Source organism: Oryza glaberrima, chromosome 1 (assembly GCF_000147395.1).
Source record: "Oryza glaberrima chromosome 1, OglaRS2, whole genome shotgun sequence".
Taxonomy (NCBI): domain Eukaryota; kingdom Viridiplantae; phylum Streptophyta; class Magnoliopsida; order Poales; family Poaceae; genus Oryza; species Oryza glaberrima.
The window spans coordinates 14,823,691-14,967,869 of record NC_068326.1 but is presented as its reverse complement, the minus strand read 5'-3'; the positions used below and the strand labels follow the sequence as shown (position 1 = coordinate 14,967,869).

Genomic DNA, 144,179 nt, shown 5'->3' with positions numbered 1-144,179 from the left:
AGACGTAACACCACTCTCACACCCTGTGAATGTATCTCTTAACCTATGCTCTAATAGACGAAAACCAGCGACATATCTCTAACCTCACTAAAATCATGTTGAAAGTCCACCTACCTATGCATAATATTCGTGCACACCAGGATTTGAACCCTGGTGGGTAAAGTTATACACCCACGACTCTACCACCACGCCATTAGAGCAAGTTTAATAGTATAGCCCACTACTAGCTTCAAATCATCTATAGCCAGTGTAATAACTAATTCATACTCTAGTTGCTTACTATACTATTAATACCTGGTCCCACCTGTCATACACACATTACGTCTTGTAGTCCGTGTTGTAGCTGGCCACAGATCTGTAGCCCGCTGCTCTTCTATCTCTTCCTTTATCTCTTTAAAATATGTTTATAGCTAGCTTATAACCTGCTATTGTACCTACTTTTAGTGTTTCTCTTTCAGGGCTAACAAACTAAACATAGCCTCCCATTACCACCCTAAAAGAATTAGTAATTCTGGATGTTTTCTCTCGTAAAAACAACATCAAAATTTGGCAAGCCTCAAAGCAAACACATTCAACACAACGTCAAAATATTTCAAAATAAATTTTTGGTACAGTTGAAAATATTAAGAAAGTAAATACGCCCCAAGTCAATTGACACCCTACGTTTTGTTTGAATCTCCTGAAGATGAAGATTAAGTATTTTACGCAAAACGAGGTTATAATAACGTATGATTAATTGAGTTTTAATTATTACAAACTTAAAAAATGGATTAATCTAATATTTTAGAACAGCTTTTATATAGAAAGTTTTCGCACGAAACACACCATTTAGCAGTTTGAAAAGCGTGCCATAAAAAACGAAAAGTTTATCCTCTCTTTCTAGATGATTAGAACGGGTAAGTTAATTGTGTGTGTACGTTTTTTATCCTTCCAAGTGGTGCTATGCCGAGGACTTCTTTTCACTGCAGAGTTCCACTTAACATCAAGATATTGCCCATAAGGGAACCCTTTGACGAAAAAAAACAAACTGAAAAAGAAAATTCCTGTGACTTGTCATATGGAGCATCACCGTGTTTCCTATGAACGCTATCTTTGTTCATCGCTGTCAAGATAACCCTTTTGTTTTCCCTTGTGAGGATATAATATTGGTGCTGAATATAGGATATACTCTAGCCAGAAACTTGATTTTTAACAATTAGCGAACACTTCATACCATGCTGAGCATAATACACTGTATGTATGATTTTATTAGAACATGTATTGAGATGTAGCGTTTATTTATTTGCTAGCGAAATGTTCGTGTGTTACGTAGGAAGAAACTATGCGCTCTCACTTGTCAAGGTAACTTGACATCTTGCAAATCATAACAAATCCTATCCTACTGTGCCTAACAAACTTGACATTGTCACTTGTATTGTTAAAAAAAATGGTGCAACCCAATTATATGTTTAAACATTACCATTTCAGATCAACTTCACTGCTAAAATCTTGCATATATTCTGTACCCACATATTGAGGACATGGAAAATATAAGCAATGTAAATTTCATCAGAGAGTATTAAATCCTTGCACGAGTTGAGGCCACATCCACATGCCCACAGCCTCTCCCTATCTGAATGACAGACGTGCAAACTACCCCCCTCCATTCTACTTTGGCTACTTTGTTCCTAAGATATTGTTTAATACTGTTAGTAGCAAAGTGGGAATGTTATAAAAGAATGTTTCAGAATAATATTGGTAGAACATAATTGTTTATTATAGGATAAAAAAAAGGAAAAAAAAGGAATGAAACAACTAAAAGAACTTAATGAATACTACTTTTATATGTGTGTTATGAACGGTTCAAAGATCAATATAAAAATAGAATTAAAATGAAACAATTCTAAAATTAAGTTTTAAAATTTAAACTATGAAGATTTACTCAAGATCTTGAGATGTTACTCAAATCATTGTAACCACTGACTACATACCTATTTCCAGGAGTAGAGATCATAGGATAAATATATTGTTACTCCTACACGTAATTGTTTTTAAGAAAATAATACTGCCTTTACCATTTTAGAGTTGATGCTAAAACTCAATCCAGGCTGACAGAAACGCTAACAAAATCATTACAACCGCGCAAAATTGAAAATTACGCAACAAAGGCAGTTTTTATAGCTAAAGTTATTTCGTCCAGAAGTATCCAGCTATCCGTACCAAGTGACCGAACTACAAAAAGAACCCATTTTTTACAGGATTACTATGTTGTTACTTCTACCAGACAGAGGAGCCTACTGATAGGAGAATTATAGATTCTCAGAGGACTCTACATATTGAAATTCTTAACCCTGAACTTCCATTCTCCCTTGGCCGCGTCAAATGACACAAATTCTGCGCCATGGTCCTTTGTCCACTGCACCAAAATCTCCTTGTACCTATCAACTGCCGGCCCCTCTGTGAACTGCAACCCATTCTTCTGTTCGACGCACTTGACATTCAGAAGAGTGACTTCAGCAGGCTTGTTGAGTTCCTGCCCAACAGGCGGCGTATTGCTCACATCTCTGTACACGATAATCTAACGCTCATTGAACTCCACGATGGATCCAATATCAAGCTTTCTCCAATCAGTTTCTCCATCAAACTTTACGCTGCCATAGCCATGCCTGCCGACCGTGAAGCCCTTCACATGTGAGCAATAGCCTGGCTCGTCCCTCTCTCCCACGGCGAGCTCCACAATAGATGGCACGGTGTAGTAATCGGCGCTGTACAGGCGAGGCAGTACAGACTCCGCTATCGCTTCGCAACGAGGAGCAGCCAGTGGAGACTTTGGTGTCTTGTGACCAGCACTGCTATTCCCCTTCTGATTCTCACCAGGTCCTGACGATGGCGGACCAGCAGCACTGTTGCATACTTTGCTGCGACCTGAAGTAACCAAAAATCGAACTTGTATGATAAGTGTTCAGTTCTGAGATACCTTTACATTTATAGGAATATCTTTAGATAAATCTTTAGAAACGATAATGTATTTTTCACTACTCACAACAGATATCCCTAACATTAAATTACACCACACTTCAGTGATCATATTTTTGCTCCTTAATTGCTACTTCCTCTATCCCATAATATAAGATGTGCACGCAGTCCAAGATTCAACTTTAAAAATACTTGACCAACAATTATTATAATACTATAAATTAAATTTTATTTCCTAAAATTAATATCTTTGGATTGACATTTAAATTTACTTTAAGATGGTTATAATTTTGTTGCAATAAATCTTATAGTATATGAGAAAATATAAGTCAAAGATTAGGTTTGAAGACCGTGCCAAGTTTGACTATGCCTTATATTATGGGATGGAGGGAGTAATAAAATAAATAAATGATGTAATCATACTGTACATATGAGTCAGAGTAGAGAAACTGTTTGTCTGAAACATATATCAGAAGGAATGAAATGCAAACACTAATTACCACTTTGATCATCTGGATGACCACCAGTTGGACTAGATTGTTTCCCAGTGTGACTCTTAGCAGGCTGCACCATTGATTTGATAATCAGCTCTTGGTTCTCTCCAGGATATATACACAAAGAAATGGGTGTTTCTGAAGTTTTAGCATCATGATGACAATGAACCTACAAAAAGGGACATGGTTATGTTATTATATGACCATCAGAATGAATAGACATAAAGGTCAAAGTCATTTCATTCTAAATAGTAATGAGACCAAGGATGTAAAGCATCAAAGCTTCCAACATGATTTTAGAAGCCACAGGTGCCAAGAGATCATTTTATGAAAGACTCATGCATAATAATGTGCAGAGCAACTCTTTACTATGGAGATTCAGTTCCGTACCTCTGAAGCAACACTTCCATTACCATCATTTGTTGAAGAAAATCTAAGCCTTACCAGCCGGATGTTATTTGGAAGTAGCAAATCTATGGTATTCGTGGGAACATCCGCATTTATCTGCAAAGAAGATTATCTTTCTCATATAAAGCAGAGTCTGGAAAAACGAGCGATGGATTTGAAAGGTGGGAAGAAGTTTTGATTTATGCCTCCTCTGAGAAACAAAGATAACGGAAAATAATCATGCATAGTAGTTCCTCTTGTACTGCACCGCAAATAAATACTACAGTCAACAGCAACACTTACAGTAGATGTATATGCTGCTGAGTTGCTGAATACATTTTCCTGACATGCAAATCCAGTAGAAGGTGCATCTCCATGTCGAGTAGCAGGGCATGAGGTTGGACCAAGGGATGATGTGGTTGGCTCCTGTCAACCAACACAAATATCAATGATTAGAGCCAATTTGTTTTGTTCACAAACAAGCCATGATTTAAGGAACTTACAGTAGATGATGTAGTTAATGAGACTGTATTTGCAGCCGTGCCGAATAGAATTCCTCCGTGTGTCGTACAAGGAGCAGTCTGTGAGCTAGCACAGTGGGTGGAGGCATTCTTTTGCAACTCCACGGATGATATTAACTGGAGCTCCAACAGACGATAACATGGGCATGGGAGGTACAGGAGCTGAATTAACCATAATTTTCTGCAGGCCATCACCGCCTAGAGAGTTAACAAATAAAATTAGATTAATACATAGAAAAGGAACAAACATATAGCAAATGTGCCAACAAAATATTAAACATAAATCATCACAGGAAATGATCCATTAATACTAACTCTAAGCATAAATTATTAGAACTATAGGCTTATTGCTCACATTAGCTGTTTAATTTGCTACATGCAAATACTAGAGAAAAAAATATCAAATAGTTAACTATTCTTGCTAATAAGTTGTAAAGATGCTTCAGATTAAATAACTAGAGAGAATTGGACGCGTGAACTCAGATAGTAAGTTGTAAAGATGCTCTAGATAACAATTGAAATAGCTATGTAATTTGTCTTTTGGTGTAACATTAGGGTAATAATAATGGATGCAAGCGCAAACAAGGGATGCAATCAAATTCTAGGAACAAAGAAAGAGTTTACTCCAAAATGTAGTGACATGTCACTGCTTTCTTTATGGTGTGTTTGGTTCGTGGACTAGGTGGGATGGGTTGGTTCCATCCCTGGTTTCTAGGATGGGTTGGTTCCATTTTTCTGTTTGGTTGGTGGGATGGATTGGACCCAGTTTTTTATTTGGTTGAAGGGATGAGATAGGATGGAGTGAACCCATCCCTTGTTTGGTTCAAGGGATGGAGGTGGGATGACAAGATATGATTTCCTTCCACAATGAGTTGAAGTTACCTCCCATCTTTCAAATACAACATATGAGATAGTAGGATTAATATTTAAATAACCTAACATATTTGTGTGTTTGTTTATACAAGTTATATTTAAAATCAATTTAATATATGAATATGAACATTTTGCAATTAATAATACAATGGATTGGACACGTTATCATTACCTATGAACATTTTGCATATGTCATTTCACACCTAATTAGAGGCACACAAATGACAAGGCGCGATTCAAACAAAATTGAAGTCCACAAATTTTCCAATTCAAAGTCTCACATAATAGTAGATAATTGCATGAAGTCTTATACATAGCCCAAATTAACGGTGCACACACAATACAAAATGAGAGGGTACAAATAGTTCATAATAGCGAAATAACCAATCTTTCCATGAAGATGGTATCCTACATAGCACCGGGAAACTTCTCGCTGATGTACATAGCAACCCAATCAAGTTTGTTCGCAAATGGAAGACCGTTGAAAGCTCTAGCAATATGTGGATTAGAAACCAAATAGTGATAGTAGAAAGAGATGTGATGTTGCTCAAAACGTGGAAGGCTATTCAAGTTGTCCCATAGATCATCAGGTAGTTCATTCCCAACTGTGCTAGACCTTATTATGGCATTTGCTAGTTTGTCACTAGCTTTGTCAAATGCACCAACCAAACCATCATCGTCATGTGCATATGTCTTTTGTCTCTTGGGCTTGCTAGCCGATGATCTCTCATCATGATCTACTGTGGGAGCATCTTCATTCACTTCATTCTCTGTACCCTCGACATCTTCAGTGCCTAGAGCTGAGCTTGAGTCCTTTGCAAAATTTCCTGTAGCCATGGTACTACCAAATATGGTAAGCATCTCACCATAGTTGGTAATAGGCCTGTTGAAAAACTCAGCATCGCTCTTGTTGTTATGCTGTCATGATTGTGAGATGCATTAGAAACAAGTAATTGAAGCAATTGACAATCATATTGAAGTTGGTAAGGTATATACCTGCATATAGTCATTGTAGTGCTCCTCGTCAAGGCTAATAATGAAGTTCTCTTCGTCCCAAATAGCTCCACTCACCTTCCTAAGACGACTAATCTTTTGAAACTTCTTATGCCATGTCTTCAAATGATTTCTAATCTGATCCCCGGTGAGTGTTGTTGAAAACTTTTCATTCACAACTCTAGCACATGCATTGAGATGCACCTGCTTAAAACCAGCCGATGTCCTTGTGCCACTAGCCACCAGATTGGCCAAATTGGAGAGCATCAAAGATGACATGGATGATGTCCATGAGGCTACAACTCCCTTTCCGTTGTTGGTGTCCATATCCTAGCTGCCATAATAAATGAAAATGTGGATTAGCAACCATACACTAGCCGTCATTCAAAAGTAATAAATCAATACATATGTTGTCATTCAAGAGTAATACATTCAGTAGTAAAAAAATTCAGCACAGTGGTCATTCAAGAGTAATACATTCAAGAGTAAAAAAAAATCAGCACAGTGGTCATTCAAGAGTAATACATCAATACATATGTTCGTACAATTTAAATTCATCATACAAGTAGTCCATACAAATAGTACAACTACAAATAAATTTAGTCTTGACAATACATCCACACAAAGGAATGCAAACATGTTTTTGAAATGCTAAATAGTACAAGCACAATTTAGTTTCCATGGTGATTTTGACGATCGGCCCACATCTGATCTGCAAGTCCTTGCCTAAATTGAACCATCCCTGCGTAGTCATTTGGTTGGCCAACCGAAGAAGTATCGTTGTCTTGAATTATGGACTCATTTGGGCCCATCACAAGCTCATCAATACCATTATTTATCACCCAATTATGAATAATACAACAAGCTACAACAATGTCTACTTGAGTCTGAAAGGGGAAAAATGGTGTGGCATCATCAAGAATTTTGAACCTCCTCTTCAGTGACCCAAATGCACGTTCAACAGTGATACGAAGGGATGAGTGTCTAAGGTTGAACAACTCCTTCTCATTTTGGACCGGATTGTTTCCCCACTCATTCAGATGATACTGGGTGCTTCTAAAGGGTGGCAAAAATCCCGGTTTGGCTCCGTATCCAGCATCAACTAGGTAGAATTTTCCTATAACGTGATTGGCAACTCATCATATTTCTACATATTAACAATTGGTAACCATAAAAATGATACACTAATTTAATCTATTACCTTGGGGGACATGAAGACCATTTTCACGTTCCAAAGCATCTCTTAAAACTATAGCATCATGTGCAGCCCCCTCCCAACCAGCCAACACATATGTGAACCGAAGATCAAAATCTACTGCTGCCATTACATTTTGTGTAGCATGATTCTTCCTACCACGAAAAGACGACTCCATGTTCTTTGGGACAGATGCTCTAACATGTGTGCCATCAATAGCTCCAATACAATCCTAATTAATTTCAATGATGGGTAAGACAATATTTTTTAGGATGTACAATTTAGTAGCAAATGGACAAAAGAAGCGTCGATAAGTCTCACACCTTAAAAGTATGGATCCCATCTGTGGTTGCCTGCTATTTTAGGTGCGATGTCCAAAGATGGGGGCTTGATAAGATCATTTCGTAACTCTCCAACCGCATGAAGTACCAAATTAAAATATCGACTAACTGTTTCTCCTGACCTACGGAAAGTAGCACCAACTACCCTATTTCTAAGATTGTGTCCAATTGTATGTAAAAACATAGCAACTTGTTCCTCAACACACACGTTGATGGTATCTTCAAGCAAGCCACGATCTCTAAAAAGTTTACAAAATCGAAAGAAAGATGATTTTCTAAGTCTAAGCATGTTGATACAAGTTATATCATTTCTCCAAATGAGGTCATCGAGGTGTTCACTTCTCTTTCTATCCCTCTCAACTAATGGGCCATATGTTATTCCTACTCTCCTTGGCACTCTCCTATTTCTAGACTCAATAACAAGGGCCATCATCGACAATAACATGTTTGCAGCAGCAGCAAAAATTAAAAGCCTGCTCCTTTGATCCATCTACAATACAAATGTTTGCAACGCATTTCACAATCCAGGTTTTCACTATGCAAATATATGTGAGTATGCAAACAATTCAACAAATAAATGGTTTTAACCTTGACAACACAGGAAGCGGTCCGTTGAAAAACAATCTCACTAGATCAGCCTCCTAACCTGCAAACAAACAACAAAAAAAATCCCAAACAGTGAGCAAACATGATCCCAAACAACCAATAATTGTTAATTGAAACTCTACAGCACGCCGACGGCCACTCCCCACGCCCGGCCACTCCCTCCCACCCCCGGCCACTCCCCACGCCGGCGGCCACCTCCCCCCCTCCTGGCGCGGTGACCTCCCCCCCCCCCCCCACGGCGCAGCGACTAGCGAGCTCGGCCACCTCACCCCCCACGGCGTGGCGACCTCCCCCCCTCACGGCGCGGCGACTACCCACGCCAGTGGCGAGCTCGGCCACCTCCCCCCCACGGCGCGGCGACCTCCCCCCACGGCGCGGCGGCTTCTTCCCCCCACCCCCGCCCTGGGCCACTTCCCTGCGGCGGCGAGCTCGGCCACCACCCGACGCAGGCGAGCTCGTCCTCCCCACCACCGGCCACTCCCCGCGGCGGCCACGAGCTCGTTTCCCCCGGCGCGGCGACCCCAGTCCCCTCCCGGCCACGGCGACCTCTTCAAACCCCGGATCCGTCCCCTCCAGCGATGACGGCGCCGCTCTCTTCACCCCCCCCCCCCCCCCCCGGCCCCGGCGGCATGCCATGCACAGAAAAAAGGGGAAGGGGGCGACACTAGCCAGAGGGAGGAGAGGAAGAGGAAGGGGAAGGGGACGTCGACCTTACCTCCAGATGCCCGGCGCCGCCGCCGCCGCCGCCTTTGCCGACCGTCAGCTCGAGCGACCGCGCCGCCGCTCGCAAATGAGAGAGAAAGCGAGAGAAAGGTGCGATGCCCTCACCCCCCTCTCCCTCTGTGCGTGCGATGCGCCAGCGTCCGGGTTCGGCGTTCCATCCCATCCCACCGATTTGGTGGAACCATCCCACCCAGCATATTGAGAGAATATTCCCTTCTGGGTCCAACCCAACCCACCTGATCCATAAACCAAACACCACCTAGGATGGGATGGAATGGAATAGGACCATCCCATCCTTACAACCAAACACACCCTTAAAGATCGCATTATCCAAATTCTAACTCATCAAATTTCATAGACAAGTCTAAAGTTCAGAAAAATGCTTCAAACACTTTTACCTTTGTCTCCTCTCTGATAATCTTCATGTCGAAGCTCCTCATGGGATTTGCTTATGTATGCTGGCATTGCAGAAATTGATAGTGTATGCTTATGAGGAAGATCATCAGCAGTCTTGGTATAAGTATAGACCCTGCTGCCTTTCGCAGGCTCACCTATATAATTACGATGGAAAAATACAAAAAAATGAAGTGAACTAGATGAAGTGAAATGGGAGAAGAAATTTACAAAGTGAAAAAAATGGAACATGTCAAATTTTAAGCCATGCCACCATGAAAAAATAGATTAGTATCAAAATTGCCTTACAATCAATTAACCAATCACAGAGGTGGAGAAGGTGTATGACTCACCTACCATGGTTCAAATCCTAGTGAATGCATTCATGTGCACACTTGTGCGCTTCAATACATTTTTTGTGAGGTAGACAGATTCATCCCTAACCTCCATAAGTTCAAGTATGTGCTAAGGGGGACACTCAGACAGGTATGTGCATGTGCATCTTCCTCACAATCTTAAAAACAAATGCTCAGAGACAAAAAGTAGGTGAAATCCTTCCAGTGTATTAGCACTTTCAACCCAAGCTAAACAAGGGTCTGTGCGACCAAGGATAAACATCAAAGATAGACATACATAAGGTACTCTAAACAGGAGCAACCACTGCATATCAAATATTGGTAATCAGGGTGGCATCATCCACCATTGACATCAGTACTACTAGCTCAGAGGTTCTCCAAGGTGAGTAAGATAACAGTTAACTACAATTTTGAACATTCACTATGGATGTTTGGGAAGACAATAGGTGCCTAATACAATATAATACTGCGGTGGTTTATTCTGGGGTTCAGCAAATTGTTTGCATCAAGATGTTTTTGAGCCTGGCCCAATTAGAAAAAACCAGCCAGTTTTTGAGCATTCAAGATGTATTACCACAGGACATTCATCAACAAAAACTATTGGACGACTACATTAGAAATATGAAGCATCAATTCGTTCTGATTAATAAAAATATAGTATGTGACCAGACGAACTAAAAAAAATATGTACCAAGAAGCTCAAAACTGTAGTGATTATGAGGCTTTCCTACATTAATTGGACTTATAGATTGATGTGCAACACAGATACTATAACCAAACCAAAAAAACTACTTGATGATATCTTGAAGCATTAGAACACATAATAGAAATTTGTACTATAGAGAAGAACAGGAATTCACAAGCACAAACACGCATAAACAGGAAAATGAGCTGTTTGTAGGTAAGAACTTGCACCTATCATGTTGTTAATTTTTTATAAAGTTGGCAGGTATGAAAGAGCACAAAAAGAAAGGGAGAACAGAAAGATGAAAGAAAAGGTTGCTTACAGAAAAATGGCGTGGGGAAAGAAAACGTGGGACTATCAGAGACTGGATGAGCAGGGGTGGACCAAGATGACGATGGATTAGGACCCATGTGTTGCACAAGGCCAGGTGTAAACAACAATGAAGAGGATTCCCTGGCTAACCCAAAGCTTGGGGTAGACCAGGACGAAGAAGAGCCCATCATAGCTGCAGAAATCAACATTAAATCAAATTAGAGGAATGACAATTGATAAATCAATCCCTATTTCTTAAGAACCACTAAACTGTAATCAATTTATCAATTTCACAAGACATTGGTAGCAACGAGATTTTTTTTTTAGAAAAAAAAGGGTACATATCTAGTACAGTAGACAGTAGTAAATCCACTTGATAGGTGCTACATTTCAGCAACGTGGTAACTTCAGATATTGATTATGCAGGTTCTTTATTTCCAACATAAGGATTATAAACTAAAGTATTCCAACAAGAAAATCCCCATCCGAACAAAACATAACATTATTTAAAGAAACTGAAGCGTTTGTTCAGCCTCATTGCGAAAATAAATTAATTTAGTAGAACCGACAACCCGAACGCTTCAACTTCGTGAACTAACACACCGAAGCATCACCCCGTTGAAATCGTTTACCGACCGAACGAGCAGAGCAGCGCAAATACCTAACGAACACGCTATCCCCCCAACCAAAAAACAAAAACCCCAAACCCCCACACTAAACCCAGCCTAGAGCAGAAAAATTCCAAACCATGCGTCGTCCGGGCCATCAAGGGGACTAAAAACTACGAACCAAATGGAGGATTCGAAGCAGATCGAGCGCCCGTACCTAGACGATCGATCACAATGCGGTGAGAGAGAACCGATCGATCACACCTCCCCCGCGCGCAAGCGAGTCGATCGGAGGAAACGGGGGAGAGGTCGAATGGGGGATAATGGCAGATTGGCAGTAGCAGCAGCAGCAGGTGCAGGAGCAGCAGCTAACCGAGAGGGGAGGGGCGGCGCCGAGCCGAAGCCGAAGGCGAAGGCGAGGAGTTGGCTGCTCTCCGCGTATCTCTCGCCTTTCTTGGTTTTCTTCTCTTTTTTTTTCTTTTCTTTTCGGGGGTGGCCAGGTGGCCTTTATATACAGGACCGGACTGGGGGACACAGGAAACGAAAGCTCACCGACCATATGCAGCTCTGGAATTCCAAATCTAAGCATGCCATGTTGTCAAATTGATAACATAGCATCAATTAGATTTTGCGTATCAAATTCTATTTGTAAGTTGTAACCAACATATTCAAGTGAACAATCAATCCGATTGATCTGATACCCGAAGTACCTAACGAAACAAATGTACTGTTTGCTTAACTAGTGTCCAAGAGATTAATATACACTAGTATCAAAAACGGAAAGGTTGTATTTGTGTCGCCACAAATTTGTTTGTTTTACAGTCAGATTTTTTAACGGTTGATGTTGCTTTAAGATCTGTGTTATTGCCATGGCAAATGACGTTGCGGCTGTGATTAATTAAAACTTAACATCTTCATTAGTTCAAGCTTTTGATGGTTTTCCACGCATGCATGCTATTCTTTATACAAATTTATACTGTAGTTACATCTACTTACATTCTACTTACACGCCACTTACACATGTAATTAATATGTAATTTTGAAACTTACATTATAAATACACTAAATTTACATATGTAATTTAGGGACTTACATTGTAAATACATGCTGACTATTTTTTGGTAAAAAATATGGCGCTATAAATATTTTTATATTGCTACTCCCATTAAAAATTGAGTAGTGTTGTTTTTTCTCTCCCTGTGAAGGTGAAGCTGATCCACCACTGCTGCTATGGAAAACAAATGAAGACTGTTAGCACTTAGCACAAATTATGATTTTGGTTATCCTACCGGATGAATTAGATTTGAACTGTAAAGAAATCAAACCGTCTATATGCAATTCCAATTCCCAAAATAAAAGCCAACATCTGAATTGAAGTTAGAATTAGCTAGGGCAGAGGACAGCCCGATGGAGAAGAAGAAAATGAGGTTTGATGGCAAGACAGCAAGTTGCGGTATTTTATTCGTCGCCATGTAATTCCAGAAATGCAAGTACTCAACTGAATGGCCTGTTGTTAGTCTGTTAGGTTAAATGCATCCATTCCAATTTCCATTGCAAATTTGCTGGTTTGAAAAAATGCCCTCACTATTCATGATATTGGGTGCATGTCACTGAAACTTTGCAAAATTTGAACCGTGCCACTCCCGTCAAGATTTCCGTCTGAGCATGCGATGGTACATTTCCATCGGTGCCTCCATTTCTTCTCCAGCTCCGGCGCGTACAGTAGTAAGCGACAAATCTCCGGCGGTTCTCGGGCTCAAGGACAGCGGTGTGGAGGGGGCTTGTCGATGGTGGCTCGTGGGCGGTCTTGTTGATGGCAGCTTGTGGGCTTGAGGTACAGGGGCGGCAACTCGTGGGCTTCTCTTCCTGCCCACACCAACACTGGTCCCCGCACCCAACTTCGGCGAGCGAGGCAGAGGAGGCACGCGGCGGCGATGTAAATCCGGCGATGGTAGCAAGCTTAGCACCTGGTGGAGGGAGGTGGAACTGGAAGGGAGCGGCGACCGCAGCCACCAAATCCGACGAGTCTGACATCACGTCACCGGTGGAGTTGGAGGGGAGCGCAGGCGTTGCCGCCACTGCCGCCGCTGCCGTCGCGGGCTAGGAAGGAGAAGGTGACGTGGAGGGTGGAGCTGCGGGAGGGAGTCGTGCTCGGCGGCGGCATCAGCTTCTCCGTCGGCACTGACGACCGGCGCTGGATCTTGACGCCCTCGGCAGCCGGCAAAAGAAAAGAAAGGGAAGGGAGGGAGAAGGTGACGCAGAGGGTGGAGCTGTGAGAGGGAGTCGTGCTCAGCAACGGCATTAGCTTCTCCACCGGCACCGACGACCAGTGCTGGATCTCGATGCCCGAGCTCGCCAGGTTACCATCCTCGACATCACCGATGCCTGCTCGTGGCACCCCAATCTTGTGCTGAGCTCGTCACCGCCACCACCGAGCTGCACCTCATCGTTGCCGAACCCTTAGACCACCTGGCCCTCGCCGACGACCTCCTCGTCATCGCCATCTCGTGCTCGGCGGCGGCATCGGCCAGTGCTCGTTTCCTGTTAGAGATGACGAAAGGTGCTAACAGAAATGGTGACGGAGTGGCACGGTTCAAATTTTATAAAGTTTCAGTGGCATACACCCAAAATCACGAAAAAGTAGTGGTATTTTTTTAAACCAGCAAATTTGCAATGGCATGATCTAATTAACCCTAGTTTTTTAGACATGCAGGCAAGCATCATATCTATATATTTAAATTTAGGAGGCAAAGCATCTTGCCATATAGTTAAATGAGGGTTTTGTGTGTTTAAGTCGAGGGAAGGGGATTGCAAGTTTACATGAGGGAATTGATGGTGATATTAATATGGGAATTTGATTTTTAATCCCAATTTCTTGTTTGGTAGAGGTGGTGTAAATTGGTAGGGAGTTTAGTTGGAGATTAGGTCATTAATAAAAACGGATGGTTGAGATTTGTTTAGGCAAAGTAAAAGAGGCATTTCCTCCTAATTACCACCCCTACCTACCTGGGTATTGAAAAGGAGGGAGTTTCTTCCACAATTCCCCATCCATATTCCACCAAAAGTCCTATATTTCTCAACTAAATAAAACAGTTATAATATCATCTTTCTAAACTCCCAATCCCTTCTTAAAAACTCCCCCCAACCAAATATGCCGTTATATGTTTGTAATTTCAAAGCTGCATGTGCTCGGTAGCGTTTACGTAGATCTATTATACCTACTTATATGCCCACCTAAATATATACTGCATCACTCCATTTTAAGTAGAGTATGTATATTTTTGGCAACTTATTCCATGCCAACAAACTTACAGTATAAATTTCATACGCATCAACTAATAGATTTTAAAAAGAATCTATAAAAAAATTGTATAGTACTTTTAATAATATTACACCTATATACTACAAAGTTTTATCTTGAAAATCATTATATTTTAGCCGTTACAAACAAGATAAAATTCTAACAAATATATACTCTTAAAGTTGTCACAATTTTTTCCAATTGTTAAAATATAATAAATTTGAAGTTAACACCTTACATATATGTATATATGCAATATTAGTTCGTGTGCAGTGTACACCATAAATATATTTGGTCAATGAATTGAGACAATTTGAACTGGTTCCCGTTCTTTTCTCCAAAAAAAAAATTAGATGAAAATTTAGATATTCGTGGTACGCTTTTCAAACTATGCATTTCATATGAAAACTTTTATATGGAAGTTGCTCTAAAATATCATATAAGTATATTTTTCAAATTTGTAATAATTGAAACTCAATTAATCATACGTTAATACCACCTAATTTTGTATAAAACACTTAATCTTCATATTCATCTTTATCTACATGAATTTCAAACACCATAGTCAACTCCTGGACTTGTCATACGGTCGCCGAAACTCTACCATTGCTTCTTCATCGTCAATTGTCATTCATATCTTAAAAGAAAAATGTGGTCGGTCACTAGTCATCCGGGCTTTGCCAGCATGCGCGCGGCTCTGTCGCTTGTCATTATCTATTGGGAATGGCATTATATATATTGTATTAATACCCGTAGTTCGTAGATTTGGCACGTGCAGGAATTACATCGTTTTCTTCTTTACAACAAGCTTTGTAGTGAGCAAAGGGACAATGAAAAAAAAAGAAAAAAAATAGTGACCAACCGAGACTGCCGCTATCATCTTTAGTTCCAGTTGGTAACACCAACCAGGACTAAAGATGGATTTTTAGTCCCGGTTATTTCACCCGGGACTAAAGATCTTTAGTCCCGGATTCTTAGTTCCGGTTGTATAATCGGAACTACAGGGGGTTGCGAACCATGGGTAAAAACATTTCTCCAGCAGTGAAGTGATTTCATCTCATTGAGTTTTAAGCAGGATTAATTACAAATAAGTTTACACAGAAACAAAAGGTGCATAAATTGAAGTGTCCCCAACTATGATACTCCCTCTAGTTACATAAGAAACAAAGGGGTGCATTTGGTATCGAGGGTGCCAAAGTAAACTCGCGATGTAGATCTAGATGACACGTGTTTGACCGCTATATGCTTCCGCCTTTCATTCTTGCAAAATGCCTTGCCTAATACATGAGTAGCGAGTAGCGAATTTTGCTCTTCATCGAGGATGAACTCATGTAGGTCCAAGACAGCGCCTTAAATAGCGGGATAAAATATTTAGTGGTTGGCCTTTTCAAACAGCTATAGCGGCAGCTATAGCATGCTGAAAGGAGCTATAGCAGCTAAATTATACATGAGAGCAAATAGCTTATATCCTTCTCAAACAACAATAGCTGAAGATATATAGTGGCAACTATAGCCGAGATTTAAAACCCTATTACAAGGACACGAGACGTACAAGGCAAAATGGGGTCTCTTACCTCATCGGGAAAATATGTAGTGCAAACCACATATGTAGTGGAAACTTGGAAACTACCGTTGAATCGAGAAATGGACATCTGAGATTCATCCACGTCACCATGGGTTAAAATTTAACTCGCAGATTCACTTATGAGTTAAAATTTTATTGGGAGTTAAATTTTAACTCATGGTGACGTGGACGAATATCAGACGTCCATTTCTCGATCCAACGATAGTTTCCAAGTTTTCACTACATATGTGGTTTGCACTACATAATTTCCCTACCTCATCACCTCCCTCTCTATGTTGTTTGCTTTGCCACCTCAAGTTCATCATCATCTCATTGTACAGCCCTTGTCATCACTATCGCTACACATGACCACAATCATATCTCTACCTCTACCTCTATTGATCACTAATTGATCTACTACCTCTGTCCCAAAATGTTGCAACATCCCATCCTAGGTTGCAATATTTTAGGACGGAGATAGTACCAAATTATTTCACATTATCCACATTGTATATATAGATCACTTGATAGACGCTATGCCAATTGAGTTTAAGTCATAGTATAAATACATGACATGCATACGATATAATTGAGTTTTTTTTCCTTAAAATGGGTGTATTACCCGGCCTCATCCCCATAGGCATATACTTTATCAGCCATGGAACATGTGTGCTACCTAGGACACCCATCAAAATGATCACTTGACTCTCATGATCACCAAGGCCTACAAATAACCTTATTCTCTTTGGCTCACCATATTTGTCCCCACATCATGTACAACAGGATAATGACACTATATATATAGCATTGGCTCATATGTTAGTACGGTTACTGTATATACAAATATATTATAGAGAATCCTCAACTTGTATGACCTCCTTTCTCCTTATGCCTCGTGGTGCGTCCAATCACACCCATGTTTTTTTTACAATTCTAGCCATATACTAACAAATACTTTGTAGTTTTCAAGATATACCATTTGGCATGACGCTTAACTTATATGTTACAAGAGATACATATATACTTCCTTTGACCATGAATTTGGGACAAAATCCAATCAAACTTTTGACACTTTGACTATTAGTGACTATACATAGTTTGAAAATATAAAAATTGAATGTGTATGTAGAGTACTTTCATAATCTCATAAACATATTAAATTATTAACCTGTTCTAGTATTAAATCATGATCACAATCGTAGCTCAAAGACTGTTGAAAATAAATAAATAAAGTTAAAATCATGTATGTTTTACCGTAGGGACTAGGAGGCCAAAAGCTATTTTGGAATTCGGGGTCGAGTGAACAAAAACACAATGCATTAAAGATTCCTCACTTTATTCATCTTTTGAACTGTACATATTTGTACCCAAATTTTGGAGCATTCTCCAAGCCTGACTAGCGAGCAAGGTGCCCGTCACCAATATCTATCTAGTCAAGGCCGTCGAAATCCCAAATGGGAGAAAAAGAGAAGCAAAGACATACATTTGTAAATGACTGATTGAACTACTCTACCCTTGTAACTTGTAATGTTGTACTTTGATTCGGTGAATTTCTATACGGCTGAATACGTTGCTACTTGAACCAGAAAGCAGAGAAAATGACTTATCCGAGACAGTAGCATCGACGTGAATACATCTTCCAAGCATTGAGGACCCTGCCGTCTGCTGAATTTCTAAAACACAAACGAAAATGTGTATCCCTCTGGATGCATTCTTTGCTTTCCGGTCTTGAGCATGGAGGGGTCCTTGTCGTCCTCTGTTGCTTCCCACCGGACTAGATAGCCATCCCAAGAAGAGCTAACAAGCGTTGGAAAGTATGGGTGCCAGGAACAATCTCTGATTATTGATCCATGCCATCTGAGTTTTTCAACAATTTTTCCAGTAGCCTGCAAGAAAGAGAGAGTTGATTCACTTCAGTCACAAGGAGTTACATAGGGGCCAACTTTAAGCTGGAGAATACGAATACACAACACCGAATAAACGGGAAGGCCGTGCTTCATGGAGACGTTGCTACCATTGTTTCTCAGGGTGAAACAAGGTTTACACCAATGCATAAAAAAATACAGTTTATAACATCTATAATATGATCTACAGAATCAATGGTGCGGTTTCAGGTTTGTAAAATGTCTTTCTTGATCCAAAAACATAATTTAATCCTAATGGCTTAATTTCTCACAGTTTTTACTAAAACTTCCAATTATGATCTCTCTACACAGAAATGATTATAACCCATGAAATTGTCTAGCCAAAGTTACCTACAGTAGATTGTAATCCCCTATGAATAAAAAACTTGATTATCATAATATAATCCTTGTGTATTAGAGAAATTGGAGGACATAGAGGAGATAGCCAAAAATACCACAATGATAATAACAAGCCCAAAATTATGCAAAATTCCCCGGCATTTGGACCCCTATTACAAAATAGATTTCACAAAGGTTACACAGGGAATGCCTTTTGGTTTCTTGAAAGCATGGACATATTTAATATTGAAAAAAAAATTCATGTGTACATCTATGATTTTTCTTTTTGCATCGATGCAGCATGAGCTTTTGACTTTTCAGTTTTCACAGATGGGATACACACCCTGTGTGCAGAAAAACTGCCATAGTATGCAAATAGTAGAATCACAGTACAATATCACAGTTTAAGGGAAACATCTAAGGTCCATACCACATCATAAATATATACACATTGGTCACTGGATCCTGTATATATATACCTCTGACCCGTGCTGCAAAAAGAGAAGAATCAGAAACAGTATTAACTAATAATAAAAACACAAGAGTTAGACGCATAGGCCCTCAGAAAAAGCCTTTTACTCCCATGGATTGCACCATAAATCTAAGAGAACTGAATTGGATGTGGTACCAGTCAGGTCAAAGGTTGAAAGGTCAACTTGGTAGATCCTCATTGCAACCTATTACATGTCCTCATTGCAGCTACCAGTTACAGTCATCAAGGCCATTGACACAGCTCGTAAGAATTGCCTGTGGAGAGGTAATAACCCTTCTTCGACAAGGAAATCTCTAGCTTCCTGGGATAGGGTGTGCATGCCTAAGGAGAAAGGAGGCTTAGGAGTGATCAACCTGAGAGTTCAAAACACAGCCCTTCTTCTAAAGCATATGATCAAGTTCTATAATGGTGCTGATTTACCATGGGTGAAATTAATCTCACAATCATACTATGTCTCTAAAGTTCCACACCTGACAATGAATAAGGGTTCTTTTTGGTGGAGGGACATCACAACTCTTGCAGACATATTCAGGGGGATAGCAAAATGTGAAATCAGGACAGGAAGAACTGCCCTTTTCTGGAATGATCTATGGAATGATGATTTTAAGTGCACCAGCTACCCCAATCTCTTTGTTGTGACTATGTATAAGTCTGATTCAGTCAAGGCCATGTGTTCAAGACCCCTAGAAGATTCTTTTGCTCTACCCCTCTCGGATGAGGCTTACTCAGAATTCTTGCAACTTCAGGGGGTTCTGGACAGTTTGAATTTACAATCAGGGATGGGGGATGCTTGGAATTTTATCTGGGGCTCAGATAAGTACACAGCTAAGAAATTCTATAAGCTAAATTATTCTGCATTGCAACCCCCCAGACCCATGATTTGGCTATGAAAAACAAAATGTGTCATGAAGATCAAAGTCTTTGCCCGGCTAATGTTCTGTGATAGACTTAATACAAGAGATATGCTGGATAGAAGACATTGTGCCAAAGAAGATGATGATCTCACGTGTGTTTTGTGCAATGCGAACTGCAGAGAGACAAGGCTACACCTCTTCTTTTTATGTCCTTTCAGCATCAGCTGTTGGCAATACCTGGGAATTGAGTGGAATAACAATTTGGAGTTTTTCCAAATGATCTCCCTAGCAAGAATCAAATTTGCTCAGAAGGGTTTCCTGGAAATTTTCTTTTTGGCAGCTTGGCACATCTGGAAACAAAGAAATGGCTTCATATTTCAGAACATTCAACCCTCTTTCCAGGCATGGAGATCTCTTTTCGTCAAAGAAGTTCTTCTGCATATGTGCAGAATGAATGATCCTTTAAAGCAAACTATTTTTAATTGGGTACAAACCTTATAGTATCTCTGTGTGAACCGCATGTAATCTTTGTAACCTTGTAAATATTTTCTTTATTTAAATTACACTGTTAGGCAAAGCCCTGGCAATTTTCCTGGTCAAAAAAAAAAAACTTGGTAGATCCTAGCCTTCCAGGTGCATTGGTTAGACTGTTTTGTGCAAGAGGCACAGAGCTGGTGTACATCATGTGACGATCATCCATCTAAATGGCCATGTTAGCTTTGCCTTTGCATCCATTTTCAGCTCAAGTCAATTTCAATAGTGTAACTGAGGAGGTACTTGACAGGGTAAAATAAGGAAGTACCATGGTATCAAGGATAGGCTATGGGAATTTGCACTCAAGCCAGATTTAAGGGGATGTGATATTGCAGAGAGGAGAAAAAACAACAAGCCAGAACTAATCCTGCCTACGAATTTATTTATTTACTAAAGATCAAATCCCATGGTTATGGAACGACACAAAATTCCAGTATTTGGAGTAAAATCTCGAGACCAATGACACACTTTCAGTAACATATATCAGAGAAATTATTTAGCATATCTAAACTAACCTGTGTATTGGGGAAAAATAGCAACGAATTAGTGTACGTAACACTGAATGCCCTCTAAATGTTGACAGGGATTGGTCATATGGATGCTTGAAATATCGGGCTTCTGAGGGATATGTCATCCATCTGTAATCCCATTCATATGCTTTTGGTGTGCAGCTGCAAAAACAAACTACAAGTAAAAATAGTATTTCTGTCGAATAACTTTAGCCTATTTTATATTTTGGACTTTGGGTCAGGCATGTAGACAAGATCTTGGACAAATCAGCCCAAGCAGATCTAGTCAAAGGCAGATTTTGATTTTAGCATTTCCTACTTGCTTACAATATGTTGCGTTTAAGATTCAAGCATAAAAAGTGGTTTGGTTTAGAGGAATAATCATGCAAAAGCAAGAGCTGTATTTACTCTTTCACAGTGGACGACATTTTCCTGATGTCCCATAGTTTAATAGTTTGATCCTTGCAATTTGAAATAAAATAATGCCCATCTCCACGGCTATCAATAAATGTAATCCCATCTAAATGACCTGTCAAAACACCAACTCGTTTTCCTCTCTTGTTGCAGCGCCTATCCCAGACCTGAAGATTGGATAACAGTGTCAGTCAAAGAAAGCCTCCATGGGTGACTTATCAGAACTTCGATATGATAGGAAGCCCTTCACAGATTTCACATCTCCTAGGCAAGCAAAAAGACTGATCATGCATTAATACCAAACAGACTGGTGTTAGAGTTTGCACTACTGAACAATAGTTCCTCTAGCGGCTACACAAATCAGTCCTCTAGAGGCTGAACTCATTGCTCATGTTTCATATTGGTTAGTGACTTAGTGACTTGGTGTAGACAGTGTATTTACACCAAATATTCAAGCACTGCTGGACTTCTGGCACGATCAGCCAGATAAACCTGCAATGTTGCTGTCTGACTTAAACCAGCAAATGCAAATAGAATCATCTTTAAAGAAAGAGTAAATGAAATTGGGAAATATTAGTCTCACCTTACAGAGGCTATCATCACTTCCAGAGTATAAAACATCACTACCTTCATCAGCAAAGGTGACTGCGTTGACATCAGCCTTTAAAGACCAAAAGTTGAGAAAATAAGATTCAGTAAGAAACATAACTTTTTTTTTCTAATACAATGGCTACCACAAAAGAGAAATGAAAAATATATTATCAAGAAAGGTTCCAAACCTAAGTTAATCCAACAATATAAAATATAGCACATACGTTACATTGTCTTGTTACAGATAGTCCCATCTACTGTTTGAGATCTCACTATCAAGGTGGTTTCTGGACAAGGGCAAGTTTTCAAGTTCACTCAACATCCCTGAAATGTTTGATTTCATATTTCTAGTTGTTTATGTCAGTATATGTTTCGAACATACTGGGCTGAGTCCACTACTACTTTCAGGAAACTGGCAGGAATTGATGCAGTGCCTAACTCTACGGCTTCAATAACTCCACATTTATGACATTTGTGACAAAAATAAATTTTAGCAAGACATCTGCTCCTAGCTGATGATATTTTTGCCTGCTGAAGCATGTTCATTAACTTGTCTATTATACCCAGAATGAGAATTTTTAGTACACCAGATGATTTGATAAACATGCAAATTTTGATTCTTTTGTGCAAATTTCCAGTTTTGTTGGATCAAAGCTTCCTAAATATATCATCATTCTTCAGAATAAAATGGCAGAAACCTTTGTCAGTGACCTTGACCTACAATCCCTTTTGTCTTAAATTCCTCCCATATGTATATACTGTGTTAGTGTGATGCATCAAGCTACACTAAGAACCTAATCTTGTCAAGTTATCTAAGAAAGAAACAAATGGTGTTATTCTAATTACATTGTAAATACCACTTGTTCAAAATGGTAATGATGCACGGAAGAAAAGATAATGTGCAGATATCAATTGGTGGGACAGAAAACAGTCATACATTGACAATAAAAGCATGTAGCTCAGTCATGCATCTGTTTCATACCGAATGAGCGTGAATGCGTTCTGTTACTTTGTTTGATCCAATATCGTAAATACATATTGATTCATTGTTGTTTCCAACAACAAGTTCTCGGCCATCTTTTGAAAACTTAACAGAAAATATGGCAAAGGAGAACCCATCATCATCATTAGAAAACTCCAAGCCTTCGTGAACTTGCTGCATTATAAATAAAAACAGAATATGTAAAAACGTACATAAGGACAATTATTTCCAAAAAGAAAACAGTAGAAATAGAAGTCACAACCATCAATAAATATGCTAACAACTAGTACATACTATTTTGACAAGGAAAAAGTCTACTTAACGCCCTCGAATATTATGGTCAGCCTACTTAATCTCCTAAGTATGAAACCAGGCGTTCTTCCTCCTATGGTGGTTTTCGGGGTGGTTTTGCCACCATGACTGTTGACATTGAACTGACTCAAGAAAATGGTCACTCACTTGGGCTTGGCTTTGGTTGGTGGCAACTAAGGGCGTTGTTGCACTCTAGGCATAGCAGTGTTCTGAAAAAAGGTCTAAAAGGCTGCATACAAGGAACAGGTGCCCCAACCTTGTACACTTAAGCCACATAAGTGTCCGATTATACCGTATAAGCATCCAATTATGCCGCATAAACACTACAAGGTGGGGTCACCACACAAAACTGGATACCACTTTTTCGAACCTTGGGCCACAGTGAAAGTCAGTAACTGAGGAAGAAGACATAGCACGAAGAAAATTACCCTCATCTCATAGGCACGCCAGCTGTCACAATGGCAAAACTACCTCCGAAACAGTCTCAGGGGTTATTTTATTTATAATATCCATTTAGGAGGTGGTTTTATTTTGAAGGGGTAGAATAGAGTAATTTTTGTGACAACCTGAATGGGCTGGCAGGTCTGTATAATAGTGTTGATTTATTTTTCATGTTTGCACACTAACCATAATGCGCCCCAACTCCAAAGGTTATAGTTTTTAATTATGTATAAATGTTTCTTATCAAATAAAAACGCCTCTAGAATTTTTAAATATAAGTAAAACCATGGTATGTTTTTTCAAGTGCCTCTGGAGTCAGCACATGCTGCAACACAATACAAATAGACTCCAAATTTCCTATTTTTGTTATCATCAGAGGATATACCGTAATATTGGCATGTGATTCTCTCATGCCATTCTGGATATCTACCATATGAACGATAGGTGACAGACTGGAATAAGCCTGCAAAAAGAACGAGTAACACTTAGTTAATGATATAAAACAAATATACAAAAAGACCTGAACTAGTCTCAAGTGTAACTTCATGAATAGAACTTAGGGAGACATCTTAAGGTAGCTTGTTAGGAATTATAGGAAGAACTCTTGTAAATACTTCCAAGCTAGTGAAAGAAAATAAAGAAGTGCAAAGTTGAAAAATTACATGTAGAAATTAGTCTATCTAATCTTACTCAGTTCTCAAAGAACACATGTATCATAAGTTCTGTAGGGACAGGCTACTAGAAAAGGTCCAGAAGATACAAACATAAGCAACAATTATTTGATGAGATATATGAAGTGCAATAACAGTTTGTTGTATAATCATAGTGGACTGTAATAATTAAAGCTATGGTCCATATAGTACAGTCTTAGTACCCAGGGGAACTGACAATCCATATGGTCCATGATTTGTTTTGGAATTTATAAATCTATCATGATATATCCCTAAAGAGGCTGTCAGTTCCCTGGTCAATTTTTCATGGTCTATATTTCTATTTACCACATTTTTTTTAGAAAAAAGGGGAATCAAATGTTGAGTTACTCAGAGTCCATCTTGCTTATAGGGTACATAACATGGACAGCAATGGAGCCAAAATGCTTATAAAAATATGCAGATTGCATGGATTTTGAAGGTGGTAATCTGCAAATTTTAGTATATCTAGGAATCAAATATGTTATTCTAACTCAGAGAACACTCATATTTTCTTCATGCACAATAGGTTCAAACTTGCATTACCCAAACAAAGGGCTCAAATCCATGTATGAAGGGGAAAAAAGAAACACACTATGGAACTAAAAATAGTCAGACTGTAATAAATATTATTCAAGCACATTGATGCGAATTTTTATTTACAAAAAATGGAATCATATATGTTATCCTGAAAAGAGTGAGTTCACTAGATGTCAATGAGTAAACAGCACACAAAAGAAAAGAAAGAATGAGAACAATGCATAAGAGTCTTACTAGGTATCGTTGATCAGGTGAAAGAGCAATATCTGAAACTGTCCAACGTAGCTTTTTGCAGGTTATGTCCTTATGTATCGTCCACTTTTTCTCAGCATTGTAAATTCTGATATGGCTACCCTGATTAATTGTTGGCATAAAGGATTGTCAGTCACCCATATCACAACATTTTGTGCAGCCAAGGTATCTAAACAAAAGCTAAACTCATGTGGTAATGGTTATAATTTTCCCTATAATAGCACAACGACATACCCGGAACCCACCAATGAGAAGGGAACCATCTGCGGAGAATTGAGATATGTAGGCTTCACTGTCCATGTCATCAACACACCATGGGCCTTTTACTGGTAGGTGTTTACGAAGAGCATAAGAGCAATCAGCTGAAGAGAACCTACCAATCCCTAAGCAGTTGGATTCTCTCCCTGACAACAACTTGAATGTTGAGATATGCCTCTTTTTTCCAGCATGAAGGGATGCACGAGTCCTCTCACATGGCTCGGATTTAAGCCTCGTAAGATGGGAAACCTCCTCATCTATCGCAGACAATTCATTACCATGTGAAGGACAGGATTGTTGTTGATGACATGATCCTCCATGATGTGTCTTCCTTTTCCAGCCCATGTTTGGATACTGAAATTATGAGCATGATGAAGTTTGTCACTTCTGACAATAATCAAACAACTTTCCTATGCTAAATATTCACTGAATACCTAAAACCTCCAAAGAATGATCAATTGATATACTAGTACAGCAATCTGCATGACAGAAAGACAGCTACTGTGCTTAACTTCAAAAGTAACTCCCAAGAAAATTATAGTTATAAAAGGTTGTAATCGTTTATTATATTATATTTCTAGGATATTAATGATACTCTTCCGCTGCATCTTTCATTACAGAATAAAAACGGGACATGCATGCTTCTAGAGGTAAATCAGTTTTTTATTATTAATTTAATAATACAAAAAAGGAAATGGCTGAGTAGCTCAGCAACACCAATATGACCACGAAAATAGTATTCAAAATGAGCATCACTACAAAACAATACTAGAAAAACAGTTCAGTTTGGAAATGACACAACTCAAAATGAACAGAATAAAGCCTTCGTCCATCTCAATTAAAGAAGCCATGTTCTCGATGGGAGGGGCAAGAGTCAAAATCAAACTTGGCCTTAGTGAAAATGAAACAATGAACAAATACCTAAGGGTATTCTGGTCGTTTTTAAAAACCTCTTCTTTTTTTTCTTTTTTTTTTTTTGGCAATGCACAATCGCTGATGGGTGGTGATGAGCTAATTTCCCCCAAAAAAGGATATCTGACATACACTTTGTACAGATGATTACAACTAAATCTGTTCAAATAGGAACTGAAAGGAGGAGAGAAAAAAACAAATATAAATTTCGCATTCACCTCGAAAAGAACAAGACTTTAACGTGGACACAAGCTTGCAATCCAGCTATCCAGGCAACTCCAAGCAGGGCAGTAAAGCTGATAGCCGGAGGCTTGGACTCTTCTACAGCCAGTCATTCCCTACACGATTTAAAAAATAATTTAATAACCTGAAGGGAAGGAAACGGACAAATATGCGTGTGCAGCGTATCCCTATCGCCTTTATGATCTCTACCATGGCGTTAGATTCTTAAGCGGACGATTGGTCCATAGCAAAGTTGGTAGTAACTGCAAACGAAGTACCGACGATTCCAGCATAAAATCCTAAGACGTACTACTAAGGAACTCCGAACTCGCTATAATCTGTGCCGGCTCATGAAGCGACCCGGATGAGGAGGGAGGGAAAGGAGAGGCTAACCTGTACCTTCAATTCGACTCAACCCGAGACGGAGGACGACCGCCGCGCCCCTCAAAACCTGCTCGCCGGCGGCGCGAGCGAGGATGCCGAAAAGGGGGGAGAAGGGTAGGGCAAGAGGCCGTACACGCCGTGCCTACGGGGCCCGGGAATTAGGGGCAGAGGGCGCCGAGGTCTCGCCGCACGCGCGGGGCGGTGGAATTGGGGAGGAGGCGAAGCTGCCGAGGAAGAGGAAGGAGCAGGAGAAGGGGGGAGGCGATAGCTGGGAGAGGCGGGAGCCGGTTTAAAATACCCCAACATGGAAGGGGGCCGCGCGTGAAAAACACCACCCTCCCTGCCACATGTCGCCGACGCGTGGGCCCAGTAGACCGGCTTTGGAGGTTGGTGGGCTGCGAATGACCGGTGAGGCGGGGCGGGTCGCGAGTGGGTGGCGGGCGGGTGATGCGTGTGGTGGTGCGGCGCGCTGGATTAGAACCGGGGTCGCTTGCAGCCGTTGCTGCCAATGGAGTTTGTGTCGCATGCCGTGATGTAATATCGGATCCGATGACGTCAGCACCACGCGAAGCATCGCTACTTGTAATCCTTCGATCGATGGTGTCCTAGTCATCGTGGATTATCCAGGATGTTGGCGGTAAGTGCAAGTGCTCTATGCTGGAGAAGGGATTTTTGTCGGACCATGCAAAAATCACATTAGCCCTGGTTCAAATAGGGGTCAGGACTAAAGATCAGCTTTAGCCCCAGTTTAAAAGCCCAATGGCACTTTCTGATTTTAATCTAGGTTGGTGAGAACTAAAGATCATTTTTAGTTCCAGTTTAATAGCTGTCTGGCTGTGTCAGGCCCTCAACGAGTAAAGATCACACGTCTCACGGCCCCCAACGAGTAAAGATCACACGTCCCACACATCCTTATCCACTCTCGCCTCTCTCTGTGTCTCTCTATCTCTCTTGAGAAGCGGAAGCGGCAGCCGGGCGGGAGAAGCAGCGGCGGTGGCCGGGCGACGGAAGTGGCGGCAGAGGCGCCCTCCCCCTCAGCCAGATCCACCGAGAGGAGAGGCCACGGGATGGGAGCCCAGGTGGCGGTGGAGCGACGGTAGATCGACGGCGTCGGCACGGCCGTGCGGCGGCGCGACGGGCAGTCGTGCGGCAGATGAAGGAAGAAGTTCATTCTTCTTTTTTTTTTTTTAGATTTTGTGATATATTTGATATGTGATCTGTGATGTATTTCTTCTTAAGAATTTATGATGTATTTTGTCGACGTTTGATGTCGCGGTTTTGGTATTTGCATGGTATGGGGATCGTCGGTGCTAGGGTATACGCGAGACTGAGGTAAAAGAGACGGAGACAGGGATTTTTATACAGGTTCAGGCCCCTGAACGGTCAGGTAATAACCCTACATCCTGTTGGCCAAAGCCAGTATTGCTCTTATTCATGATAATCACACCAGTACAATATTTGGGGTAGCCTATCTAACTGTTGTCGACATGGCGGTCTGAAGATCTGACTCGTAGTCGACAACAGGGTAGCCTTCCACCTCGAATCCGTGCCCGGCGAGATCAGAGATAGCGCTTTCGTCTCTCCTGACAGTATCCGGAGACACCGTAGGGTACTAGCCATGCTTATCCCTGAAGTGGATATCCGACGGCGTGTCTTGGCGTATGTAGGCTTCTATGTTGTGGCTTCTATGTCGATTGTGTTGGGTGTTGATTGAGGTGGTCGTGTGTTGATTGTCCCCCCTCTCCTCCTAGGGGGGCTTGTATTTATACCCATAGGTGTCCCCTTGTCCAAATAGAATTAGGGAAACCAATATGGATACAATCCGAGTAGTCCTTGTCGTTTCCATGTAGAACTCTGGTTGTCTTTCCTTATCCGGAACTCCTCCTCTATCCGCAGGTTGTTTCCGTATAGGACATGGTATGTGGTGGATCCTGCCGAGATTTAGTCAACTATTATTGGATATGTAGTATCCATAACCCTGACAGTAGCCCCCGACTTCGATGCAAATGAACGAATTCATATTCTCAACCGCGTGCAGACATTGGAGTAACTGTTATCGAGCTCATGTGACCGTTCTCGGTGAGTTTAGAGATAACGTTAGACTTCCTTTGTCAGCCTCGTGTGGGCACCTAAAGGGTTTGTCTGAGTCAATCTCTGATGTCAACCAAGAAAATACAGAGCATACGACTAAGTCTCCCGTCTTGCTGTAATCGAGAATTTGGATTGAAGTCAAGAAATTTTATCTCGGCGGGTACACCATTTCTTCATTCCGTATTCCTTGTCGAGATCCACCAACCGTTCTCGAGCGATCGAGAAGGCGCAGAGTCTGCGACAGAGCCTTGTCAACATTTGTTGTACCCGCCTTAGTCGATCTTGGTGTAGAACCATATAGACATGGAGTCTTCGATAATGTCGAATAGAATTTTCCTGAAATCAATACTCATAAAAGAATATTAGATAGAAATAGTGCCCGAGCGAACGCTCGAAGGGTGACATGTTATAATATGTCTGGAAAAATTGAAGATGAATTAAATTTATAAACCAGTGTTTTGTATATGAGCGTCTTCTCTTTTACCGACTCCGATCAGTCAGTTTGTAGAGTTATACACTCTCCCTAGCCCCCAGCCTTGTCATCGGAGAATCGTTCTCGGAAGATAAGGCTCTTGGACCTTTGACCTGCCTCAGTTGAACAAGCACTGATCCTAGCCCCTAGCCGTGAAGTTGGAAAATCCAATTTCCGATTACACGGCTTGGTTAACACGCACGGCGAGAACTCTTACATGACCAGATCTTACATGGTCTTTCGTCTCTGAAGGATCCGACAAAGCCTTATCCGCTTTGGGTGTCCACAGCCGAAGTTCCCTTAGGTTCCTCAGAGGCTTTGTCAAGACGGCGTAAAGGGACATTAGGATAGGTTTCAACGCTAGGTGTCTTTTATGGTAAGGGATCTCTGGGTAAAATACTTGGCGATATTGTGCACCTGATATCAACTTTGTTGGAGTAGAGGTAATGGGAGAATCGCTACACCGCTGGTCGAGAACCAGGTAGTAGTCGTAACTCGACCACTTAAAGTGGAGATAGTGGGAGAATCGCTACACCGTTGGTCGAGGACCAGGTAGTAGTCGTAACTCGACCACTTGAAGTGGAAATAGTGGGAGAATCGCTATACCGCTGGTCAAGAACCAGGTGTAGTCTAAACTCGACCACTAGAAATAAAGGTAGTGGGAGAATCGCTACACCGCTGGTTGAGAACCAGATGTAGTCTAAACTCGACCACTAGAAGTGGAAATAGTGGGAGAATCGCTACACCGCTGGTCGAGAACCAGGTGTAGTCTAAACTCGACCACTAGAAGTAAAGGTAGTGGGAGAATCGCTACACCGCTGGTCGAGAACCAGATATAGTCTAAACTCGACCACTAGAAGTGGAAATAGTGGGAGAATCGCTACACCACTGGTCGAGAACCAGGTAGTAGTCGTAACTCGACCACTTAAAGTGGAGATAGTGGGAGAATCGCTACACCGCTGGTCGAGGACCAGGTAGTAGTCGTAACTCGACCACTTGAAGTGGAAATAGTGGGAGAATCGCTACACCGTTGGTCGAGAACCAGGTGTAGTTTAAACTCGACCACTAGAAGTAAAGGTAGTGGGAGAATCGCTACACCTCTGGTCGGGGACCAGGTAGTAATCGTAACTCAACCATTAGAAGCAAATGTATGAGAGTTCGCTACGATTGACTGGTTGAGAACCAGTGAGTAGGTGTCTCTCGATCATTTGAAGTCGTGGTGCGAGGACCGCTGCGTTATTGTTGTAGTCGTACCTCAACCATCCGAAGTTAAGGTGCGAGAGATTGCTATGTTTTACTAGTTCGAGAACCAGCGAGCGAGTAGAATTATCTCTCGAACACCAATGGATGTTGCGGTGCGAGAGATTGCTACGTGCTGGTTGGAGAACCAGCGAGCGAGTAGAGTTATCTCTCGGACACCAATGGAAGTTTGCGGTGCGAGAGATTGCTACGTACTGGTTCGAGAACCAGCGAGCGTGTAGAATTATCTCTCGAACACCAATGGAAGTTGGCGGTGCGAGAGATTGCTACGTACTGGTTGGAGAACCAGCGAGCGAGTAGAGTTATCTCTCGGACACCAATGGAAGTTTGCGGTGCGAGAGATTGCTACGTACTGGTTCGAGAACCAGCGAGCGTGTAGAATTATCTCTCGAACACCAATGGAAGTTGGCGGTGCGAGAGATTGCTACGTACTGGTTCGAGAACCATCGAGCGTGTAGAATTATCTCTCGAACACCGATGGAAGTTGGCGGTGCGAGAGATTGCTACGTACTGGTTCGAGAACCAGCGAGCGAGTAGAGTTATCTCTCGGACACCGATGGAAGTTGGCGGTGCGAGAGATTGCTACGTGCTAGTTGGAGAACCAGCGAGCGAGTAGAGTTATCTCTCGGACACCAATGGAAGTTTGCGGTGCGAGAGATTGCTACGTGCTGGTTCGAGAACAGAATTATCTCTCGAACACCAATGGAAGTTGGCGGTGGGAGAGATTGCTACGTACTGGTTGGAGAACCAGCGAGCGAGTAGAGTTATCTCTCGGACACCAATGGAAGTTGGCGGTGTGAAAGATTGCTACGTGCTGGTTGGAGAACCAGCGAGCGTGTAGAATTATCTCTCGAACACCAATGGAAGTTTGTGGTGCGAGAGATTGCTACGTACTGGTTCGAGAACCAGCAAGTGTGTAGAATTATCTCTCAAACACCAACGGAGGTGCTAGAGTTGGTTTATTACATGTGCGTCTCATGTGGCCAGCATGACTCACACACCCAACTTGTAGCATATCTAGATGTCCGTTCGCAATCATGTCGGGTGATCAAGCCGACGACGTTCGCGAGGTATTATCCGTTAACAACCTTTTCTCGAGTAGTCCAGCGATGGCCGGCGCTATGAGATAGGTCGTCGGTCTTCTTTGGTAGGTTGGGCGCGACGACTCTGCATTTGTCAAGATCGTTCTCGATAATACGGTGTACTCGACCACGACCTACTCGAGTGCTCAATTGTTCCTAAAAAATATTTTCTAGAAGGCAAGATATATAGCAGATAATATCGAGTATGTACTCAAAAAACTGCATGGATCTTCTGGTATTATCAGGATATAACGAGCAGATGTAAATATCAGGCATTATGTAAACCGTAAACAAGCATGATTTATACAGAAGAGAACAGAGCGAGCCCCCAGCGTTAGACCATAGTCGATTTAACATCGGGGACATTCGCGCAATAGATATTGTATAAAAGACATGCTCTAGGAAAACATAATAAATCATGGATCTGACAATGCTATATGATCTGAATAGGTACGATAAGTTGCATATGAAATATTGCGTACTTTTGTAGATACATGCCGGATGTATCCACGAAATTAGTAGATCAATTTAAAAAACCAATCTACCAATTACCTTGCTGCGTACTCGTTCGATATCATGTGATCTGACATCTTTTGGTACGCCGCGGAGCTTGAGGCTTGGATGATCTCGATAGACCAAGTTGTCGATGATGATGATGGTTCCGATCTAGTCGCAAGATGTACTTGGACAGGTTGGATCTCCCCAAAGCCGAAGTCGTCGAGTAGCTTGTTGTTGGAGAATCCATCTCTCAAACCCATCTCGTCAAAACCTTGAAGCACCAAAATCCCCCTACCTGGCACGCCACTGTCGACGTTTGATGTCACGGTTCTGGTATTTGCATGGTATGGGGATCGTCGGTGCTAGGGTATACGCGAGACTGAGGTAAAAGAGACGGAGACAGGGATTTTTATACAGGTTCGGGCCCTTGAACGGTTAGGTAATAACCCTACATCCTGTTGGCCGAAGCTGGTATTGCTCTTATTCATGATAATCACATTAGTACAATATTTGGGTAGCCTATCTAACTGTTGTCGACATGGCGGTCTGACGATCTGACTCGTAGTCGACAACAGGGTAGCCTTCCACCTCGAATCCGTGCCTGGCGAGATCAGAATCTGTGAATTTTTTATGTATTTGATATGTTATTATGTAAATCTGTGAATTTGTGATGTTATCTGTTATATGTGGTGTTATATGTGACTTGGGGATGTAGGGAGCAACTTAATTTGAGGAAATCAATATGCAAGCAGTAAAAACCAATGAAAAAAAAAGAAAAAAAACCTTTAGTCTCGGTTGATAACACCAACTGAGACTAAAGATGGTAGCGCAAAATACGTGGTGCTGCCATCTTTAGTTCTGGATTGGGCATCCCGATTTGTAACCCGGGACTAAAGGAGGGGTTGTAAACCGGGACTAAAGACCACTTCCCTAGCGGTGATTATAATGCTTGATGTGTTGCCTCTAAAATTGCCACATATAATTGGATGATATAATTGGATGATGAGGTGTAAGAAATAAGTGATGAAAGAGAAGACGACCCATCCCTCATGCAAGGGGCAACCTCTAACAAACCCAAAGAAAAAAAGATGAAAGAAAGAGGGGATTGGACACACGAATAAAATAAAACCATTTAGATTAGTATGCTAGAAGTAGTATAGATGTGGTGTATTGTATATATCACCTCATATCCTACATGGATAAAATTATTGGCAACTACCCCTACTATAAAACTTGCCATTAGGCACCCATGTAGATTTTCGATCTACTAAAACATATGCTAATCCTGTAGATCACCCTAATGCGGAATTAGGGTTTAACTGACTGTTGTTTGAAGCCATTGCATTGTTCTAGCTTGAACCGGAGTAAATGTAAAGGATGCAGAACCACCTCGCGAATTGTCGGTGTAGGAGAAGTAGTAATAGCAGCGACGACGCCGACTTCATCCTACAGGGGTCGCCGACGATCACTTGCGGGTAGCGGTGGCCTTCCGGTCGTCACCTACTCTATCTCGGGCATGCTGCTAGAAGTGAACAATATTCGCTGAGAAAATAGTACTCCAAAAATGCTTACACTTCTAAATAAATTGTTAAAAGCTAGAAATAAATCATACTTATGGACAGAGCGTGGGGGGCCGAAGATAGCGAGAAACAGAGGCGAAACTTTGAATCCACTATAGCTGCCGCTGACGCGGACGCAAGCTGTACGTACAATGCTCCTCACCTAAGAATGAAAACAGAACGGATGTAGACGGATAATGTTTATATCATATTCGTTTTTATAATTTTTTTGCCGAATACGAAAACGAATACGAACAACTAACCATTTTTTTTCAGAACACGGAAACAAATATCATCATATATAATTATATATAATTAGCTTGTTTTATATAAAAATATAAAATATTTTATATAAAATATTTAAAGTTTAAATAATATTAATGTTGTGGACTAGTGTTAAAATCTATAAAGTAGGTCGAATTAGAATTATGAAAAATAGGGTATGTTTCAGCAGATATCCGTACCCGAAAAATGAACTGAAAACGCGACAACGACCTCAGAGGTGCCGACCTGCCTGGCGCGTGCAAGTGCCAAACGTGTGTGTGGCCACGAGCGTGACGAACGCGATGACGGTTGAGCGCGCCGGTCCGTGGCGGGCCTCCCGCGCTGACTGCCCATGCTTTTCTGCCGCCCTTTTGGGTCCCGCGCGTTAAGATCCGCTTCCCCTGCACACCTGCGCGCGTGGCCTGAAAATCTATAAACCGACCGGCCGAATTCGATCGGTCTCACTCACGCGACTCGGTCTCTGCAGCCGGTGCAGCCCAAAGTCTTGCGGACTTTTTTGTTTCGGTCTCTTCCGCTGATTTTTGCCTGAACTTCTAGAACGGTGGATTAATTAATTAATTAGCTCGTCTAAGGCCATTCCTAACCCAATAACTAGAATGGTGTCCATAGCATTAAATAAGCTGCCAGCTAGAATGAAAAATGATATGTCAAGTGAATAAATGAGAAAATAGAAGAAAACCATGTCTTGCATGAGACATGGTTTCTACACAACATTTAAAACATCATGTGAGATAAGTAGCATTAAATTCAAGTATGGAATAGTGCTATTTGTATTGAAAGAGTAGTGTCTAGTACTAGTTTTTTGAAGATATAGAGTTTATGAAAACTATATCTAGTGTCTTAGATTGGGAATGGCTTAAAGAAGACGAGTGTTTAGTTAACCTTCCCCTGATGTCTGGTGCAGATCTCCCCTATGCCACTGATCAACGTCGTCTGGCGGACCACCACCACGAACACTGAGGTGGTGAAACACGGCACCGTTCTTCGTGCTCCCATTTGTTTGGTAAGCAACGTCGGCCGCAGCTACTTCGTCCGTTCCGGCCCGGACGGACAGAGCGACTGCAACAGGAAACGACAACGAACAGGCGTGGCTCGGCCCATCCCAACAAATTTGGCCCACAGACGAACTGGCGGCCGCTGCATTCTCCGATGGCCGCTGCCCGCTACCCGCTTGCTCAGCAGGTCAAATGAAGGGAAACTTGCAGGCTATTTCGTTGCCTGCACGAGGGCTGGCTCGCACCCGCCGTGCAGGCACCACCTTGTTTGGTAGCCTGTACTACCCTCAGCCTGTTTCACCTTGTGCAATTTTTTTTAACGACTCACATGAGACGATGCGAAGTTCTATTGATAGAGAAGGGAAAAATTATAATATTACAACCTTGGAGGGTCGTAACCAGGAAAAAGAAAAAAATATACCACCACCCACACACCGACATCTCCAACACACAAGCCCAGGAGAAGGCTAGCACCGGACCGGCCGTCGCAAAGCGTGACCAATTGCCAGTAGACCAACAAAGGGACACATACAAGATCTAGGAGATGCCAAAACGACGTCTTCAAGAAGAGAAGCGACGGAAAACCGCCGCTGCCGTCCGTTGGGACTCAAAGGAGACAAGACCGGGCTTTCGCCCGGTAATCACCCTTGAGGGGTGAGACAGCACGACAACGCCCTCAGGAGGGGAACATCGTTGTCGGTCCGGCCAAGGCCGGACTGGGTTTTCACCCGCTGCTCACCACCTGCGAATCTACGGCTGACGCACCGATGCTCCACCACCACACAAGCTCTGCCGACATGTGGGACCCCTGCACCAGCGTCCCCCGCCGGCCAGCCTTCGTGTGCCGAAGACCGCGCCACACCCACCGGCAACTCCTTCTCACACCTAGGTTGTCTCCTCCACTACCGGCCGCGCCTCTCGCGCCAATCCGGCCTCCCTCCATCGGCCGCGCCTCTCGCGCCAAGCCGGCCTCCATCTCCGCCGCCCACGTCTCTCGCGCCGAGCCGGCCTCCGTTGCCATCGGCTGCGCTTCTCTGTGCCAAGCCTGTCTCCGACCCCTCCACCAAACGATGCCGCGACGGTCAGATGGAGCCGTCTCCCACGCCCTCGGCTAGCCGTCCGAGGCCGTCATGCCTCTGGTGACCGCAGTCATGGTCACCACCCCCACAGCTGCTGCTGCCGAACGCCCAGCCACCTCGCCGTTGCCATCCTCACCTCGCACCCGACTCCTTCCCCGCCGCCGACGTCGCCACCGCCTCCACAGTCACGACCACCGTCACCGCTGCCACTGACGCTAGCCATCGCCTCCGCAGACCGCCGCCTTGTGAAAATTGCATCACCATAGTCAGGATGAGAGAAACGCGAGAATCGAGCTTTGCTCATGAGCCTGGCCCGCTCGATGCAACGCGTTTGCATCCGTGCAAGCAGCGCTGCACCCGCGGCTACAGCTCGTTGGTTGGGGTAACCAGGGCCGTACCTACGAATTCGAGGCCCCGGTGTGAAACACAATTTAACGCTAATATAAGTAGGAAAGACACAAAAATAAATTAGCAGTGGAGCTCTATCTCAGTGAGAAGAAAATTTTAAATAAATGTTATAAAAATATTATGTTATGATGTAGTAATTTATTTTTATTATATGGAAAAATGGAATCTTTAATGCCTAGAACGCATGTTCATATCATCGTCATGAGCTATAGCTCTTTGAGTTAGCCATGATTGCCATCGAACACTTATCGGAGCTAAAAAAAATAAGCCTGTTCTAGCCAATGAACAAATGAGTAAAAGTGAAACTTTATAAAAATGGAACAAGAGGCCTTCAAATATATTGGAACGTATTGGCGTAGATTAAAGAATAAAAAAATTAGGGCCCCTAAATTTTAGGGGCCCTGTTCGGTCGCTCATTTTGCACGCCCTCATCGACGGCCTTGGGGGTAATCACTCCACCCCAAGAACCCTCTCTCATTTGTCCTCCTCGTTGCTACTGCTATCCTCCGCCTCTTCTCCTCCTCGGGCTCGGGTGGCTAGAGGTAGCGGTGAGGCTCGTCCTCTTCTCCTCCTTGCGCTCGGCCAAGTAGACGCGGCGACAAGCGACCAAGCGGCGTGGAGCTCGCTGCCGGATAGATCTGGCAGGAGGAGCACCCAGAGGATAGCTGCTGCAATTGCATATGTCAAAATCACACGGCCCGACGGTCTTTACCACTGCCACCACCTTCGTTGTAGTCCCAGTCATTGCCAAGATCCTCTCTCCCTTCATCAGCAGCTGGATCTGGCCATCAATGACAGTGTCACAGCCTGAATTTTCGTTTCGGATTTATAAATTATTAATAGAATTTATATTAAATGTTCATTAAAATACAAGTGAAGTTAATTGTGGGAAATAAAATTTCCTAAATATAAAGCATGGCTGTATTTAATTTTTATTAAATTCTCCATGATTAATTATACTATCTGGATTTTTTTCGGATTTTTTAGAGCTTAAATCCTAATTGTTATAATACAAAGAAGAGTTCAGCAATTATTTAAATATTAAATTAATCATTAAATGAGCTGGTTTCATTTTTTTAAGTACTTTGAGTGCCCAATATTTTCAGGATTTTTCTTGAAATTATTTGAGCATCGGAAGTAATTTTAACAATTCAAAGATCATTTCAGTGATTAACTAGCTGGTTGGCCGCGCAATTACACGGCTAGCACCCAAACAAAATCATATATTCTTTTAGTATGATTTTACTTAAAATTTATTAAATAGCTATCTTATTGTCTTAAGACTTTGAAAGACCAAACCTTATCATCCTCGTGTTTCTAGTTATATAGTTTTTAAAAGTCACACCAGTTGCTACCCCTTATGTCATCTTCTTCTTTATTTGCTTACTCGATCTATCATTATTTCTATTCATTCTTCTTGGAACCTTTAAAAATTAGATTTTATAGTTTTTAGAGTTTATTGTCACGCTGGGTTTCGTTTTTGTAATTTAAGATGTCCCGTTGAACATTGCCATTATACTCCTCTACGGCCTGTTCACTGTCTCTTCTTTTTATTGTCATTGAGATTTTAAAAATCAAAGATTATTATCATTTGGGTTCATTTTTACTTTCTAAAAGTTCCGCCAAACTGTCATCAGCTCTGCCATTGTACTCCTGTACGGCTCGCCCACTGCCTCCCTTCTTTATTGTCATTGAGATTTAAAAATTGAACATGATTATCATTGTTTTTTTTACTTTTTAAAAGTTCTGAACCTTTAAAAATTGGACTTGTAGTTTTATTTTTTATAATTTTTAGAAGTCCCATCAAACGATGCCACTATGTCCCTCTACAGCTCGTCTGCTGCCTACCTTTTATTGTCACTGTGATTCTAAAAATTGAGCATAACTATCGTTGTAATTTATTTTTTATTTTCTAGAAGTCCCATCAACCGTCGGCGGCTCTGCAACTATACTCTTATACACCCCGCCCGCTACTTCTTCTTTTTATTATCACTGAGATTTTAAAAATCGAATATGATTATCAATGGTTTTTTTTATTTTCTAGAAGTCCCGGCAACCGCCTTACTTATTTGCTTTACGGCATGCCTGACGTCCCTCCTTTTAATCGTCATTAGGATTCTATTTAGTGTTTTATTAATATATGTCGTATCAACCGCCACCACTTTACTCCTTTATAGGCCTGTTACTTAATTTTATCTCATCATTTGTTTTATATGGTATTTTCTTTCAATAGTCTTTATTTTTATCACAAAGTTTAGTTATTTATAAATTGTATTCCTAATTGAAATCTTATTTTTCTTTTTTTCTAATTTCAGAATTTATTTTTTTTAAAAAGTTAACACCCTATTGTGTTCTTTTAATGTTTTTTTTTATTTTCAATTTCAGTTGTTTTAAAATTATATTCCTACTTGAACTCTCTTTTAATTTTTCAAATTTTGGATATTATTTTATTTTTTATTCAAAATTTTAATTAATCTCGTATTGGGTTCTTATATGGATTCTTATTTCAATATTGCTTATTTTTAATTCCGAATTTCAGCTAATTTTAAATTGTATTCCTACTTGCACTCTTTTTTTATTTTCTTGTTCTAATTTCGGATTTTTTTTATTCTGAGTTTTAATTAATCTCGTATTTGGTTCTTATATGTACTCTTCTTTTAATATTCCTTATTTTAATTCCGCATTTTAGCTATTTTTAAATTGTATTTCTACTTAGACTCTCCTTTCCTTTTCTAGTTTTGGATTTTATTTTATTTTTATTTTGAATTATGATTAATCTCGTATTGGGTTCTTATATGGAAACTTATTTTAATATTGTTTATTTTTAATTCCGAATTTCAGATATTTTTAAATCGTATTTTTACTTGGACTCTTCTTTTCTTTTTTTTTCTTTTTCTCCGATTAATGTGGGAATTTCTAGCCCCACAGCGAACGCGGTGCCTTCTTTCAAAGCTGTTTTAATAATATAATTTTTAAAAGTTAATACCCTATTGTGTTCTTTTAATGTTTTTATTTTTTATTTTCAATTTCAGTTGTTTCAAAATTATATTCCTACTTAAACTCTCTTTTAGTTTTTCAAATTTTGGATATAATTTTATTTTTTATTCAAAATTTTAATTAATCTCGTATTGGGTTATTATATGGATTCTTCTTTCAATATTGCTTATTTCTAATTCCGAATTTCAGCTAATTTTAAATTGTATTCCTACTTGAACTCTTCTTTTATTTTCTTGTTCTAATTTCGGATTTTTTTATTCTGAATTTTAATTAATCTCGTATTTGGTTCTTATATCTACTCTTCTTTTAATATTCCTTATTTTTAATTCCACATTTCAGCTATTTTTAAATTGTATTTCTACTTAGACTCTCCTTTCCTTTTCTAATTTTGGATTTTATTTTATTTTTATTTTGAATTTTGATTAATCTCGTATTGGGTTTTTATATAGAAACTTCTTTCAATATTGCCTATTTTTAATTCCGAATTTCAGTTATTTTTATATCGTATTTCTACTTGGACTCTCCTTTCCTTTTCTAGTTTTGGATTTTATTTTATTTTTATTTTGAATTTTGATTAATCTCGTATTGGGTTCTTATATGGAAACTTCTTTTAATATTGCTTATTTTTAATTCCGAATTTCCGATATTTTTAAATCGTATTTTTACTTGGACTCTCCTTTTCTTTTTTTTTCTTTTTCTCCGATTAATGTGGGAATTTCTAGCCCTCACAGCGAACGTGGTGCCTTCTTTTAAAGCTGTTTTAATAATATAATAGATAGATAGATAGATAGATAGATATATAGATTTAAAAGAAAAAGAAGTTCTTTTCCTCTTCCTAGTATTGGGCCGAATTTGGCCGAATTTGGCCCATTCCCTTTTCTTTCCTCCTCAGCCTATAGCCCGTGCTGCTCCCTCAGCCGAAGTCTGTTTTTCCTCCCTTGCTACAGTGCATCTTCAACCTCCAGCCGCCTCCGTCCCATGCGCATGCACTGACGCCTCCTCCTTCCAAATCCGACCTCCCCGTTACTCCTCATTCCAAATTAGTTGCGGGAATGGAATCCTCTCAATCTCCTCTACAAAATCCCCAAGAAATCCCCAAAAGTTTCTATGGAAATCCTTTCTGATTTCGCGGTTCAACCTTTCCTTTTCCCGGCGAGGATCCTAAACTTTTCCGAGTTTTTCCCGTCGATGTGGGCTCGATCCCGGGCTCCCATGGCTATATATAGAGCCCCCTCCATCTCTTCTTTCGGCCGCCACCTCTCCCTCTCTCCGCCGTCGCCGGAAACCTTCTCCCCGCGAGCGCCTTCTCTCTCCGTCGCCGGTAGCCGCTCCAGCCGCCGTGCGCTGCCGCCTCGGTCGTCGCCGCTCTGCGCCGCCACCTCTCTCGGCTCCGCAAATCCCAGCCGCTGGTTATTTTGCGTCAAATCCCACCGGAGGTAGCCCGTCGTCATGAACCGGAGCACCGCCGTCGTCGCCGTGTCTCCGGCCGCACCGTTCGTCGTTATCCGTCGTCGCCTTCGGTCGCCGTCGACTCCATTGGGTTCGCAGGAGTAAGGTGAAGCCTAGCCACTGGTTTTTCTTCGTCGAGGATCACTGAAACGCCGCCACCATCGCTGACCCGACCCTGTCGCCGCCTCTACCTCGCTGCCGGCCGTCTGCCGTCGTCATCCATCGTCACGCCACCCCTCGGTGAGCTTTCCTCTCTCCCATGTCGTTCACCGGTGTAGTTTATCACTAGGGTCTTAATCCCATCTAATCTAATCTTGTTTGGCCCTAACATCGTCATCGTCTCCGTGTGTTGTCGTCGGACCGTTGTCGTGGCCTCTTCTTCTCCCGTCGCCACCGTTTCCTGGTGAGGCCTCCTCTCCGATTCCTAGGGTAGATGTTTGTGTAAGCCAAATGTGTGTCGTTGTCGCTGTGCCGTCATCCTAACCCTAGCCGCGTGCCTCCGCCGAGCCGCCGCCGCCTAGCCGAGCCAAGTCGCCTTACTGTCGCCGTGTCGCAGCTGTGTGCCGCTTTAACCTAGCCGCCGCTTTAGCCCATTGCTCGGTAGTCGAGTTGTCTAGCCGTAGGTGCAACCCTAGGTTTCAACCGGCCTATCGTTTGCCGTATCGAGGCTTTACCGTGAATCGTGTCTAGCCCACCTGTTTTGTCGCAGCCGTTGTTGAGTCGTTCGTTTGTTCGTTCGAATAAGGTGTTCCCCATGTTCGTTCGTTCATCCGTGTTGAGTGGTCCTTTAGTTCAGAGCCGCCGGTTCTGTTTGCCGGTTTTGGTTGATCATTTGGGTGATCCCGTGTCACGTAGAATTGACTTGTTGAGTTTGTATCTCGTGAGGCTCGCTTTCCAGATCAATCCAAGTCATCCGATCTTGGTCGACTCGGTCAAGATTAATCTCAGCCGTCCAAAATCGATATAAATCCGTTCTCTCTTTTCAGTGGCATATTATTTCTTTTTAATATATGTCATCTATTAAATATAATCTAATCTATTTCCAGAGGATGTTTCCAATCTTTTATCTCAGTTATAAATTATTTGTAAATCGTTTAATTAATTTGAAATAGTGTTTTCTTTAATAGGTTTAATTGGAATTAAATATTGTAAAATTCATAATTAATTCATATGAAACCGGAATGAGGCCGTTCAAGTCTCATAATTCATCTTAAATTATGATCTACATGTTTGTTTACTTTATATGTACTGTTTATTTGGTTTTTATTAGTCTTTTTCCTTGTTTTGCGTGTTAACTTGTCGTTTCCGTCGTTTCGAAGGATCGTGAGTGCGTCGGAAGTTTTCAAGAAGACTTATTGAAGACCTATTGTTGCAAGGCAAGTCACACAGATCCCAAACACAAATCCTTTGAACATGTTGATTCTCTATTTATTTCAAATGTGTATTTATTTTCGAATGTCACCGGGTGGTGTGAACTTATTCCTTTGTTATGGCGAATTTGCATTGATTACTCTTTCTTTTTTTTTCGGGGAATGATTACTGTATTTCTTGATTACCTCGGGTTATAATTTGACTAGTTGGATTTATATATTGGTTCAACTGTTTTAGATATAATTGTTTAGCCATGCTTAGAAACATTAGCAAACGATTGGGATAACTAATGATTCACTATTACTTAATGATGGATATTTAATGGTAGCTCACGATGGTTAATCGTGATTGATTAATTAATTAATTTGCCATCTAATTAAAACTTGATAATGGTGGGTTGTGAGCACATGGTTTTGATGGTCGTGCTCATGACAATTAAGGACAGGTTCACGAGTTTCGGTTGTGAAACATTAACCGTGCCAACCACAAGCCAGCATGGGCAACGGCTATATCTTTTGTATAGCATGGTTCATTGCGGGGCACCAGACTGAAAAGTGGCGGAGATAAGCCCACGGGGGTCATTGGGGAGTCCATGCCTTGTTTTATAAGGGGGTGATTATGATCCAGGAACGGTGCATTGCTTTGAGTTGTGTTGTGCGAAGGGTACTGTCACGATTTCCCCCTTTGCAGTGCCATGGTGGTACTTCGGGGCATGGTAACTTGTGTGGAATCATGTCTTGTGGGTACAATGGTACACATCTGGCCAGAGTAAAACTATTCGAATAGCCGTGCCCGCGGTTATGGGCAGGTCTAACAATGTCTTTCGTGATTAGTCTCACACTTCTCACCATAATAAATGATGCTATAACTGGTAATAATTTGATTAGCTCCTGGTTTGGAATGGTATATTCCTGGTTTGGAGATAGATCTGTACAGCCGGGTATGGTTGTTCAGGTTTGGTTGGGCCTGTGCAGCATGGGTGTGCTGTTCAGTGTTGATTAATATTGATGATTAATTACTCTACTGGTTTACAATTCTCAAATGTTTGCTAAATGCTGCTTTTGCAAATGAGCCCTATATTATGCCATTCTTTGGTATTTTTGTGTATTTGCATACTTACTGTGTGGCTTGTGGAGTATTCCATATAATCATCTTGTAATAATCAATCAAACCTCAGTTGAAGAGAAGTCCCAAAGGAGAAGATGTTTGGCTTATACCCCAGTTGAGCTGCCTGTGGGAGTGGAGCCGGAGCTTCGCTAGATCGTTTATCCGCTGCTGTTTTCTCTTTTCTTTTGTAAGTATGTAGCGTTACTATTATGATGAATCTGTATATTAAATTGTCAGTTTGTATACCTTGGCTGATTTCTGGACGAGGATTTTATGCATAAATAAGTTAAAAATTACTAGTGAATTTCTGGGTGTGACCGACAGCAAGCAGCAGAGCAATGGAGGGATGGATGGAGCAGTGAAGCAACGGAGGGGATGGAGCGGCATGGCTGGGGCCTGGGGATGGGGATGGGGATGGAGGGGATGTGGAAGAAGATGGCAGCGCGGTAGACGGGAAGGTCGTCGACCGGCGTCAATGGCGATGGGGATCGATGATGACATCCACGAAAATATTTCTTTTTCTTTTTCTTTTTTGTCCTAACCTGTTAGCATGTACGTGTATAAAGGTGATTAACGAAAGAGTAATCATGTGATTAATTTAGCCAGTTTTTCCCCACATTTAGACGTGTAAAACGATTTTATAAAATTTAGTCAATTGAACTTTTTTTTTTTTTGAAATAGATCAAATTTTCATTGACCCGGTTTTGGAAGAAAGCCCAAACAGTATACAGAGTCTTATACAAACACAGAAAACAAAGCTACGAAACAAAAGACTTAAAAAAAAAGTCGGCACATAACACTGGTTCTCTCAGAAGCATTCCATACCTTGATAACACCTCACATTCCCCCAGGCACTAACCCCTGGTACAAAAGACAGCAAAAAACTGAACCCAAAAGTAGACTCAAATTGTCACAGGAAGACGACATGGCTTCAATTGTTGCAGTTTGGCCATCAGCAGCTCACACCATCCTTTCATAGTAGCTTGATCTCCTTCCTTTAGCATGATACACCACTGCTGAATAAAAGACAAAGCTTTATAAGTGATTTGCAAAGGAGACTTTGCCAAAATATTTGAGAAAACCCAGTCATTCCTAATTAGCCAAAGTGCCCAGCACACACTAGCAAAGAGCATCACCCACACCCCCTGGACATTTTTTCTTTTCATTAACCCCAAACAATCTCTTATATTCATAGGACTAATGGTTAGACCCAAAACATCTCTCACCACACACCAAGTAAAGACAACAAGAAGACATTTAAACAAGATATGGTTAGTAGATTCAATCTTGCCACACAGTTTACAGAATTCATCCCCTCCCTGCCATTTTCTCTTAATCAACTGGGATGCACAAGGAAGCCTGCCTCTGTCTGCCATATAAAGAAAATCTTTGATTTTTAAAGGAATTTTACTTCTCCAAATCTTCATCTTTTCAACATCTCTTATACCCCAAAAGTAATCACCCTATACATAGATCTAGCTGAGAAGATCTTTTTGTTATTGTATGGCCATATTAAAATATCTTTGCCGGGCATGTTTATTCAATAGATTTCTTAACTCCTTCAGATCTGCCTCCCTGGTAGTGTCCAAATTTCTCCTAAAATTAGAACAAAGCCCCAGGATTTACAGAAAATAATGGAGTTTTAAAATTCCAAGGGCGTATATGTGTTTCAGATAAAAAGGAAATCAAGGATAAAATATTAGAAGAAGCACATGATTCTTTATTTTCTATCCACCCTGGGAGTACAAAAATGTATCAGGATTTGAAGAAAATATTTTGGTGGTGGTCTAATATGAAGAAAGAAATTGCAGAATATGTCAATTTATGTGAAGTATGTCAAAAGGTAAAAGCAGATCATTAAAGACCAGCAGGATTAATGCAACCTTTGCCCCTGCCTGAATGGAAATGGGATGAAATTGAAATGGATTTTATTATAGGTCTACCAAAGACTAAAGGAGGTTATGATGCTATATGGGTTATAGTTGACAGATTAACTAAGGTAGCATATTTCTTGCCAGTTAAGCAAACATATGATGGAAACAAGCTTGCTGAGTTGTACCTCACAAGGATTGTTATATTGCATGGAGTACAAAAAGAATTGTCTCTGATAGAGGAACCCAATTTACATCAAGATTTTGGAGGAGTTTTCATGAAGCTATGGGTACAAAGTTGGGATTCAGCTCAGCATATCATCCACAAACTGGGGGACAGACTGAGAGAGTTAATCAAATAGTTGAAGACATGCTGAGAGTATGTGTTTTGGTTTATGGCCTAGTTTGGGAAATTTGTTTGCCATTCACCCAATTTTCTTACAATAATAGTTATCAGTCAAGTCTTGGGATGGCACCATTTGAAGCTTTATATGGTAGAAAATGCAGGACACCACTTAATTGGACTAAAACAGGAGAAGGACAGTTGATTGGTCCACAAATTGCACATGATGCTGAAGCACATGTTAGGATTATTCGAGAAAAACTCAAAACAACACAGAACCGACAAAAGAATTACAACAATAATCAAAGAAGAGACTTAAGTTTTGAAGTTGGAGATTTTGTTTATTTAAAGGTTATGCCACTTAAAGGAGTTCAAAGATTTCAAATGAAAGGAAAATTAGCACCTCGATATATTGGACCTTATAGAATTGTGCAAAGAAGAGGTGAAGTATCATATCAGTTGCAACTACCAGCAGAATTAATCGGAATTCATCCTGTTTTTCATGTCTCACAGCTCAAGAAATGCTTAAGAAAACCAACAGAACAAGTACCTCTGGATGACATTGCTTTACAGACGGACATAACATATGAAGAACAAGCTGAGAAAATATTGGAGGTCACTGAAAGGAGGTTAAGAAATAGAGGAATTGAATTTTGCAAAGTACAGTGGAAAAATCACTCAGAAGATGAGGCAACCTAGGAAAGAAAGTCTGAGCTGGAAAAGAAATATCCGCACCTATTTGCTAACTGGTAAATCTCGAGGACGAGATTCCTTTAGGGGGGGGGGGGGGGGTAGAACTGTAACAGCCCTAAAATTTGACAACTTTTTAAAACCAATTTAGTTTGCTTTGATTCTCTAAAAATATAACCGTCGAGTTAGACATTTATTTAAAATATTATTTTCCATGCTTATTTTTTTATATTTCTTTTCTCGTTTAATTTTGTCGCAAAGTGCATCTTACACTTCAAATAACTCCTTTGTATCCAAATTTAATTCTATCCCGAATGTCGGACTGTCTAAATTCCGCATCAATTCAAATCCTATCTATTTTAATCTTCCTCATGTTTTTCTTTTCTCTGTTTCCACCTTAATTTTCTTTTTGCCTATATTTTTTTCCCTTTCTCTGTTTTCTTTCTTTCTTCTCCTCTACTCGGCTAGATCGAGCCAGGGCCTGTGTCACCCCGTGTTGTCACGCGCCGATCCCGCACCATGCTCGCGCACGCTCGCGCCCAGCTCGTGCCAGCCCGCGTATGCCACACGCTCGCATGCGCGCACACGAGGACGAACGACGAACGAATGCCCGGATGACACCTCCAGCTTCCCGCCTCCGTAACTCCTTCATCCCTCAACTAGAAGGCTCAAGACCGGAGGCAAAAGAACTGAAATTTCGACCTCTTTCACCTCCTCAAATCCGCCCCAACTCCCGCTGCCTCAATCGTCGTCACCGGAGGAAAAATCCCCGAAACCCTAATTTTGTGCGATTGATTGAGCTCCAAAATTCGTCGCATATGTTGCAAATCTTCTGAAATTGAAGGTACAAATGGATTCTCCATGCCGAGTACTCCCTTTCCCCTCTCTTTCCCCTTCAAATCCGTCGCCGGAACATCGCCGGCGCCGCCTCCTGGCGTCGCCGCTCTGTTCGGCCGCCGCCAGCCATACGGCGCGCCGCCGCTGCTGGCTGCCCCAAGCCGAGCCACCGCCACCACCGCGCTCCCCTTGCTCCACTGATGGTCACCATGGCCGCCGCCCTTACCGGAGTTCGCCGGAACCACCACCGCCATGGCCACCGCCGCCACCAGCTCCTAGCCGCCGTCGCCAGCCTCGCCGCAGGCGTCCACGGGAACGGAGTCGCTGTATCCTGTAGATCGCAAAACCGACGCCTCCTTGCCCAAAATCGGCCATCTCCACAATCGGCGCCAGGGTGTTGCCAGCCGTTCCGGTGCAGAGCGAGAGAGAAAAATCCTTTTTCTCTTTCTATCAAGTTAATAAATCATAAAAATTTACCATCCGTTTGACCTCGAAATCGAAATCCGAGACCTACTCCAAACTCCTAGAATTATTCCGAATCCATCCGTCTCAGTTTCGTTGCAATCCGAGCACCCGTTGTCGCGACCCTAATTTTAGCCCTAGGGTTCGCCGTTCACTGAAATTCCAAAAATCCCTAAAATTATTTCTTTAAATCCTTTTCACCCATTGTTGCACTTTGTGATGCCATTTGTTTTGTTTATTTTTGTTTTTCTATTATTTATTGTGGTGATGATTGTTGCATAAATAGAAAACGCTGACGTTGGTCCGGTAGTCGAAACGAGTGAAATCTCCGCGCCAGAAGGAGACGGTTTGTACGACTATATCAAGCCCGAAGGTTGCAAGACATGCACCCTTCCTTAAACAATTTAATCCCGGTAGATAGAGTTATTTTAGTAGCGTACTTGTCCTTTGGAGTACGATAGACTGCACAAATTCTTTTAAATTAATTATATTGCTATTATTGCATTATATTTTCAGTTGTTGTTATAAATACCTTAATAAGCCTTAAAGTCTAACAAGCTTAGGATAAAATTTGATAAACATTTAAACAAACTATTAATTATTTAGCATGCTATCGATTTAATATGGATATTATTATCATTGCATATGAAAACATGCTTATGGAACTATTTATGGCTATATGCTAAGAATTGTTGACACCGCATATGAGCGGGTGGAACACATGATAGAGTTCATGTGTTTGGTTTCATGGACTTGTTTATGGTCGTAATGGGTATATCGATATATTTATGGTTATTTCTTATTTAAAATTGATATAATAATTAACCCCCTTTGTCAAGAAGAATGACATAGTTTCGCCCATCCACACAATCGATTTGTCGAACCTGGCCGTATATTGCTCCAATTGATTAAACTTCTGCAGGCCTTTCGGTGTACTGGCCATTAGCTTTCAAGTGTGTGAAGCAAAGTGACATGTTTCATGTTTATATGATTTATATATGTGGGCTCGATGGGCCCCGAGAGTTCAGAACTGCCCTATGGGCCCATGAAGTTCTGGGCTGCCCATCGAGTAACGAACAATGATAAGTGGATGCGGAGGTAGGTTGGTACACACCTCGGACCGGATCACTCCGAGCAACATCCCGAGCATCCTTTAACTTACTGGTAGAAGGGAGAGATATATGGAGCAATATTACACCTTGTTACTTTTCAGCCCAGCTGAAGCATCTAGGCCCCCGGTGTTAATTTTGGTAATTAATGACAAGCACTAATTGTGGACTAACCGTTGTCTTTGAGCTATACATTTTAAGTTAGGTCCACGTCATATGTGCGCATGGATGATTATCGATGGATTAAAATTGACGGAGCAAAGCAAAGGGAAAGAAAACGGTAAAACTAGCGCTTTAATTTAGAATTGATCGAGGTTTAGGGCGATCAAATTTGCTAGTTTAATTTTAGTTTCGCCGTACTATTAAGAGGGGTAATGACATAGCAAAGAGATGATTTTAATTGCCACATTAGGTCATTGCATTTTCATTTGTGCTCTCTTTTTCATTACACACACATTTACTTGCAAATTCACTGGGTTCGGCCTGACCAGGGGCGGTCAGACCGACCACATAGTGGCGGTCTGACCGGCGTGCCCTGGCCGGTCAGACCGGCTATATAGTGGCGGTCTGACCGGCGGCACTTTCCCGGTCAGACCGGCCCCCTAGAGGCCGAGATAATGCTGCTCGGGATGGCCGATACAGAGCCGACGGAGCCGTAGTCGGTCAGACCGAGCCGATGGCGGTCTGACCGAGCCGAGGCCGGTCTGACCGGCCACCCCATGTCGGTCTGACCGGCCAGGCCGATGGGGCCCTCTGATAGGGCTACAACGGCTAGTTTTCTAGCCGTTGCAGAGTAGCATGGTCTGACCGGCCACATACCTCCGGTCAGACCGGCAGAGCACAAAGTTGGGGGATTTCGCCCCCAACGGCTAGTTTTGGTGGGTGGGAGTATAAATACCACCCCACCAGCAGCAAGGGGGCTCTCTTGGCACCCAATTCAATTGCATACACCCCTTGCACCTCTCTCACACTCACTTGAGCTTTGTGTTCATCCATCTAGTGTGTTAGAGGGTTGTTTAGCCAAGAGTCAAGTGCATTTGCTTCCATTGTAGAGATAGTGTGGCACTTGATCATCTACACACCGGGTCATTGCTTGTTACTCTTGGAGGTTGCCGCCTCCTAGACGGCTTGTGGAGGAGTTGCCCGGTGACCTCTCCGAGAAGATTGTGGAGGAGGACCGGCGCTGGTTTGTGAGTGGTTTGGAGTTCACCACCTTCGGAGTGAAGGAAGAACTACCCCGAGTGATCGAGGCTTGGGTAGTCCTCTCCGTGGGCCGGCTCCCGCCTTGCTCACCCCTTGACGAAGGGGGCGTGCGGTGGCTTCGTGGTTGAGCGGTGGAGTTGGGCTTGCCTCAACGGGGAGTTGGAAACCGGCGAGTTTCCGAACCTCGGTGAAAAATCTCTTGTCTCATTGTCTCATTTGATTGTCGCATTTACATTTGTGCAATTTACATTTCTAGAGACACACTTGAGATCATATCATCCTAGGATTGCAAAACATTGACATAGGAGCGTGATTTACTTTCCTAGAGATATAATTGAGCCACTATCACCCTAGGTTTGCAAAACATAACTTAGTTGCTTAGTTAGAGTTCACCCTCACCAAGCCTAGCAACTTAGGTTAGATTTGATTAGCTGTTATTTAGTTTTAAATCGCCTATTCACCCCCCCTCTAGTCGACATCTCGATCCTACAAGTGGTATCAGAGCTTGGTCTCTCTTGATTGGGCTTCACCGCCTAGAGAGAAGATGTCGAACGAGGTGAACCATGTAGGGAAGGCTCCCATGTTTAATGGCACAAACTACTCCACTTGGAAAATTAAAATGTCTACTCACCTCAAAGCTATGAGCTTCCATATTTGGAGTATTGTGGATGTAGGCTTTGCCATCACCGGCACACCCTTGATGGAGATTGATCACCGCAACCTCCAACTCAATGCCCAAGCCATGAATGCCTTGTTCAACTCTTTGAGCCAAGAGGAGTTCGATAGAGTGAGCAACCTTGAGACCGCATATGAGATTTGGAACAAGTTGGCGGAGATCCATGAGGGTACAAATGAGTACAAGGATGCCAAGCTTCATTTCCTCAAGATCCAATATGAGACATTCTCCATGTTGCCTCATGAGAGTGTGAATGACATGTATGGGAGGCTCAATGTCATTGTGAATGATCTCAAGGGGCTTGGGGCAAACTACACCGATCTTGAGGTTGCCCAAAAGATGCTTAGAGCCCTACCGGAGAAGTATGAGACCCTGGTCACCATGCTCATCAACTCCGACATGTCAAGAATGACACCCGCAAGCCTCTTGGGGAAGATCAACACCAATGACATGTACAAGTTGAAGAAGGAGATGGAGGAAGCCTCACCCTCCAAGAAGTGCATTACTCTCCAAGCCGAAGTTGAAGACAAGAGCAAGAGCAAGGTGAATGAAGTCAATGAGGACTTAGAGGAAGAGATGGTCCTTCTTGCTAGAAGGTTCAATGATCTCTTGGGAAGGAGAAATGAGAGAGGAAGGGGCTTCAACTCAAATAGGAGAAGAAATAAAAGACCCAACAAGACTCTCTCCAACTTGAGGTGTTTTGAGTGTGGTGAGAAGGGACACTTTGCTTCCAAGTGCCCTTCCAAGGATGATGATGGAGACAAGTCATACAAGAAGAAGAGTGGAGGCTACAAGCTCATGAAGAAGCTTAAGAAGGAAGGGAAGAAGATTGAGGCCTTCATCGGGGAATGGGACTCAAATGAGGAGAGCTCCGCCTCATCCGGGTCCAAGGAAGAAGGTGGTGATGATGCAAGCTCCAAGAAGAAGAAGATGGCCGTTGTTGCCATCAAGGAGGCTCCATCACTCTTCGCTCCACTTTGTCTCATGGCAAAGGGCTCCTCTAAGGTAACATCTCTTAGTGATAGTGAGAGTGATGATGATTGTGATGATGTTTCCTATGATGAGCTTGTGAGTATGTTTGAGGAGCTCCATGCTTATAGTGAGAAGGAGATTGTCAAGTTCAAGGCCCTAAAGAAGGATCATGCTTCTTTGGAGGTCTTGTATGAGGAGCTAAAGACCTCCCATGAGAGACTCATCATTTCTCATGAGAAGCTTAAGGAAGCTCATGACAACCTCCTTTCCACTACTCAACATGGAGCTCACATTGATGTTGGCATATCTTGTGATTTGCTTGATGATAGTGCTACTTGCCATATTGCTCATGTTGCATCATCTAGCATTTCTACCTCTTGTGATGATCTTATGGATATGCCTAGCCCTAGCTCTAGTTCTAGCTCTTGTGTTTCTATTTGTGATGCCTCACTTGTTGTTGAGATTAAATGAGCTTAAGGAGCAAGTGGCTAAGCTCAACAAGAGTTTGGAGAGATGCTTCAAGGGTAAGAACACTCTTGACAAGATTTTGAGTGAGCAACGGTGCATCCTTAACAAGGAGGGACTTGGATTCATTCCAAAGAAGGGTAAGAAACCTTCTCACCATGCCACTCGTTTTGTCAAGAGAAATGGTAAGTATTGCTCCAAGTGTCGTGAGGTTGGGCATTTGGTGAGTGATTGCCCCGGAGGTAAGCCTCCTAAGACATGCATGTTTGATTCTCATTATATGCTTAGGAAGGCTCATGATGGTAGCATTGTTGCTAGATATGTGGGTTCCCCTATACTCAGTGGTAAAAAGAATGCCATTTGGGTGTCCAAAGCTTTGGTCTCTAATCTCCAAGGACCCAAACAAGTTTGGGTACCTAAAAGAGTTTGACCTTCTTTTGTAGGTGAACTACTGCACCGGTGGGAGCCATTGGGTGCTTGATAGTGGATGCACTCAACACATGACTGGTGATAGGGCCATGTTCACCACATTTGAAGTAGGAGGGAATGAACAAGAGAAAGTGACATTTGGAGACAATAGCAAAGGAAAGGTAATTGGGTTAGGTAAAATTGCTATCTCCAATGATTTGTCAATTGATAATGTCTCTCTTGTTAAATCTCTAAATTTCAATTTGCTTTCGATTGCTCAAATTTGTGATCTTGGCTTATCATGTGCTTTCTTTCCGCAAGAGGTTATTGTTTCTAGCCTTCTTGACAAGTCTTGTGTGTTCAAAGGTTTTAGATATGGAAATCTTTATTTGGTTGATTTCAATTCTAGTGAAGCAAATTTGAAAACTTGTTTAGTTGCAAAAACTTCATTGGGTTGGCTTTGGCATAGGAGGCTAGCGCATGTTGGCATGAATCAATTGAGCAAACTTTCAAAACGTGATCTAGTTGTGGGCTTGAAAGATGTGAAGTTTGAGAAAGATAAGCTTTGTAGTGCTTGTCAAGCTGGCAAGCAAGTTGCATGTTCTCATCCTACTAAAAGTATCATGTCCACATCTAGACCATTGGAGCTCTTGCATATGGATTTGTTTGGCCCAACAACCTATAAGAGCATTGGTGGTAATAGTCATTGTCTTGTGGTTGTTGATGATTATTCTCGCTACACTTGGGTGTTCTTTTTGCATGATAAACCTATTGTTGCCGAGCTTTTCAAAAAGTTTGCAAAAAGGGCCCAAAATGAATTTAGTTGCGCTCTTGTGAAAATTAGAAGTGGCAATGGTTCCGAATTTAAGAATACCAATATCGAGGACTATTGTGATGATCTTGGTATCAAACACGAACTTTCCGCTACCTACTCACCTCAACAAAATGGTGTAGTGGAAAGGAAAAATCGTACATTGATTGAGATGGCAAGGACTATGCTAGATGAATATGGTGTTTCCGATTCCTTTTGGGCGGAAGCCATAAACACCGCTTGCCATGCAACCAATAGGCTTTATTTGCATCTTCTCTTGAAAAAGACTTCCTATGAGCTAATTGTTGGGAGGAAGGCAAATGTTGCCTATTTTCGAGTTTTTGGTTGCAAGTGTTATATTTACCGAAAGGGTGTTAGACTAACCAAATTTGAAAGTCGGTGTGATAAATGGTTTCTTCTAGGTTATGCCTCAAATAGCAAGGCATACCGGGTCTACAACAAGAACAAAGGTATTGTGGAAGAAACCGCCGATGTTCAATTTGATGAGACTAATGGCTCCCAAGAGGGGCACGAGAATTTGGATGATGTAGGTGATGAAGGCTTGATGAGAGCTATGAAGAACATGTCTATTGGAGATGTCAAGCCTATTGAAGTGGAAGACAAGCCATCCACCTCCACTCAAGATGAGCCATCTACTTCTGCTTCGCCAAGTCAAGCTCAAGTTGAAGTAGAGGAGGAGAAGGCACAAGATCCACCTATGCCTCCAAGAATACACACCGCTCTTTCCAAGGATCACCTAATTGATCAAGTGTTGGGTGACATTGGTAAGAGTGTTCAAACTCGATCTCGTGTCGCTTCGATTTGTGAACATTACTCGTTTGTTTCTTGTCTTGAGCCAAAACATGTAGATGAAGCTCTTTGTGATCCGGATTGGATGAATGCTATGCATGAAGAGCTCAACAACTTTGCAAGAAACAAGGTGTAGACTTTGGTTGAAAGACCTAGAGACCACAATATCATAGGGGCAAAGTGGATCTTTAGGAACAAACAAGATGAGAACGGATTGGTGGTGAGAAACAAGGCAAGGTTGGTGGCGCAAGGTTTCACACAAGTTGAAGGTTTGGACTTTGGTGAAACTTTTGCCCCCGTAGCAAGACTTGAGGCTATTCGCATTCTTCTTGCACTTGCATCATGCTTTGATATAAAACTATTTCAAATGGATGTGAAAAGTGCTTTTCTAAATGGTGAAATTGCCGAATTTGTCTTTGTTGAACAACCTCCCGGTTTTGAAGATCCTAAAAATCCTAACCATGTTTACAAACTCTCAAAAGCTCTTTATGGTTTAAAACAAGCTCCTAGGGCTTGGTATGAAAGATTGAGATATTTTCTTTTGTCAAAGGATTTCAAAATTGGAAAAGTTGACACCACTCTTTTCACAAAAATCATTGGTGATGATTTCTTTGTGTGTCAAATTTATGTTGATGACATCATATTCGGTTCTACTAATGAGGTATTTTGCAAGGAATTTGGTGATATGATGTCTAGGGAATTTGAGATGTCCATGATTGGAGAGTTGAGCTTCTTCCTTGGACTTCAAATCAAGCAACTCAAGGATGGGACGTTCGTGAGCCAAACCAAGTACATCAAGGATCTACTCAAGAGGTTTGGCTTGGAAGATGCGAAGCCCATCAAGACACCTATGGCAACCAACGGGCATCTCGACCTTGATGAGGGAGGTAAACCGGTAGATTTAAAGCTTTATCGTTCCATGATTGGTAGCTTGCTTTACCTTACCGCATCTAGGCCGGATATCATGTTTAGTGTTTTCATGTGTCCACGGTTTCAAGCCGCTCCTAAGGAGTGTCACTTAGTGGCCGTGAAAAGGATTCTGAGATATTTAAAGCATTCCTCTACTATTGGCTTGTGGTACCCAAAATGTGCTAAATTTAAGCTTGTTGGCTATTCCGATTCGGATTATGCCAGTTGCAAAGTGGATAGAAAGAGCACATCCGGTAGTTGCCAAATGCTTGGTAGATCCCTTGTGTCATGGTCATCCAAGAAACAAAACTCCGTAGCCCTCTCTACCGCCGAGGCGGAATATGTTTCGGCGGGTAGTTGTTGTGCCCAATTGCTTTGGATGAAATAAACCTTGTTGGACTATGGTATATCCTTCACCAAAACCCCACTCCTATGTGACAATGATAGTGCCATAAAAATAGCCAATAACCCGGTCCAACATTCTAGAACCAAGCATATTGACATTCGCCATCACTTCCTAAGAGGCCATGTTACCAAGTGTGACATAGTCATTAGCCACATAAGAACCGAGGATCAACTAGCCGACATTTTTACCAAGCCTCTTGATGAATCCCGCTTTTGCAAGTTGAGGAATGAGTTAAATGTCATAGACTTCTCTAATGTGGCTTGAGATGGTGCACCATGGTTGCTTCTTTTGCATATTGTATATTTGCTCCTATTTGCTCTTATGCTTTGGACTTATTGCCATTTGGTTCTTCATTGCGAAAATGGAGCATGTCACATTAAGGGGGAGTTTTGGACTCTTGCATATGCTCTACTTCCTTTTATATGTGAGCAAATCAACTAAAAGTGCTAGTAGTGTTTTCAAAATGCCCAAGTCAACATAAGTCAAAACTTTTGCAAAATCATTGAAATTTGAAAACTATCTCTTGGAAAATGTTTCAAAAGGGTCCCTATATGTTTTCCAAGCCTCACATTGCTAGAAAAATGATTTTTGAATGAAAAATGCTATTTTGGCTCTCTTTTGAAGAATCTAGATTCTTGTTTTTGGCCAAAATGAGATTAAACCCCAAAATGAGTTTGAGAAGAAATCTGAGAAAAGATTCAAAACAAAGTTGGTAGAGAGGAGGATTTGAAATGTTTTTGGTATTCAAATCATATTCAAAAACCAAATATTTCAAAAGTTGTTTGAAAATCAAATTCGCCCAAAAACCCCTATAGACCATAAGAGGCCTCCTCCTAGCACTCAAGTGAGTTTTGTTGCAAATCTTCATAAATTTCGAATATTATGAATGATTGGCAATATTTCAACTCACACATTTCAAAATTGCTCCAAAAATCAAAATTTTGTTGAATTTTATTGAGTGGGGGCAGCCAATTGTGCAAGGGCTGTGCACAGTCGGCTGGGGGGCCAGGCGGTCTGACCGGCGCTATATGCGCGGTCTGACCAGCCTGGTGTCAGCGGTCTGACCGGCCACTAGGGCACGGTCTGACCGGCGGCAACCCGGCGGTCTGACCGGCTGCGTAAAGCCGGTCTGACCGGCCGGGGTTGGTGGGCCCAGGACTTTGTCCTTTCTTCCTCCTCCTCCTTCTACCCGGCCCCTCCTCATCCCATCTCATCTCTTCTCTTCTCCAACTCGAAAAAACTCCTCTCTCCTTTTCCAAACCCTAGCCACCTCCCTCCACCAAATCCATCCGGTTCAACCGTCAAAATCACTCCGGTTACACCGTAAGTGAATTTCCTCCTCTTCCTCTCTCTATTCCATGGATTTGTTTGAGTTTTTATTGAGTTTGTGATCCATGGCATGGAACCCTAGGTGAAGGAAGAGGTGTTCTTCGATTTGCACCAATAGAGGGTAGTTTCTTGGTGTGATTCAACTCCTTCAACCGGTAAATCACTCTCCCTCTTGTGCATTCTCTCAAATCAGTCTATTTCAATTCTAGGGTTAAGGGTAGTTTCCCCATTTGCTTCAATCTTTATGAAATAGACCTACACCTTGATGTTCATGTTCCAATCTTGTGCAACTTTGTCCTAGCAATTTTTTAGAATCATTTGTGTGGATTGTGGAAGGATTTGGTTGTGCTACTGTCAGTGGCGGTCTGACCGGCCGAGAGCCTGCGGTCTGACCGGCCGAGACCGTCGGTCTGACCGGCCGTGAGCCGCCGGTCTGACCGGCCTATGGCCGTCGGTCTGACCGACTTGGGGCTTGCGGTCTGACCGGCCTTGGCTCTCGGTCTGACCGCCCCTGACAGACAGCACTCTCCCTTCTCCCACTTCACTATGTGGCTTCTAAAATTGTTGCTTATCCATCCTTTGCTCCATGTTTTTCAGCTATGCCTCCCCGCACTCGCCATGGTCGTCGTGAGCCCACGCCCGATCCCGTCAGTGAGAGTGAGGATTCAAGCAGAGATGAGTATGTTCAAAGTGATGATGACAATTTGGAAAATGTTGAGGGTGATGAGATGGAAGTAAGTGATGATGGTGATGACAATGAGAGTGGAAATGGTGAAGATGATGAGGCAAGTGATGATGGGAGTCCTCTCGATTCCACCATCCAATTTGTGCTTAATTTGAGGAATGCTCAACAATACACTATCCTCCGTGATCATGATCAATTCCGGAGGCCTAACGATTGTAATGATCCAAGATTTCATACACGGTTCCAAAAGTCCGTGTATGCACAAGTGTATGCCAACAAAGCCTTCGCCGAACACAAGTGGATTTCTTGGAGGCACATTGGTGAGACACCGGAGTTTGAGAATTTGCAAGAGATGTTCCGGACCGTTGGGATTGATAGAATTGTCACCATGAAGCAACCTTTTGATGAAGATCTCATCCGGCAATTCTATGCCACCGTATGGGTGTCCGGTGATTGTGATGCAATGAAGTGGATGTCGGGGACCCTCTGATGCTCTATCAACCGCCGTGAATTCAAGGAGCTCTTGCACATTCGCTTCAACAACGGGGATGACCTTCATGATGAGCACACCCACAACCCCTTCCCCATTGATCACTTTTCTCAGTTTTATGAAGAAGGGGGAAGGCACACATATGGAAAGGTGGCGGGTTTGAGGGCTCTCCCAAGTGTGATCAACCGCATAGTAAGGGCCACCATCCTCCCAAGATGCGGTAACAATGATGACATACGCAGAGTTGCTTGGCATGTTATTGATGCCATTATGGATGGTCGTCGGTTTGATGTTATCAACCTTATGATGAAGGAGATTGCCATCTCAAAGGGGACTATTGGACAAGAAATCTATTATGCTCCCTACATAATGAGGTTGATTCAAAGCAAGTTGGGACAAATTGGTCACAATTTAAAAGAACATAAGGAGTACAAGCCTCGTCTCCAACTCTTCTCCCCTAGAGCTCCTCGTGTGCGCCAACCAACATTCGATCAAGGTGCAAGCTCAAGTGCAGCCCCCCCTCCTCCTCAAGGGTATGATCCAAGTGCTTTTTTCCATCCACAATATGCCTACTTTGGAATGCAACCCAATGAATTCTTCGACCCGGTCCTTGGAGGTATTAATACCCTAAGTGAAAGCATTCAACGCTTATCCACCGGGCATGAAGCATTGCATGAGGATGTTCGTGGCTTGCGCACCGATGTTGGCAACTTGAATATTTCGGTGGGAAGATTGCATACTAGGGTAGGTGTATTGGATTCTTGAGTCCAAACCTTGGAGAGTACCCAAGCTTTTGTCTATCATCGTCACCGTGATGCTTCTTATCCTTCCACTTCAGCGCGTCCTCCTTCTCCTCCACAAGAGTGAAGACCTTTTTGGTGCTTGATGCCAAAAGGGGGAGAAAAGTGTGTTTTATGTTTTGTGGGTTGGGACTAGTAGTAGTGAGGTTAGTCACCTCATATTTAATAGGTTAAGAAGGATTGGGCTATATTTGGTATGGGTATGGGCTATTACTCTATATTGTGTGTTCCTTTTTCGTTTTGTTGTTCTCTATGTCATTTGGACCCTTCGTGGTCTTGTAATAGTCTATATTTATTTGTGAGCCCTTTATGTGGTCTTAATGTGAACTTGTGCTATGATAGATGGTTGGTGTGACATTGATATATTTGTGACCATCTTATGCTCATGAATGAATATTTCTTGAAGTTCACATTGAGATATTGCTTTTGTGTTTGTGATATGTTGAAATGTGAAATTGAATTGTGCATTGGCTCCATATTTGCTATTTGTGATTGTTATGCATATGTTTAGGGGGAGCTTTTGCTTGTCAATACAATAATGTCCATGTGCTCTATGTTTGATTATATATATTTGTGGTGTTTGTCATCAATTACCAAAAAGGGGGAGATTGAAGCATCTAGGCCCCCGATGTTAATTTTGGTAATTAATGACAAGTACTAATTGTGGACTAACCGTTGTCTTTGAGCTATACATTTTAAGTTAGGTCCACGTCATATGTGCGCATGGATGATTATCGATGGATTAAAATTGACGGCGCAAAGCAAAGGGAAAGAAAACGGTAAAACTAGCGCTTTAAATTAGAATTGATCGAGGTGTAGGGAGATCAAATTTGCTAGTTTAATTTTAGTTTCGCCGTACTATTAAGAGGGGTAATGACCTAGCAAAGAGATGATTTTAATTGCCACATTAGGTCATTGCATTTTCATTTGTGCTCTCTTTTTCATTACACACACATTCACTTGCAAATTCACTGGGTTCAGCCTGACCAGGGGTGGTCAGACCGGCCACATAGTGGCGGTCTGACCGGCGTGCCCTGGCCGGTCAGACCGGCTACATAGTGGCGATCTGACCGGCGGCACTTTCCCGGTCAGACCGGCACCCTGGAGGCCGAGATGATGCTGCTCGGGATGGCCGATACAGAGCCGACGGAGCCGTAGTCGGTCAAACCGAGCCGATGGCAGTCTGACCGAGCCGAGGCCGGTCTGACCGGGCACCCCATGTCGGTCTGACCGGCCAGGCCGATGGGGCCCTCTGATAGGGCTACAACGGCTAGTTTTCTAGCCGTTGCAGAGTAGCACGGTCTGACCGGCCACATACCTCTGGTCAGACCGGCAGAGCACAAAGTTGGGGGGATTTCGCCCCCAACGGCTAGTTTTGGTGGGTGGGAGTATAAATACTCCCCCACCAGCAGCAAGGGGGCTCTCTTGGCACCCAATTCAATTGCATACACCCCTTGCACCTCTCTCACACTCACTTGAGTTTTGTGTTCATCCATCTAGTGTGTTAGAGGGTTGTTTAGCCAAGAGTCAAGTGCATTTGCTTCCATTGTAGAGCTATTGTGGCACTTGATCATCTCCACACCGGGTCATTGCTTGTTACTCTTGGAGGTTGCCGCCTCCTAGACGGCTTGTGGAAGAGTTGCCCGGTGACCTCTCCGAGAAGATTGTAGAGGAGGCTCGGCGCCTGTTTGTGAGTGGTTTGGAGTTCACCACCTTCGGAGTGAAGGAAGAACTACCCTGAGTGATCGAGGCTTAGGTAGTCCTCTCCGTGGGCCGGCTCCCGCCTTGCCCACCCCTTGACGAAGGGGGCGTGCGGTGGCTTCGTGGTTGAGCGGTGGAGTTGGGCTCGCCTCAACGGGGAGTAGGAAACCGGCGAGTTTCCGAACCTCGGTGAAAAATCTCTTGTCTCATTGTCTCATTTGATTGTCGCATTTACATTTGTGCAATTTACATTTCTAGAGACACACTTGAGATCATATCACCCTAGGATTGCAAAACATTGACATAGGAGCGTGATTTACTTTCCTATAGATATAATTGAGCCACTATCACCCTAGGTTTGCAAAACATAACTTAGTTGCTTAGTTAGAGTTCACCCTCACCAAGCCTAGCAACTTAGGTTAGATTTGATTAGGTGTTATTTAGTTTTAAATCGCCTATTCACCCCCCTCTAGTCGACATCTCGATCCTACACCAGCCAGCTGTGGGTATCGTGTGGGTAAAGCTGGGCAGGCACTGCAGAGTCGTTGAGTATTCGAATATGCCGTGCTCCCGGTTAATGGAGATGTGTCTATGGGTGATTCCAGATTATGGGCACAAGTTAAACTAAATGGCTATTAATTAATATGGTTAACTTATTTATTACTTGACGTTCTATTCAAGTTATTTATAAGTAACATTTATATTGTTATGCTCGTTATTATTGTTTAAATTAAATGTTCAATAGTGTTGTTTATATCAAATGTTTATTAAGTTAGGCTCTATGAAATAACTGTTAAGGTTAGGGTTTAAACCTTCTAGCTCTCAATACTGCATGTTTTATATTGCAATTATTGTATTTATTATCATAAGCATGTCTTGTTGAGTACCTTTTGTACTCATAAATGGGTTCAGATCATGAGGAAGATGCTTGTGGAGAACCTGCTGATCTGTTAGAGTGGGACAACTATGGTTTCTAGGTCATCCTACACTCGGGCAGTTTCTGGGGTGGAGTCTAGCAATTTATCTGTTTGTAGAAATAAGGCTTTATAGGCCATATATGTAATGGTTTGTATTTATGTTGTGTTGTGAACTAAGTGACTTAAGTATTGTATAATCGAAGTTTATGCTTTTATATCATTTCATGCGTAACTGAACATCCTGTGCACTTACGTATTCGTGGGGCACCATGACTTTATCGGGTGTCCCCACAACAAGTTCATTGTTTTAGTATCCATAAACCCCAAGCCACCATAATCCTTTGGTCTGATCAAACCTTCCCATTTCATCATATGATACTTCTTTTTTCCCCCAAGGCCTTGTCAATAGAATCTCCCCCTCAAAGAATCTATTTTCTTATGAAACTCCCTAGGTAGTTGATATAACCCCATAACATACATTGGGGCACTTGACAGACATGAATTGATTTTAATATCTCTCCCACCATAGATGAGTTAACCACTCTTCCAAGACTGCAATCTCTTTTCCACATTTTGAGTTATTTGTCTGAACTCCCTCATCCCTATTTTCTCTGTATGCATAGGCAAACCCAAATAAGTGAAAGGCATGTTTCCCACTTTGCAGTTAAACATGTTGGTAATTCTTAACTCCTCATCTTTCTCTACACCCATCACATAGATCTTACTTTTCTGATAATTTATCTTCATTCCTGACATCTCTTCAAAGCAGAACAACAAGAACTTCAACACCCTCAAAGCAGAACAACAAGAACTTCAACACCCTGACATTTGAAACTCCTTTCTTAATACTCCCTCCATCTACTTTTGATAGTCATATTTCATCTTAGCACACAGACCAAGGATAAGTAATTCTACTTATCATCTATGTAAACATGTTACTAGTCATTTCTCGTAAACATGCGATTCATTAATATTTACATTTTCAATGGCCATGTAGCCAATCTAGTGTGGAAGAATGGAGAGTCATGCATTAAATCCGAGAAAGTCATTATGATGATAGGTTGTTGGATTGAAATATGCCTATCAAAAATAAAATTTTCATATTTGGAAATATGACTATCAAAAGTAGATGGAGGGAGTAGTAAATAAGATGGTATCATCTGCATACTGTAAGTGAGTCAGACCTCTAGGAATTAGCTCAGGAATCAAACCTTCTAAAACCCTACTTGTTTTTGCCTTTTTCAGGATAGCTGCCAAAGCATCCCCCACCAAATTAAACAGTAAAGGGGAAAGGAGGTCCCCTTGCCTCAAGCCCCTGAAAGTCTTGAAAAAAGGGCCTTGATCCCCATTCATATTAATGCTGACATTACCCTCCCCTCCCCGAGATTTTCTTCACCCAACCAATGAACTCACTGCTGAAGTTCTTCTTCCTCGTAACCTCATATAGAAAGTTCCAATTAACCCTGCCATAAGCCTTTTCAACGTCAATTTTGAAGAGATTTTCTTTTCTTCAGCTCATGCAAAGTTTCATGTAAGATCACATAACCTTCCAAAATATTTTTACCAGGAATAAAAGCAGTCTGAGTCTAGCTTATTATCTTCTCGGCCACCTTAGCCACCCTCTCATTTATAGCCTTTATCAAGATCTTAAGGATAACATTCTGAAGACAGATTGGCATGTATTGTTTAATGTTGTTTGCATCTGCTAATTTTGGTAAAAGAGTGATAACCCCATAATTTAAGCTGTCAGTATCCAGATTCCCTTTATGCAATTCATCCAACATTTCCTTAACTATCCCCCTAAATTCAGGCCACATCTCCTTATAGAAACCCACAGGGAAGCCATCTGGCCCTGGAGCAGTGTTTGCCTTCATTCCCTTAATCACTTCATCAACCTCCTGCATTGTGAAAGGTCTTATCATGTTTGTTTTCTCCTCCTTCGAAAGTTTCAGTCCCGTCTCCCATACATGTTCACTCAAATGCACATTCCTGCATCCTTCCCTTCCAAACAGATTCTTATAATAGTCATATATGTTTCTGAATTTGAGAGAACTCAGAAATTATATCTTCCCCATTCTGAAGTGAAAAAAAAATGTTTCTTCCTTTTTTTTCTCCCATTAGCCACCCCATGAAAGAACAGTGTGTTAGCATCCCCTGTAAGATCCATTTCTCTCCCCCATCTTAACTGCCACTAAATCTCCTCCTAGAAATAAATCTTCTCTACTTCTTTTTTCCAGATCATACCTTTCTATCCATTCCTGTTCAAATAGATCCCTTTCATCAGCTTTGAATCAATTTCAATCAGTCTCTGCTCAATCTTTTTTCTTCTCTTTTTTGTATCACTCAACATGTTGGCACCCCACCCTCTTAACCATCTCCTCATGCAAGGCATCAGGAGATGCCAGTAATCTAAAACCCCTTTCTGAAGTCTCATAGGCCAGCACCCCTTCAGCTGATCCCTAAAACCCTATTGTTGGAACCAGCCCATATCATATCTAAAAGAATTGCTTTTGCATCTGTCTTCCTCTCTGGTGTCCAGCAAAATGGGACGGTGATCAGACCCCACCCTTAATAAAGAACAAACTAAGGTGAGTGGATTTTTTTTTTTGATCTCATGAATTAGAAGCAAAGACTCTGTCAAGGACCACCATAGCTGGACAATTTTGTTTATTTGTCCAGGTAAACTTGCCACCAACCCTATGAAACTCTTGAAGGCTATGATCATTGATGAACTTATTAAACATTTCCATCCTTCTCTCATCTACAATCCCATTAGATTTATCTGAGCTATATATGTACATGTTAAAATCACCTCCCATCAAGAAAGGGTACAATCATTGAGAAATTTCATCCCCCATTTTCGCCAAAAAAACATCTCTCCCTTCCTGGTGTGCAGGTCCATATATATACTATTAAAACATATTCATGTTACATTTATTGAACCTATTTTTATATTGTGGATGTTACTAGTTTTTTTCTACAAAATTAGTTAAACTTAAAAAAATTAACTGGGAAAAAAAAATCAAAGTGACTATAGATGGCCATATGGCCCGAGACCCGCGGCCTGTCCCAAGGCACGCCATTTTGGCCCGGCCCAAGCACGACACGGCCTGACTGGGGTCGCGCCCGGGCCGGCGGGGCGTGCCTGGGCTACACCCTCAGCATGGTGGGCCGGCCCAGCATGACACGATAGAAGAAAATAGTATAGGGACGAAAAATATACTTAAATAACCATAGAAGGCATGGCCCAAAGAAAAGAGGAATACAAAATAAACTTATTTTCCAGCTATATGAACATAGCCCATAGAGTGTTGAGGGATGAAAATTAGACTTATTGTATGGAGAAGCACGATATACTGTTGTGCCTTCAGGCCGGCCTAGCACGGCTGGAGTCGTATTGGGTCGTGACTGGGCCATGTGTGCAGCACGTGGGCTGGCACGGCATGGCCCGGCATGTCGGTTGGGCCGTGCTAGCCCGATTAACCTCGGCCCAGGCGAGCCTGGACCATGCTGTGCCGGACGGCCCATATGGCCGACTATAAAAGTGACTTATATAATATGAAATGGACGGAGTAGGTGCTAAACGGCTAAACTATGGTGGAAGCATTCAGCTTGTGCAAGTAACAGAAATAAAAATCACCAAGGCTGGGCTCGATGAGATCATGAGAGATTGACATGTCAACGGACGCGAAAACCAGGCGAGGCCTCGCCGCGGCGACCAGCCGGCGCCGGGGAGCCGAACGAGCCTCGTCACGCGGTTCTCCAGCGCAGCAAGACCACCGACGACTCGACTACCATGTATTCCCTGATGATCTTGGCGGGCTCGGCGCGGCGGCCCCCCGCTGCGATCTGGAGCGCCGCGTCCATGGAGCCGCTCTTCTCGGCGCCTTCTCGCCATGCTTCCATGGTTCCTCCTCCTCCCATCTGCCGCCGCAGCACAGCAGGTTTTCCCGTGATCCTAACTCCAACGTGCAAAACTGCAGATTACTACGTTCTAGAAACACTGAAATCAACTGCGCGTGAAAATTTAGCGAAGAGGTGTCTGCGGCGGCGGCGGCGCGCGAGCAGGAGCAGACGCTGCGCTTATTCCTCCAAGACATCGAGAGATCAATCGTCTTCGGAATCTGCAAGAACCCCGAAACAACGGAGTTCTTCCGGGACCACCGGCGACGGCTCGACGACTACTTCGCCGCCGCCAAGAACCTGCTGCAGATGTTGGAGCACCCCGTCTTGGCGTACGGTGATCTGCACAACCGCGCAAAATCTCTCCTCGTCACGGCCATGGGCTCCCTTGCAGTGGAGTTGTGCCACCTCAAGATCTGGAAACCTGACGCTCTGGCAAGTTATCTCGGTTGCACACCTACATCTATCTGGGAGCTCGCGAGGTCCAGCTGCCGCGGCGGCGGCGGCGGTTCTGGCTCTGCCTCGTCAGCCTCATGGATGAGTACCTCTCGCTCCTGCTCCGGCGGTAGCAGCGGCCCAAACGGTGTGAGCTTTGACGGATATTACATGGCACTCAGTGAGGAGAGAACAGTGCGAAGTGGCCAAGCTTCGTCAGTTACGGCCAGTCACATTGACCTCAAGTCAGTGTCCATCCTCAACAAGATTGCTGATTTCATGATTGGGGTCGGACACGAACAGATGCTCCGAGGAGCTTTCGATCAACACAGTGAGCATCTGGTCAGGTTCGTATATTTATTGATTCAGTATTTCTGTTGATCGGTTGCTTGATCTTTTTGTTTCTGCTAGCTGATTGATTGCAGCAATCGTTTGTCCTGCACAAGTTCTTGCAGCCCCAAATAATTGTACCTAGGCAAATACAGTAATTAAATTGTACTACCTATTTCTTTAACTTGATTATTTATACGTTTTGTAAACTTTATTTCGTTTGTGATCTTGACTAATATGGAACAGATACATTGAAATTCTTGACATTGATAAAATTTTGGGTAACCACATGGAGGAATCCACAGAATTGCTCTTGAAGGTCTGGACATCGACAATGCGGACTGTCCTTAGTGTTCTAGATGAGATGCGAACGCATTTGAATCAGAAAGACCATGGAACATTCAGTTCACTAAAGGTGGACTACTTCTCTGCAATCGCTAAGGAATCAGTCATGAAGCTGCTTAACTATGCTAATGCAATCTGCATTCAGGTGGGTCCAAATGATCCTTCCTGCAGGGATACTCATGCATCAGTTAAGCATTATCCATCCAAAATGGCCAATCTGTTGATTATGTTCCAGGCATTGGAGTATGCCAAGATGGAAATCTTAGATTTGTTCTTGGGCCAAACTAAGGGTCCCATTTTAATGGAAATTGAAAGGCTTACAAATGGATTGTCAGCAGTTTTTCTTGTGCTGTTGGTTGAACTAAATGGTTTGCTCAGGTCACAACATTTGGTCATTTCTAACACGGGTGTCCATCATGTTACACAGCATATTATGGGTCTTATGCGGTTGCTGGTTGAACAAAAGGACAAAGTCCATATGATGCTAAACGATAATCCAGATAAATTTGGTCAAGTAGTGACTCAACTGATCTCATCCTTGGAGTTTATGTTGGACATGAACTCCAGGAGTTTGGCACTCCAAGGGCAGCAACAGGTGTTCCTTCTGAACAATATAAACTTCGTGCTTGAGCAAGCTAACAATTATACTGATCTGAAGCTGATTCTAGGAGAAAGCTGGTGCTTGCAACGCCATGTCCAACTTGATCAGTTCTTGGCAAGCTATGTCGAAGCTTCTTGGACACCTGTGATGTCATCATTCATAATAACTCGAATTCCTAAAATTTTATGGCCCCAGCAATTGTTCGATAAGTTCAATTCTCGTTTTGAGATGACCTACAATGTGCAGAAGACATGGAAGGTCACGGATCCTGTGATTGGACAGAAGCTGCGTGAGAAGATCACCCAGAAGGTTATCCCATTGTACCGAATGTACTTGGAGAGCTACTCGGACAAGAAGCAAAAGTCTGCGAGGTTCAATGTTGAGCACCTTGAGGCTCGATTGCTGGAAATATTCGAGGGGTAAATGAAAGATGTGTCTGTGCAGTAAATGAAAGACATTTAGGACGATGTGTTACTGTAAAAAATTGTGGGTGAACTTCTTGGATAGTACTATTGTTTGAAAGACTTAGATTAATGCTCTACTAGTTTACTTAATTGGAAAATGTAAATATTTTGTTTTAGAGGTAAGACTACTCAAACAAGTATTCGTAAATTTACCCCTCCTTACTTTCCAGGGTTGTACTTGTAATTGAAATACTATACATTTTTTTTCTCTAAATGATACTACCTCCGTTTTTAACATATAATGCAAGTTGATTTTTTAATTCATTTGATTAATTCTCTTTGAAATATTTGTGCAAATAAACAAATATATAATGCACACTTATAATACTTTTGATGGCAAATTTAGTGATACTTTTCCAGTTTAGTTACTTATTAATTAAGTGATTGAATAAATATTATTAGTCAAATTTGAATAAAAGTTGACAATGTCCTATATTAAAAAACAAGTATAGTAACCAATTACGAAAATTTGGCTAGGGGAAAGGATGAGTCCAAATTGCTACAACCACCAAATCTGATGTGAGAGAGATTTTTTTTATTTCTAATTTTTTTTTATTTTTCTACTACTTGAAAACGGAGTCATCCTTCTCCTTCCTCACCATCATTGTTCTTGCAGAACGATGCTACCCCAGCAAAACAATACGTGCCCCTTTAATTTGAACGGAAAACATAGGATTTTTTTTAAGATTCATTTTTTTTCTATATGATCCTTTGAAACTTGAAAACTATTGAATCCTATAAAATTCCTCAGGAATACCGCAATCCATACAAGTTTTATAAGATTTTTAACATAAGGTCCCACCTCACGGAAAGTTTCCTATGACTCTATCTGTCCCAACCAATTGCTACATTTTTCCAATCCAATCAAACAATCTTCTGTTTTGAGCTTGAATTCAATCGTATGTTTTTAACTATTTCTCCCTTTTTCTCGAGGACAATGCTTTCTATCGGACGCCTGATTCCCGGAGAATAAATCGGGTGCTGCCCTTGAAGCGAGGTCACGAAGCATCTTTCTGTTAGCATTAAAAGCCATGCATCCATCCCTCTCCCTCTCTTTCTTTGCATCCACAGAGCCACAACCACTCTCTCTTTCTGCATACATGCATGTAAGTTGCTACTTGCTAGTATGGTTTATATAATTTTTTCTCTTAAAATATTTATCTGATGTGCAATCGAATTACATTATTATATTTATTATAATTAAATTTTTATAACAAGACCTCACATTATTATATTCTAATCAAAGAAAATTACATGCTTCATATGTTAAAATTTGATGTTTCATACGTTAGAGAGAAATGTTTCAACTTTCAACAACCCTCTATGTGTTTCGATGATGTTTCAATAGCACTTTCTGATGTTTCATTAATGCATTTACAAAAGTTGCACTCAATGTTTTTGATGTTTTAGTAAGTATTTTATAATGTTTGATATTTTTTTATCAAAATATAATCATGTGATATTTTGTTGTAAAGATTTATTTACAATAAATATAATGGGTACAATCAGAATATATATTAGATAAATACTTTAGAAGAAAAAAAATGATTCAAAAGCTTGTTTAGAAAGTTGATAGAGAGATAGGAGTATATCACGTAGGGGTATAACTACTAAACAATATATGGTATGGGAGTTTGTATGAGCATAATAGCGCTAAGGGCACTCACCGTGCGTATGCATATCTTGCAGGGAAGAGCATCTGATTTGTGAGAAAAAAAAATCAGTTGTCCGATTTGTACCAGTGTTCAAGTAGCCTGTAAACAGTGGTGAAGCCATCGAGGGTGCTGGGTTGGCATGGCACCCCAATGCCACCCCACCCTGGGTAATTAGCCACCAGTTTAGCATATAATGTCATGGGATTAGCTGCAAAATAAAGCAGCTAGCTAGCTGCCCAATATTTCTTCCTTAGATTACTTGTTTACATTATTAATTAAGAGAAAAATCTAATAAATGTCATTGACAAGCTGCCCAATAGTTCTTACTTAGATTACTTGTTTAAATTGATTAGTCAATTAAATTGGTGTAATATAGCGACCTTATTTTAAAATGGTATTTTTTAGATATATTCTACTGTTCATATAGACATATATGAACAGATAATGTGTGTTGAAAGACGTCCAAAACCACATCAAGAAACATCATATAATCCTTATAATTATAAAAGGTCATTGGACATATTAAATTTACTAGTTAGGTGCCCAAGCGTTGCAATGGGAAATATTTATATAAATTCATATATACTCTATCACTTGTCTCTCTCTCGCCCCCTCTATCTCGGGCCGTCGGCGCAGGTCAAGCGGCGGCGGCGGCGGGTGGTCGACGTCCGTGGCCAGACAACGTGGGTCGGCTCCGGCACGATGCTCGGCGAGGTGTACTACGCCATCGCCAACAAGACCTCCCGTCTCGGGTTCCCCGGAAGTGTCGGCCTGACGGTCGGCATCAGCGGGTACCTCAGCGGCGGTGGCTTTGACCTGATGCTGCGGAAGCACACGGCCTCGCCTCCGACCACGTCCTCGACGCCACCATGGTGGATACCAAGGGGAGGCTCCTCGACAGGGCCGCCATGGAGGAGGACCTCTTCTGGGCCATCCGAGGCGGAGGTGGCGGAAACTTCGGGATCGTCTTGTCCTGGAAGCTCCGGCTTGTCCCCATTCCGGCCACCGTCACGGTGTTCACCGTCCACCGCTCAAGAAACTAGTCTGCCACCAACCTCCTCATCAAGTGGCAGCGCGTGGCGCCGTCCCTTCCCAGTGACACCTTCCTCCGCGTCGTCGTGCCCCTGTACCTCGGCACACGCGCCGGCCTCGTTGCCGCCATGGCCGACACCTTCCCGGAGCTCAACATGACGGTGAGCGACTGCACCGAGATGACGTGGATCCAGTCCGTGCTCTACTTCGTGTTCTACAGCACGAGGAAGCCATCGGAGATGCTCCTGGACAGGGGCAACGGCATCGGAGATCCATCGGGGTCGTGGATGCGATTGGCGAGGTCGTCGTAGTGGTCGACCGAGCTGTTGTCAATGAAGAAGTCGACGCCATCGCCGCCGCCGCCTCGCTTCCTCCGCAGCCACGCTCTTCCGTTGTCGCCTCGCCTCCTCTGTCGTGCTTGCGGAGCCGACCTCGCCGCCGTAGCCTCGCCTCATCCCGAGCTCCGCCTCCAGCCTCCTCCCCCACCAGCCACCACCCTCATCCCGAGCGCCATCCCGACTAGTGGCAGAGGCGGAGGCGGCGGCTGGAGGCGGAGTTCGCCGCCGCCGCCTCTGCGTCCCGTGTGGTCGCTGCCTCCGTGTCCCTTGCCGCCGCTGCTCCCTCCCGGACCACAGCGCCGAACGCCTTCCTGCCGCCGCACCGTGCGTGCTGTCTTGAGTGTCGACATCTGCACCGCCGTCCTCACCGACCGCCCGTCCCTGCGCCATCCTCGCCGACCGCCCACGCCCACCGCCCATCCTTGCCGTGCGTGCTGCAAGAGAGAGAGAGAGGAAGAGCGAGAGAGGAGAGAGAGAGGAAGAGGGGAAGAAGAGTATGATAGGTGGGTCCCACATTTTTTTATTAAATAAATGCTGAATAGCTACTAAGTACATAGACTTTTCTATAAACTTAATTAAACTTTTAAGAAGTTTGACTGCAGAAAATCAAAACGACTTCTAATATGAAACGAAGAGAGTATTAATTTAAATCCATAGCTAACTGTAGTTTTTTTTTCCAGAGCACCATATTTACAATCTCAATTCACAATTAAATTTTACAAGCGTGTATAAAATATAGACAAACAAATTCTCCCCAGGTTTCCACACATGACAAAGAAGTTCACCCGATTGCATCACATTGTGCCAGTAATCAAATCACAGAAATCTAACAGTTCACACATCACACTCATATTGTACAGGACAAAAATGTGAACCGATTCCATCACACATCCAATCAATACCATTCAAAATCATAGTTAGTCAGTTAGTGGCCAAGTTCAGTTGGTGGAAGTCCACATAAAGATTCAAAGTGCAGACCTAGAAGGTGTATTAATCAGTGAACAACTGCTATAGTTACATCACAATATATCGCAGAAAGGTACAGAAAATTATTGGACAAGAGATTATATGAATAGATGCAAACATATTAATTCCATGAGAACAACTGTATTGCCAATACAGATTACTGAAACACCAATAGTAGCAGGAAGTTCCACATCCTATCTAATTTCAAAATATGGTATAAAATAATATTTGCAGATTTAAACAGAATTTCTGCCCAGAACATGAATCCCAGGGATATAAATCTGATTGTTCTAATTGGTCCTCTGTGACCCTTATACATGTGAACGCATATTTTTTTGCTTTCATCCCAAATCCTAGCTAAGATCTGTATCTAAAGAACAAGATGCACGGGCATATTACTACGTCGCTGACCAGGGGATCATCCTCCAAGTATATGACTTCAATAGTCCAAGATTTTTAATTTGTCACTTCTAAACCTTTGAGAGAAAAATAGCCCAGCAAACAACGGCACATTTTTGTGCTAATGCACTGTTATTTGAATGCAATTTTTTAAAAAGGAACTAAAGCATGGCTTGCTTAAAATAGGTCACATTTTATGAGCAAAATGATCACGTTTTAGAAAAAGAAAAAATAATCGGGCGTTTGTTAATAGTAAATCATTAAATTTCTCAAAAAAATTATATATTTGCAACAGGGCATAAGAAAGGAAGACATGGGCGAAATTAGCATGCAAAGAGTGCATCATTCGAGTCAATAACATGCACATGGCTAACCTGATTTTGTACTTGATGGTGTGGAGCCCCCAACAATCTTAACCATTTCTGAAAATAAATGAGATGATAGATCAAATATTATGAATTTGTGAAACAACCAACAGAAATATGCAGTGCACACGTTTCATTGATGACGAGGCTAGCATCTTATTATGCATCTGTTTGATAGATCAAAAATAGAGAGAAAATAGTGAACAAAGAAGAATATCAAACTACTCCCCAGGTTTCCTCACGTGACAAAATAGTTCAAACGATTGAATGGCATCTCATTGTTCCAATTGCTCCTCTATTTAAGTATCTTAAAAACAAGATGCAATGGAGTGAGACACTCAACTTTCGAGTCCTGATAGTACATCTCAAGAATTTTAGAACAATAGTAAAAGCTCGAAAATTCAGCAGTAAACTTTCAAGTGTACAGGGCATCTTTAGAAATTCATAGTGATGATAAAAACTCAGCATAGGAGCTTCATGTATTCTGGGCTTCAGATGCACAAGACTTCAAAGCTCCTATTTCTGTATACATGACAGGAGATCGACAGGCTTCCTACAGCTTAAATGCTAAATTATTAGTGTATAATTGGTGCCCTCATAGACCCATTGAGAAACCCTTCAAAGATGCCTGCATGTTGCCAATGCAGATTCAGAATGTTGACCTAAAAAGAGAGGTGTTATCCATTTGAGTTCAGAGTTTGTAATCGCACCAAGAGTCTTAAGACTGAAGCTAAGTTCATTCAAATGCTATATATATATGACATTCCCTAATCACTCAAGGCCAAGGACTTATTGTTCATGTTTAGATAGGAGTTTGAAGAGATCAATTAGCTAAAGGCACTTTCTTACGTATGTTTGCTGATTGCAAGAAGTGGCAGATCCGACAAAGAAGTAGCAGATCCTCCCAATCACTCTCCTAGTCTCCTTATCCTGCAAATCAAGACCATATCATTACTTCGTTAGTTGTGCAAGGACAACATTCCAGGTTCCTAAACTGACCATTCCAGGTTGCAAAGAAGACCATATCAGCAAGAATTTTTTTTCTTTTCAGCAACAGAGAATATGTCAGTACAGTTATTTATAGGACAGTCAGCAATGGTCCCAGGGGAATGGTTAATTAATCAAACTGAAGACGAAATGTGATAGCATCAAAATCTACACGCTATGCCATATCTGTTCCGCAAACAATAGATACGGTTGATCCTCTCCTAGCGATAGTGTATATGCAAACAGTGAAAGTATTCAGAGCATAGCAAAAGTCATCGAGCTAAGAACAGTACAGAGCTTAGCAAAAGTATTCACGAAACATCTGCTTGTAACACATGGATGGATCTTGACTGCAATTTAAGGCCAGTTCATGAACCAATCAAGCATTCCATGCATTAATTATATCTAGCTAAGGACCAGTCATGACACAAAGTATTTGTCACACACAATTAAGATGAGAGGGAAGAAATAGAATAATATTTATAGCCTTTCAATGTGAAGCCCAGTAATTTTCTGGCATCGTAGAATTAATAACTGATCTACATGGTACCCAAAATATATAATTGGACATGTCACAGGACACTGGATCAAAGGTCTACGTGAATCTAGATGTACTCAAAGAATATTGCAGAGACATACCCACAATGGAGATGAAGAAAAAAATATCACAAGATCAGAAGAGAGGAGGAAAATAAATAAGGATGGGAAAAATGCTGGGTTATACCGTGAAATGAGCAGATGGCAGTTGACTATGTTGTCCAAGCAGAGATGGGCGACGGTTGGTGAGGCGTTGTTGCAGGGTCGGGTCGGCCGGGTTCAACAGAGATGCACTCCCAAATTTTATAAGAACTTGACTAAGTAGAAAAATAACCGAAGTATCATTGGAGCAGTAAAGAATAAAAGAAATTATTCTTTGCATGATGAGAGCAAAAAGTCTGATTTTTATCTGCGACAACAGTTTAAATATACTGAAATAAGTAGCAATAACTTGAATGTCATGATCATTGTGAGACAAATTATGCAGATATATAAATTGTATAAATAATCAATTTGATTTGATTCATGAACATAAAGGAGGGCCTCTGAAACTGTTAGTTGCTGTATTTTTTTTAGGGAGAGTGAAACTGTTAATTGCTGTTATTGTTTTCCTGGAGCATCAATCAGTTCATGACTTGCGCTCCTTCATATTCAGTTTTATGCAAATTTGTACACACCAGGCAGACTCACTTTGAAGCAGTCCAATAAATTAACTTCTGCTACTCCTAAGTAATAAACTTAAAATAAACCATGATTAGCAATTTTACAGAAGTGAACAATGTTGGCCGATGTCTGAAGAAACTGACAAAATCCCATTGCTATTTTATTGTTCCAGTTAAGCGAAGAAGGTTGATGTGCCACTACTTCAGAGGATTCTTCACATAATTCACCAGGCAAGCATTATAGTGCTTCGGGGAAGATTGCACCACTCCAGACATTTTTTTTTTTAGAAAATGGGATAAACCCGGCCTCTACATCCGATCGGATGTACACAGCCAAACCACTCCAGATAATGAGCGATGGTACTCGATTATTGCAATTGTTTGACTGAAAAGTTAATTTGGGACCTCTGCTGTATATATTGGGCCAATGTATGATTTTCCACTAATTATGATATCTGATTCTCTACTATATTCAGCACCTTTATGATATACATGCTTCACTGGTAAAAAAAATTGAGCAGATTTTCATGTGGCAGAAGGGAGGGGGCCTAGCGGCGAGGCCTACCCCGGCAATGGACTGCGGGCCGAGTAATTAGGGTTGGGTAGAGAGAGAAGAGGGAGGGGGGGGGAGGTTGGGGTGAGGCAGGAGGGGACCTGTATCTATAGAGGGAGACTGTGGCGTCGAGGACGGAGGCGGAGGCGACGGATCGACCTCCGTGGCGATCGTGACCGGCGGAGGTGGCGCGGATTGGGGAGAGTGAGCCAAGAGCAGCGGGCATCGGTCTCCCGACGACGCGGAGGAGATCGGCGAAGCAGCCAACGGCGGCTGTTGGTCTCCCGGTGGCGCAGTCGTAGTTGTTCGGGCGGCGCGGAGCAGATCGACGAAGCAGCCGGCGAGCAGCGACGCGGGTGGGAGATATCGGCGGCGAGGCGCAACGGTGGCGGTCGAGGGCGGCGCGGGGCGCGGGTCTAGGGTTCGTCGGCAATTGAGGGCGGCGCGGGGCGCGGCGACGGCGGCGAGGAGGCGGCGCGGGTCGCAGCGTCGACGGTCGAGGGCGGCGCGCGACGCGGGACGCAGGGCGTGGGTCTAGGATTCGTCGGCGATCGAGGGCGGCGAGGAGGCAGCGGCGGTCGAGGGCGTCGAGGGGCGTCGGCGTTCGATGGCGGCGAGGAGGCGGCGGCGGTCGAGGGCGGTGGCGGTGGAGGGCGCGCGGGGCGTCGGCGGTCGAGGGCGGCGATGAGGGGGCGAGGAGGGTGCTTGGGGCAGCAGCAATGGAGGGCGCGCGGAGGAAGGGGCGACGGCGGCTAGGAGGCGGTGCGGTCGAGGGACGCGTGGGACGCGGGACTCGCGGGACGGGGCGCGGGTCGCGGGGCGTCGACGCTTTTTACCCTTTTTTCCGTTCCGGATCGCATGTATTTTTTTTTCCGTCGCTCTCGCCCCAATCATATCGACGTACGTTGGATCGTATGTTTGCTTTGGCATCACCATCACCGATCCAGAATTTATTTTTAAGTAGTAGAGATGCACAATTGCATATATTAGTATGATCTGAAAAGACTTGGTGAGTCCAAGCTTATGCGAATCTTAACCCATAGATTTTGTGTTCTTTCTCTGGTTGCTAATTATTGTGACATGATACCGACCTCACGTCCACGTCACGATCCTCTGACGTTGGGAAAACTACGTCAGAGGGCAGTAGCTCTTCGATCCACCGTCCCCCAAGCATCCAACGCTCCTGATGAATAGCGCAATGTGGTCCTCATTCGCAGCTGCTCTTGTTCGCTCGTGAGGGGGAAATATTGGCGACGCCGAGTGCCGCTACTTGCTCGCCCCCATCCACCGCGTCACCGGCTTCGCTCGCTCGCGAAGGGAAAAATGGGCGTCGCGGAGCCACTACTCACTCGCCACTGTCCACCGCGTCACTGGCTGCTACTCATCTCTCATCGCCATTCATCACGCTGTCGACTGCAGCGTCTCTCTTGCCACCGCTGTTTGGGCACCGCAGTCCGCCATCGTGCCCGGCCATGGCCACTCATGGCTGCTCTACAGATTGTAGGTTCATCAACATTTATGTGTGCGTCTGGGTTCTGCACCAGGCATGAAGCCGCCGTCGATTCGTTCCCTGTGTAGGTGTGTATCTCATCAACATCAATTGTGGAAACTTCACTTTCTTGCCGACCATGTTGAAGAGTGACTAGCATGGCGTGGTTGTTGGACCTCGCAGGCGGCGTCCTCGACGATGAGACCAAGCAGGCGGAGGCGTCACCTATGCCCTCGGTGGCGGCGGCGACGGCTGAATGGTCTTCTAGGCCGAAGATGGAGAACGGACTGGCGCTACGAACGGTAGGTGCCATCGGATGCGCTACGAACGGTGATCCCGCATTAGACGTCCCTCTGACGTAGAGGCTTCTACGTCAGAGGATCTCGTTCCCCACATCACTGTCCATCAAGCCATTAGCGAGTTCTCACGTCTCATAGTCAACACCCCCAAATCCAATCGCCAAATCCTGGCTTCACTGCCCGTAGGCATGCTACACTACAAACAGTGGACGTGCCATGCCACGACAGTGTGTCGCGGGCTAGCGGCAACTTGGCGATGCAATGATGGGCTTTTGGCTGCTCCCGTGGTCTGTGATATAACGCTCCACGAACATGCAAGCTCAAATTCAACTTCTACATCTCATAACAAAAAAACAAATTAACCGCAACTAGTTAATGTATATTCAGAGTCAAATTTGTTTTTTTCGTTGCGAGATGTACAAGTTAAATTTTTACATGCATGTTTGTGGAGTGATATATCACGTGTAAATATATCTTCTCAATTTTTTCATAGCCATTTAGATCCCACCCTAAAAATTTTGATATCACCTTAAAATTTTTCATCCTGTCACATCGAACGTTTGAACACATGCATGAAGTATTAAATATAGGCTTAAAAAATAACTAATTGCACAGATTACGACTAATTTGCGAGACAAATTTTTTAAGCCTAATTGCTCCATGATTTGACAATGTGGTGGTACAGTAAACATTTGCTAATGACGGATTAATTAGGCTTAATAAATTCGTCTTGCAGTTTATAGACAAAATATGTAATTTGTTTTGTTATTAGACTACGTTCCGTATATCCGATATGACACGCCAAGACTTTTCACCCTTGTTTCTAAACACCCCCTACATCCAAACAACGAGGATCAAAATCCACTTCCGGTCTGTGCACCGCGGCCGCGGCTCAGTTCATCGCCGTCCTGAGCGACAGCGCGGCCGCAGGCGACCTGTTCCTCGGCGCCGCCATGCACACGCGGTACGCCAAGTCACACCTCCCTTTCAGTGCTGTCAGCATGTGCCCACACTAGGAAAGTCGGTGAATGTTGGGAGTATTTTTACTCAATGAAGCACAAATATGGCATCGAACCTTGCGAAGAACACTACTCTTGCATGGTTGACGTACTTGCCCGTGCCAAGAACTTTGAGAAGGCTGAGGAGTTGACTAAAGAAATGCCTTTTAACCTTAGTTCAATTGGTTGGACTTCCTCGCTGAGTGCTTGCAGGACACATGGAATCATGGATCTTGGAGCAAGAGCAGCCAAAGAGATTCTCAATTTGACTCCTTACAGTGCATCAACACATGTGGTGCTCTCAAATATTTATGCCACTGTTGGCAAATGGGAGGAGGCTGCACAAATCCGGAAACTATTGAGAAATCGGGGAATTAGAAAGAAGCCTGGCTGCAACTGGATAGATCTTGGCAGAATAGTACATATTTTCGTTGCCAATGATGTCTCACATCCTAGGATCAAAGACGTGTACAAATTCTTGGAGGTGATGTCAGAGAAGATGAAGCTTGCAGGGTATGTTCCAGATGAGAGATGGGCCTTGGCAAAGGATCATGCTGCCGGAGGGGAGACAAGGCTAAGGCACCATAGCAAGAAGCTTGCACTAGCGTTTGGTTTGATTAATACAGTAGAAGGAGAACCTATACTTATGATGAAAAATCTAAGGACACGTGGAGACTGTCATAATGCCATCATAATCATCTCTGCCATAACTTTCAGACAGATTACTGTTAGAGATGCACATCGGTTCCATTGTTTCAGCGATGGAAGCTGTTCCTGTGGAGATTATTGGTGAGACAGAAAAGTTGACTCAAATTCATGAGAAAGATGAGATTCTGTTTTGTTTCAATGATTACATCGGATGACCATCATAGTTCTTCACCACACTAGACTGGAATATAGTCAATTTGGTCAAAGTAGCAGCAAGTATGTCAAACTTTCAGCTTCCCTGGAAACTTGAGTTGTCCCAATTGCTACTAAGATCCTCAGTAGAAAAGCCATTGAGCTATGAATATATCTGAAGCTAATGACTCAACTAGCTCACCTCACAACCCACCTTCATGGTATAAATCTTGTCATCTTATCTTGCATAATAGTTTTTACATGATGAAGCATTTGCTGCTCAATAAATTTTATACCACTATTGTTTTTCAGGGTTCTCTTTGGTTAAGATCATTAAGACATTGTACTACTTAGAAGGCTAGTAAGCTGTGATGATTAAAACAATATTCAATGGTAAAGATTACATGAAATTAACTCTTGTTGACAATAGAAAGATACTAAAATTAATTGTTTGCTAGATAATGCAAGTAAGATCACTTACTTGAAAAAGAAGGTGTTCCTGATGCTGCCACAGGTTCTCCAGCTTTCTTGTTTTAGTATATGAACACGAGTTTAGCAGACGTTGCATCCCTTCATCAGTGTAAGACTCCAACTTTTGAATTTGTAGATGCTTGATGCTTGTACTGATATTACGATTCCAATTCTTCACTAATTGATAGTAAGAGAGGAATTGATCTTTTCTCGATACACCACTAAAAGCAGTAATAATCTACTAACTAGTTAAGCTTTTTATTGCGGGGATACTAACATAGTTAAGCTAACAACCTTTAGTAAACAAATGGTCATAGTACTATCAGATTGTGCTCAGAAATTGTTCTGGAACTACAAATGATATGACTATGTGTCTAAAACCATAAAAATAGATTGCGCCTTGTGAAAAGCAGACTCAAGTGGGATGCTGATGCACACACTGACATGCCTATGGCTTTATAACACATTAAATAAGTGTAGTATTGTACCTCTGTTTTGTTACAAAAATGTGCTTGATCTATCACAAACTTTTGAAAATATTTTAGATTTAATCCAGAAATACAGAATGTAATGATGACAAATTCAACTGCTCTTATTTCGGAATTTGCAGCTATCCGGAGCTATCAACAAATGTATTGTAGATATCAATACTGAAAAGCAGGGCAAGCCTCAACCATAGGTAATGACAACATTTACTAGATTCAATGACTTTGTAACCATATCGCCGGTACAACTGGAAGTGAAATGAAAAAAAAATTATCGAACCTCTTACAGCCTGATAGGATAACATGTCATGTTAACATGAATGTCCATGTCTTGTCCTGGTTGACAGAATTATGAAAAGGTTTGTAAGAACTGAACTATATCAAGCCCACCATGGATAGCTAATAAAGATGACATGTTATTGTTAGTGATATGCCCTAGAGGCAATCATAGAGATGATTGTATCACATACTATGTTTATATATTTATCCGACATTGTTCCTTGAAATAGATAACTCCTTATTGGTTAATGAATATGTGATTCTTTCATGAGACTCTTTATGTTGTTTGTTACTATTTCTAAAGGATCCCTGATCAAATATCATATGTGGAACAAATATATTTATATGATCAGCACATGTATTAATTCATGATCATGTCTCATGGATCATGGTATAGAGATACCAAATTAATAATGTGGACACATGTTGGTGAACATGTTGTTGGATAGACCCAACATGAGACACTGCAAGAGCCATATGTGTTGTGTCATCAGTGATCTCATTGAGTGTTGGTGTTGAATCCTTAGACCTGAGATTATCATGGTTCTCAATATGTGTAGTAGCTTACTTAAGGACTGCTAAACGCTACTTCGTAATTGGATAGTTATAAAAGTAGTTTTCGGGTATGCTATGAAACATGTAGTGGGATATGAATAATCAAGATGGGATTTGCCCCTCTTATGGAGAGATATCTCTGGACCCCTCGATGTTGTAGATTATGGAAGTGCATGGCCATGCCAAAGGTGATTGAGGAGTCAATCATAAGTTATATAATCTATCAACAGGTTCGAGTGAATGATTGAGCTATTAGAGGATGGCACATATCTAGCCTTAAGCTTAATCGATATCGTGAGGCAAAGGGGTTCATACAAGTATACACTAGAGGTTCAACCGATATGATCTTTATGTATGCTCGATGGGTCAATACGTTCTGCTAGGAGCCGCTGTTGACGCGTGGACCGAAAAGGAGTTTTCGGGTTACAGCCAAGTATACATGAACCTACAGGGTCGCACACTTAATGAGCCGGAATAAGAGGATTGGATAGAGATACAATATGAGCTTAATTCGGATAGGGATCCGAATAGTAGTCCTACGGGCCTTGGAGGCCCGAGTGATGGATCCTATATATTCGTGAGGGGTGTGACCGGTGGAGGTATTGCATCACGTGAGAAACCCTAGCCGTCACTTCCCTACCCGAGCAAAACCCTAGCCGCGCGCGGGTGCTAGCACATCTGCACTTGGCGTTCCGTCCCTGTACGTGTGGATACTGGTAGAGGCGCCGCTGGTTTGCGGTGCTGATCGGCGTGGGAGTACGGCGAGGAGAACGCACGAGGAGGAGAAGGCCGAGCCGGTGCGATCGACTACTTCCTCTACATCGACGCGCGCTACTTCGCGAGAGTTCCTTCGACTTCTCAGCGTCTTCTTCCGCTGCACAGCGCGTCGAGTGGTAACGATCTATGATCTAATACTTGCATGGTTCCTGGTTTACGCGATAGAAAATTTTGATTTATGCTATCGTAGCCTACGCGTATCCCAACAGTGGTATCAGAGCCGCCTTGTATAGTTTATGATCTAGATCATTGCATATAATTGATATACGGATGTAGTAGATAAGATGTATTATGTTGTATATGAGTTCTTAGGTGATCGGAACATGAGATGAACCGATAGCCGCATGGGTTGATGAGATCAATCGGTATGTGTGTTGGTGACTTCACTGGAATGTCTAGTACTCACCAACGCCGAGCGTGAGTGTGTTCATCGGATAGTCCGATGTCCACTAGAACCGCACGCCAATGAGAAAAACGAGCCAATGAGATTGACTCGGTTTCGGCATAATTTGATTATGCCGTTAAGGTTTTCACCCGCGGGGGACGGCTCCCCCCTCGACCCCCCGCCCGCTAACCGGCTAGCGGGACCGCCGTGTGCGTTGCCCCTTAGATTTCGCTTGGGTTTTTTTATATCTATCTTACTTATTGCTGTTATATATTTGATATGACATGGTAGGATAGATTCCCTCAGAAAAATTAAGTAATTTATACTCTTCCAATAATTGCACCTATTACGGTTGTGATCATAAGTGATGGGTTTGCCATAGCAAAGTGTCACTTTTTATCATGATAAAATAGGATAGATATCGGACATCTATATGCGGAGATCATTGGTTTACTTGACAAGGTTATCAAAACAGTTTTGGACCTTGGGGCATAGGTTGGGTTGGACATGGAGATGTCACCCTAATAGCACAAGAGTCACATATGATGTGATTAGCAAGGTGTTGCTTACCTATTTTGATAGTTGTCTAGCTGTAATGCCAAAGCTCACTAGACACTAATAAAATGAGGATCTTGACTCACTATGTTACTAGAGGGAATTTTGTTTCACAATACATAGTGGGAGTATCTTTTGTTAAATTGTTTAATGAAAGGTTAAATGTAAACATGGTGCTGATTTTGCATGCATATATTTCTATTGTAGATCATGGCAGCTCCTGCACCATCCAATTTTAACTTGCGGTCTATTCTTGAGAAAGAGAAGTTGACTGGAACAAACTTCATGGATTGGTATCGCAACCTGAGAATTGTTCTCAGGCAAGAGCACAAAGAGTTTGTGCTTACACAGCCTTTTCTAGCTGACTTGCCCAACAATGCTCCTGCTGCTCAACGTAGGGAGCATGAAAGGCAATGCAATGAATACCTTGATATAAGCTGTCTCATGCTTGCTATTATGTCCCATGAGCTTCAAAGGCAATATGAGGCATTGGATGCTCATACGATAATCACGAGACTACGTAACATGTTTGAGGACCAAGCAAGAGCTGAGAGGTTTAATACCTCAAAGTCCTTGTTTGCGTGCAGGCTTGCAGAAGGTAATCCAGTGAGCCCACATGTGATCAAAATGATTGGTTACACCGAGAGTCTGGATAAGCTTGGCTTTCCCCTTAGCCGAGAGTTGGCTACTGATTTGATTCTCCAGTCGCTCCCTCCCAGTTTTGAGCCGTTCATAATGAATTTCAACATGAACAACCTGAACAGGACCTTGGCAGAATTGCATGGGATGCTAAAGACTGCCGAGGAAAGCATTAAGAAAAACTCCAACCATGTGATGGTTATGCATAAGTGCAAGCCCAACAATAAGAAAAGTGGTCAAAAGAGAAAGCTAAACTCTGATGAGATCACCAGTACTAGCAACTCTAAGACCAAGGTTCAAAAGACAGGGCCCGCTAAGGATGCAGAGTGCTTCTTTTGCAAGGAGACAGGTCATTGGAAGAGAAACTGTAAGAAATACCTAGAGCAGCTCAAGCAGAAGCAGCAGGATGGAAAGAGTTCCACCTCAGATATTAATGTTATAGAAATTAATCTTGCTACTTCCTCTACTGATTCTTGGGTATTTGATACCGGGTCAGTTGCTCACATATGCAAATCGTTGCAGGGGCTGAAAAGAAGTAGGAGCTTAGCAAGAGGCGAAGTGGACATTCGCGTGGGCAATGGAGCAAGAGTTGCTGCTATTGCGGTCGGCACTATGCCATTATCTTTACCGTCAGGATTAGTTTTGGAATTAAATAATTGTTATTGCATTCTAGCTTTGTGTAAGAACGTTATCTCTGCTTCTTGTTTGCAAGCAGAGGGTTATGGTTTTAGATCTGTGGACAATGGTTGTTCAGTCTATTATAATGACATTTTCTATTTCCATGCACCCATGATGAATGGCTTATACATTGTGAATCTTGATGGATGTTCAGTCTATAACATTAATGCAAAAAGGCAACGTCCTAATGATTTGAATCCCACTTTTATTTGGCGTTGTCGCTTGGGTCATATAAATGAGAAACACATGGAGAAGCTTCATAGAGATGGACTTCTACACTCGTTTGATTTTGAATCATTTGAGACATGCGAATCTTGTTTACTTGGCAAAATGACAAAGGCACCTTTCACGGGTCAAAGTGAAAGGACAAGTGAACTATTGAAACTAGTACATACTGATGTATGTGGACCAATGAGCTCAACTGCCAGAGGTGGTTTTGGGTACTTCATTACCTTTACCGATGACTTTAGTAGATATGGTTATGTCTACTTAATGAGGTATAAGTCTGAGTCCTTTGAAAAGTTCAAGGAATTTCAGAATGAGGTACAAAATCATTTGGGCAAGACAATCAAGTATATACAATCTGATCGTGGTGGAGAGTACTTGAGCCTTGAATTTGGCAATCATCTAAAGGAGTGTGGAATTGTTCCACAACTCACTTCGCCAGGAACGCCTCAGTGGAATGGGGTGTCTGAACGAAGGAATCATACTTTGTTGGACATGGTGCGATCAATGATGAGCCAAACTGATCTGCCGCTAAGCTTTTGGGGTTACGCTCTAGAGACAGCTGCGTTCACACTAAACAGGGTTCCATCAAAATCAGTGGATAAGACACCATATGAAATATGGACAGGGAAGCGTCCCAGTTTGTCTTTCCTAAAGATTTGGGGCTGTGAGGTCTATGTAAAACGTTTGCAATCGGACAAACTCACAACTAAATCAGATAAATGCTTCTTTTTGGGGTATCCTAAGGAAACGAAAGGATATTATTTTTATAATCGGGAAGAGGGCAAAGTGTTTGTCGCCCGACACGGTGTTTTCTTGGAAAAAGAGTTTATTTCAAGAAAGGATAGTGGGAGCATGGTGCGACTTGAAGAAATTCAGGAAACACCGGAAAACGCTTCAACGTCCACACAACCACAAGCTGAGCAAGATGTTGTTCAACAGGTTGAACAAGCTGTTGTTGAACTAGTTGTGGAAGCACCGGCTTCACGAAGGTCCGAAAGAATACGGCGTACACCTGCGAGGTATGCGTTGTTAACTACAGGACAATGTGATATATTGTTGTTAGACAATGATGAACCAACTATCTATGAGGAAGCAATGGTGGGACCAGACTCTGAGAAATGGCTTGGAGCCATGAAATCCGAAATAGAATCCATGCATGTCAATCAAGTTTGGAACTTGGTTGATCCACCTGATGGTGTAAAAGCCATTGAGTGCAAATGGGTCTTTAAGAAAAAGACAGATGTAGATGGAAATGTTCACATCTACAAGGCACGATTGGTGGTGAAAGGTTTCAGACAAATTCAAGGTGTTGATTATGATGAAACTTTCTCACTAGTCGCCATGCTAAAATCTATTCGGATTGTTTTAGCGATTGCTGCCTATTTCGATTATGAGATATGGCAAATGGATGTCAAAACAGCTTTCCTCAATGGAAATCTCGATGAGGATGTGTACATGACACAACCCAAGGGTTTTGTTGATCCACAATCAGCTAAAAAGATATGCAAATTGCAGAAATCCATTTATGGGTTGAAGCAAGCATCTCGGAGTTCGAATATTCATTTTGACGAAGTAGTCAAGGCGTTGGGCTTTGTCAAAAACGAATAAGAGCCTTGTGTATACAAGAAGATTAGTGGGAGCGCACTGGTGTTTCTAATCCTATATGTAGATGACATATTATTGATTGGGAATGATATTCCTATGCTTGAATCCGTTAAGACATCGTTGAAAAATAGTTTTTCAATGAAGGACTTAGGGGAAGCAACATATATTCTGGGCATAAGGATCTATAGAGATAGATCAAAGAGGCTAATTGGATTAAGCCAGAGTACATACATTGACAAGGTGTTGAAGAGGTTCAACATGCAAGATTCTAAGAAAGGTTTCTTACCGATGTCACATGGCATTAATCTTGGCAAGAATCAGTGTCCTCAAACGACTGATGAGCGAAACAAGATGAGTGTGATTCCATATGCCTCGGCAATCGGATCCATCATGTATGCTATGCTATGTACACGTCCAAATGTTTCATATGCACTTAGTGTAACAAGCCGATACCAATCAGATCTAGGTGAGAGTCACTGGATAGCTATAAAGAATATCCTGAAGTACTTGAGAAGAACTAAGGATATGTTCCTAGTCTGTGGAGGACAGGAAGAGCTCGTTGTAAATGGTTACACTGACGCAAGCTTCCAAATCGACAAAGATGATTTTAGATCGCAGTCTGGATTTGTGTTCTGCCTAAATGGAGGCGCTGTGAGTTGGAAGAGTTCCAAGGAAGATACAGTGGCTGATTCTACAACAGAAGCCGAATACATTGCCGCTTCTGAAGCAGCAAAGGAGGCTGTTTGGATAAACAAATTCGTTTCTCAACTAGGTGTGATGACTAGTGCTTCTAGCCCTATGGACCTCTATTGCGATAATAGTGGTGCCATTGCGCAAGCCAAGGAGCCTAGATCACATCAAAAGTCCAAACACATTTTACGGCGGTATCACCTCATTCACGAGATAGTGGGTAGAGGAGATGTGAAGATATGCAAAATACATACGGATTTGAATGTTGCAGATCCGTTGACAAAGCCACTCTCTCAGCCTAAGCATGAGGCACACACTAGGAAAATAAGTATAAGATATGTTCATGATTGACTCTAGTGCAAGTGGGAGACTGTTAGTGATATGCCCTAGAGGCAATCATAGAGATGATTGTATCACATACTATGTTTATATATTTATCCGACAATGTTCCTTGAAATAGATAACTCCTTATTGGTTAATGAATATGTGATTCTTTCATGAGACTCTTTATGTTGTTTGTAACTATTTCTAAAGGATCCCTGATCAAATATCATATGTGGAACAAATATGTTTATATGATCAGCACATGTATTAATTCATGATCATGTCTCATGGATCATGGTATAGAGATACCAAATTAATAATGTGGACACATGTTGGTGAACATGTTGTTGGATAGACCCAACATGAGACACTGCAAGAGCCATATGTGTTGTGTCATCAGTGATCTCATTAAGTGTTGGTGTTGAATCCTTAGACCTGAGATTATCATAGTTCTCAACATGTGTAGTAGCTTACTTAAGGACTGCTAAACGCTACTTCGTAATTGGATAGTTATAAAAGTAGTTTTCGGGTATGCTATGAAACATGTAGTGGGATATGAATAATCAAGATGGGATTTGCCCCTCTTATGGAGAGATATCTCTGGACCCCTCGATGTTGTAGATTATGGAAGTGCATGGCCATGCCAAAGGTGATTGAGGAGTCAATCATAAGTTATATAATCTATCAACAGGTTCGAGTGAATGATTGAGATATTAGAGGATGGCACATATCTAGCCTTGAGCTTAATCGATATCGTGAGGCAAAAGGGTTCATACAAGTGTAGACTAGAGGTTCAGCCGATATGATCTTTATGTATGCCCGATGGGTCAATACGTTCTGCTAGGAGCCGCTGTTGACGCATGGACCGAAAAGGAGTTTTCGGGTTACAGCCAAGTATACATGAACCTACAGGGTCGCACACTTAATGGGCCGGAATAAGGGGATTGTACAGAGATCCAATATGAGCTTAATTCGGATAGGGATCCGAATAGTAGTCCTACGGGCCTTGGAGGCCCGAGTGATGGATCCTATATATTCGTGAGGGGTGTGACCGGTGGAAGTATTGCATCACGCGAGAAACCCTAGCCGTCACTTCCCTATCCGAGCAAAACCCTAGCCGCGCGCGGGTGCTAGCACATCTGCACTTGGCGTTCCGTCCCTGTACGTGTGGATACTGGTAGAGGCACCGCTGGTTTGCGGTGCTGATCGGTGTGGGAGTACGGCGATGAGAACGCACGAGGAGGAGAAGGCCGAGCCGGTGCGATCGACTACTTCCTCTACATCGACGCGCGCTACTTCACGAGAGTTCCTTCGACTTCTCAGCATCTTCTTCCGCTGCACAGCGCGTCGAGTGGTAACGATCTATGATCTAATACTTACATGGTTCCTGGTTTACGCGATAGAAAATTTTGATTTATGGTATTGTAGCCTACGCGTGTCCCAATAGTTATAGTATTGAATCTTTAATTAGCTAATATATTCTGCATATGGTATTTATAAATTGAAGCCATCATAATTTTGATTATCACATATTTAAGAATGTTTTGCAAATCTTATACTGGAAAGAACAATAAACTGCTGCAATCAATGTAATGTCAATCATGATACTTTTCTGAAAATTAGTTTGGAATATCTACCATTTTCCTAATTCTGAGTCTGAGGGTATTGTTTTAGTACAAACAACTCTAAATTATACAAAAGATTTTTCGATATGATTACTGCAAACTGAAAATGATTGTAAGATGCATAAAATGAAATGCTGCTGCCATAGCTGCCCTTATTCCTCAATACCTGAAGCAATTATAAATATTTTTTTTCTTCGTTTAAGATATTTTTTAGATGATTTGTGCTAATAACACGCGCGCGCGCGCGCATGCTTTTTTGTTTTTGAAAAATAGGCTCACTTGAGATCATAACAAGATACTTAGGAGAGAATTTTTAGATTCTAACTCAATCTACAACAGGAACCAACAAGAAAAAGACTTTATGAAATGAGCTAAAAGTTGAGAACGTAGCAAAAGAGTTCTTATTAAGGCCGCGTTCGTCCTCAACACGGAAAACGGAGCAGCGATTAGCACGTGATTAATTAAGTATTTGCTAATTATTTTTTAAAAATGGATTAATATGATTTTTTAAGTAACTTTGATATAGAAACTTTTTGAAAAAAACTCACTGTTAACCGTTTGAAAAGCGTGCGTGCGGAAAACGAGGAGGTAGGAACATGTCCTACCGAACGCAGCCAAGTGATCTTCATGTCTCCCTCCACATGTAAATATAATTTAGGTCTTGAAATTTTGCAGTTCATCTACTAAGTATACTTTCCTGAGAACCTTTCGACACAGGTTTTCGTGTCAACACCTTGTTTGATCTCCTCTGTGGATCCAGTGGTGTGGAGGGCGGCGGCGGCGGATGCGGCGATGGGGAAGGTTGTGGCGACGGATCCAGAGGCGGGGAACTCGGCTGCGGGCCGACCGTGCGTCGTCGCGCTTCTCCGCCCGCCCGACCGCGATGGTGGCCGTGCTCGCCCTCCTCTCCACCGGCCTCTCCCTCTCCCTCTCCCGCACGGACCTCGCCGCCGTCGTCGTCACCGAGCCGCGGCTGCTCTGCGCGAAGGCCGACCATGCGTCGTCGTGCTTCTCCGCCCGCCCGACCGCGATGGTGGTCGTGCTCGCCCTCCTCTCCACCGGCCTCTCCCTCTCCCTCTCCCGCGCGGACCTTGCCGCCGTCGTCGTCGCCGAGCCGCGGCTGCTCTGCGCGAAGGCTGACACCATCGCCGCCAGCGCTCGGTTGGGTCATCCCGTCCGTCGTTGTCGCCGAGCCCACCGCCGCCGATGTCGCCTGAGCCCGCTGTCGCCTGAGCCGTCTACCGCCGCCGTCGCCGAGCCCCCCCGCAGCCGCTCATCAACGCCATCAAGGAGGCCGGCGGCGACCACGTCCGGAGGTGAGGGCAGAGGCGGCGTCGGCCATGGTTGTTGCAAACGGTGTTGTCGGTGGTTGCAAATGGCGCTCATCCCATCCCTCCCTCGTTCCTTGAACCAAACAAAAAACTGGGATCGTCCTATTCTACAAACCAAACACCCGAATGGAATCATCCCAATCCTCAAATCAGGGATGGTTTCATCCCATCCCACCTAGTCCCAGAACCAAACACACGCTTAGTCTTGATTGTCTAATACGAGTAGAGATTGGCTACGGTGCCAGCTTCTCTGTGCTCCAGTGGATAGTGATTACCAAGGACATCCAAGAACTTGTTAATAATGATTAGAAAAAAAAAAACTTCAACTGAACTTCAGCGTGAGAAACGTGCAGGGAAAAAGAGATCATCGTTTGTATATACTCCCGTTGATGGTGTATTTTGCAACAGGAGATTTGCCTGACCAAATTGATGAACACCGTCGATGCAACAGGAGCTCCCATTAATGTCGTTGGAGTATAGCACCCATCAGAAGAGAAACATGTATGTATGGTAGCTACTACTTCCGTCCCTAAATATAATAACTTCTGGCTTATCTGAGGAGTATGTACAAATACATAGCTAAAAATTACTATATTTTAGATCGGATGTAGTATCTGAGTTATTTTTAGACCTATGGTACATCTCTGCTCTAAGCCATGCTGTGGAACACAATTCTGACTAACTCTCTAGAGACTAGAGAATTAAAATCATGGCAGTTATGCATCCAGCCAGCGAACCTATCCTTTCCCTCCCCCCTTCATGTCTTTCCGTAAAATCAGAAAATACAAATTGTTCAGACAAACGGTACTTTTTTCATTACCTTCATAGCAAAAACATAAAAAACAGTATATATCATCAAGCATCCACCATAAAATATCATTATCCCACCTCCGGAACGTAGACTTAAACGTTTAATATATGAAACTGAATAAAAACCATGATTTTGACATGTATTTCCTGCTAACAGACTAAATACAAAGCCCAAGTTAAAAGGTACAGTCCATTGTGAAAGTTTGTACATATGTGATCTATATGTTCCATCATCTTTATAGTCACTAACTAAATATCCTCAGAGTTTATATTCTCTTCTATGACCCCGATGCAAGATCCAACTGACTTCCCAGAGGACATTGCCTCCGCGAGCTGTGATCTGGCCTTTTTATGGCGACGCAGTGCAAGTACAGTATTCAGCACAGCCCATCTCACCTGTGAATCAGCTTTCTTCTGGGTGAAACCTAGACCTTTGAGCAATCCATCTAGCTGTAATTGCAAAAAAAAAAAAAAAAAAAAAAGGACGCATAAAATAAACAATGTTGATGTGGTTCCACAATGGCTATCAAAATTCAGAGTCTGTCGACTACCCATGCCTACATACTTGCCCAATGTCAGCTAGTCCTCCTTCAGCATATCCATACAAAAGATACTCTGTTGCTACTCCAGCCAAGGCAATGCATGAGAACTTGTTCAACATCTGCCATTAGATCCAACGTATAGTCAACTGTTCATCACAAACATCATCACAAAAAGAAAAAAATCCAGACTTAACACCAACACCGAATGCTATGGTGCAAATGTTCTCATTTGAATATTAAGTTACAATGTTATAATAGTTGCTCCCTTCGTTTTATACTATAAGACGCTTTGACTTTTCAAAGTCAAACTTCTATAAGTTTGACTATGACTATGTTATACACAAATGTAACAAATCTTATAACACTAAATTAGTTTCATTAAATCTAACATTAAATATATTTTGATAGTTTGTTTGGTTGGTGTTGCAAATGTTGATACGTTATTCTATAAATTTGATCAAATTTAAAGAAGTTTGACTAAGAAAAAAAAATCAAAACATCTTATAATATGAAACAAAGGGAGTAATATGCATACAACTATGCAAAAGGGAGCTTTCAAAAAGGGAATGATCAATTATTGACAAAGTACCCCATTTTATGAAGCATATAGTCTTCTCTAATTTCAAAACGTAAGATGTGTGCAAATTTATTGACGTTAACATTCTTTCCCCCCACTTTACTCCATCCCATCTAACCTGCGTTTATATGTAATGCTTTTCTTGTTCAATTTCCAGTTTTCAAGATATTTAAATTGTTGAATAATAAGGATAACGTAAATTCGTAAATTCTCCTCCCTTTCTCTTGGTTCCATTCACTCCTTAATCAATGGATCTACACATAATACGCCTTATGTATTAAATGGATGATGGAAATTTCTTGGGGGCTACTGGGAGGCCTAAGGCCTTGAAATTTCTCCTGAATCAATAAAGACTGTTTTATTTCGATGTTACTTTCATTATTCAACACTAAATGGAAAAAATCATGTCGAATTTGAATTAAAGTAAATATATTTTTATCAGAATATGCTTTACGGACTCTTTTTGAGTTCTGACATTGTTCATGTATGCAAACAGAAATGCACATTAGTCCAGCAGCATCTTCATTTTGTTATTTTAGAGATATAAGACTAGATTACACTGTTATATATTCCTTTCCATAACTATGTAAGAATGGGGTTGTGCATACTTTTATAAATGAATAAATGGGTCCTAGTTCTAAACTTCAGCTCTAATCCTTCCATGGCCAGCTATTCTAGATGTGTTTCTCCCTCAATTAGTGCACTCTTCCACCTAGCACCGTTCTACCAAAAGTCGCCGCTGTCTGACCTACTTCCGACAAGTGTTTACCCCCAAGATAATCCAAGGATTATCACCAACCAACAATAGGTCTTGAAGCTGAACGAATCACATCTCAGTCTATTTTACATGCTTTATACAAGATAATGTTGATTAGAAACCCTTACCGTGGCAGATAGTTTGCCTGAATTGACCTGGGTATAAAAGATAATTATTAGCCTAGTCCGCATATAACATGCAATATTTTTTTTTTTTGGAAAAAAGGTGTAGAACAATAACAATATAAAATGCACACTACATTTATTTTGCGATCACATAATGGCAATACTTTTTAAACCATAACATATGAATGGCATTGCATGATTATTGCATTCCTTTTTAATATGATGAACTGAACTGGTGGGCATTATACTATAAATAATTACTGTAACATAAGCATCATGAAGGATTCAAACATCAAGACACACTTCAAGTTTTATCTTCTCAACTCTTTGTTTTAACCAGGAAGAAATGGCATAAAACAGAAGTCATGTACTCATGTTAAGCTGAATGCCTGCTCAGAAATTTATATCAGAACAGCCGTTCACCATATGCTTAAAGATGTGTTATGTTGATACAGTTCATCCACTTTTTCGTGTTCAATAGATTATTAACTGCGTCATAAAAATGCAATAACAATAACATTTCATCCTTTATTATGGGCAAAAGAGAATGGAGAAAAAAGGATAGGTAATGCTGGTTCTTATCAGTACACTGCTTTCAGACTGTGACTCTGGTTTTGCTAGAATAGCTAATATCTCTAACAATTACCCTTCACCATTTTGTACATCCATGACAAACTAGTCGATAGAGGGGTTGTCTGAAGAAAGCCTTTGACCAGAGTAACAGCAACAGCGAGTCACAAGATTGTGCATCATACACTTCACAAATCTAGAGGATAGAAACAGGGCATCTCGAAACTTAAAGGTTACAGACAATAAGATATCATCATTTTCCAAAATAGTGGTGGTAAAAATGGAGGTGATAAGAAAACTAACCTCTTGAAGGAACTCAAAGTCAACAAAAGCTGTCCCAGCTTGCACATTCAGTGAGCCCTTTTTTATGAATGTATCTAAACTTGTGATAGTGTATCCTTTGGGAAGGACCCCAAGCAAATATGCTATCAAGAAGTGGCCAGCTTCGTGCTTCAAAATTTTACATAAAAGGATGTTAGCTTAGATTATGTAAAATAAACCACAACGTCAGCATTCAATAGGTTGGAATTTTTCATTTTTTCTGCCATATTTCAAGCTGTTGTTTTGAAGATATTCAACCGCCTTATTGCTGGAAGTAAGCTATTTGGATGTGTTCCTTCACCATTTGGTCCAAATACCCATGTTACTTTTTACAATGTTGATCACTATGAGTTTTTTTTATGATAAAATATGAAATGAAGGGGGGAAAAGAACTGCTACTTCAGCCGCTAATCACTTTGCCAAAGCTTGATCTAACAACGAAAGCTGCGCAATGTACTCATAGTAAAACATTTCCCCATACATATCTATGTTATACCAGGCATCAAAGCCTGTGAAGCAGACTTATAGAGGCAACAGTTAGTTTTCCTTAAAATTATGCCAGCCATGTTGGCTCTGCAACCAAGTAAATTATTGGGAATGATCATGTTTATCCCTTCAGACTTAACACCCATTTAATGCACCAATTTACAAATATATTCTAATGTGGACTTCCCGAGTTTTTAGTATAAACTCACCAACATAAATAGATTATACTAAGAACTGTTGATAAGAAATTAATCAGATCATCAAACTGACACACTTATTAATCGTTGTAATCCTGGTAGATTTTTCTCTCTGAACCACAATTCCAAAATTTGAACCCTCATACCTCTGACAGCAAAACAACATAAACTAGAGATGCCATAATTAACTGTGACTATATTGTACACTAATAAATTAAAAAATTGTATCCAACAGTGGTAAAGGAACAAAGTGGGTAAACATTTATATTTTATCATTTATGAACTTGGGTTCATGGCGAATTATCTTTAATCAATTAGAAGAAAGCATTGTCAAATTTTCTAAACTCACACAACTTAAGCTCATGAAAATAAGAATGGATGACATATATATACCTGAATAACTCTATTACGATACTTCTGGCTAAGATTGTGACCAATTGTATCAAGAATCAAGTTTCTCACTCCACCACCGAAATATACCTAGAAAGCTGTAGTTGTGTAAGATCAAGAAACAGTGGGTTGTCTGATGGTCATGACATGGGACAAATGATAAGATGACATTAATAGACAATTAATTTTTTGGGTACATGAAATGAGCTCAAGGAAAAAAATGAATTAGAGTTCTAAGAAGTGTATGCAAGTAATACTAAGATTTTTCAGTTAGAGATTATAGAAAAGCTCAAGATCATCGATTGAAAGCACATTACTGTATGAATGGAACAATATGTTAGACTTCATATTTCCACAGTTACAGATGATTAAATACTCCTTGAATAAATTAGCAATGGAGATTTTTTAACCATAACATGGAATTGAATAAATCAGTAGATCAACAGCTACAAGTCATAAAGTCGATGATCTAAAAGGCCATATAATGATGAAAATTTATTTAGATGATTGGAAAGAATCATTATGCTGTAACTAACCAAATCCACCGACCACAGAGATAGTAGACCCAAAAACAGAAACAGAACTTGGAGTTGAGAAAGCTCAAATGCAGCTGATACAGAGAGCCCTCCTAGAACTGCAGCAATTTGGAGATTTCTCTCAATTGATCCCAAAGTCAGATCAACAGGAGATAGGAAAGCAGAAGTATCGATCCCATTTAACTTCAGCTCATCCAATGTATAAAGTCTTTGAGGTACCTGATATAGATTTCAGTAGAAAAAAAAATGACTACCAAGATCAAAATGTAGAGAAAAGGAAAAGGCTAAAGCTTCATTTTATTTAGGAAAAATTATGAATAGCATTAGTTGAAATCAGCACTAAATATATCCTATCGCCCTCTCGGCTCATGAATTCTTTGCCAAATCAGTTTAAGATGCACATAAAAATGCTCCAATCTAAGAACGAAAGCAGAGCGGGTGAATGCATCATCATCACAGCTGCTAATAATCGCGAGACATCATCAGGACAAATATTACATGACAACAAAAGCCAACCTGCCTCGCCGCGCCAAAGAACCGGAGCCCGCCATCCGCCCCCTGCGAGCCGCGCACGAGGGACAGCGCGGCCTCGTCGTTCCCCTTCCGCAGCTCCTCGTCCACCTGCTCGAGAACCGCCCTCAGCCGCGCCGCCGGCTCTGAGGAGGTATTCGCGGCGCGGGCAGGCGGCAGCAGTCGCAGCCTGACGGCGGCCGCGACGCCGCCGGCGGGGGGCGGCTCGGTGAAGCAGTAGCAGCAGGGCGCCCTTCCCAGCCTCATCATCTTTAACACGTGGAGGCCGAAGAACTGAGGCTGGTAAAATAAACCGAGCAGCCAAACATTATCCAAACCAAATACTTCTACGTAGAAAGATCAAAAAAAAAAAACTACGTAGAAAAAATCGATTGGCCGCTTATGTGGGAATGACACATCCTCGCAATGGACAGGGATTTCTCGAAAAACAAATTCCTTACAGCATAAATGGATATTTAAGAGTAAGATTAGAGCAGCCTTTTTAATCACCGACTTTATAATAGAATAAATTAAAAATAAATAAGTTTATATAATCTAATATGATCGTGATGCTTACGATAATTTTGTTCGAAGAGTATTATACTCCTCGAGGCAACTCACCATTTTTTATATTTTTAGACTAAGCATTTCTTATTTATGCTGCCATATTTGTCATAAATAAAAAATAGATTTCTATTTTTTATAAAAAAACATGGTACAAATGCAAGTGCCCTCAACGCATGCACACCCACCCCTATGAACGTACACACGCACATTCTACTTGGAGGAGTACCTCCTAATAACTGGGTTAGTATATCTTGAGATTGACGAAGTCGCATATTCTACCAGAAGGAGTACCTCCGAATGACTAGGCAAGTATCTTGAGATTGACGAAGTCATCCGAATGACTAGACAAGTATCTTGAGATTGACGAAGTCATTTGGTATATCTTGAGATTGACGAAGTCGCACATTCTACCAGAAGGAGTACCTCCGAATGATTAGGCAAGTATCTTGAGATTGACGAAGTCATCCGAATGACTAGGCAAGTATCTTGAGATTGACTTAGGCAAGTATCTTGAGATTGACGAAGTCATCCGAATGACTAGGCAAGTATCTTGAGATTGACGAAGTCATCATAGGTGTCTCGCTGCCAACATGTATGTTGCCTACCCCAAAAAAATAATTAGCCGTAAATGTGAGCACCATATCAAATGTAGGATTTGAACTTGGATGGACTAGCTCCATTACAAAGAATCTAACCAATTGAGCTACGCTTACTTTTTAAAAAAGATTTCTTTGACTGGCTCCATTATAAAAACCTAATCAATTGAGCTATGCTCACTTTGAAAAACTGGTTATTTGTAAATGTTAGACATTACTACATTTTAATTATATAAAAGTGCTATAAATATGTACTGTAATAGGTATTTTCATCAAAATAACATCGAATCAACAGTTTAGAGCTCTCCAAGAGCCCTGTCAAATATTGGTCTATTTCGTACCGAGGCAAAATATTGATCTTCATTTTGCCTATTTCGCAAGATCAAAAAATAAAGTGAACCCTCTTTGTTTCAACAGTCATTCAACCTCCCACTCTCCAATTTCTTGGGTCCCACTTGTTAGTGTCTTAGTGTTTTTCTTTTCTCTTGTTTTTCCCACCCACCCGTATGCTGGCGATCATTATCTAAAAAAAAAAAAACCCGTATGCTGGCGATGCAGGACAACCTTCGATCAGCAGCGTGCAATTTTGAGAAGGATGCAACAGTAGGAGTGACGGAGCCAATAAAAATTTGCGGTGGTGGTGGGAACAGTTGAAGGCAAAGGTTGTGAGGTAGTGTTTGGATCTAGAAACTTAACTTTAGTCTCTTTATATAGACACTAATTTAGAATATTAAATATAGACTACTTATAAAACTAATTACATAAATGAAATCTAATTTGCGAGATAAATTTTTTAAGCCTAATTAATGCATAATTAGAGAATGTTTAGGCTAATTATAGATTAATTAGGCTCAATAGATTTGTCTCGCGAATTAGTTCAAGATTATGAATGGGTTTTATTAATAATCTACGTTTAATATTTATAATTAGTGTTCAAACATCCGATGTGATAGGGACTTAAAAGTTTTAGTCCTATCTAAACAGGGTCCAGTGTTGGGAGGAGGTAGTGCTGGATGAAGGCCAAGTCGGTATGGGGGAGGACTGGGAGGTTACAAGGGATGACGGTGGCACTGGATGTCAATGATACAAACTGAGTCAACTATGCGCCTGATCAGGGTGGGGTGCCGGTGTCGAAGAGACAAGGCCGACTATGTCAGAGAAGCGGGGGGGGGGGGGGGGATCAACGGTGGCGCTGGATGCGATGACAACTACACTGTCCTACAATGGGATGGAATAGCTTAGTGCCGGCCGCCGTTGATGTGGGTTTGGCCGATGAAATGTCGTGGCCAAATTTAGACCCTGTTGGCAAAAAAAAAATTTGGTCTTACGTGTCACATCGGATATACAGACACACATTTGAAGTATTAAACGTTGTCTAATAACAAAACAAATTATAGATTCCGCTTGGAAACTGCGAGACGAATTTATTAAGCCTAATTAATTCGTTATTAGCAAATGTTTACTGTAGCACCATATTGTTAAATTATGGCGTAATTAGGCTCAAAAGATTCGTCTCGCAATTTACACGCAATCTGTGTAATTGGTTTTTTCTATATTTAATATTTCATGTATGTGTCTAAATATTCGATGTGATAGTGTGAAAAGTTTTTAGTTGGGAACTAAATAGGGCCTTAGCCAATGCCCAGATGAGTTTAGCCATCCGGCCGGTTAGCACTTGGAGAGGTTAAATATTTACTTTATAGAGCCAGCTAGCAAAGGCTTCTGGATCTTAAAGAGATTAGCCCAAATGAACACAAAACAAAATAAAAATTATACTAGTATCTATCAAATTTTTAGAAGCAAATTTATCTGCAAATATATAACAAAATTGAAAGAATGAATGTGTGATCCAACAGGCGAAGAAACTGACTGAAATCAAGCTGAAAATTTGGCAACATTTTTAGTAAATCTGTTAAATGATTCTCCAATCAAACTCGTTGATGGTCCACCGATCTCGTTATACCTTGTGGTAAATGCACCTATATTTTCTTTTAAAAAAATGCACCCATATGGGCATATGGACTTGTATTTTCAAGATAAAAAAAACTCAAAAGTTTTAACAAAACCTCACATATTTATGACGTGAAAGAGTGGCCAAACATGGCTTTGTGAGTCTCAGATTATCGAGAAAAAGCAACGCACTTTGTATTTGCTAGACTAAAATTTTTCAGAAGGCAACAAGAGAGGTGATGAGTGGCGCCATGGCATCAGGAAAGGGTAAGCCCATCCAGCGCTCCTGAACGTGGCCTCCACCTGCATGTTGCTGAGCCAGAATGCGATGTGCCGGTGAGGCCCAGCGTGATTCTGGAAGCAGATCAGCACCACGCCGGCGACCACCGCGCACACGTGGCGAATCGGAGGGTATTGTACTTTCCCTATCACCTCGCATGCCGGCAGCCACCTCTCAAGCTCCCACGTCCACGCCCACGGCCACGACCCCTTCCCTGTCCTGAGGCGCCACACCTTGAACACCGTGCCGTGGGGTGCGTCCGCGAGGACGACGAGGCAGCACCCGCCGTCCTCCGCCTCGCCGACGGCGTACTTGGACCGCGGGTGCACGCCCTCGGGGAGGTGGACGTACGAGAACCGCATGGGTCCCGCGTCGAACACCTGCAGCTTCGTCGTGTCGCGGTGCTTCCAGTAGATCCGCCCCGCCGCCTGCATCCCCGGGAAGTAGGAGTACTCGCTGGGGCGCTTCGGGTTGATGACGCGGTCGTAGTCCCACCGGCCGCGCCGCCACGCGCCGGTGCACGAGCTGTACACCGCGCCCCGCGCCGCGCGCTCGCCGTTGTGCTCGACGGACACCATGCGGAAGGAGCCCGGGCAGCCGTCACCGCCGTAGCCGGCGAGAAGGCAGTGGGTGAAGTGGCTGGAGGGGTACCACGATGGTCGACGGATGGAAACTCCGCGGCGCGAGAGCGGGTCGTAGACGAGGAGATCGCTCTCGTTGGCGAAGAGGAGGCGGCCGTGGCGGCAGTCCTGGACGCGCCACCCAGCGTTTGCGTCGACGCGCGTGAGGAAGAAATCGCCGCCTCGTACGGCGGCGTCGGAGCAACCATCAAACTGGGCACGTGCGGGGTGGAAGGTCGGTATCACTGACTCGTCGTCGGCGTCGGTGGCGAAGTGGCCGAGGAGCGAAGGATGAAGCGCCCGGAAGCGGCGAAGGAATGCCCACGAGGAGGCGATCGCTCGCAAGCGCGCGCAGGCACAGGCGGCGCGGGCGAGCGAGGCGATGGACGGGAGGCGGACGAGGATCTCCTCGAGGACGTCGTCGTTGAGAGAATCAATTGAAGGGGACGAGGCGTCCGCCGGCGGGAGGCAGGTCGGCTTGCCGGCGCGCTTGCGTTTCCTGCCGCGTCTCATCGCGTAAAGCGATCGGCGACGGCAGCGACGACGGGTCGGAAGATGGAAGGAACGAATCAATTTGAAGGCATGGTATTTGCAAGTTTTCTCCTGTTTCTTTGGAAATAGCAGATATATCTGATAAGTGGAATTTTGTCCCTTGAGGGAATATCCCCTCGTTTTGGAAATAGCAGATATATCTCAGAAGTGGAATTTTATCCCTCAAGGGGATATTCCCTCGTTTTGTGTATGTCGTTCAAAGAGTCATCAAATTTTTTTGAAAAAAATTAGTAGGAAAGATCAATATGTGATATATCTTTTCACAAACATGCGTGTTATATAATTTGAAACAAAAATAATAAATTTGACCGCTCTATTTATAGTCAAATTTGTTATTTTTGTTTCTACTTGTATAAGTTGAATTTGAATTTGTATGTTTGTGAAGTGACATATCACATATTGATCTATTCTACTGATTTTTTTTTCATAGTAAATTTTTTATTTTTGTTTCTACTTGTGTAAGTTGAATTTGAATTTGCATATTTGTTAAGTGACAATATCTATTCTACTAAATTTTTTTATGACTTTTTAGTTGATATGCAAAAATGATGGGATATTCTCTTAAGGATAAATTGAGTTTTCCATATATCTCCAATACTTTTTAGTAGTTTCGATAGATACGAGAGCTCTGTTCCAATCCAGAACGAACTCTTTCTCTGCAAGGAAGAATATATATAGTATATATGATGTCAAGTTTTCCTGAGTCCCAGAGCGATCTGATCGACCGAGTTGTGTCATGCCGTACTACGCACCGTGTATTGAGGCATGAAGCGCAAGGCATCACCCTCCAGTTTTTCCGGTGATCCACCGCCGGCCGCATCGCCCACAACCGTCGACTCGTTCTGTGACGATGTCATCGCGGAGTTCCTCGTGCGGCTGCCGTCAGTCCCGTCGCTGGCTCGCGCCGCCTGCGCTGTGAAGCGGTGGCGCCGGGTGGCCTCGTCCCCCGCCTTCCTCCGCCGCTTCCACGCCCTCCACCCCGGCCAAGCCCAACCTCTCCTCGGCCACTACTACTACACTGAATGCTCTTCGCGGCCGGTGTTCCAACCAGCGCAGCCCACCTTCTCCGACCCCGAACTATCCGCGGTCGTCCGACATGGCGATTTCTTCCTCACTCCCGTCACGTCCATGGGCCGCCTTGAAGTTGAAGACTGCCACCAAGGCCGCCTCCTACTGAGGAATTGCGACACCAACGAGCTCACCGTTTTCGACCCTGTAGCCCGCCGTGTCCTGGCGAAGCTCACCCCACCGCGGCATGGCAACAAGCGGGCATTTCATCACAACTCCGGCAGCTTCTTGATCCCTGGCCGCGTCGGCGATCAGGCAGCGTCGTCGTCGTCGTTCCGTGTGGTCACCATGCAGAGATGTAGTACGACAGTAATATACGCCTCGGGAGGAGATCAACGGCTGGACATGGAGCGACTGGCTGTGTACGACTCCTCCACGGGTGCGTGGAGCGCTCGCCCGTGGACCAACACCGGCGACATCGACATGCCGCTGCCTCTCAAAGTGAAACGTTATTCAGCCATGCACGCGCCAGGTCGCATCTGCTGGAAGAGGCTACGCGGCGGCTCTCCTAACAGTCTTGTCTCCCTGGACGCCGAAACCATGGGGTTCCCCGAAGTCGTGCCTCCGCCCGGGGTCCTCCTGGGCCCGTCGTACGCCGTCGGCGACACCGACGACGGCTCCATGTGCTTGGTCAACATGGAGGAGAGAGGGACGATGAGGCTGGTCATGTTGTCTAAGAAAAAATGGCACCTCAGAGTTTGGCTTCTTGGAAAGTCTGGATGCGGCGGCCGCGCGTGGGTGCTGGACCAAGAACAGGAAACATCGCTGACGACGTCGACCGAAGACGCTGCTGATATGCTATGGGATTATGATCAAGCGTGCCGCGTTGTCGCCGTAAACGCCGGCGTCGTGCTGATGTGCCTCCACTCGCCACGACGCCTGAACGACCGCTACATTGCCTTTCGTCTCAGCAACTTAGAGGTTGTTGCGAGTTTTAGTGCGAGTGAGCCTGTGTTTCAGTACCAGATGCCATGGCCTCCGGTTTTGTTGCCCACGGCTTAGCAATGAGTGTTATGTTGCTTCTGAGTCCACTTGGTTTTTGTGACCTCTGTTCTAATTAAGAAGAACGTGTTTCAACACTTAAGTTTTTTATTCCTTTAACTTAAAAAATGCCCGTGCATCACTATAGGAGACAATAGGACCTCATGTTACATAGTCATATGATAAACTAGTTGGCACTCCGCGTCTTTGCCGCGGGTTTTGTAGTTTTATCGTCAAACAAAATCATAGTTTAAATGGTTAGGTGTAACTCTATGTATTTATAAAATATATAATAATGTGGATTTATATATGTCGTATATATGCTATTACAATACAATTCATGCTTTATTTTTCCAAGCGCAATTGTGTATTGTTATAATATATGAATATTATTTTCATGTGCAATATGGGTATCGTTATAGTTAGACAATTTGCATCTCTCTACTTCACTCAAGTTTTTTCTAAAAATAGATTTAGGTAACGATACCTAATAATTATATGCTATCTTATCGTGCATAATAAAATAAAACACACATATTAAACAATAATTTGAGTTGTATTCGGAAAACATGGTGTTATGCACAATGAGGTGGAGCAAAGGGAGGTGAATAGATAACTAATAAATGATTGAATTGAATGAATAAGTATAGCTTCTTAATCCAACGGTTATTATCTTTGTACCAATATGATCTAATGACTTAAAATTATTGATGATGTGACTTCTTGCATTGTCTTGCTTTATAGGAGTAAATACTCCTTAGTGAGTACCAACTATATCAGAAGATAGGATATCCTCTAAACAAAATAAAAGCCCACTGTAGATTCCAGTTTAGCCTTACCTAGCTCTAACCCTCGAGTTATTAATAGAGCAACATCCATGAATACATAACCATGCCAAAACGTGGGTTCTAATAGAATAATAAATATTAAAAGGAATCCAGTAAACCACTGGGATTATTGTACACTTGTTGACGAAAAATCCGCGCTTAGCTAGCTTATGGTGCCAAAACTGTGTTGGCGCGAACTAAGTCGATGAACATAACGGCCTGGGATATCTTCTTAGCTCCAGTGCAGGTCCAAAGGTTGATAAGATACGGACGTGCCAGTCAGTTTGATCCTGTAACTGACAAGATATACAAATAGTAGATCAATGAGCCAATCGGCTGACAAGCCGGTGGAGTAATTCCGGCCGATGCCGATACCAACCGATAGCGATAGGATTTTGAGCTATCGGCTATATGGTTGATGTAGAGTCTGACACTTGATGTAAACAAAGACAATCGGCTGATGATAATGCAACAAAACAATAATATAATCCAGTAGAAACCAATTGGCTAACAATATGATAGAATAAGCATTGATCCGAAGGTTAAAATATGCATCGGCTAGAAGTACGATGTCATTAAATCAAAACGAATAGATAAACAGTGAAACCTTTGTCGCGATCGGCTAAATCTAACTTGTATATAATCTTTATAAGCCGATGCAATATCTAGATAACTCATCGGCTGAAACCACGATGAAACCCTTATTGGAAATCAATAAAATATACAAGTTTATGGTTCTAAGCACGACTGGGGCTGATGCAGCGCAAAGTATGAAAATAAACATAATATGTAGACAATCAAGCCCTTGACTAAATTTCAGGGTGGTAGACACCTTAGTTAATCTAATCTGGTAAAGCAATTTAGCCGATACCGGCATAAACCCTAAAACGAATCTTAGCTGATACAAATAAATTGAACTACCAAACTAGATTAACTAAGATATATGATAGATAGGTACTTACATTGACAAGATCAGAGTGTCGAAGCTCTAACCCCGCCGATGCAAATAACCATGACAAGTATAAACTCGTTGAACAATAGAAAAGTAAAAAGGGTGGTGTTGTGCCGAAGTTGTATTAGATTATAATGCTATGGGGTTCATATTTATGCCTGAGTACAAACTTAGTCCATTATGGACTCGATTCAAATTTTCCTAAAAATAAGATACAAACAAGACTACACGGTGGTCTCTTGCCAAATCTCTAACAAAACTGACTTAAATATCCTAATTATTAGATACAATTACCTTATTCGAGTTCTATCTCTAATTGGCAACGACGATTATCTTAATCTAGGTGCAAACCGAGCCCAAGTTATACCGTATCGGCTGTATCGGCTATCAACCTTATCAATTGTTATCGACTTAAGCTCAGTTTGCAGCCGATACAGTGTCCAGCCGATGCGCAGTCCGACTTCAAAACCAACTTGATCTTGCACCAAATCCGCTTCGATCTTGTTCCTTCTTCTCCGAGTTTGATACAAAATTCCATTGTTAACAACACTACAACAAATTCTCATGGTCTTATTATTTTTTCCATTATTCAAACTTGTATATTATGTCATACTGTCTTAATTGGACTATGCGCTGCAATAAACTTGTATTGTAATAATTGAACTCTAGATGTCATTGCCAGAGAAGCGCAATCTGGTATATATCTTGTTGTGTAGAGCATAATTTTATTGCAAATGCTACAACAAAAATCATGTGGATGCAAACCTTGCTTGCAGTTAGGAATTATAAGTCCTCAGGCAGCCAATATTTGGTGTGACAATCTAGGTGCTAACTACTTATCAACAAATCCAATTTTCCATGCAAAAAAAAATATTGAGGTTGACTATCACTTCATCAGAGAACGGGTAAGTCATAAACTTTTACAAATTGATTTTGTTTCATCTAGTGATCAAGTTGCAAATGGTTTTACTAAGCCATTGTCAGTTAGACTTCTAGATAATTTGAAGAACAACATGAACCTAGCTCAGTCACGATTAAGTGTTAGATAAGATCGTTGGTCACACCTGATAATAGCAGAACATATAGATCATTGGTCGCCTTTCCTGATTTTGTGGTCCTACCGATTCTATCAGCGCATATCTCTGTAAGACACAATAGGTGTTGTTCCTATCTATATTAACACAAAGGCGACGCGCGGGATTGGTGCGATCGTTTCCATCTAGAAAACTCACATGGTATCAGAGTGTCGATCCATCTAGGGCGATCCTCATGGTGTCGTCATCCTCAAACACAATGGCCACCAATCCACTTCAAGGCCACTGTGTTTCAAAGAAATAAGGGAAGGCGAATCATGTGTTCTAGAAGGTGCAGATCATCACCGCTGTCCAAGGAGCTTGACTCCAAGGGCATCTCACTAATGCCAGCAAGAAACCTAGCTATTGTTGAGGTCTCCGTCACCATCGATGGCAAGACGGAGAAGAAGACCAATCAATAGGTCATGGGCTACTTGCTCTCGTCCCTATCAAGGGATGTCCTTATGCAAGTTGCGACATGTGAGACAACGACTAAAGCATCAGGTGTGATTGAAGTGATGTACTCAACTCACACCCGGGCACGATCAATCAACACCAGAATTGCGCTCATGAACACCATGAAGGGAACCCCCTATCAGTCCCAGAGTACTTTGCGAAGATGGAGTCCCTTGCCGAGGAGATGACGATGGCTAGCGGTTGTCCACATGACGAAGAAGATCTAATCCAGTATATCGTAACTCAACTTGGTGAAGGATACAATGAAGTTGTTTCAGCTATGTGCGCACGGGTTGAACCAATCTCTGTTGGGGAGTTGTACTCACAAGTTCTCAACTATATATGAAGTCCGTTATGTGGAGGCGTTATTTTTTTATTTTTTTATCACTGACAGCGGATTCCATGAGTGTCACATAGGATGAAACCGCTATCCAAACAGCCAAGGGACTTGATTTGGTCAGATGTTTGAAGAGTGGGGAGACATTATACCTGATATTGCGGTTGAGGGAGGCTATTCAATCAGGAGCAAGTATTGAGGGAGGCATCTCTTATACTGATTTCTGGGTCCAATCCCTTAGCGTTGATTGGGCCACGTGGCTAAAACTGGAAGCAATTTTACATATGATAAAACCGTGCCACGTGTCCTATCCCGTAACACGGCCCGCACCTATCCGCCCCTTCCCATCCCGAAACGCCGCAGCCTCCCCTCCTCATCGCTCCGCCTCCTATTGCTGCCGGCCGCCGCTGCATCCTTCTCCTGATCTCCTTCCCATGGCAGGCACCACGGCAACCTTCTCCTCCCCATCACCGCCTCCTATGATGGATAAGTCTTTGTGGTCCTCGTTTGTGATTCTTTCTTTTGCTTTTGGGTAGTTTCACCTTTTCAGGACAGCATCTAATCCTTTAGCATATTTTCAGTTGCTAGGACAGCTGCGGTTAGTAGGACAGCAGCAGTTAGCATCTCCTTTATGCCCCCCCGTTTATGCTTTATTCAGTTTGGATGCCCTCTAGGATAGCATCCCTTTCAAATTTCGAATTTTAGACTAGAAGAGTGCAGCAACAGGCTTGCAGCCAGTTATGGCTATATATATGTATCTAACCTCCCTCGGGAAGGTATGGCTTTTGTGTTTTGTGAATGAAGAAAACCAGAAAATTGCCCCATCTCGAGTGTCATCCTCTTCTCAATGAGAGTAACCATTGAAATTCTAACATCTGGTATCAGAGCCACACTTTCCTGCAGGCTAAACATCTCTTGTTCCACCCCTTCCCAAGCTCGGTTGAGCTCTCAGCCAGCAGCAGCAGTAGCACCGGTTGCTCCTCCTTCCCCTTTCCCTTTCCCCTCTCCACGCAGCAGCCCCCCGGAGGTGCGCCATGTCCGACGCTCGGTCTCGGCGTTCGGTCGCCTCGAGCACTTGGCGTCAGCAGGACGCCGAGCTCGCTGCAACAGAAGAGCGCAGGCGAGCAACGGCTCAGACCGCTGCAGCAGCAGCGAGGGCAGCCAGACTGGCGGCAGCGGAGTTGGCAGCAGCCAGGGCGGAGGCGAAGGCGGAGGCGGCGGAAGATGCGGCATATGCTGCAGAGGTAGAGGTTGAGACCTTGCGCAGCAGCATCAATGGCTCCATCGCCGGCGACATCACCGCCGATAGGGAGCTTGAGGAGCTGGCAAGAGGAAGGGCATAGGAGCGGGCAGAGCGGTGGGCAGTAGCCCACCTCCACGGCGGCGGCGGCGGCCCAAGGGACCGCGCGCCCGCCGACGGGAACCCAGACGGGCGCGGGCGTGCCGGCGGCAGCCTGGAGCCCGCACGCGGCCCTCGCAGGCAGCGCGGCTCTCTCTCCCCTGACCGGCGCTATGGTCACCACGGCGTCCAGACGGTGATCAGGGACTTTGGTCCCGGCGGTGGGTGGCCTACCCTCACCAAAACCAACTACATCGAGTGGGCCGCGGTGATGAGGGTGAGGCTCCAGGTGCGGCACATGTGGGAGGCAGTCTGGTACGGCGACGTCGACTACGACGAGGATCGGCGGGCACTGGATGCCCTCATCGCTGCAGTCCCGCCTGAGATGCAGTTCTCGCTTTCCCAGAAGCGGACTGCCAAGGAGGCCTGGGACGCCATCCCTGCGGCACGCATCGGCAGCGACCGCGCCCGCAAGTCCACACTGCAGGCACTCCGCAAGGAGTGGGAGAACCTGGCCTTCAAGCCAGGTGAGGATGTTGATGACTTTGCTCTCCGTCTCAACACTCTCGCAGAAAATGGTGCAGTACGGCGACGACACCTACGACGAGGAGAGAGCTGTCGAGAAGCTCTTCCGCTGCGTCCCTGAGAAGTACAGGCAGATCGCTCGCTCGATTGAATCTCTGCTGGACCTCTCCACGATGTCGATCGAGGAGGCGTTAGGTCGCCTCAAGGTCGTCGATGGTGATGAGCCACAGCCTCTCTCGGGGCCCATCACCATCGGCGGGAAGCTCCATCTCACTCGGGAGCAGTGGGAGGCCTCTCAGGGTGACGGGAGGAAGGGGGAGTCATCTTCCCCAACAGGCGGCCGTAAGCCGCGCAAGGCGCGGGGAGGTGTCTAGCTACGGTGGGCGCGAAGACGTGCCGAGGGTGGCGCCCGCAGAAGCGCCCAGGGCGTTGCCACCGGCAACCACAAGCCGGCACGAGACGACGCATGCCGCAACTGTGGCAAGCTTGGCCATTGGGCCAAAGACTGTCGACAGCCACGACGCGGCTAGGCCCACGTTGCACGGGTGGAGGAGGAAGAGCGGCTCTGCTCCTGGCTCACGCAAGCATCGAGCTACCTCCAGTGGCACCGGCCGCAGCGGCTTTCCTCCACCTTGATGAGCCGAAGGTACTCGTCTCCCTCTGCAACGGCTCCAGCAACGACAAGGCTAATGGGTGGTACCTCGACACCGGCGCCACCCATCACATGACCGGCCGACGGGAGTTCTTCACCGAGTTCGACTCCAGCGTCCGAGGCTCCGTCAAGTTCGGGGACGCCTCCGGCGTGGAGATCAAGGGTGTTGGCTCCGTCACCTTCACCGCCAAGTCCGGTGAGCACAGGCTGCTCACCGGAGTCTACTACATCCCCGCGTTGAGGAATTCTATCATCAGCGTAGGACAGCTGGATGAGAACGGCTCACACGTGTTGGTCGAGGACGGACTCATGAGGATTTGGGATCGCCGTCGTCGCCTCCTTGCCAAGGTAACCAGAGGCACTAATCGACTCTACATCCTCAGCACGCAGGTCGCACAACCAGTCTGCCTCGCCGCTCGTCGGGACGACGAGGCGTGGCAGTGGCACGAGCGCTTCGGGCACCTCCACTTCGAGGCCCTGAAGCGGCTCAGTGCCAAGGAGATGGTGCGAGGCATGCCGTGCCTTGACCACGTGGAGCAGCTCTGCAACGTCTGCGTGGTAACGAAGCAGCGGCGGCTCCCCTTTCCCCAGCAGACGAGCTTCTGAGCCAAGGAGCGGCTCGAGCTCGTGCACGGGGACTTGTGTGGCCCAGTGACACCGGCCACACCAGGAGGACGACGTTACTTCCTGCTGCTCGTCGACGACCTCTCCCGCTACATGTGGGTGATGGTCCTCGGCAGCAAGGGAGAGGCTGCGGATGCCATCAGGCGCGCGCAGGCCGCTGCAGAGGCGGAGTGCGGCCGCAAGCTGCGTGTGCTGCGCACCGACAACGGTGGCGAATTCACGGCGGCTGAATTCGCGTCGTACTGCGCTGATGAGGGCATTCAGCGCCACTACACCGCGCCGTACAGCCCGCAGTAGAACGGCGTCATCGAGCGGCGCAACCAGACGGTTGTGGGGATGGCTCGGGCTCTCCTCAAGCAGAGGGGGATGCCGGCCATCTTCTGGGGGGAGGCGGTGGTGACAGACGTCTACATCCTCAACCGCTCGCCTACCAAGGCCCTCGATGGCAGGACACCGTACGAGGCTTGGCATGGGCGCAAGCCGGCGGTCTCCCACCTACGGGTCTTCGGCTGCCTCGCGTTCGCCAAAGAGCTTGGCCACATCGGCAAGCTCGACGACAGGAGCACCCCAGGGGTGTTCATCGGCTACGCGGAGGGCTCGAAGGCCTACCGCATCCTCGACCCGGAGACACAGCGTGTGCGCACAGCGCGCGACGTAGTGTTCGACGAAGGGCGAGGGTGGGTATGGGACAAGGCGGTGGATGATGGTTCGACTCCGACGTACGACGACTTCACCATCGAGTATGTCCACTTCGAGAGAGCTGGGGGAGTAGGCAGCTCTTCTTCACCGAGCGTGTCTACCCCAGTCCCCGAGCCTCCACCGACTCCAACACCAACACACCCTCGGGCCACGACTTCGACTACGACGAGCTCTTCGTCGACTCCACCCCAGCCATTGTCCCCACGTGCTCCAGCACCAACAGCCACTCCTCCGGGCACGTCTACTCCGACGCCAGCTCGTGTTGAGCGTAGCCCGGTGGAGTTCGCTACTCCGCTCTCCCACGACGGGGAGCGCATCGACGCGTACCACGACGGCGAGCAGCTACGGTACCGTACGATGCAGGATCTTCTCGGCGACCAGCCGGTGCCGGGACTGGTGCCTCGCGACCTGGAGGCACAGTTGCACCTTGCGTGCGACGACGGTGAGTCTCGGTCTTTTGCAGAGGCCGAGAAACATGCGGCATGGCGTGCCGCGATGCAATCGGAGATGGACGCGGTTCAGGAGAACCGCACCTGGGAGCTTGCTGACCTTCCTCGTGGTCACCGCGCGATCACCCTTAAGTGGGTGTTCAAGCTGAAGAGGGATGAAGCCGGAGCCATCGTCAAGCACAAGGCTCGCTTGGTGGCACGCGGCTTCGTGCAGCAGGAGGGGATCGACTACGACGATGCCTTCGCTCCCGTGGCACGGATGGAGTCCGTGCGACTCCTCCTTGCACTGGCCGCTCAGGAAGGCTAGGGTGTCCATCACATAGACGTCAAGTCGGCATTCCTGAACAGCGACTTGAAGGAGGAGGTCTACATGCACCAGCCGCCGGGATTCGTGCTTCCCGGCAAGGAGGGCAAGGTGCTACGCCTGCACAAGGCCCTCTATGGCTTGCGGCAGGCACCGAGGGCATGGAATGCCAAGTTGGATTCCACGCTCAAGGGGATGGGCTTTGAGCAAAGCCAGCACGAGGTGGCCATCTACCGGCGGGGCAATGGTGGAAATGCCTTGCTGGTGGGTGTCTACGTCGACGACTTGGTGATCACCGGCACCAAGGATGCGGAGGTCGCGGCGTTCAAGGAGGAGATGAAGGCCACCTTCCAGATGAGTGATCTGGGGCCTCTCTCCTTCTACCTGGGGATTGAGGTGCACCAGGACGACTCCGGGATCACGCTTCGACAGACCGCCTACGCCGAGCGCGTCGTTGAGCTGGCTGGGCTCACTGATTGCAACCCAGCTCTCACTCCGATGGAGGAGAGACTGAAGCTGAGCCGTGATAGCACAACGGAGGAAGTGGATGCTACACAGTACTGGCGTCTTGTGGGGAGCCTTCGTTACCTCACCCACACACGGCCGGACTTGGCCTTCTCCGTCGGCTACGTCAGTCGGTTCATGCAGCGACCGACGACGGAGCACCAGCAGGCTGTGAAGAGGATCATCCGCTACGTTGCGGGGACTCTCGACCACGGTCTCTACTACCCGAGGTGTCCTGGCAAGGCACACTTCGTCGGGTATAGCGACAGCGACCACGCCGGTGACATCGACACCATCAAGAGCACGAGCGGGATTCTCTTCTTCCTCGGCGAGTGCCTCGTTAGCTGGCAGTCGGTCAAGCAGCAGGTGGTGGCCCTGTCCAGCTGCGAGGCCGAGTACATGGCGGCCTCCGCCGCTTCGACCCAAGCGCTCTGGCTTGCTCGACTGCTTGGTGATCTCCTTGGCAGAGACACTGGAGCGGTAGAGCTTAGGGTGGACAGCAAGTCCGCTCTGGCCCTGGCAAAGAACCCCGTTTTTCACGAACGGAGCAAGCACATCCAGGTGAGATACCACTTCATCCGAAGCTACTTGGAGGAAGGGAGCATCAAGGCGAGCTACATCAACACCAAGGACCAGCTTGCGGACTTGCTCACCAAGCCTCTTGGGAGGATCAAGTTCCTCGAGCTCTGCTCCAGGATTGGGATGGCCCAACTTCCCCACAAGACGACGCACAAGACTTAGGGGGAGAATGATGGATAAGTCTTTGTGGTCCTCGTTTGTGATTCTTTCTTTTGCTTTTGGGTAGTTTCACCTTTTCAGGACAGCATCTAATCCTTTAGCATATTTTCAGTTGCTAGGACAGCTGCGGTTAGTAGGACAGCTGCGGTTAGCATCTCCTTTATGCCCCCCTTTATGCTTTATTCAGTTTGGATGCCCTCTAGGACAACATCCCTTTCAAATTTCGAATTTTAGACTAGAAGAGTGCAGCAACAGGCTTGCAGCCAGCTATGGCTATATATATGTATCCAACCTCCCTCGGGAAGGTATGGCTTTTTGTGTTTTGTGAATGAAGAAAACCAGAAAATTGCCCCATCTTGAGTGCCATCCTCTTCTCAATAAGAGTAACCATTGAAATTCTAACATCCTATCCATCCCCTTCAGACGTCACCGCTGCACCATCCAAGCCACGCCACCAGTCCCTCATCGGACGAGCTCAAGGGTGCCAGATCCGGGCAGAACGAGCGCCGACGCTGCCTCCTGCCCATCCCTATTCTGGGCTCCCCTCGGACGACATGCACGGGCTGAGCGGCGACGCTGTCGATGACACCACGACGATGACATCCTCCTCAGCGAGATGCTCCAGTCGACCACCCCCGACGGTCTCTAGTTAATCCACAGCTGCTGCAGCTTTTTCCCCTTTATTCCTGCTCATCTTTAGGCCTCCTTCTCCCTGACCTCGCTGTGGAGGAACGAGCTAGACGGCGGCAGCCTTTCATCCACCGTCATCCTCAATTTTGTTTATTCTCTGGCAAAGAGGCAATAAAGCTCACCGGAGATGCACACAAGTTACCAATGCCGGTGCTCGTTTCTTTAGGTGAATACTGACTCATCTACACTTTCTTAATTGATCTGGAAAAATGCATCTAGATATTTTTTCTGAGTTCAATTAATCTATTAGCAAGGTTTCCATATCTGACATGATGCTTCATACTTTCCATGCATACAATCAGCAGATTAATGACCCGTAACCTTCATATATATTATAATCTGATGAGTATGTGTCAACGGTTGAGGACGTCAATCAGATATCGATCAAATGACCTCCAAATCATTTCATTATCTGTATACTTTGTTAGCAGCGATGCTTTCACCTATGGTCCGGTAGCTGCTACACTAATCTGCAAAAGGAAAAAGAAAGAAAGAGAGAAAAAGAAAACATAGCAAGGCATTTTGAGCTTAAATTTAGTTAGCATTAGTTAAAAAAAGTTAGCACATGATTGTTCGTTAAGATCCAAAACCTTTTGCTTACCTGATGCTAATTTTATGAACATTTGTCAAGTTGTTTATAAAATCTTCTTTATCTTTTTTATGGCACGGAGTAATCTAGCAAAACTAACCCCAAGAAATCGTTTCTACTATGCTCACATCAGTGGGACAATTTTGACCTATAAGAACAGCAGAAAGAAATTGCCCTTTCTATTTTGCTTTTAAAACTAGAGTTTCTTTGCTTTCCATTTTCACCTCTGCATGAATGAAGATCACAACCAGAACTTCTGCTTGGGCTACCCTATAGTCACAAAGAACTTTGTCTTGATAACAGGCTGCATTTCTTTTAGATCACATATACTTGTATTATGCTCTCTCAAAATTATTTGTTTCATGTTATATTCTGATAACCGAGTCACTGCCTTATCCTTTAGATATTAAAATCTGAATTAAAGTCTACCATAGCTCAAATTCAAGGGGCTACATTGTTAATGTTATGTTATGTTCCATGTTATGTTTCATGTTATGTTCCGTTTCTTCAGAACACATGTTTTTTCTGTTCCTTATTTACATTTTCTTAAGTTGACATAGAGTGCTGGGACTGAGAAATGCAGGTGCAGAACTGGGACTTTAACCACTGTACAATTCAGTGAGAGAGCAATGCTCATGCCAAACAAGGCTGTAGTAAATGAGATATCACAAGACGGTAGATTCAATGATAAGTTATATTATTATCCTCACTGAAAATATTGTCTTACTTTCTATTCATTACAAATAGTTAAATCTCCTTATTTCATCATTGATGCTAATCACAAAGTATTGATCATGTAATATCTTTGTAAGGAAAACATATTTGATATGAACCTCATATTGTTTTTATAAGGAGAAACAAAGTTGATCTCTCATTGTCAGTAACAAAAGCAACTGAGTTTGATGGTATGTAAAACTAGATTATCGGGTAAGTTGAATGTAAAATTTTGTGATTATGTAGCTCTTTTTTTTGTTTTGGATATACATATTTAGTTATGATCAATTCTTATTTACCTGACTTCATAATTAACAGTGCACTGGGTCCATCCAATTGAGCTAGCCTATATATACTAATGCGCGGCAAATATTTTCTAGTGATAGACTTATTCTACTCCAAAATAAAACACCGTTTTTGATGGTCCAAGGCTTGCTTGAATGACCAGGGCCAAATCGGTCTACTCCCAAAAAAGATCAAGTTAGGCCGATTCTCTCATTAGCAGATATATGCCTTGAGAAACCTGGCTTAACAGTCTTATATGATGTATCACGAAAGTTATTTCCATGATACGTATAGATACATCTCTCGTCTTAACTTAATTCCTGCCAGAATGTGACGTGCATGCGCACACAAGAGCCATCCGGCTAGTATACTCCAGTACTCTGCGAAATTCTTCAGAGCACACCACCGGCCGGAGCGGTCCAATATTTGGCTCCCAAGCACTATAGCTGAGAGTCCAAACATATATATACGTGTTCTTATCTTAACGGTACACGTTACAGTATTCTCTATCCAACAAATCAATTAAACATGCCATGACTTGACTGGAGCTTTGTACGTTCATCTAAATAACAGAATCGAGTAGGCTGCAGATAAGTATGCAGTACCATCGCCTGTTCGTAGAATTCTTTGCCAGCACAAGGAAAATACCGGCACGCCTCGCCAACATTTCCATGCAAAACGAAGAAAATTCTCTCACACGTCGACTATAAATACCCCTCTGCATGCATGTACCAGCTATATACAGAAGTAAGAAAGCAGCTACGTTTACAAGCAGAGATGGAGGCATCCAAGCTAGAAATCTGCAGCTTGTTCGTGCTCGCCGTGGTAGCCGCTACAATGTTTCACTGCTCCGATGCCCAGAACTCGCCGCAGGACTACCTGTCGCCGCAGAACGCGGCCCGGTCCGCCGTCGGCGTGGGTCCGATGAGCTGGAGCACGAAGCTGCAGGGGTTCGCGGAGGACTACGCGAGGCAGCGGAAGGGCGACTGCCGGCTGCAGCACTCGGGCGGGCCGTACGGTGAGAACATCTTCTGGGGCTCCGCCGGCGCCGACTGGACGGCCGCGGACGCGGTGCGGTCGTGGTTGGACGAGAAGAAGTACTACAACTACGCCAGCAACAGCTGCGCCGCCGGGAAGGTGTGCGGCCACTACACGCAGGTGGTGTGGCGCGACTCCACCAACGTCGGCTGCGCCCGCGTGCGGTGCGACGCCAACCGCGGCATCTTCATCATCTGCAACTACGAGCCCCGTGGCAACATCGTTGGCCGCAGGCCCTACTGATCATACGACGTTGTTGCAACAAGCTATATATATGTGTCTAGCACGCATGCATCGTCCCTCGCTCGTTACATGCACGCGCTGTGTGTTTGTGTTATGTCTTAATTAGAGGGAGTAATAATAACATTAGTCAAATCAAATAAGTGAGTAAATGATGTACTTCAGCTTGGATTGAAATAAAGACAAAACCACGATCGATGCTTCTTGCTCTTTTCTATATAATATTACTCTATTCCTGTATCTAGTATAACTCCAAGTTCTAAACTGTAATCGATCAATTATATGTATATATATTCGAAACAAACTCTAACAAACTCTACCTTGACGAATATGCCACGCCAACCTGAATCTGTCACTTGCTTGAATCTCAGTGTCTTAGGACTTGAGTTCACTACTACAAAAATGCACATAGAGGTTGGCACTATAGGTGCCGGAAGTACTAAAACCAGTACCTATAGATCTTTTCCCACTTCTACTGGCTTAAAGTATATAGAACCGGCGCATTTGAGCAATTATAGATGCTAGTTCTAAATAAAAACCACCATCAATACACATAGGTGTCAGTTTTTTTAAAACCAGCACCTAGGTGCCGGTTTTATTAAAAAACCGATACCTGAAAAATCGAGCCAAGACCTGAAAAATCACCACACCCACCCAACCCCCTCTTTCCTCATTTCCTCACCCACCCATCCTATCTCCATCTCTCTCCTCCTCCATCCGCTGCTCTCTCTCTCCCTCACCTCTCTCTCCCTCTCTCAGTTCTCTCTCACTACACCACTCTCTCCCTCTCTCAGTGGCGACGGCGGGAGGGGAGGCGGCGGTGGCGCCCTCCTGCTCCTCCTCTCCATCCGACGACGGCGGCAGTGGTGGAGAAGGCTGGTGCGAGGTTTCTTTTAGGTCTTGATGTTAATGTGTTCTTTATGTTCTTGATGTGCTTGGGTCGGCTTGATTGAGCAGAGTTGGAGTTTTTTTTTCTCATGTTCATCCTTGTAGGTGTTGGTTCTTGGGTAAAACTGGCACCTATACATTATTATAGGTGCTGGTTCTACAACCAGCACCGATGGCTGAAGTCATCGGTGCCGCCTGCTGGGTGCCTATTGGAAAACCCGGCACCTACGACCGGTTCCCAACCGACACCAATGGACTTTTCTGTAGTAGTGGTTGATTCTTCCGTTGCTTACGTCAAGCCACCCCGATGAACCTTCACCAAGCTCACCATAATAAAGAGACTTCGCTATCCCTGTAACTTCTTTCTCTTGACTCCACAAATAACAGTGCTCCACCTTCTTATCATGGTTATGGATACCACATACCCAATAGTAATCGACTAAACTCAGCGGGGCCCATCATATACCAAGTCTTATACAGAATTATATCTCGTATATAGAAGGAGTTCCGGATAAGGAAGGACGAGTAGAGTTCTATATGGAAACAACAAGGACTACTCGAATTGTATCCATATTAGTCTCCCTAGTTCGACTTGGACAAGGGGACATCTATGGGTATAAATACAAGACCCCCTAGGAGGAGAGGGGAGATACAGAGACACACAATGGACACGAGACATAGAAGCCAACACACGCCGTCAGACATCGACATCAGAGATTAGCCTAGACGAACCCAATATGGTGCCTACGGAGGCCGACAAGAGGAATCTAGACTCTGATCTCGACGAGTTTGTACTCGAGGAGGAAGACTACCCTGTTGTCGACTACGTGTTGGTTATCTATGCCGCCAAGTCGATGACAGCTAGATAGGCTATCCAAAATATTGTACTTGTGTGATTCTAATGAATATAGAGCAATACCGGCTACGACCAACATGAGTAGGGCTATTACCTGTCAGATAAGGGGCCCGAGCCTGTATAAAAATCCTTGTCTCTATCTCTTTTACTTCAATCTCGCATATACCCTGGCACCAACGATCTCCATACCATGCAAATACTGTAGTCATGACCTAAAATGTCGAAAAGTATCAACCCACCAATCAGGTGAGTGGAAAATAGAGAGAACTGTAGGTAAAAATTTACCGTACCCCGATGTTCCTTCGCCCTCGCTAATGATCATGTTTGCAGACTTTTTGTCGTTGTGATCAGGACAATCCTTGGCCTAATGCCCAGACTTACCGCACACAAAGCAGTTGCCCTTCGCCTTTCCCTTGCATTTCTTCTTAAAATTGGTTGTTGCCTTTAGTTTGACATCACGTTTGACTTTCTTGTTATTGTTGTGGGGTGCATTAGGGTTCTTCTTTTGCACCAGGTTAGCGCTAGAACCTCTCTTGACCTTTTTATCGGGGTTGTCCTTTGCCCTCACCTTCTCCTCAACACCCAAAGAGCCAATGAGATCAGTAACACCGAACTCTTGCCAGTGTTTCAGAGAAGTGGCACAGTCCGATCAAGAAGGTAGCAATTTTGCAATAATGCCACCCGCCACAAACTTGCCCGGCAAGTCACAATTTTTATTCTCAAATTCCTTTGCCAGCGCCTGAATCTCATGAGCATGCTCTACTACAAAACAATAATTGACCATCTTGTAGTAATAGAACTGCTCCATGACAAACAACTCACTGCCAGCATCGGAAACTCCGAACTTGGCCTCAACTGCATCCCACATATCCTTCGCTGAAGGCATGTGCATGTAAACGTCCAATATATTGTCAGCTAGTACACTGATCAATGCTCTATGGAACAAGCAATCCGCAGACTCGAACTTAGCCTCCTCCTTAGGAGAGAGAGGCGGTTCACTCGGTTTGCCCCAAGAAACAGAGAAGCATAGCCGTCAAACACAATAGTGCACGTGCTTTCCACCTCTTATAGTCTGAACCATCGAAGGCATGTGGTTTTAGTGATGCGGCAAAGCCAACTACCGAAAAAGACCTATCAGGTTTTTGGATTGTTGAAAATATGGTCATAATTTGACATATTTTAATCTAGAAAAACAAGATAATAAACATGACATGTGAAAAACGAAATGATTTAGTTATAGTGCTAAACATGAACATGCTAGTAATAGTAATAGCATCATCTAGCAACATGTTTAACACTAAGGTGAATAGAGTAATATACCTAGAGAATGCTCCAGAGAATGAGATATTGCTATTGTTGTTGTTGCCTCCGTTGATGTTGTTGTTCTCGCCTCCTCCAGTACCGCCATCGACATGTCCACCGTTTACGCCTCCATCAGTCGACATGGTGATGAATGAAGTAGACATTGACGAATAGTGAGTAGTCGCGCCTTGCGCTCCCAAAAACCTGATCTCTCGCTCGTCCGTGCAAACATCGCAGCAGTGCATGGTTTCGGAGGCCTAATCTCCCAACGTATGTGCACACACTCGTCGGGATGAGATTATCGTGGCAGCAACCGCATTAGAAGTGGATGAAAAGTGTGTATATCTCTTTTCACGCATGAGATCAAGTCCATTCTCATTTTATAGGAGAAATGAAAGATGAAGAGCAAGATAGTCATGGAATAGGAAGATGAATAGAGTAACTAATTGTCATCAACTATTCTCCACTACACAACCATCAATTAGGAGAGTACTTGATATATGTTAACCAATAGAATAGGAAGAAGAATAGAGTGACTGATTGTCATCAACTAGCCATCAACCATCATCCAGTACACAACCATCAACCAACCATCAATTAGGAGTAATTGATATAGATTACCAATTCATTAATCAAATGGATTAATTCTCAAAACTCTTCGTCCCACTGATATCCCATAAGAGAATGAATATACACAAATTTCTAGCATAATGAGCCTTGAAATTTATTTGATTTGAATGGATCAACCCAATTAAATCAACACTTGGTACTAAACGCAGGAAGAAAGACGAGAGATGACAATCCTATATACAGAAGAACATAACGTGTGGAAATAATATATTCTTCACTTAATGATTCCTAAAACAACAAATGTGTTACCCATATTCTTCGCTGATTTCAGATAACGTGGACAAAAATTTACAAATAGAATCATGCAACAGGTCTTGACCTCTGAATGCTTTTACCAATATAAAAGCTGGTCATGTCTGAAGCTACCGCCCCCCCCCCCCCCCCCCCCCCGCTTCCTTTCCCTCAATCACTTTTAGTTTTGAATTTTTACAGTGGTAAACAAATACATACATATCAGGCACAAACATAATCAGTTGGCATCATAGTAAATCACTGAACTATTTCAGAGTAATGCTTAAACCTGAATATAACATGCTGTGATGCCCCTGACTGCTTCCTTTTTGAAATTATATGAAATTCATAAAGAATATGGCTCATTGTGTCAAGGTATGGAGGTTTGGAGGAAAGTTGGCCCAATGAGCCTATCTCGCTCATTCTATTCTCATTGCGGTCTATTGAAATTGATCATTTTTATATTTTTCTCTATTTTGCAATTATTTAGTTTACACTTTCATTTCTACCAAAATTCTAGTATGTTTTTATGGTAAAATTTACTACAGGACTTTTAAAGTTGCCGGACATCTTAAAAAAAATGTGAGACTGTTGTACTACGCCAAAAAAAAAGGTAATTTGCTAGGGCACCACGACTATCTATCTATTATATTATAAAAGGAATAGAAAAAAGAGTCTCCACATTCGCTCTCATGGCCTAGAAATTCTCACATTAATTGGAGAAAAAGAAAAGGCAGAGTCCATATAGAAATACAATTTAGAAATACCTGAAATTTGAAATTAAAAAATAAAGAATATTAGAAGAGGAGACTAGAGTCCATATAGAATACAATTAGGAAATAGTTGAAATTTGGAATTAAAAATAAGGAATATTAGAAGAGGAGACTAGAGTCCATATAGAAATACAATTAGGAAATAACTGAAATTCGGAATTAAAAAATAAGGAATATTAGAAGAGGAGACTAGAGTCCATATAGAAATACAATTAGAAAATAACTGAAATTTGGAATTAAAAATAAGGAATATTAGAAGTAGAGTATAGAGTCTATATAGAAATATAATTAGGAAATAACAGAAATTCAGAATTAAAAATAAGGAATATTAGAAGTAGAGTATAGAGTCCATATAGGAATACAATTAGGAAATAATATAAATTTGGAATTAAAAATAAGGAATATTAGAAGTAGAGTATAGAGTCCTTATAGAAATACAATTAAGAAAAAAAGAAATTCGGAATTAAAAAGTAAGGAATATTAGAAGTAGAGTATAGAGTCCATAAAGGAATTTTAAACTAACTAAAATTTGGAATAAATATAATAAAATTAAAAGTAAAGTTTAGAGTCCGTATGAAAATACAATTTACAAATAACTAAAATTCAAAATTAAGAAAAACATGGGAAGGAGAGTTTAAGGTCAATATAGGAATACAATTTAAAAGTAACTGAAATTCAAAACTAAAAATTAAAGAATATTGAAAGATGGGTTTAGAGTCCACATAGAAATACAATTAGAAATAATAAAAATTCAGAAAGAAAAATAAATAATATTGGAAGAAGAGCATAGAGTCTATATACAGAAAATTCGGAATTAAAAAATAAAATATTAAAAGACGAGTCTAGAGTCCATATAGAAATATATATAATTTACAATAACTAAAATTTGATATTCAAAATAATTAATAATTAACACGTATATATAATATAATATGAAAATTCAAAAATAAAAATAAATAATATTGGAAGAAGAGCATAGAGTCTATATAGAAATATAATTTACAGAAAATTCGGAATTAAAAAAAAAATTAAAAGACGAGTCTAGAGTCCATATAGGAATATATATAATTTACAAATAACTAAAATTTGATATTAAAAATAATTAATAACTAACACGTATATAAAATATAATATGAATATTACACATTAGTAGTTTTGTAAAGTTATTGCAAAATTTAAAATTATGTTGTCATTTTAATATATTTGAATAATATAATGAGAAAACATATATGTTATTATATAAGAGAAAATATAATGATACTAGCCGCGCAATTTGCGCGGACTACCATACTAGTTATTTTATTATTTTGGAGCCAAATGGAGAGACATATGAATATATTGTTTCTAGAAGAGATATGGCATTCAAACGCCTAGGATTTTAGGATGCCATGCCATCTCCTATGTTAGGCAGCTGATACTTGTCTTCCACGTCCACGTCATCCAGTCCATCATGGCAGCAACGCTCGAAGCTGTCCGCGGCGGCCTGCGGGACGGACACAAGCGCGGTGGCGCCGCGCGGGTCGCCGATACCGGGAGGAACAGGCAGTAGACCTCGCTTGTAAGCGGGCCAAAGTGGACCGGCGTCCCCGCCCCGAAGTCGATGTCCTCCAGCCCTTGCCGCGTCAGCGAGGAGATCGTGAAGGTCGCCGCCAAGTCCGGCAAGCAGCCCCGCCGCACCTCCAGGAGGTCGATCACGGACCGCACGTATGCACCAGCCTCGCCGCGTTGGGCGCCGAAGCCGCCAGCTGCCCGGCCGTCGACTCGGCACACGCCAGCACGAAGCCGTTGCCGCAGTAGCAGCCTCCCGACAGCTCGGGCTTGACCAGCCGGCGTATGCCCATGGTGAAGAGGAGCTTGATGGGGAGTGAGGCCGGCGGGTCGAGGGCACGGACCCACGCGCGCCAGACGTGCGCCGCGAGCGCCTCGAAGGACGTGCACTGCTCGAGAGGCGACGCCGACGGCGCGTACAGCTTCTTGAGCCGCGCGACGTGCGCGGCCGTGAAGGTCACGGAAACCGGCGACAGCGGCGGGGCGAAGAGGCGCGACGAGGCCTCCGCGACGGCGGAGGCGTCATCGCCCCCGCTGGCAGCGGTGTACTCCGGGTGCGCGAACGCGATGCGCGGGGTGCAGCGCGGCGCGAGGGCGCGGCGGTCGTGGCAGGGCGCGACGGCGGGATGCGCGAGTTCGGAGTCTTCGGACATGGCGGCGCGCGCCCAGGCACGGAGGAAGTGCGCGGCACCGAAGGCGTCGGAGACGCAGTGGGCGATGGCGGTGCAGAGGATGGTGCCACCGCAGCTGAGGTGAGTTACCTGAACATGTCCGTGCCACGTGGATACGAAAACCATGGTTACGTCACATTGACTTACAATTAATGATTTTCTCTGGAACTCCCTATATTTATGCCATCATATTTTTCTAAAAAATTATCAGCATATAATTACATTGTAAATCCCTAAATTACATATGTAATTTTAGTGTATATATAATGTAAGTCCTAAAATTACATACGTAAGTCGATATAAATAAAAGAGATGTTAGTATAAATTCAATGGAAAACTAATGAATAAAGGAGCAGTAGGGTTGTAGTAGACTAAGCGAATCAAACGTTCGTTAAATCAAGCATCAGCATCGATAGTGTAGCTTGAATCTATATGATATTCAACGGTCAGATTAATCGACTGTGATTAAGGTGTGTCGTCATAAATATAGCACGTCTGTTTTTTTTTCCGTTGCGAAAGAAATGCATGTGACTGCTAATAGCTTTACGAAAAACATGAAAGTTCAACCACATAGGTCCATTTGCAGCCTAAATACACATCAACTCATCCGTCTTTCAGAAAATTCTAAATTAAAACAAATTCAGAATATAGATTAAAATGTTGTATGTCACTCCACAGCCATCCAACATGAAATTTAATCCAATACACATATCAAACCAAAGACACATTTTTTTTCAATGAATAGCGCCGGCATTATTCATAAGTGAATTTGACTATTTTGTAATACCTCTGTTCCATATTATAAGCGGCTTTGACTTTTTTCCTAAGTCAAGCTTTTTTCGCTTTCACTAAATTTGTAGAAAAATATAGCAATATTTTTCAACATATATTCAATGTTAGATTTAATAAAACTAATTTTGTGCTATAATAGTTGCACTATTTTTCTATAAATTTGGTAAAATTTTGAAGAAGTTTAAATTTAAAAGTCAAAATGACCTATCTCTACTATTATAAAAATTGAAGATATTTTTACTAGTATTTTGGTACGTCATCCGTGTATGAGTCGGTTTTTTAAGCTTGTTTTCTTTTGAAAGTACATATCCGTATTTGAGTCAGTTTTTAAGTTCGTTCGCTTTGAAAATTTAGGAGTCTTATAAGAAATCTTTTAAAAAAATTCACATGCTAACTTGAGACGATGGATTTCTAATTGCAGCTCATGATTAGCTAAAAATAACATATATATCCAAGCAAATTCCCACAGTGTATTTCATCTTGATTAAAACATATAACAATAATAAGATTAAAATAACGTTCACCCTTTGCAACGCACGGATATTTTTTCTAGTAATATAAAATTATAAAACGGAGGGAGTATGTCTTTATATACTAGATCAATATATTTTGGTCCACAAAATTTGCTAGATTATTGAGGTCAGTGAGAAGCAAATGATGGTGCCTGCACTCGAGATGTACAAATCCAATTCCTTGCAATACACTATGTATAGAAGTTCGTTTTAAATTATGCATATAATTTAATGGAAATTTATTGGTAATATACCGGACGTGACTCCAGCTCGGGCGCACGATGGGAGGAGATTAAAATCGGGCACTGACGTCAGACGTCAGCGTCAGATTTACGTGCAAAGCTATTTTAAACTAATTTTTCTCTTAAATTACTTATCCAAATCATGATCCGATTGCACCATTAAATTCATTGCAATTAAATCTCCAAAACAAGACCACACATGGATATATTCCGATGAAAAAAATAGCTTATTATTGAATTATTTTTAAATGTTGCACGATATTTCACCAGGTATATCGGAATTGTTTCACTAAGTAGATCGAAAATGTTTCACTCGTTTAAATCGGGTGTTGTTTCACCTTATATAAAAATAATGTTTCAGCAAATAGTGAAAGAATGTTTCAGTTCACTGAACATTTGATACATACATAGTGAAACATTATAAGTATATTAGGTGAAACATTTTTCGGTGGAACAAAAAATAAAACGAATTCCCTTAATAGGGGGTTTCCAAAATATATGGGTTTTTTTGTTGCAATGGAATATTTTAGTTCACTGCAACATTAGATCTATACATAGTAAAACATTGTGAGTACACTAGGTAAAATATTTTTGGTGAAACAAAAAATAATCCAAATCCACTTAATAGAGAGTTTCCAAAATATATGGGTGATTTGTTGCAGGTGGGGGTAGAGACTGTGGTGGGGCCAGGTGGCATGCATGCGTGCGGGGGGCAGGGGACGGGGGGAGCGCCCGATTTCTGCTCCCCCGATGGTCGACTGATCCCTGTCATTCGGCTACTATACATACAGCTATATATAATGGTTCGAATCGTCCCCAACTTCTAGTAATATACACACCACAAGTTTCACCCATCTGAACAATTCTAATTAATTCCGTCCTGTGTATATATATGTCCAACTTCATGTCCCATCCCCACAACCCGTTAGTTTCACCACAAGTTTTTTAAGTTTGTTTTCTTTTGAAAGTACATATCCGTATTTGAGTCGGTTTTTAAGTTCGTTCGCTTTTGAAAATTTAGGAGTCTTATAAGAAATCTCTTAAAAAAACTCACATGCTAACTTGAGACGATGGATTTCTAATTGCAGCTCATGATTAGCTAAAAATAACATATATATCCAAGCAAATTCCCACAGTGTATTTCACCTTGATTAAACCATATAACAATAATAAGATTAAAATAACGTTCACCCTTTGCAACGCACGGATATTTTTTCTAGTAATATAAAATTATAAAACGGAGGGAGTATGTCTTTATATACTAGATCAATATATTTTGGTCCACAAAATTTGCTAGATTATTGAGGTCAGTGAGAAGCAAATGATGGTGCCTGCACTCGAGATGTACAAATCCAATTCCTTGCAATACACTATGTATAGAAGTTCGTTTTAAATTATGCATATAATTTAATGGAAATTTATTGGTAATATACCGGACGCGACTCCAGCTCGGGCGCACGATGGGAGGAGATTAAAATCGGGCGTTCGTTTTAAATTATGCATATAATTTAATGGAAATTTATTGGTAATATACCGGACGCGACCCCAGCTCGGGCGCACGATGGGAGGAGATTAAAATCGGGCACTGATGTCAGCATGACGCAGATTAAAATCGGGCACTGATGTCAGCATGACGTCAGCGTCAGATTTACGTGCAAAGCTATTTTAAACTGATTTTTCTCTTAAATTACTTATCCAAATCATGATCCGATTGCATCATTAAATTCATTGCAATTAAATCTCCAAAACAAGACCACACATGGATATATTCCGATGAAAAAAATAGCTTATTATTGAATTATTTTTAAATGTTGCACGATATTTCACCAGGTATATCGGAATTGTTTCACTAAGTAGATCGAAAATGTTTCACTCGTTTAAATCGGGTGTTGTTTCACCTTATATAAAAATAATGTTTCAGCAAATAGTGAAAGAATGTTTCAGTTCACTGAACATTTGATAGATACATAGTGAAACATTATAAGTATATTAGGTAAAACATTTTTCGGTGGAACAAAAAATAAAACGAATTCCCTTAATAGGGGGTTTCCAAAATATATGGGTTTTTTTGTTGCAATGGAATATTTCAGTTCACTGCAACATTAGATCTATACATAGTAAAACATTGTGAGTACACTAGGTAAAATATTTTTGGTGAAACAAAAAATAATCCAAATCCACTTAATAGAGAGTTCCCAAAATATGTGGGTGATTTGTTGCAGGTGGGGGTAGAGACTGTGGTGGGGCCAGGTGGCATGCATGCGCGCGGGGGGCAGGGGACGTGGGGAGCGCCCGATTTCTGCTCCCCCGCCGGTCGACCGATCCCTGTCATTCGGCTAATATACATACAGCTATATATAATGGTTCGAATCGTCCCCAACTTTTAGTAATATACACACCACAAGTTTCACCCATCTTAACAATTCTAATTAATTCCGTCCTGTGTATATATATATCCAACTTCATGTCCCATCCCCACAACCCGTTAGATCAACCTGTGACGTATTCTCTGTCCAACCATCTACTAGATCGAACATGCACCCTCTTGGCAGGTGTTACTCGATGTCCAATATTTAAGGGTGCAGCGGCTACCCGTGAAAACCCACTTATATGCTAAACTAATCTACGAACTCGTTTATTTTGATCTATAAGTGGGTTCGCGGGTGACCCACTTGCACCCCTACCAATATTTGTAAGTATCAAAAAACGAAGCAAATATATATGACCATATATAGACTATCTGCATCGTATGATAAATATATAAGGTATGGCTATAGACTTCTCTAATTAATTATATGAATGGAAGTAACTATATAAAAGTACTTACTTGTACGACTAGTGGTGGCGTGCACACAAAGCTCTGCTCATCTTTATAGAGCAGCTTCTTCCAAGACTTGAGGCTTGGCATGCCCTAGGATGAAGTCCCCAGCAGTGAGGCCGGGCAGAAATCCCTCAGCAAAGAGAACCCCCTCTGAGTTGCAGTCAATGATGAGTTTGCCATCGTGCTCATTGCTAGCCCTCAACCTACCAGCGAGTGGGTAATAGTCAACAAGGACTCTAGAGAGTGCCACCTTCAGAGTATCCATGTCAAGGGTGCCGGTGAAGACGTAGATGTACTGGATGGGGAAGTGGAGGAGGCGTTGGTCATCGAGGTTTGAGAGGTACAGAGCAAGCTTGGGCGTTGGTTTGCTTGGGGTAACCAGCACGGGGGGATTATTGTAGATGCACTCACCTACTATCTCCATTGCTCCAACTAGTTGCACCACACAGGACCAATGGATGTATGTTCAAGATTTGATGTTAAGAAGGAGAGGGGAAGTCTTCAACAGATAGAAGAGGCATGCATGTGAGGAAAAGGACCTATGTGGCACGAATTTGAAATTTATCTAACAAATGAGGTCAAGCAGTTTTTCTATACTATCTATCTATCTATCTATCTATCTATGCTTATCTATCTATCTATCTATCCATCAATCATTCAGCCAACATGTCTATTGATTTGTCCGTCTATCAATATGTTTCTTTATATATATCTATATATATACTATATCTATGACTATGAAAAATATCTTGTGGACAAAGCTTTCGTGTACACATCATGCACGACAACGAACTATTTTATCAGAAATTTTAAAACAAAACTATACAGCCAATAGTATTAAACCGATGCGTAAATTCATAACCTCATTCATTATATTTTAGCCGTATCAATTTTTTTTGACAATTTGAAAAGTATAAATGTATTAAAATTCAGTCTTTTTTTTGTTGTTCCCTAAATATAATGTGAATATGAGACTTTACACATAGATGTATTGCTATTAAAAGTAAAAGTCCAAATTTTTCTATTTTTTTGTGAAATTTGCTAATTGATATGTACGGCGTGTACACGAGAAGACTTTGTGCGTAGGATACGTTCACTATATCTATATCTATATCTCTATCTCTATCTATATCTATATCTATTACGTCTTCCTATCATCTACCTATTTGTCCATCAATCAATCAATCAACCAGCATGTATATCTGTCTCTATATCTATATCTATATCTATATCTATGTATATATCTATATCTATGTTTGTATCTAAATTTATATCTATATCTATTACTATGTCTATATCCATATCTATATGTCTATCTATATCAACTTCTATATATATGTCTCTATCTACATATTTATATCTATCACCAAAAGGTCTATTAAACATCCGAGCCCTCCTAGGACTTCTATTATACTTTTTAAAAAGATGAGAAAGTCATAAAAACAACAAAACTCTCAGATCGTCGGTTTTCACTTAAACGAATGGACACATTATCTTAGACCACTCGATTTCCTCTCACTCCCCTTTATTTCCATGTATTCATCCACCCCCACGCGAACCATCCTCTTATCCAAGGCATGTAGGCACCCCCACGTCTCCCTTTTATCTCTACAGTACTTTATTTGGGAATACCATACCATAATTTCTGATAAGTATTTCAAATAATCATGACACTCAAATCATATTGTAACATACCCGAAATTCTAGGACTTAAAAATTTCTTGTCAAAATAGTTAGAGGTTAACTTCTCCAATTTTTGAGAGCTAAAAATTTCCGTTTTAATTTAGGTGATGACCAACTTAAACCATTGCATGATTAAAATTTGAGAACAAAATAAAACCTTTTCATTCCCAACATTAGACTAGAAATGTCATCAAGCATTTGAGCATACATGTGCATAATGCATGCCTAGGCTCGAGTCCCTTGTGCATTTGGATTATGGTCTCGCTTTTCATAATTGGTCTCATGAGCATAAACTAAAAGGGTTAAAATTACTAAACAAACCTATATTTAATCTTGGGTGATAACATGTGGACTTAATATTAAACTCAAATATCATCTTCTCAGCCCAAAAGAAGTTTAATGTAATCCCTGTAACAATATTAGGTGCAATTATGAAGTGGGAACACATATACAAAGTAAAGTAATCCTAATTCTCTAAAATATTGTGTGCAAGTTAAAAACCATGGAAAAAAAATTAAATAGATGTTTAGCACAAGCAATTCACTATAATATTGGTACAAGTTAATAACTAAGTTTAATACCACAAATTAATCAGTCAAAGCAGAAAACTAAAAGGAATCAAATTAAATTTTAATCGGCTAAAACCATACTTCATCCAAAAGTACATTTAACTGCTCATAAGTGAACATGCAAAATAATTTATTCAAATACTAGATAATTTATCATGCCTAAATATAATTTTTCTAGAATTTTCGTCTTCTGTTTAAGCCTCCTAAAAATTCAATCTAGCTTTCTAATAGCCGATCTTTGTTTAATTTCTGTGAGAAGTCTACCCATTATTTTTATGTGCAACCAAAGAAAATGGAATCTAGATATAAAGATCTACCACCAGTAAAATCTACACTAATTCTTCTGGTCCACATATTAAGATATTGAGTTGCAAACTTAGGGGAAAGAAATAATTCCGAAAATTATCCAAAAACTAAGTCTATCCAAACTCCTACCCATACCTCTCTTCCTAGCCTAGCTTCCATCGACTTGGCCCGACCTGGCAGCATCTCCAGCTCGCCCTTCCTCTGTCCCTCATCCTCAGCCGACCAAGAAACACAAAGAGGGAGAGATCGAGAGCCGACCGAGTCTTGGACGCGTCGACGCGTGGTGACGACATGTCGACGCCTTCAAGTCACTGAGTCATGCCTCCATCTCCTCCAGACCGAGTCGCCCAACTCCACACATCACTCTGGAGCTGAAGAAGCCGAGGGAGAGGTCCTTAGCCTCTCCGTCATCCTCAACCTCGCCGCCGGTTGTAATGACGACGACCTTTGCCATCTTCGTTGAGTCAAGGTCACCTCCATCTCTTTCGCGTTCCCATCTCTCCACACAATGCCAAGCATTTCCTCTTTTGACCTAAACCCCTCTCGTGCAGTGCATCGCCGGGAACGCAAGCCACGCCGACAACGCCCTGGAGCACGCACCAGAGCGCCGCCGCTTCAACCATCGTCGTCGTCCGGCCATTCTCGACCACCTCGGAGTAAGCCGCTGCGCCATCGTCATCGCCTCAACCTCCTCTTCAATACGCCTCAAGAACCCCAGCCGGAGATGTGAAGGACTCAAAGAACGCATCTTTTCTTCACCGGCGCCGATCTAGAATCTCCTCCGCCGTCATCATCGATTACCGCTGCCTCGGTGAGCCATTGTTCGATTCCTTGCGCATACACCATCTCCTTGACCTCACAACCCTCGTGCATGCTTGCTTGAAGCAGCTCATTGTCCCGTTCGAGCCGTCGTCGTTCACCCGAGGAGGAGCACCGTCGCCGAGCCGTTCCACAAGTCACCGCTTCCGCCAAGACCTCGACAACCCTAGCTCGACCCACGGTGAGCATCCTGAAGGCTAGAAGACCACATGCATGCATCCTTTTCGTTCGGAATCGACTTCCATGCACACATGCACTTTCACCCCAAGAACCACCGCCGCTCACACTCGCCATCGGCGCTACTCCGATGTCCTCTAACCAAGAAAACTAGAGGAATGGAATCGCGAGAGCTTGCTCTTCATTTTATCTCTTGACCTCAACCTCAAACGAGCCACCGTTTGCCGCCAGCGAGCTCGAGATCGAGCTCAGCCATGGCTAGCTCTGCTCTATCTAGAGCAGAGGGATGACTTCCGTGAATTAGATTAAGTGCAGGGATCCGTTTACAATTGTAGAAACACACTGACATATGGGCCTAGGACTGCGGGTTGATTCCTAGAAACCTCAAGGGCCTTTGTGCATATTGGTCCCTCACAGCCATGTGGACCCCATCCTTTAAAATCTGAAGAATAATTAAGAAAATGCCCAAACAAATATATGTTTAGCAGAAAAATGCACAAAGTTGTAAAATCTATATAAAATCAAATATAGCTCATTTTGAAGTGATTCCAGTTGCTGTAGATTCTTGAAGTTATGAACTTTATTCCAGGAATATAAAACTTGACACTCACTGTACAAATAATGTCTCTAAAATTTATCTAAGATAGGTCATACATAAAACATGTACAAACTTATAAAATACATAGAAAATTCATCTCAACTCATTTTGAAACAAACTCAAAAACTGCAGATTCATCATCATGCACTCTCTGATTAGGTGAAATAAAAGTAATTACTTACTTTGCATCAAATGCCTCTAAAACTATTATATCTAAAATGATTAGTTTTAGATAAGCTAAACTTTAGAAATTCATGTAGAACCCAATTTAGCTTCAATTTGAATAAACTTAAGTTCTCACCAAAACACATATTTCCATGTTATGAAATAAGATTATATACTTACTATGTAGTAAAAGTCTCTAAATATTCATATAAGGATTTACTAACATAGAGCAACCTTTAATTTGTAAAACTTGTAGAAAATTCATTTTTAGTCCAAATGAAATGAACAAAGTTTCCATAGAACCAGCAAATAGTTATCTTCAACATAGTAAAATAAAATTTGGCACCTTTTGTAGAGAACATAGATCAAAACCTTAACTTAGTGAAATAAGAATTTAAACACATAGTGTTGTTTAAGTAATACATAAACATGTATAAGTATATATACACTTTAGGTCTAATTAAACCTAAATAAAAACTGATTGACCAGTGAAGCCATAGTTCCATCCTTATCCACTAAAACTTAGAAGAACTTAGCTCATATGACAATTTCTAGGTTAATATAATATATTGCTAGTTTAGATTAGAGCATCTCTAGTTTATAAAATATGAACCATAGTAGTAAAGACCATAAACATGTGAAATAAAAATGTTTTAGTTAACCAAATTATTCCTTTTATTCAACTTAAACAGAAAGTAGCATATTTTGAACCTATAACTCAAAAGTCATGAACATATAAAACACTATATACCTAAAACACGTTGTAACTTGTAAAATCTATAAGAAAATCATTATAACTCCAAAAATGGTGAAACCAAATGTGTAAGTCTTAGAAAACACATCTCTACACCCCTGTGAAGTCTAATCTAATAAAAATCACTTTACAAAAGTATTTCATAACACTACCTAAAACTATACTACTATAAACTGATAAAACTTCTAAAAATTCATAACTCCCTAATGGAATAAGATAAAATAAAAATTCTTTCACCTAAATTCATTTTAGATCAGTACCAACCCACTGTGCATAAATCATGCATTTTAGAGCATTTTGGATTTTCAGCTCTTTCGGTGTTTAATTGCATATCGTGTCCTTTATCTAGATAATTGCGTAATCGGTGAAGGAGTGGTTTAGGTGCTAACATTTATCTGATCAAGGCAAGTTTTATCCTCCCATCCTTTGAACACATTGAATCCCATGATTTGAGGAATGAAAATGTTTGTTTGCAAAGTTGCATGTGAACTTAGCCTATATCGGTATTTAAAATTTGGTTAAGGTAGTTATGACCTATTTGCTGCATATCCCACCTTGAATAATTGATCCTCTTGCTGTTTGAACCCCTAGAAATGGTTAGAGTACACTCTTTGTGCTCAAATGGTTTTATATATGCTCTATGTGCAACTACTTGCTTAGCCATGCTTAGAACTATGCAAATGTTCATTCCATCTATAATTAAAATATGATTTTGATACATGAAACCTTGCTGGAATAAAATTAATATGATGGGTATTTGTGAACTAAAATGTGTAAAATGTGATTTTATACTTGGGCGGCAAGTGGTGTGCATATGGTGTTAGTTGCATACCGATAGGGGGAGTGTTTGCCCAAGTCCATAAGGACCGAACTTGTGTCACCCATTTAAAGTTATTCGTACATCCACATGTGCTAGTATGGGATGGCCTAAGCTGATTAATCTATTTAGGACTAGCCTTGCATTCTAGTAGGCCGGTGTGTATGAGTTCGTATAATTCAGAGGAGCTTCCTATTTACCCCGACGTGGTAGTTTAGGTGACTAAGCGTGTCCAATACAACGGTATTGTGCCACGTGGTGGGTTCCCGTCGTGTCCGCCACCACGGCGTTAAGTTTAAGGCATGGGCCCGCCACTTAACGGTTCTAGGTATATTCCAAGTATGCCTAGGATGGAGGAACACGTATCGTGCTGGTGCAAGGCTAGGCTCTAAGTAGTGTAAAGGCTTCGTTATGGCCTCTAGATCACATTCAACATGAAGAGTGTGGTGGAGTCTTGCAAACTCAAAACAAACAAGAGAGTTCATATCATGTGGGTAAAGCTGTACAAACTCTGCAGAGTTCTTTAAACTAATCAATTAGCCGTGCTCACGGTCATGAGTGCTTTGGTGATGTGTCATGAGTATAGACTATGTTTTAAAAATGTGATCATGTGACATTGGATTGAAATTGATAAATGTGCTGAGTTGTGTGTGTGGTGATACATTATGACTTATTGTTAAGTATGGCAATAAGAGATTGATTATGATGGAATTATGAAGAAGTTAATAATGAAACTTAAAACTTGTCTTTGTTAATTGAAGCATCAACTCCTTTATAAAAGAATTGCGAAACAAAACTTGCTTTATGCTGAAATTGAACTACATATTGCCTTCCTTTGAATATATGCCTTACATGTAGTATGGTAGGATTGACTTGTGCTTGCCAGTACATTAACTTGTTTAATGTAGTGACTCTTGCTGTTGATAAAACCTTTTGTTTGCAGATTTAGACTTAGTCTTTGAGTGATGTGGGTTCCGATTGCTTCTTCTAGGATGAGAACTTAATGGGGTAAACTCCTAGTCGATGTGCTTGTGATTGGGTAGTCAAGCTTCCGCTGTTCTCTAATAAGTCTATTTGGCCGGTCGACCTATGTAATTATTAAGTTGTTGTAAGTCTTAAGTTTCTTTCATCTTAGTTGTGTTTGCTATGTATAATCATGCTTAAGATGAAAGTGTGAATCTAGTGCACATCCTGGGAACTAGATTTACATGAGTATGAGTTAGGAATATTTGAGAGGTTGTAGATCTTTAGCCATTTTTGTCAAGTCTCCTGAATGTGTAACACATCTGGTCGCCGCCTTCGAGTGGTTTGACGGGCACATATCAGGCTGAAATTGACTGGCAGGCTAAGGGCTTAGCAATGTCTCCAATATTTCTCTCTCGAGGCGTCGGATGTTTCATTATGCTTGTTTGATGACTTGAATTATTCACTTCATCTCTCAAATATAATGGAAGGTCCGGAGAGCCTACGACATATATTCAATTTCTTAATCTGTTCGCATCATTGTATTATTTAAGATTAAATAAACAATTCAAGACAGACTGATATTGACTATGTTTCGACTTGTAAAAATAATATTATTTTAGCATGCATATCGTAACCCTTTGCATGTCACCTAAATAAATCATGGAGTATTGTAAATAGATTGACAAAGATGCATAGCTAATTAGTTCTACAATGTCACTAAATAAAGTAATCCAATAAATTGAATAACAACCTCATGCAATTATTACCTTCATACGTTCTCAACGAAATGATATCTTACAATCCGTGAAACAAAACACCAAAATCTTAACTGGCTAAGATATGGAAAAATATGTAATTTGGTTGATATGTTAGAATGACATTATTAGATTTTCTTTTCGAAATAAACTTTTATGTTGCTTTTAAAATATTTTTACGCAAGTACTATTCACTGGTAGAGAAATGCTCTTTACTCCCGGTTTAGAACCCCTGTAGTTCCGGTTTTCCAACCGAGACTATGAATCCGGGACTAAAGATCGACCGGGACTAAAGATGTTACCAACCGGGAGTAAAGTGGTAGCACCAGTCTCATTCTTATTTTTTTCATTGTTCTTTGCATATTGGTTTCACACCAATCTCATCAAAATCACAAAATCATCACAAATTCCAAATCGAGATGCTCCCTACATCCCCAAATCAAAGTAGCAACATCACAAATCATAATATTCACATCACAAATTGTCAGAAAAAAAATCAAAAATTCTAAAAAAAATTACATCACAATCACAAATACATCACAGATCACAAATACATCACAAATCAAATAACACTGATCCAGATTCAGATCCAATGAATCACAAATTATTAAAAAAAGAAAAAAAAGAAAAAATCCAGCCGCCGAGCTCCCGCCGTGGGCGGCCGCCGCCGCCGCCTCCTCCTGCCATGGGCGGACGCCACCACCGACCGCCACGGGCCGCCGACCGCGCCCGGCCCCCGCCGCCTCGCCCCGCCACTCGCTCCTCGCCGGCTACCGCGAGAGGATGAGTGTGAGAGAGAGACTTAGACAAGAAGGAATAGAAACAGACTTAGAGAAAGAGGATAAAAGTGTGTGAGAGAGGAGGAGGAATAGGAGATAGAAATTTTTGAGGATAAGAGCAAGGGATTATATACGGTATATTGATTTTTAGTCCCAGTTAGAAACAACAACCGGGACTAAAGTTAGGATTTTATTCCCGGTTGGTAGTATCAACCGGGACTAAAGATCTCTAGGGATTGACAACCTCTGACACGAGATGAGCCGGGACTGAAAATCATCTTTAGTCCCAGTTGGTGTTAGATGATCTTTAGTCTCGGTTAATAACACGAACCGGGTTAAAGATGACATAGTCCCCTTACACTTATAAACCGGGACTAAAAATGCTTTTTAGTCCCGGTTTTTCATAGAACCGGGACTATTGTGGATTTGGGTCGACTGACCAAAGATGGTTTCTCTAGTAATGATTAGAAAGAAAAATATCAAATATACTTTGGATACCATTTCGATGCTTGAATAGGCAAGTTAAAAAATGGAGTGTACTATAATATCCTATTAAAGATCTTCTAGACTTTTTTAAGGATAAATAGTAGGAGAGGCTCATACTGTGCTATATTAAAATAATTGTGACATCTTGATCTAATTAGGATGTGGCCTATATGGCCCAGGGGTGTTGCGTGCACTTGATTAATACTGCCTTGCTAGTTGAGCAAGAGTAGAACCAACTTATAAAGACTTATCTCTTCAACCGTATCACTTCTGGTTTGACCATTTTACACGAACAAGCACGAAAGTGTAAATAGGGTGGTATGTGTAAGCGGGCTTGCCCATCGGATGGACTGGGCTGCGTGGTTCTCGAGGACATGCTATCCCAAATAGTATCAGTGCCGACCCTCGCAATTGCACTACTCTGGTCAGAGTGCGGGCATATAGCGCATGGCACGCGTAAGATCTCTGTCTAATGCACATGTCATGGTATATGGCATTGACACTGAACATATGAATGTGTGCTAAGAGGGGTTGCATTCCTAGATATTTGCCTGTATGCCTATGTGGCTCTGTGGGTAATTTGGACCGCGAGGGATGTTGGGTCCTTGGAGGTGGGTATGTGTGACATGCTGGCCCAATTAGACGTCATGTCCTTTGAGGGGTGTGTGTGATATCCTGGTCTAATTACGACGTGGCCTGTGTGGCCGATGCGTGTTATGTGCACTTGATTAGTATCATCTTACTAATTGAGTAAGAGCGAAACCAACTGATATAGGCTTGTCCCTTCAACCATATCACTTCTGTGTTAATCATTTTACACGAATCGAGTACAAAAATGTAATTGGGATGGTATGTGTAAGTGGACCTGCTCGTCAAATGGGCTGGGCTATGCAGTTCTGGAGGATGGGTTATTACAATAATATATAGAGTAAATTTCACAAAACCACAAAGACATTAATCATATTGTCATAAAACAATAGACTTAAGGTGACGTGTCACAGAACTACAAATTTAACAACAAATTTATCACAAAACTATAGATTTAAGCAAAAGTATTGCAATACTATATATTTAAAAAAAATATCAAAAATATAGATTTTAGGGTTTAAATCATAAACCTCCAAGTTTTCTGATTAAATTGGTGCTAAGTACATAGTTTTGTGATCACTTTGTTACTTTATATGTAGTTATGCGATACTCTAACTTTAAGTAGTAGTTTTGTGATATTTAATATGTTTGTACAAATTATTTACAAACTGGTTTTACATAAGAGAATCAAGCAATGATTGCTATTGGGGTTTGTCGATGTCCTTTTCCATGTACATATGCACACAAAATCCTCGTTAAAATTCTTTTTCATACATGGAAAGATACTTGTATGCTGTTGAAGATGGCATCATTTCTTCTACTCCATATATTCCAAAAAGCAGTCCAATAACTTCGACAATGAAAGGTTGTCAAAATTGCATTTTATTGTTTAAATCATATCCATGAACTCCATAGATGGATCCGAGTACAGTCCAAGGCATTGCCAGCACTGTTGGGCAAAAGTGCAGGAGAAGAAAAGATGGATTACATCTTCCAGCATTATATTGTTGCATCGCACACAGTTTGCACCTTCATGCAAATTAACCTTGATTCTTTGTAGCATATCCCTTATGTTCAATCTATCTAGCAGAAGTAGGCAGAACAAGACCTTTACTTTTATTGTGCATTTGCTCTTCCATATCAATGTGATAGCAGGGGGTGGTAAATGTTTTTTAATTTGTGTTCAGCTGAGCCCCAGATGTATGTCTAGACATCATTCACTTTAGAATCAAGAAAGTCATCCAGTTTGGTAGAAGGTCATGTTACTTTCTTAATGCTTGAGAGGTCAGTGGTAGGTTGAAATTTTGATATGATTCTTGTTGCATAAAAGATCTTGCAGAGATGTCCTCATTTATGGCATATGTGAATTGGACCTAATTTTTTTCAGTATCTCATTGTTCCATTGATCCTTCCAGAACAGGAAGGAGTCTCCTTTTTAAGAAAGTCTCATCCAGTTTGGTAGAAGGTCATTGTTGCATCCTATAAACCTACATAATTCATCCCCACTTTAGTGTAGTTAAATGATATTTTCCAGCCTTCACATGCTTCCACGTCATCCAAATTAATTCTTTCTCAACGTCCGAATCCAATCGTGAGGCAAGCCAACTGCTTAGCCATTAGCAGGAACAAGAGGCCCCACGTCTTCATCTAATGGGCCAAACCAAAATCCGGCCCAACTATGCCTGAGAGTATAGATTTTTCTCCCTCAACCGTTTCCATGAAGCATGCACAAAGAAGTAGGGCGAAGGCCAACTGGTGCATCACGTGGTGTATCCCCCGCCCCATCCCCTCCCCTTTTGATTCTCCGCGTGTCCTCCTACCTCGCTGCCACCACGCCCTAGCCATCACCGACAGGCCATGAATTGCCCCAAATTAAGGTTTGTTGTCCATAATCTTTCTTGCGCCGCATCGTTTCTTGACCCAATGGAGTGGCGATAAAAGCCACTGGCGGTAGCAATTTCTCACCAAACATTTGTTATCAATATTGGATAAGAAATTATACACATTGAGCGATCCGAGAGTATCATTTGAGGAACATAAGTTTTATTTGCAACGATTCTTGAAAACCTCTAGAAAGAAAGTTTTTTTTTTTTGAAAAGTAACCTCCAGAAAGAAAGTTGAACAAATAGTAGGTGACTGATACTCTATTATCTGTTCTATCTCTCGACCACGAGTGGAAGCTAAAAGCCCCATAGGGAGTAAGGTAAGACATGGTCATAAGTACCAATTCTAACCATCAGCTACCTCAATAAATAAAGAGAGAACTAATATTTTCTATGCGTATATTAGTTATAAATAAGGTAGTTCCACTTTTCTTGGAGAATTACTATGGATGTAGGTATTAAACACTAAAGTGAAGGAGAAATGAGTCGGCATGCAAGGAAACACTCCGCCAGCGAATCACATGCGTGTACACAGATCGATGGGCCCACTAGGCAGCTTAAAACTAACCTAATGTGGGGCCAAACCATCCTTAATCTTCATAGGAGCCCACATGTCAGTCCCTTGTGAAAAGCGGTTGAGAGGGGTGGGCCCAGGGTTCGGCCGATCCTCCATCACTCCCTCTCATCTCCACCCTCCACGTGGTGCTCCTTGGTGGCTTCTCAATGACGGTTATGGGAGTTACCGACCTTCCCAACCATAAAAGGAGGAGCTCTCTCACTTCACAATACACACCTAAAGGAGCAATTCTTTCATTCCATATACTGTATTCTCTCTAGTAGTAGTGGAGCTAGGCTTAGGCTATGTTCGGGAGGGCAAGTTCCCAACCTTGCCTCCCGACACGGAAAACAAAGCACACGATTATAGTGAGATTAATTAAGTATTAACCTAAAAAACTTGAAAAATGGATTAATACGATTTTCTAAAGCAACTTTTATATAGAAAACTTTTGCAAAAAATACACTGTTTAGTAGTTTAAAAAGCGTGCGCGTGGAAAATGAGGGAAGTGAGTTGGGAAAGAGGGGAAAAGAACACAGCCTTCCATCCTATAGTTTATTCTGATATGCCTTTAGTACGTTACTCTTCTTGTAAGACTAGAGATGTAATAAAGGAATTATCTTATTTATTTAATTGTGTACATAGTTCATATACTATTTTACTTACGTGTTTTATGAATACTTTACATTTCAGTTATATGCTTCGCTTGATTTGGCTAGTCGATCTATACTACGTTAATTGTCCAATGATTTTAATGGGTTGCACTAGTTCTAACTTGTCCATCCAAATGGTGTGTGTCCCGGGGGAATTAGTGACATTGTTTATTAACATAAAATATGGTGCTTAGGTTAGATAAATGGCATTGGATGCGGGTATGCCCCCATGAAAAGTGAGGTAGATAGCTGGTGGTGACAACCCTGTCCTTTTTTTTATTCCTTCATGTCTAGGTATGACATAAGAGTTCGTAAAATGCAATAACCACGCTAACAGATCAGCAGGTAGTGATCTTTCAGTATTACCTGGATGCGTAGAATTAATTACTAGCCTTGTAAGCATGTATATATCAAGTGTATACTAAATATGTTCATATAAAAGTGCATATGAACCTTAGCTCTCTTTAGTCCTTCTGCACTACCTAGTTTATATTTATTAGAGATGAATCTCCTGTATCACACTACCCAATTATCATTGTTATCAATTAATCCTGTTTAGACTATGGTATATCAATTATAGCATGCATGATTACAAATATATGAACTTTCTCTTTACACCGCCGTTTTTCTTTCGGAAAAACAAATACGATACATTTGGAATACTCACAACAGTATGCATGCGCTTGCGATAAAAACAAATACGATACCTTTGGTTCGTGACAGGACTTCTCCCTAACACAGATGAGGCTTGCCGTCCAATTAAGATGAGCTATCCTGTGCTAGAGATTTTTATTTCTCGATGTGTGAGTTAAGTTTTGACTTGATTTTTGTTAAATAGTTTATTTATACTGTATGAGTGTCGGTATTTTTTTTTAGAATTTTTAACAATTATATATTTGGGTTGTCTTTGAGCGTACCCTCAAGAATTCAAAAGAAAACTTACCCAGTGACAACTGACAAGGCAAATTAGAGAAGTGCGACGATGGAATGGACCATCAGCTAGCAGCTGGCACATGCTTTTAGACGGTTTTACAACTCCCTCCGTTTAAGGTTATAAAGCGTTTTGACTTTCGTTAAAATCAAACTAATTTAAGTTTGATTAAGTTTGTAGACAAATATAGTAATATTTATAGTATCAAATTAGTTTCATTAAATCAATAATTGAATATATTACCATAATAAATTTGTCTTAGGTTAAAAATGCTATTATTTTTTTCTACAACTTAGTTAAATTTAAAGCAATTTAACTTTAACCAAAGTTAATAGGTCTTATAACCTGAAACAGAAACAGACATAGGGAGTACTATTTATTTTTACTTGTACGACATAGGGAGTACTATTTATTTTTACTTGTACGACATGACGCTTTATAGAATCCTCGGTATGGACCGTGGAGGCGTGGATCAGACACTGACCTGTTTACATTTTCACGTCTTTATTTATTCACTACTATACGTAGTACTAGCCAGTACGTACGCCCGTGTGTATAAATAACTTAGTAAGGCCTCTGTCCGACGAAGTTGCCGGCCGGCTTATAGTTGCATGTGATGAAGACGCCGCGGCCGTTGCTGCAGACGACGCGGGCGCAGCCGATGCTGGTCGACGCGCGCCACACCACCTGCGTGTAGTGCCCGCACACCTTCCCCTGCGCGCAGCTGTTGGAGGCGTAGTCGTAGTCGCTCTTCTCGCCCACCCACGACTGCACCGCGCTCGCCGCCGTCCAGTCCCCGCCGGCCGAACCCCAGAAGAGGTTCTCGCCAAGGTTGTTCCGGTTGCTGGAGTGGATCAGGCTGCAGTCGCCGCTTCTCTGGCTGGCGTAGTTCTCCGCGAACGCCTGCACGCTCGTGTCCCAGGTCACCGGACCCACGCCGACGGCGGCGCGGGCGGCGTTGTGGAGCCTCACGTAGTCCTGCGGGGAGTTTTGAGCTTGGGAGGGGAGTGCCATGGCGGCTACCATGGCCAAAGCAATGGCCAGCTTGGATACCTCCATAGTTAATCAAGCTCACACTTAATGTACGTAGGAGTAGTACTTACTTACGGTCGATGATTCTACCTGTGTAGCTTTGATGTTGCAAGTATTTTTTTGTGAAATGTGTGAGTATTTATAGACTGGCTGTGTAAGAATTTTCTCGAGTTGGCCACGAAAAACTTAGCAGAAATTTTGGCAACATACGTGTAGAAAATTTTACCCCCGCAAAGTATGCACTTGGACATAGAATTCCACGAATAAGACATGGCACCGGGGCAACTCGACCTCGGTTGGAAGGCGATGTGTATGTCTTGAACTATAGATTTGTACGCAGGACTTGGGATTTTTACTTTCCTTTTATTTTACCTTTGTTCCTTTTTGCACTGTACGAACTCTTATACTTTCAATGAAAAGCTGGGTGGGTGACCATCTTTTGTCTAAAATTAGTCAAGTCATGAAGAGGGTAATATTCAACGTAGTTATTACGACCAGATGTTGTATGCAAATGTTGTTCATAAAAATTAAGAAAACAAATCTGAAATTTTCGTATTAAACTTATCTATAATAAATTTAAAATGGTGATCCAATGTATTAATATATTTGGGAGCATAAAACATCGAACAACTCATACAAAAACTATCTTCTATCTATCTATCTATCTATCTATCTATCTATTATATATTAAAAGTACATTAAACTTCATACAAACGCTCTCAAGCCGTCATGTGGCGCTCTAATAAATTAGAGAAATCCAAGAAATTCTATCTATTATTATATATTAAACGTCCATTAAACTTCCTACAAACACTCTCAAGCCGTCATGTAGCGCTCTAATAAATTAGAGAAATCCAAGAAATTCTGAGAGAAAAGTAAAACATCCGTCCCTTCGTTTTTATTTAAGTTGGTGAATCCAATATTATAAACCGTTAGATTAGATTAACCTTAAAACTAACAAGACACCAGGGCCCCACCTCTTCTCCTTCAGTAGTATGTACGTGCGCGCGTGTACTTACCAAAAAAAAAAAAAACCTCCGAATTCCCCTCCCCACCGAACGTATGCCATCCTTTCCTTCCATCTCATCATTTTTTTTTCACTATACAAAAACTCGCTGTGCACTCCAAGGCTGCATGGCCATGCATACATGCATGAATACTAAGTAATACTACCTCCGTTTTTTAATAGATGACGCCGTTGACTTTTTCTCATATGTTTAACCATTCGTCTTATTCAAAAATTTTATGCAAATGTATAAGATATAAATCGCACTTAAAGTACTATGAGTGATAAAACAACTCATAACAAAATAAATTATAATTACGTAAATTTTTTTAATAAGACAAATGGTCAAATATGTGAGAAAAAGTCAACGGCGTCATCTATTAAAAAACGGAGGGAGTACTACATTTTTCAATGCTCTTAAACATATATTCAATTCACTATTTGTCTGAACAATTGTATGTTTTAATTACCCATATTGACCTATATTTTAATGCCAACAAAATTGATACATGTTAGACCCACACATGTCATCTTGAGGCCAATTTTTTTTATTAAAGATCAAAATATCCAACCCTTTGACCTATGACATATACACATTATCTTTGATGCTTATATAAATAAATGACGTTAATATAATCATATTATCTACTTTTTAAAAACACCGTACAAACATAGGTACTCATAACGCTAGCACACTCACCCCTGTGAACACACACGTATACCCTATCCCTAGCTATGAGCACATACGAAAGATTAGACGATAAATCTTGTTATTGACAAAGCCATCACAGGTGTTTCGCTGTTGACGGGTACATCGTGTAAGAATAATTAGCCGTAAATGCGAGCATACGCGTCAAGTTTAGAACTTGAACATGAAGAGGTTAGTTTCACCACAAGGAATCTAACTAATTGAGCTATGATTACATTTCACCACAAGTCAGTAATAAATTTTAGGAAAAATCTTAACGTTCTCATTTTTAACCTTTTACATCATAACGTACTCCCGCTAACACTTAAGGGAAAAAAAATTGATCAGTTGGACAACCATCATGCTAGATTGTAACAAGCACGCCTAGCTAGCTGTGTGCAGCACGCTGGTTGCATCAAAGAACATGGCAACGAAAACTGGCAAATTAGGTGCCCTCAGCAACATATATTAAGTTAATTCTAGAAGGTTATTAAAACCCATGTCCAATTGTTTTCGGAAAAAATTGCTATAAGGCATCGTAAATCTGTGGCATATGTCGTAAGACACTTTGGTGCTAATTTGCTAAGACACACCAGGACGATTATTTTAACAATTGGCACAATTGTTTTTTTTTTTTTGCAAAGATGGGTATTATATCGCGCCAAAATGTACAGTCTGCTCGATTATATTTTGTCCTAAAATTTAGAGATAAAAGCATTACAAGGACGATTTATAGAATGGAAATCCAAAATTTGGAAAAAAAAGGGCAGGAAAAATTGAGATTTAAACAAATTTTGTTGAATTAAAAGTCCATTTCAATGTATGGAAATCAAAGTCAATTTGGTTGGCCTGATATTAAGGAAATATCTTAAATTTTAAAAATCTAACAAAAACAGAATTTGAACAATATTTGGAAAACTTAAATATTTTTTTAAATTAAAAAATTAATTTCTCAAGTGAAAGATATCCGACTAAGGAGATGAAATACCTAAAATTTCTAAAATTTTAGTTATATATATATATATATATATATATATATATATATATATATATATATATATATATATATATATATATATATATATATATATATATATATATATATATATATATATGGCAGCGCTAAACCGCACCCAGAGTGCGTAATAACTAAAATACTCCCCTCACAGCCTACCCCCCACCCCCTCCCCAACCGCCCCCATCCCCACCCCACCTCAATCCGCGCCTTTTTTTTTCCAACCGCACTCGGAACTCCCTCCGTTCCCTTTTTTTTCCCCTCATGTGGCCTTTTTTTATTTTTTTCCTCCTTTTTTCCTTCCGTTCCCCGTTTTTCTTTTTTTCCTCCTTTTTTTTCCTCATGCACTCTGTTATTTTCCTTGTAGTAACTTAAATTACTTACAGTTAATACCTTATTATTTCTTTTAGTAATTAAATTACTCACAGTTAATATCTTTCTATTAGTAAATGAATTACAAACAAATATGTTGATCTTTACATTGTCATCTCGCACCTTTTTTTCCTGTCCGTACTAACTGCCACCACACAATTCTCTTGCACACAAAGTCCTCTTTCAGTAAATTAATTACTATCCACACCAATACTACTCCCCCAGTAAATTACTCATAGTTATTGTCCTTCCCTTAATAAATAAATCTCTTAGTAAATTAAGAAATCCTTCTAGCAATGCTTCTCTTAGTAAATTAATTACTCTTTCCAACATCGTCTTTCAAAATAAATTACTCCAGGGAGTAAAAGGATCACTAACATACTGTTCGAACCACATACTTTAATAAATCTTACCAAACCGGGAAATTTTTGAGCAAATTTCGGTATTACAACAACACCATCGTCGGTGCCATTACACATGGGAGACAATACCCATTTATCTTGATGTAAGACAAAAAAAAAAAAAGAAAAATGCAG

At 42.3% G+C, this 144,179-nt stretch overlaps 9 protein-coding genes and 4 pseudogenes across 19 annotated transcripts; 5 read left to right on the top strand and 8 right to left on the bottom strand.

Annotated features, from left to right (window-relative positions):
• Window positions 1-2,308: 2,308 nt before the first annotated feature.
• Window positions 2,309-11,934, bottom strand: LOC127759937 (nuclear pore complex protein NUP98A-like; annotated as a pseudogene).
• LOC127759936 (uncharacterized) lies at window positions 5,495-9,487 on the bottom strand. Of its 2 annotated transcripts, XM_052284150.1 has the most exons (4): window positions 9,081-9,487; window positions 8,348-8,405; window positions 6,227-6,557; window positions 5,496-6,148 (listed from the first exon to the last, which is right to left on the bottom strand). In XM_052284150.1, the coding sequence occupies exons 3-4, from the start codon at window positions 6,548-6,550 to the stop codon at window positions 5,639-5,641; spliced, it is 834 nt and encodes a 277-aa protein (XP_052140110.1). In that variant the 5' UTR covers window positions 6,551-6,557; window positions 8,348-8,405; window positions 9,081-9,487; the 3' UTR covers window positions 5,496-5,638. The 2 variants fall into 2 exon arrangements, with proteins under 2 accessions (XP_052140109.1, XP_052140110.1); XM_052284149.1 differs by lacking the exons at window positions 8,348-8,405; window positions 9,081-9,487 and having other exon boundaries at window positions 5,495-6,148.
• A 5,688-nt stretch (window positions 11,935-17,622) lies between the features above and the next one.
• LOC127776871 (LEC14B homolog) lies at window positions 17,623-27,227 on the bottom strand. 8 transcript variants are annotated; one of them, XR_008018237.1, is made up of 12 exons: window positions 26,947-27,227; window positions 26,550-26,669; window positions 25,396-25,773; window positions 25,144-25,263; window positions 24,066-24,143; window positions 22,928-23,101; window positions 21,938-22,015; window positions 21,349-21,521; window positions 20,947-21,102; window positions 19,179-20,247; window positions 18,981-19,041; window positions 18,142-18,193 (listed from the first exon to the last, which is right to left on the bottom strand). XR_008018237.1 is itself a non-coding variant. In XM_052303444.1 (11 exons), the coding sequence occupies exons 3-11, from the start codon at window positions 25,762-25,764 to the stop codon at window positions 17,981-17,983; spliced, it is 1,422 nt and encodes a 473-aa protein (XP_052159404.1). In that variant the 5' UTR covers window positions 25,765-25,773; window positions 26,550-26,669; window positions 26,947-27,224; the 3' UTR covers window positions 17,623-17,980. The 8 variants fall into 8 exon arrangements, 6 of the variants coding, with proteins under 6 accessions (XP_052159404.1, XP_052159412.1, XP_052159419.1 ...); XR_008018238.1 differs by having other exon boundaries at window positions 18,153-18,193; window positions 19,179-19,364; window positions 26,947-27,226; XM_052303444.1 differs by lacking the exon at window positions 19,179-20,247 and having other exon boundaries at window positions 17,623-18,193; window positions 26,947-27,224.
• A 37,609-nt stretch (window positions 27,228-64,836) lies between these two features.
• Window positions 64,837-67,808, top strand: LOC127768987 (exocyst complex component EXO70E2-like). Its single transcript, XM_052294662.1, has 3 exons — window positions 64,837-65,428; window positions 65,516-66,169; window positions 66,399-67,808. Exons 1-3 carry the CDS (start codon window positions 65,160-65,162, stop codon window positions 67,519-67,521), a joined length of 2,046 nt encoding a protein of 681 aa, XP_052150622.1. The 5' UTR covers window positions 64,837-65,159; the 3' UTR covers window positions 67,522-67,808.
• A 1,390-nt stretch (window positions 67,809-69,198) lies between these two features.
• LOC127760492 (uncharacterized) lies at window positions 69,199-75,849 on the bottom strand. Of its 2 annotated transcripts, none has more exons than XM_052284758.1 (5): window positions 75,158-75,282; window positions 74,029-74,250; window positions 73,167-73,247; window positions 72,327-72,374; window positions 69,199-69,380 (listed from the first exon to the last, which is right to left on the bottom strand). In XM_052284758.1, the coding sequence occupies exons 2-5, from the start codon at window positions 74,221-74,223 to the stop codon at window positions 69,216-69,218; spliced, it is 489 nt and encodes a 162-aa protein (XP_052140718.1). In that variant the 5' UTR covers window positions 74,224-74,250; window positions 75,158-75,282; the 3' UTR covers window positions 69,199-69,215. The 2 variants fall into 2 exon arrangements, with proteins under 2 accessions (XP_052140718.1, XP_052140719.1); XM_052284759.1 differs by lacking the exon at window positions 69,199-69,380 and adding an exon at window positions 70,634-71,565 and having other exon boundaries at window positions 74,029-74,158; window positions 75,158-75,849.
• On the top strand, window positions 69,361-70,710 carry LOC127760490 (berberine bridge enzyme-like Cyn d 4; annotated as a pseudogene).
• Window positions 75,850-90,212: 14,363 nt separating the features above from the next.
• LOC127760429 (uncharacterized) lies at window positions 90,213-95,423 on the bottom strand. 2 transcript variants are annotated; one of them, XM_052284685.1, is made up of 7 exons: window positions 95,137-95,423; window positions 94,621-94,839; window positions 94,088-94,174; window positions 92,994-93,140; window positions 92,124-92,150; window positions 90,685-90,780; window positions 90,213-90,569 (listed from the first exon to the last, which is right to left on the bottom strand). In XM_052284685.1, exons 1-7 carry the CDS (start codon window positions 95,398-95,400, stop codon window positions 90,369-90,371), a joined length of 1,041 nt encoding a protein of 346 aa, XP_052140645.1. In that variant the 5' UTR covers window positions 95,401-95,423; the 3' UTR covers window positions 90,213-90,368. The 2 variants fall into 2 exon arrangements, with proteins under 2 accessions (XP_052140645.1, XP_052140646.1); XM_052284686.1 differs by lacking the exon at window positions 92,124-92,150.
• A 3,027-nt stretch (window positions 95,424-98,450) lies between these two features.
• LOC127760871 (uncharacterized) lies at window positions 98,451-99,680 on the bottom strand. The gene has a single exon (XM_052285195.1). It carries the CDS (start codon window positions 99,654-99,656, stop codon window positions 98,451-98,453), a length of 1,206 nt encoding a protein of 401 aa, XP_052141155.1. The 5' UTR covers window positions 99,657-99,680.
• Window positions 99,681-100,673: 993 nt separating this feature from the next.
• Window positions 100,674-101,795, top strand: LOC127760675 (uncharacterized). The gene has a single exon (XM_052284966.1). The coding sequence runs from the start codon at window positions 100,824-100,826 to the stop codon at window positions 101,763-101,765; it is 942 nt and encodes a 313-aa protein (XP_052140926.1). The 5' UTR covers window positions 100,674-100,823; the 3' UTR covers window positions 101,766-101,795.
• A 12,432-nt stretch (window positions 101,796-114,227) lies between these two features.
• Window positions 114,228-114,989, top strand: LOC127753811 (pathogenesis-related protein PRB1-2-like). Its single transcript, XM_052279257.1, has one exon. The coding sequence runs from the start codon at window positions 114,228-114,230 to the stop codon at window positions 114,780-114,782; it is 555 nt and encodes a 184-aa protein (XP_052135217.1). The 3' UTR covers window positions 114,783-114,989.
• Window positions 114,990-120,786: 5,797 nt separating this feature from the next.
• On the bottom strand, window positions 120,787-126,504 carry LOC127760059 (alcohol acyltransferase 9-like; annotated as a pseudogene).
• A 2,607-nt stretch (window positions 126,505-129,111) lies between these two features.
• Window positions 129,112-131,497, top strand: LOC127772897 (uncharacterized; annotated as a pseudogene).
• An 8,379-nt stretch (window positions 131,498-139,876) lies between these two features.
• Window positions 139,877-140,688, bottom strand: LOC127760245 (pathogenesis-related protein 1-like). The gene has a single exon (XM_052284468.1). The coding sequence runs from the start codon at window positions 140,587-140,589 to the stop codon at window positions 140,095-140,097; it is 495 nt and encodes a 164-aa protein (XP_052140428.1). The 5' UTR covers window positions 140,590-140,688; the 3' UTR covers window positions 139,877-140,094.
• Window positions 140,689-144,179: the final 3,491 nt, after the last annotated feature.

What these genes read in the sequence shown, in the direction of transcription:
- LOC127759936 (XM_052284150.1), bottom strand. Translation starts at nt 6,550, where the DNA reads ATGGACACCAACAACGGAAAGGGAGTTGTAGCCTCATGGACATCATCC. An exon ending in ACTACAATGACTATATGCAG is followed by an intron (nt 6,149 to 6,226) that starts GTATATACCTTA and finishes CAATCATGACAG; the next exon opens with CATAACAACAAGAGCGATGC.
- LOC127776871 (XM_052303444.1), bottom strand. Translation starts at nt 25,764, where the DNA reads ATGGGCTGGAAAAGGAAGACACATCATGGAGGATCATGTCATCAACAA. An exon ending in CACCTGATCAACGATACCTA is followed by an intron (nt 24,144 to 25,143) that starts GTAAGACTCTTA and finishes TTCTTTTTGCAG; the next exon opens with GCTTATTCCAGTCTGTCACC. An exon ending in TATTTTTCCCCAATACACAG is followed by an intron (nt 19,042 to 20,946) that starts GTTAGTTTAGAT and finishes CTCTTTTTGCAG; the next exon opens with CACGGGTCAGAGGTATATAT.
- LOC127768987 (XM_052294662.1), top strand. Translation starts at nt 65,160, where the DNA reads ATGTCAACGGACGCGAAAACCAGGCGAGGCCTCGCCGCGGCGACCAGC. An exon ending in CTGCCGCCGCAGCACAGCAG is followed by an intron (nt 65,429 to 65,515) that starts GTTTTCCCGTGA and finishes GTGAAAATTTAG; the next exon opens with CGAAGAGGTGTCTGCGGCGG. An exon ending in CACAGTGAGCATCTGGTCAG is followed by an intron (nt 66,170 to 66,398) that starts GTTCGTATATTT and finishes AATATGGAACAG; the next exon opens with ATACATTGAAATTCTTGACA.
- LOC127760492 (XM_052284758.1), bottom strand. Translation starts at nt 74,223, where the DNA reads ATGCAAAGAATAATTTCTTTTATTCTTTACTGCTCCAATGATACTTCG. An exon ending in CTTGCAATCAGCAAACATAC is followed by an intron (nt 72,375 to 73,166) that starts GTAAGAAAGTGC and finishes ATTTATTTTCAG; the next exon opens with AAATGGTTAAGATTGTTGGG. An exon ending in ACCATCAAGTACAAAATCAG is followed by an intron (nt 69,381 to 72,326) that starts GTTAGCCATGTG and finishes CTAATTACCCAG; the next exon opens with GGTGGGGTGGCATTGGGGTG.
- LOC127760429 (XM_052284685.1), bottom strand. Translation starts at nt 95,400, where the DNA reads ATGATGAGGCTGGGAAGGGCGCCCTGCTGCTACTGCTTCACCGAGCCG. An exon ending in ATCGTAATAGAGTTATTCAG is followed by an intron (nt 93,141 to 94,087) that starts GTATATATATGT and finishes AAAATTTTGAAG; the next exon opens with CACGAAGCTGGCCACTTCTT. An exon ending in GACTAGCTGACATTGGGCAA is followed by an intron (nt 90,570 to 90,684) that starts GTATGTAGGCAT and finishes TTGCAATTACAG; the next exon opens with CTAGATGGATTGCTCAAAGG.
- LOC127760871 (XM_052285195.1), bottom strand. Translation starts at nt 99,656, where the DNA reads ATGAGACGCGGCAGGAAACGCAAGCGCGCCGGCAAGCCGACCTGCCTC.
- LOC127760675 (XM_052284966.1), top strand. Translation starts at nt 100,824, where the DNA reads ATGGGCCGCCTTGAAGTTGAAGACTGCCACCAAGGCCGCCTCCTACTG.
- LOC127753811 (XM_052279257.1), top strand. Translation starts at nt 114,228, where the DNA reads ATGTACCAGCTATATACAGAAGTAAGAAAGCAGCTACGTTTACAAGCA.
- LOC127760245 (XM_052284468.1), bottom strand. Translation starts at nt 140,589, where the DNA reads ATGGAGGTATCCAAGCTGGCCATTGCTTTGGCCATGGTAGCCGCCATG.